This window comes from Falco peregrinus, chromosome 3, assembly GCF_023634155.1.
Source record: "Falco peregrinus isolate bFalPer1 chromosome 3, bFalPer1.pri, whole genome shotgun sequence".
Classification (NCBI taxonomy): domain Eukaryota; kingdom Metazoa; phylum Chordata; class Aves; order Falconiformes; family Falconidae; genus Falco; species Falco peregrinus.
In genome coordinates this window covers 83,978,779-84,115,596 of record NC_073723.1, presented here as the reverse complement: position 1 = coordinate 84,115,596, position 136,818 = coordinate 83,978,779, and the positions used below count along the sequence as shown (strand labels likewise).

General features: G+C 41.3%; 3 protein-coding genes across 10 annotated transcripts; 1 reads left to right on the top strand and 2 right to left on the bottom strand.

Moving 5' to 3' along the window:
* Positions 1 to 47,145: 47,145 nt before the first annotated feature.
* On the top strand, positions 47,146 to 55,283 carry SNRNP48 (small nuclear ribonucleoprotein U11/U12 subunit 48). The gene is made up of 9 exons (XM_055798239.1): positions 47,146 to 47,302; positions 47,401 to 47,514; positions 47,682 to 47,742; positions 48,495 to 48,569; positions 51,251 to 51,439; positions 52,287 to 52,408; positions 52,856 to 52,971; positions 53,980 to 54,144; positions 54,991 to 55,283. The coding sequence occupies exons 1-9, from the start codon at positions 47,267 to 47,269 to the stop codon at positions 55,028 to 55,030; spliced, it is 918 nt and encodes a 305-aa protein (XP_055654214.1). The 5' UTR covers positions 47,146 to 47,266; the 3' UTR covers positions 55,031 to 55,283.
* Positions 55,284 to 56,801: 1,518 nt separating this feature from the next.
* Positions 56,802 to 67,759, bottom strand: ROPN1L (rhophilin associated tail protein 1 like). 5 transcript variants are annotated; one of them, XM_055798238.1, is made up of 6 exons: positions 67,423 to 67,759; positions 64,849 to 65,006; positions 62,798 to 62,921; positions 62,465 to 62,626; positions 59,946 to 60,121; positions 56,802 to 56,990 (listed from the first exon to the last, which is right to left on the bottom strand). In XM_055798238.1, the coding sequence occupies exons 2-6, from the start codon at positions 64,977 to 64,979 to the stop codon at positions 56,927 to 56,929; spliced, it is 657 nt and encodes a 218-aa protein (XP_055654213.1). In that variant the 5' UTR covers positions 64,980 to 65,006; positions 67,423 to 67,759; the 3' UTR covers positions 56,802 to 56,926. The 5 variants fall into 5 exon arrangements, with proteins under 5 accessions (XP_055654213.1, XP_055654211.1, XP_055654212.1 ...); XM_055798236.1 differs by lacking the exon at positions 67,423 to 67,759 and adding an exon at positions 67,070 to 67,320; XM_055798237.1 differs by lacking the exon at positions 67,423 to 67,759 and adding an exon at positions 67,004 to 67,104.
* Positions 67,760 to 71,810: 4,051 nt separating this feature from the next.
* Positions 71,811 to 122,566, bottom strand: MARCHF6 (membrane associated ring-CH-type finger 6). Of its 4 annotated transcripts, none has more exons than XM_055798233.1 (26): positions 122,445 to 122,566; positions 117,399 to 117,495; positions 116,464 to 116,537; positions 107,464 to 107,607; positions 103,797 to 103,869; positions 101,647 to 101,815; positions 98,888 to 99,080; positions 98,529 to 98,590; positions 96,484 to 96,516; positions 94,778 to 94,829; positions 92,813 to 92,871; positions 92,139 to 92,219; positions 90,847 to 90,915; positions 90,660 to 90,734; positions 89,747 to 89,881; positions 89,148 to 89,267; positions 86,843 to 86,943; positions 85,967 to 86,104; positions 85,368 to 85,569; positions 83,889 to 83,958; positions 82,570 to 82,766; positions 81,052 to 81,186; positions 78,923 to 79,012; positions 77,355 to 77,487; positions 76,424 to 76,559; positions 71,811 to 74,114 (listed from the first exon to the last, which is right to left on the bottom strand). In XM_055798233.1, exons 1-26 carry the CDS (start codon positions 122,461 to 122,463, stop codon positions 74,024 to 74,026), a joined length of 2,748 nt encoding a protein of 915 aa, XP_055654208.1. In that variant the 5' UTR covers positions 122,464 to 122,566; the 3' UTR covers positions 71,811 to 74,023. The 4 variants fall into 4 exon arrangements, with proteins under 4 accessions (XP_055654208.1, XP_055654207.1, XP_055654209.1 ...); XM_055798232.1 differs by having other exon boundaries at positions 117,399 to 117,498; positions 122,445 to 122,553; XM_055798234.1 differs by having other exon boundaries at positions 82,570 to 82,751; positions 117,399 to 117,498; positions 122,445 to 122,553.
* Positions 122,567 to 136,818: the final 14,252 nt, after the last annotated feature.

Genomic DNA, 136,818 nt, shown 5'->3' with positions numbered 1-136,818 from the left:
CAACAGCACTTTGAAGCAAACCCTGTACATATGACATGCTCCAGCAGATGAACGTCCTGGGGCCGAGTCCCCGTCTGTCTGATGGGACAGAAACGATCTGGTATTTCTGCATGTGAGGCAGAGCATGGTACATGCTTCTCCCATCAAAAGAAGGTATGAATAAAAAGTAAAACGTGACTGTGAGTAAAGGGGCCCAAGTAGTAGGCATTTGCAGTCCTTGAAGAAACAACCTGTGGACCACATGTCACAGGTGACACAAAGCCCAGTGGCCCCTTGCTGATCCTTAACCACTGGCGTTAGCCCAGTGCCTACCCGGAGGATATCTGCAATCAGAATTAGCAATAAATAGCTCCCTGATTGATTGCCAAGAAGCTAAACTGGGAAGAAAGGAGATTAAACTATTCTCTCGCCTCCAGATACCTCTGAGATCATAGCTAATGTATATTACCAGCCATGATCATGCTGCCTGTCTCCTGTAATTTCTTTGTATAAAGAAAGGCCCTTACTCTTATTCCAGTGCTGCTGTATGTGTCTGTTCCCAAATCAAATCCTTCCAAGCTGGCTTTACCTGCAGCATTACAGCTCTGTAGGATTAACTTTTTGCTCTTACTGCCTATCCATTTCTTAAGTATTTGCATTCACAGAGTTTAAGGGCTACATTCAGTTAACTTTTTGTTTTCTGCTCTGTTAGCATGGCCAACGATCTGCTCCACAGAATGTTATTTCTTAGAGCAGCACTTGTATTTTGGAAGAATTTAATTTTTGTTTGAGACCCTGCAGCTGGCAGGGAGAATTTGCATTGTTCTCAGCCAGAACTCATCGTGAAAGCTCAGAAAGACTTTTGGCTTTAGCAACTTTAAATAGCAGAAAAATAAAAAACCTAATTCTAACTACAGGGGAACAAAATTTTTTTGGGGTGAAGATTTAGCTCATCTGTAAGAACTGGTTAATCAAATATGCTTGCTTTGTTCCTGTCTTATAAAATAATTTCACAAGAATAAATATTTACTTTACTTACCACATTGGTTTAAAAAAAATAATGAAATATGTTAGCAAAGATGCAGGCACCAGAAAATTTGAATAGAAAAAAAACCCAACTACCAAAAACCCAAAACCCCAACCCTGAAAAACCCCAGGTCTAACTAGAGGGAAAGAACAGTTATTTCAATACAGGAAAAGAAGTTTGATTCAAAGAATTCATTCTTGCTCCCCTTATGTTCAGAGTTTACCTTATCAGCTTATTAATGGAGGAGAAATGAATCTATTCAGTCCTGCTGTAGTGGTTCTGTGTTGACCTCAGAGATGAAAATTTTTTTCTCTTGCTTGAGCCTGATGCTTTCATCCTTTCTCTCAAAGGATAGTGCTGTATTGCTTGAGCTTTCAAAGCAAGGTGTCAGGCTAATACAGACCAGACACTGTGTTTCCCATTGAATATTTCACTTCTACAGCTGCTGTTGAGACCTAGTTCAAACCATTTAATCTCCGGGCAGATTGACAATAAGCTACCACAGAAAGGTACAGCTAATTGGACATAAACCGTTACATGGTTCCTTAAGATGCTGCTGCAGCCATTTACCTTGTCAGCATAGCAGCTCCCGCCAAGGCTGGTCTGCTTGGGCACGGTTATAGATTTGAAACAGATCATGCCTGGTTTCTCAGTTCTTTCAGTGTTCCAGCTTGTATGTGACAAACAGGGTTTCTTATCACTTGTGCTTCAGTGTGTAAATCAAAATAAAATAATGTGAAGAAAGGCCATAGATGAAGTCTGCAAATGCTTTCAAGTTATCAAAAAGAGTCATTTTCATGGTATTTTTAAGAGGACAGCCTCAAGCCTTTCACATAGAAGAGATACCTGTTAGCATCATTGAAGTTAAATACTGGTATTTATAAACTTTGTAATAAAAGCAAAGAAATAAACATTATCACCTTAAAGCAAATAGCCCAGAATTATTATCATCATCAGTATCTCATCAAAATTTATTGCTGGGAATTAACAAGGCAGCAAATTAAAATATCCAGAGCAGACCCTACTGTCTCCCTGTGTAGACAAAGCTTCCCTTGAAGGAATAGATTTTTGGAATGACTATAGCATCAGGTGACCCCAGTTCACCTCATTAAGGTTTGTAAACCATTCAATTTATAAACAATTCTGAGATTAGATTTAATGAGATTCATGTGCAATAGTAAAATTAGCATGAAGATTCAGTTGTGTGTTTGTTTTGTGTCTTTCTCACATTCAGTAATTTAACCTTAGGAAAAAAATCACAAGACACTGAAAGTTATTGCCGGTATTCTTAAAAATTAAATCTAGCCAGAACAAAAGCATTGGTTTCCCTAATTACAAAAAAAAAAAAAATCATTTTGGTTGCTTACACTGTTTAGATTAACAAGAAGCCTGTTTAAGTTTTATTTTTACCCATCTGATACCTATGCACTCACTTTTGAAATTCTAAGGGTATTCCTCTCTTCCTTAGTTTATCTGCCTGTAAAAATCCACCAGACAAGAATCTGAGACTTAACTAAGGCATTTACATTGGTAGGGCATTTATGCTGCTTATGCACCTTCCTGGTGCGTTCACAGAAACTGGCAACTTAAGTGGCTTCAGTGATTCAAGGGTTTTGTAAATTCTCGGTTACACATCAGATAGGTTTTTCTGCAGCCATTTGGCTCCTTGCCCATAGGTTTGTGCTGGGAGCACGTGAAAGGATGGAGCAGCGTGCCATTACCTGGCAGCGCCAGCAGTCGTAGCTGTTAAACATAAGAGCAGTCTCGCTTATTTTCTTTCTCTGTTGAATGGCTTGCAAAAGCTCATTTTATGAGATGCATAGATGTTTCAGTGGATGCTGGATCTCTCTTTCACAGAACTTCCATCAGAGCCATCAAAGGAAGTATTCAGAGCACAAGGAAACCTCCCTCAAGCAATCTGCCCTTCTTCACAGGTGGGAGAGGAGCGGAAACCTCCAAAAAGCCCATAGGGGAACGAGTTTGGTGGTGTGACCTAAGCCAGACCCACTCCAACACTAACCTGGTCCATGCCCAGGGTCACAACAGGTGGTCTGTGGAGGAAATGTGGGCACTGAGGGAAACAAGGTGCTAAAAGGGATTGGGTATTGCTTTTTACTGACAGCATCTTTTGAATTTTTGGAAACAGACTGATAGCAATTTGCACTTTCAGCATTACTGCCCCCAAGCCTTGCATTGGTCCCCAAAACAGAGTGGTTGCAGCTTCAAAAACTGGCTGCTTTACATCAGTCTTAATACAGTATTTAGGTAATAATGTAAGCAAACTCGTTTCTGGAATTGCTGAGTTCTTGGCAGGGCTGGCAGACTAATAAATCCAACCCCATATTTATTATGCCAAATAATGTACTTTTGATTTGGATGCTTTACTGGAGCGTGGCAGGACTGTGAACAGGCTAGCTCTTGTGAGGTGTAGAAGTGCAATTAACCTAGTCAAAAGACATCAGGTGATGTACTGTATTTATGCTTTACTGTTGACAAGGTACGTGAGAAGAAGACATTCAAGGTAAAGATTAAGTTGAAGAGATCACTGAGGAAACATTTCCTGTCAATTAGAAAGAGCTAAAGAGACCCAGCATGTGTTTTCATATTTACCCAACGAGGGGGTGGGGGTGGCATTTACAAATGAACAAAACGAATAGATTCAGCAGAACTTGCTAAGACCACCCCAATTTTAATTCCCTTTGGAAGGAGCAGGGTTGGATCCTCAGTTTTCCTAAGCTTTAGCCAAGATTTGCTGTGAAATCCTGGTTGATCTAAGAAGTAACATCTGTTAAGGAGCTATGGGTGGGAGTTGCAATATGTTTCCTAGAAACCAAAGGCTTAAGCTGAATGATGACTGGAGCTAGAGAATAAGAAATATTAGCAATCATCTTGCTAAATGTTAGTGTTTTCTCAGTTGCTGGTAGTTTCCAGCTGGAGCTCAGTCGAATTAATCATTGTTTAAAGGATCTGTAATACCAGCCCATTGGTGTCTCTATGCAGTTAATACAGCAAAGTTACATAAGCATAAAAATTTGATACTAGTTCATTTAATTTCATTTACTAGCTATGACTGAAAATAATTGGTGTTCTGCTTTTAATATGAACCTGTATTTTGTTTCTACTGAATATCTAAAGCACAGCCTATTCAGGAAGCAGGTTATTTCCTCAAGGCACAGTGTCGGATCTAGCTAATCTTGGCTCAGCTTGTAGTCAAACCTTGCAAGCCCTGCCAATGCTGAGCTCCCTGAGGATAGCAGTGATTAGTAGCAGGTAGGTTTCTCAGGGTAAATTTGCTAGTTCTGAGTAGGTAGGGCAGTTCCCTGACAGCGAGGAGCACCTGGAAGGTGTCCACCTCTGTGCTGGTTGGTGGGGCCCAGCTCCACTGGGGGAAGTTTGGAAGCCATTTAATTAACTCTTTTTGGATAATTTCCTCAGGACTGTAAAGAACAACCATTGTAGCATTGGTAAGGTACATCAGGTATGCTAATGTTCTGCTTTTATGTGTTGTTTTGGTATTTTTGAAGGTGGTGCGTAGAAGGCTGACAGCGAAGAAGCAAATGCAAGTGAAGGGGGGAGAGAGGAAAGAGTCTGAGTCCCCGCAGAGCTGCTCTTTTCAAATATATGCTACTGTAGACTATGTTGATGGTGCAGATCCTTGAGGCTTCTCAATAATTCTCCAGCGTGGAACTTCTGTTTTCATATTTCTCTTTGTCTCTGTCTTAGGGAATCTCTTGGGAGAAAACTGATGACAATTTATTGTTCAGATGTTGCTTTATTAAAATACTGATGGAAAACAGAAGTTTGCAAAAAGTCTTTGTCTGGGGCTCTGCCATCTCTGAAGAATGGATTACAAAAATCTCTACCTCAAAATGCTTCTTTTTTCTTTTTACGTTCCATACTATTTCTTAAAATGCTACACATGCACATAATAATGTGCAAACATTTGTTATTTGAAATGTCAATGTTTGTCTTTGTCATTGGACGAAGGCTAACAAAGATTGAGAGTAGGAGAGCAAAATCATTTCTTAAATGAGAAGTTTAATTTTGTTTTCCTGTATCTTGATACCTTTTACCAAAAGAACACAATACTAGAAATTAACACGTATAAAAACGATCAGGGAAAAATCCCATATACATTCCATACTATGTATGGATATTACATAATACACATACATTACAATTGTAATTATTGGATCATGAGGGGGTTTTTACTGGATTAGCACACATGGGAATTTATTTGTGAACTGTTATTTTAATTTTGAACTCTACTGTAGCAGAGGACTCCCCACATACATGTGCAAAAATATGTCACTTGGTCATCCAAGATAAATAAGTAACGTTATCTTTATACCAAAATCTTTTGTTCTTCCCTGAAGGGATATCTTTCCACAGACAGGCAATAAATCATGCATTTGCTTCACATTTTCCTAAAATTTTTCCTCTTCCTTTATTGTCAAATTATGCAACCAAAAAAAGGTTGGTTTGATACTGATATGAACAAGCTTGCTGATGCTATTCCATATGGAGAAAGCGTGTAGCACGTCTACTCTTGCACTTCTGAAGCTTTAGATCGGTTGACTTCTACGGATCTCCTGCACCACTGTGGGAACTTCAAGCCTTTCCATCCCTGAGGTTTTGCTCTTGAATGGCAATAATAGTACATCTCTCTACTACTGGCATGTTTGGGACCTAAGGGCATTACAGTTTTATGGTGGTTCAGACAGAGTTTCACTTCAAGACATGGAAGCAGTGCAGATACATGTCCAGCTGTCCTTTCTGTTGCCCTGCATCAGTAAACTGTAAAGAAGTCAGTGCTGAATCCATCCTAATTCTAATTTTTCTGGCAAACCCCAGAGAAAGCCTCAATATGTGACCCAGTTCCTATTTCTGAAATACTACATTTTTAATCCTCTTTCTGTTTCAGTTTTGTCTGGTTCAAACTGGGGGTTGGACACTGCTATCTAATGCAATCCCATACTAGAGGAACATTAATACAAAAGCAGAAACCGAAATGATTTTACAAAGTAAAAGAAATTAAAGAGAATATATATAAAAGTTTTGCTGCCATAATTTATTTGGATATAGCACCTCATTTTATTAACTGCCCTTCTGGGAGAATTTGGAGTGCTTTAGAATTTAACTTGCATCAAGTGACGTGGTTCAGCAAAGTCTTTCAGTTTATGTTGTAAAGGTGGATATCGTGCTCATTTTATAGGTGCTAAAATTGAATTAGAGACTATTCAAATGCAGCAGAGCATTGTGTAATATAACATCAAACATACAGATGCCTTATTCTGGCGCTACTGAAATGCTTTAAATGACTTATGGTTTAAATGGCTTCTCCAAATCTGTATAGCCAGGCAGATGCAGAATGGAGTATAGCTCCTTACTGAGGCTGTTAGAGAAATCCATCTGAACATACATGGTGTATCTGAAGGGCTAAAAGTGGTCATCTTGGAACTACTTCTTTTTTCAGAACATAACAAATGCTGGCATGCAAATATTATAAATGCCACTTGATGACAAACACAGTTACTATATTCAGTATATTGGATTTTTCTCTGACTGTTTCTTCTACATTCTTAAATATAAACCAGGACGCTGAGAAACAACGTGGTCTCTGGCAAGGTCACATGTATACAAGACCGCTTCGGTGCTTCAGTACAGGTTTTTGGAGTCTGCATTTGTTTCCTCATACAGCATCAAAATAGTAACACCCTGTATTTGGAAATACGATTCTTTGTATGTGCAATGAATCATGCTCAGAGGATTTCTCCTTTTTCCTCTCCCACCTCTTCCTCAGATAATTGGTCTTTCTAGTGTTAACTCGTGTTTCACCACAATATGCAATCATGCAATTAACTAGAGGCTTGTATTGGAAGACAAATATGCTTAACTATGCTGGAAAGGCTTTGTGTAGGTATTTAAGTGATTTAGAGAATTAGTGCCCTGGTAATGATGTGTGTCATTTGCAAACATTTTAGAAACTCATAGAATAACTGTGTGGCTATTATTATTTTCATATTGTGCACATTATCTATTAGGTTTCCTTGTCTCTAATAGGATCATACTCATTTTCATCTTTGCAGAAATGCAATGCTGTTCAAGGAGATTATTTATTTAATGTTTTCCTGAAGTAATTTAAATTGCCATACTGCCAGAATAAATAGATGCTCATCTCACCCAATGGTTCCCTTGTTTCTTGGAGTTTGCACAACACAGTTTTCACAAATCACAAACAACATGGGACTTATCCCAAGAGATTCTCAAGGCAAAGCAAATTATCTGTAAAACACACCTCTTCAGAAATCATACCTCCCATGTGATCACTATTTAAGCAGCTTTAAATATCTTACTCACTCTTTTTATCAGAATTCTTCCACTTAAGAATATATTTCCATTAATTTGCTACAGAAGAAGTTAGAGGGGTAAGTCAGTAGATAACACTGATTATACTTTTGTGGTAAATTATATGCAGTTCCATTGGTTTCAGTTCTGTTACTATGCATACTCCTCTGTATGAATATGTGTATTAGAATGAAGAGCTGCTGCTATTCAAAGCATATTATGCCATAAAGGGCGTGTACGGAGGGTCTTTCTGACCCCCTTTACAGAGCTAGTTAATAAGTAATACCAAATGCAGAATGCAGTATCTCCTTGCTGCACTGTTCTCATTGCCTGTATTTTCTTTGCAACTCCAAATAAAGTCTGTTACTGACTCAGTAAAGGAGACAGATGCTTCCATGTGGTTGTATTTTCTTTGGAAATATCCTATGAGCCTCGTGTGTTTTCCTTTTGATTGCTTCTGTTGTATCCAGCAACAAGAAAATCCTTAACTTCCTCTGTAAGGCAGCAGCATCAAGGGATGACATTGCCATAGTCAAACTGCTTCAGAAGCAGCAATTAATAATCTGAAGACACTGAGGTAGGTAAATATTGTTATCTCTGCTTTTCAGTCGGTGAAACTGAAATAAAGAGGTCAAGGTCAACGTCTTCCAATTTAAAATCTATGATTGGACTTCAACAGCTTAATTAGCGACATGAATTGCAAACTTCTGAAACCTACAAAATCAAAAGAACTGCCCATTCTTGGGAATCCTGGCAATCTGAACACTTATTTATACACCAGGAGTGTTGTAACCAATGTTAGACATTCTTGCTTTAATGATTTAGGGCAATGTTAGGTCACGGTCAAAGATATCCTGAATGTCTTTAGGTTTTGGAATTTTGTCTTATGTTCAGCAGTAGATATATGCATTTACATTACCCTCCTCTATTTATTTGCACTTCTGTAGTACCAAGATCTTAGGAGGAAATTTTCCTTAAACATCTCGCTTGCTCTTAAAGTTAAATTCCATTTAGATTTCTTTGGTTTCCTTCACTATGGTCTGTCTCGCGCTGATGAAGGACTTTGCATGCTACGCGAAGGAACATGTATCATCTACTCTGTGGGTGGTTGTTGAAAAGATGAAAACATGTACTGTCCTGATGAAGCGAGAAGAGGGAAGAAAGAGCATCTTGGTTTCCCAGAGTAGGGAAGGGCCAGGGCCAGACAGCGCAGCTCTCCAGAAGAGAGTTTGTGCTCTGTTCTTCTCTGCATCCACACAGTCCTGTTTGAAAAGGAATCCAGAGTATGGTGATGGCAAGCAGTGATGCAGATGAGGAGCCGTATGAGTGGTGTCTGCTCTTCACTTATGGGTAATTTGTTAACGAAGTGCTGAGGAGGTGACACCCCAAATGTATTGCATGAATGCATGGATTTTGTAGAACTCTTAAAAGCTGGGGGGGGTTAACTTAAAAACATGAATGTTTTGGATGGATCGGTCCTTTCAGTCCTCTCCTCACATTGCAGCGTGTACCCAAAGCAGAGGTTTTCCCATTTTCATCAGACATGACACAGAAAACATAGTTATCCCGCCTAACTTAGTAATCAGCAGTGGAAGAAGACAGGTGCTTCCTTTACCTTAGCTCTGCATTGGCATGACCTGGCTCCTCCTCGTGCTGTATATTTTTTTTTAATTTATATATATATATAAAGATATAATATATAATATATAAAATATAATGCTGTATATTTATCTTTTCCCCTGGCAGAGGAGTGAGAGTCAATTCGGGTATCACCTTGCTGTTGCCTGGAGGTGGCATGTCCTGCCTGGAGGCACTGAGCATCCTGGCTGTGTTCTGCCCCACACTGGCCAGTCAATAAGGGGGAACACAAGGTGGGGGCTGCTGCTGAGACAGATGTTAAGATGTTAACTCTCCCACTGGAAGCCTGGAGACAGTCTGGGAGAGGTACATGCTTTGCCTTAATTGCGAACAGTTTGTTGTATTACTCGTAAAAGTTTCATTACACCAGTTAGCATATTAGCGTTACAAGCAACATCATGAAGCATAATAGGTACAAGGGCTTGGTGTGAATTAATTGATCTGGAAAAAATGCTATTTCAGAATGCAAACAGCAAAAAATAAACCTTGACGTTTCCTAGAAATTTCCAGAAGGGATTTTATTTACAAAATAGTAAGAGAGAATCGAGAACTTGCTAGCAAGCCGATCTAATGTTTTTGTTGATTGGTTTATAAAAATGGCATCTTGCTTATCACCTAGTAATGAGATTTACCAGCAGGGACTTTTATATTGAGCTGTGTTTGATTGCAAACTCTGCTGAAAGTCTTGTTTTGGGAATAATAGGATACAACATATTTAAAGAAGACAGACTGTTGCTAATTTTAGTTGTAAAGGTAAGTATTTTCAAATAAGGTTTCTGAGAGAGGGAAAACCATTGTAGGTATAACAGAACTGCTCAGCACTACTGTAAGGTTTTGCATTATGCTGTGCTGTATGGTGTGCTCTAAAGTTAAACCACAAAAGAGAAGGTTTTGCCATTCAAAAATAATGACATGGCCTTAAACTTAAAAACACTTTTCCTGCACCTCTCTTTCATTCTCAGCTAAATATCTTTTCCAAAGCTGAAAAAAAAAAAAATAGAGATCTAACATCTACTTTTACAAATTTGCCTTTTGCTTACCCATATTAAACCTAACTCTGGAACTGTGCTGCCTGTGTTAGAAACAAAAGCATCCCGTGTTTCTGTAAAAAAAAAAAAAGGGGGGGGCGTTAGAATCATGGCTGTGAAAGATAACAAAATGCACTTTAAATAGCAAAGATATAATTGTCATTTAAATGAGGACTTGCTACAGCAATCTTGGTGAGATTCAATTGTTTTTATGTCTGCGAGGCATTGCTTTCTGTGGAGACAATCCTTTGCTGGTGCCATCAGGACAACTTCTGTAGCAAGATGCAACGGTGTAAAACGGGTAGTCTTGGATTAGGGGTACATCTTGGAGCATATCACGTTTTTAGCATCACTGGTGTTATACCACACGAGGCATTCCTAAATATTTGACTAGCGCAATCAGAAGGCTCCTGACATTCACAAAGTGAGCAGACTGAGCGAGCTTTCCAGGTGATTTCACAGCCAGGAGAGTGTGGAGCATGGCCAGCATAGTCCCTCTGGGTATGGGGAAGAAGGCTGGAGGGTTGGCCTGGATGAGGGGGACTGAGAGGAGACAAACATGCTGTGCACCAGAGGGGACAGCCATGTCACCTGGCTGGCCTATGAGCAGGTTACATCCTCCTCTCCTGAAGTGACAGCAGTAGCTCTTTACTGGAATTCAGGGTTCCTTCTAGTGTTCTTCACCCCAGGTGGGTTTTCCTCTGCCTAGTAAACACCATAGCAGGTAAGACAAATGCATTAATAATACTTTAAAACACTTTAAAATCACGAGAGACACAAAGCTGAGGGCTGGGAGAGCCAAGTTCAATTCACGCCTAATTTCCCATTTAGATGTTTTGGAACGAGTCATTTTGGGCTGTGTGTGCCTAGTGTGCCCGCGCCACTGCTGTAATAGTGCTGTCTCTGTGTGGTGGTGTGTCAGCTCAGCACAGATGCTGCGAACCCCTGCTAGTGAAACTCCCGGCTTCGTGCAACGGGTGGATTCGCTTCCTCCAGGGGTGGAGGAAGACTGGGTGGGATGGGGCTGAGTAAGAAGACCTCAACAGCCCAGCTCAAAACCACACCAGGCAGGGGCTACTTGGCAAGGTACACCTGCCCTGTCAGCAGGGATCTGAGAGAAAATGAATTTTAACCATTCATTAAGTCAATAGTTATATGCTTTTTAAATTACAGTATTTGAGCTAATTAGAAATATGGAGCAGGGGCACATTCCTTTTGTGGTGTTCCTCTGGTCTCGTTGGGAAGTAAGGCATGGTGCCAGCAAAGGTTCCTCATTCCTCTGGAGAGCATGAGGAGAACTGCCTTCTGCATGTCAATGCTAATACTGTGCCCAGGCAGGAGACACTGAAATAGGGATTACTTCCCAGGTCCATGTGGCCAGGGGGGCTGCTGACACAGCTGGAGGGCTACAGTGGAGGTTTTAGCAAAGGCTGGTACTGAAAGACACATTAATGGCCTTTGTAAAGCTTTGAGATCTACTGGGAGTAACGTTTGAGAACAAGATAATCACTGGTGGGAAAACTCTCTGTGAATAATAGGAATAGTCCATGGTCCTGTGTAACAAACTGCCTCGATTTCCAGCAGTCTCATGACGTCCCAGTTTTTGCTGGAAGTCAAAGCTCCTGAAATCACCTGCTTATCTGGAAATTACATTTCTAAACTAGAAAGGGGAGTAAAAGGAATAATAAGTCTGCTATTTTAAATACCTGATGATTTTGAAGATAATCTGGTGATTTATGTTGCTAAGTATGGGATCTTTGAAAGCTTGAGCATGTCAGTCCTTGAAATCTGTGAATCCACTGTGTACGTTTCCCACAAAACAATGCACAGGTTGGGAGTAGCCCCCAAATACATGGCCTGTCCGGCTAATTCTCCTGCAACCTGGGATACAGAACCTGCTTTCCCAATGCTTGCTGATGGCTACAGTGCAATAGCATCTCAATGATTTTGCAAGTTAGTTATTAATTATTAAAAACTCTGCATCACTTGAAATTTAGCAGTTAGGAATTAGTGATTTGGAAGTACACCCCTCTGACAGTTCTGGTGAAGAACATATATTTATGGTAAGTAGTACTGTCATCTCAAAAGTGAGTTCGTTATGCAGTGTGCAGAATGAAAGAAAAAGTCTAAGAATACAAGATATTGCTTTTAATACGAAGTTGAGCAAATTTGGGTGCTAGGTGAACTAGCACACCTTGGTAGTTTCCACAGTCAGGTTTACACACCATTACACAAACAGTAATTTGTTAACTTCCAACCCTCTAACACTGATGGGATGGTAAGCTACATAATGGTTACGCAATCTTATTGCTTGTTGAGGAAGGGTCTCTTTCTGGGCTGGGATATCTGGTGTAAAGGGGTCTGATTTTTAGTATTATAATGCAGGCAGTTTGCTTAAGGACACACCTTTGGCTCTCTGTCCAACAAGTATCAGATATATCTTGATTGCAAGAGTCTTGTGTTGCCACCTTTCCAGGATGTAACGTTCTTCAGAGCCACCTTCTCCTAAGCAGCAATTACTTCAGTTAATCATCATTGATAGTTCTTTGTGTGGGACATTCTGAGTCAAAATAACGTGTCCATTGTTTCTTCAAGAATATGTTAAACAAAACCATATATCCATATAGTATTTGTTAGTTAGCTTATACATTCTGGTTACAAGAGTACAACAGGCACTCCCACACTGTATATTCTGCTATAGAGGCAGAATAACCTTTCAGAATTAATAGGCAATCCAGCATCAATAACCCAACAAGCTCTTGGCTGCAACTGCATCTACCCTTAATTTCAGTTCCTGTATTGCAAACTGTTCCTGTGTGGCTCAGGGTCATAATACAGTGATTTCATACGACCAGCCTGTCGTTAGTGGGGAACAAGTTTCATTAGCTATAGATTTGTGGTGGACTTTAAGAGAGAAGTTTCTGCAGTTCATGATCAGTATAAAGCATTCCACAACAGAGATTCGGCCTCTTGGGTCCTTACGCAATTATGGCAGCTTAACACTTTCCCATTGTAAGGAACCCTGTTCTGTTACTTAGAAATTCATCGAGTTTTAAATGCTTAGGCAAAATTCCTTAGGTTTTAGGAAGGTTGCTTTTATGTCTTTGGGGCTTTTTTACCCTAATTTGGTTTGCTACTTTCAAGAAGGGAAAAAAAGAAAGGACAAATGTGCTGTTCTGGCATGTCAGAAAAACTCCGGTGTCCTCTTTGAAAGTTGACTTTCTGTAAATATTATGATGAATTCTTTTTCCCAGAAGTGTCATCTTTCAGCCCTTTGGCGCAAGATGACTGGTGGTCACTAGCTGTGTGTTCCAGGTTTTCAGAGGGTCTCAATTCCTTCTTTTCAAAGTCCTTGGTCTGTTTTTTCAAAAATACTGTTCATTCACTACTGCAACAGAAACATACCTATGCTGGAGAGAATATCCTGTGAAATTCTTAAGAGAAAGATGAAGGTAATTAGGCACGTGTGTTAGGTATCTAAATACATTTGTTTGCCCTGTATGTACTGACAAAATCCAGGTCCTAAGCATCTCCAGCAGTGTGCTCTAAATTAGTGGACATTCATGAACCCTGTCTTTTTGTGCTTTATCCTCTTTGAAAAAAGCTTTTTTAGTGTGTGACAAAATTTGTTTCACAGTGATCCATTGTCTCTAAAATGTCTGACTTCTCTTCACTTCTCCTGTTATTCCTTTCTTCTCCTTTTTTACCAGGAAATATGAAAATGAAGGAGAGATGGGAACTAAAATACTTTCTGAACTAGCTTAAAAAAAATCCGAATTTCTGCCAGACTGTCTTCACTTTCAGCGAACTCCTGTTTTTCCCAGCCTCCCCTTTCAAAAGAGTAGCTTAAAACATTTTTCATCATGATCCCTCATGTGCTTGGCATTGGGCTGCGGTCCCTAACTAGGCAGCGACACGCTATCGTTTCTCCTACCTGTGCAGTGTGTGGTACAGATGGGGCACCCTTGGAGCTAAGCTACTGTGGGACAAGCTAAGTAGGCTCTTATCCTCCACGCAAAGCAAATTCTTTGAGAGGAGGCAACATAAGCACCACGCCTGCCAGTCCCTTGCACAAGAATTTGTGAGACATCTGTGGATTACTGGCGTGAAAACGTTCAGTTTACGTAACAGTACCCAGCTTCCAAGCAGCACTTCTCATCAGTAGGTATTAAAGTGCTCTGCACAAAAAAAAAAAGAGGTCAGTGTTATCAACCTCAATTTACATATTCTGTGTCTGGCTTTGAGGAAAGAGCATCTTCCCATGGTCAGAGCAGTGGTAAAATACAAGACAGCTTGTGCGAAGGTGTAAAACTCTTCAGCAACGTGCCTGAGTGAATGAGGCTTACCTATTTAGTACTTAAGACCTATGCCTGAATCTGAAACATGCCTGAATTACCTTTGTGTAAACTTCCAGTCACAAAATTAAATACTACTAATTACCAGTCTGTCTCTGATGTCTTATGTTTCAGGCTGTGGAAGTAGCAGTCCTTACAACTCGGTTTGCTTAACACTTTTTATACTAAGACCTTGTCTTTAGTTGTATGTAGTTTGTATCTGTGTGCACAACTGCGCAGGCTGGGATTTTCAAAGCTGTCTCAAGCTGATCTTTAAAGACCTTTTAGAAAAAAAGTGCTTCTGCAAAAACAAGTCAGCACAAATTCAAGTTCGGGGAAAATATTCTTAGGCATGTCATGGGGGAGGTTTCAGCCTTACCCTGTGACTGGATGCAGGCTTTAAAGTTGCCACTGTTATTTCAGTGTCTGGAAACCTCATATGCCCCATTCCCACAAGCCCTCTGCTTTAGTTCTGCCCCTGTAAAATGAAATAACAGCACTTTCTTCCTGCAGTTTTTCCTGTGTTTTGCCTTTTTGGCCCCGAAGCTCTTGAGACCCGAGTCTCTGTCTTAAACGCAGTCTGGCTTGTCAGGACCCCAGTTTTATTCCAGAAACATGTTGTAGCCTCACTACAAGAAATTTATATTAATATAATATTATTATAGGCTCTCTGATCAGCATTTCACAACATAATGAAAGAAAAATACGTTTAGGAAGAGGAGTGCATCTCGTAGGAATGATCATTTGTTTGACCTTAATCTGTCATTGGCAAAGCTTTCAGGCTGCACTGTATTAGCAGATGGATAATTGGCTCCAGCTGAAATTACTTGCACAGTTAAGTAGTTTATTTTCTCATTTTCCTACAGTGAGAGTCTCTAAGAACAGGGCTGGCATATAACGCTTATATACATTCCTGTATAAACACATAGGGCTCATCATTTGGACTGTCGAGTGAGAAGCAGAAGTGCTACCACCCCTCTTCCAGTCCCTTGTGGAAGAAATAAAAGCAGGAATCAGGTCACTATTGTTTTCCTTTGGGGGAGAAGTCCAGCACAAAAGTGCAGCACCTTGTTTGGGACCCATTCCAAAGGACAGGGGGAGGGAGGATTTTCAGACTTCACTGGATTTTGGATCATGTTCATGTTTTTTTTCTTAGAATACCTTGCAGAGCTTCTCTGTATTGAGCTTTCCAGTGATGCCTTTGGGCTGCACAGGGAGAGAAAGTAATTAAAAGAGAAAATTTACTATAGTGGTAAACAAAATTAGAAAATTACAAGATCCAGAGGAAAGAGGATTCAGGTGGCAAAACCAGAGAAAACAATAGAAAGAACACTCATTTTGCATGCATACAATCTTATTGCCTGTAACTTTTGTTAACAGGTTAAGGAGAGCTCTCATGAAGCTTTTTATAAAAGTGTAAGCAAAATGAAAACCAAAAATTATCAATGACAATAATTACACAGCTTTTGACATCTCTGGAAAAGAATTCCTTGCACCACACCACGACTGGATCAGATTTGCATAGTTTTTGTCAAGATGACTACTCCCCTAAATAATTCAAATATGATTAAAGCAGAATTAAGTGATGTGCAATTCCTGTCTGTATCGCAAAAATAGTCTCTCATTTGAATACAAGATGTAGAGGACTACTGATTATAAGTTAAAACAATGTAAGCAAATTGTGCACAAACTAAGAGGCACATCCAAGAGTTTTGTTAGGAAAATGCGTTTATTTACTCAGGAATTACATAAAGAAATTTGCATCTGATGAATAATAATGTGGATGCCTAGTAATGTAGCCACATAAATGTTATGGGTTTGGTACAGTAGAAAATTGTCATTTGAAGCTGGCTTCTCTCCTTGGCATATAAACCTGACATAACTGTTACCAATGACATAGGGTAATTTTGATGAAACATAATTGAAAGAAATTGAAAGGCAGGTTGGCTTTGGAACTCCCATCTCAATTATATTAATGCTGCTTATATTAACCGCACACAAAAGAAATTCATTTAACTGCTTTATTCCTAACAGAATCATAGGTAAATGACATTCAAAGAAAATTGAAAAAGAAAAGCAGTTCCTCTGCTTAAAGTTGTAGAAGCTAAATAGAAAAGGAATCTTTTTGAAAATAAGGAAAAGCTGTAGCAACTAGTGAAATAGTCACAGATTTTGCAAGAATGTTCAGTCATTCCAGGTTTTGTGATGTAAAGAAAAATGACTCAGGAACAGGCAAGATGAAGCCAACACTGTTGAAACAAAGACGGGCTGGTGGTGCTTGTCTTCCAGATTATTTTGTGTATGAGTTGCTATGTTGTGTGCTTTGTTAATATTTAGATGCTATAAAATTGTTTGGAGAAACATGCTCCTTGGAAAGGCTGCTGTAAATGGAATTTACTTACTCTGTTGCTACTCCATTGTACCCAGTTCTTGATGGACCGGATCTTAGTGTTGGTCTGAGATTCCTAGAAGAAGTGATTGCCCTTAAAGCTGTTTGACCATCTCCATTTCAGGTCCAGTTTATAGGTGAGAATAAAGGTGTTTACTTTTGGAGTGTGTCCAAACAGGGAACCGGTTCTCTCTTCTCCACTTAAAAGATGATCTTCCAGTATCCGTTATTATTGTAAGTAGATGCCTGTGTCAGAAGAGGAGGCAACTCTAGTGCCTGATGGGGGAAAACCTTCCGAGAACTGGAGCAGTGAGTTTCAGCTCGGTGAAGAGTTTTGAACATTTGTGTACATGATCCGGCTGTTCCAGTATGGGGCTAAGCCATGCACCAGTTTATACACCCACTCTATTTCTAGAAAGCAAGCAGGTGCAAAGGCCAGATGGGGGTTTAGAGATGTTCCAGCAAGTCCCTGGTGTGGTTAACTGTTGGAGCCGTATGGTCAGACAGCCAGGGTCAATTTAAAGGCAAGTAAAGAAATCTGGGAAGAACTGAATCATATGGGTGTAGAGCAGAAAGGAGTAAGCCATGACATGAAGCCACGAAGAAATATAATGAATCTTGAGTTAAAAAAGTATTGGATCAGGAGCCACAGGTATTTAAAAAAGAGACAGAAAGCTTTGACCAGTTTAGCACCCCTAAAAAAGTTGCTACTTGTCTCACTTGTCCTGCAGGTTGCCCACCCCTTTGCCACACAGAACCAGGAGGTGCAGAGCTGAATGGCTCCAGCACTGAAGCAGCGTGGAGCCGTGCATGGGCTAGTTAAACCTGCTGCACTGGGACTGGGAGTCAGGGCTATAGCAGGAATTTAAAGACTTGGGAATTCACTTTAAGGTTCAATTTGCTCTGATTGCAAATATGCATGTTTCAGCGAGGGCAGGGCATCTGCAGCATTTCTGCTACTGCAATCCAGCACAGACAAACCAGCTCCAACAAGAGGTGTGAAAAATATTTCTAGATTGCTTTGTGGCTGTGTATGATCGATAAGATTAACAGAGCAGAAGCAGATGGAATACTTTTTATTTAACTTCAGGGAACCAAACGGCATAGGCTGTGTCAGCATTAAAAGATTTTACACTGTGAAGAGGAGCAGGTCAGTGATCTAAACGGCGGTGACGTCCCTACACCCATGTTGTGTGAAGCCTGGGACTTTTACATGAGATGGCACGGTGTCAGATGCAGCATAGGGCCCACAGCGTACTTGTACCCTTCTGACACAGCACGTGGGATGGAGGTGGGGTGCTCTGCTGTGTTTGAAAAGGTATGAGGTACCTGTATCTACATCTGAGACAGTGAGGTGGGCTCCAGCTACAATCAGTGGAGTCCTGAAGGACAGTCAGTGGAGACTAGATGTGACCCTGCTCTCCACTGACAGCACTAGGTGGATCCTACACCTGGCCCAGATATAGATACTGCACTCTGGCCACCCAAAATTCCTACCTGGCTTTTTAGCAGTTACCCCGAGTACTGCAGCTCTGGTGCTGCAGACCTCAAGGGCACAAAAGAGGGATAATTACATATCTCTTGTACAAATTATTTGAAGACTGCTGTTGGTCTGAACTATTCAGGATTCATCTAAGGGCAGGGAGAAAAGGTGTTAAAGAGTGTGCATGCAAACCATGAATGAATGAGAAAGTTCAGTGTAACTAGATATTTCATGCAGAGACACATGGAATTTAAATTAAAAGGTCTTTTTTTTTTAATCTTGCAACTTTATCTTTTAATCTAGCAACGTTGCAGTCTTTTAAACTAGCAACTTTGTAGTGTAAAGTCTGTTGTTCCAGTGTAAATAATTGTATTCTTAATTCAGTGGCTGAATCAAGTAAGAAATCATGAATTTTTTTTTGCTTTATTTTAGACTAAAGTGTGGGAGTGACAAAAATATTTGCAAAACCTCTATGAAACTGCTTTTTTTGACTTAAATTTTACAGGCACACTGTCTCTAGTTCTGATGAGTCCCTGGACTTTGCATAAATCAGCAAGCACTGGCATTTTCTTAATGTCGCTAATGACATTTTGGCCAAGAGGGTCTCAGCTGACTTTGTTCACTACAGAATTGCACATGGCATGTCCTGAGGGGAATTACTGCATCACTGTGTTTGTTTACATTACTCTTTAAGCTGCCATCCCCAGCAAGTGTAATTAGCTGTCCAGTGAAACAAGATCTTTCATCACCATCTTCCCTAGTGCTTAATCTAGGAATAATTCTCTGGCATGTGTGTTATATATGGAGTAAACAAAGTGTTTCCTTCAGTGTGGTGAATAAAGTTACCATTGTCAAGTGCTGCATGATGAAAGACACAGTTCACCCAAAGGTTCTGGGGAGGTAAATGAAGGAAACTAGATGTTTATCTGACCCAATGTTGTTGAGATTAATATACAGCAGATTTAGTGAAGAACATATTCCAGGCTCTTACAGAATTACAACAGCCAAGGGGCCAGTTAAGAAACTAAGAACTCTTTCCAGGAGAAAGAAGACCACACGAAGTATTTGTTAAGAGCTGTTACTCCAGTGATGGTGATGGATTTAGCCAGGGTTAATATAACCTAGTTGAAACCACAGCTACTGATGTATACAGGAGGGAGGTCTGGTAATGCTGCTGACCCCCATGCAGCACTGGAGAACAAGAGGAGTGTGTTTACTGCAACAACTGCATGTCTCTATCGCAGCATCCAGGCAGGCGGAGTGCTTTTGGTGTCAGTGTTCAGTGCTTTGGGGCTGGGAAGAGAGTAAAAAGTGCTCCCACAGAGTGAGTGAGGGTCTACAAAACATCTAAATCGCTTATGAATCAGACTTGCCTTAGGACTTGTGGCCATAGACCGCTTCAAGAGTGTTGCGAGCCTGCATGCAGGGTATCTGGCCTCGTACCAGTAGGGCAGCTCAGCCATGACTCTGAATGTGAGCAGCATCTTAGGCCAGTGCTGTGCTTCTAAAGAACCCACCTTAATAATTTTTTTTCCAATGAATGTGTATTGCCCTCTTTCTTCTGTAAAGGTCAGTCTTTGCCTAATGGGAGGTGTATGCTGTTACACAATGCGTGGTGTCTTTTTGCACATTGTACTTTTAAGGTCTTGCCATTTTGCTTCTACGATGTACAGGCTGTGTTAGGGCAAGGCTGTGTTAGTACTGATATCCCACTGGTCTTAGAATAGCATCATTAGAGTGCTCAACATAATAAAATACACCAAGGGTCAAGGGATGTAAAAAACTAAGGATCTGACATCTGAGAAAGGCTTCAGTGCATAGGAACTGTGCTTTCTGTGTTCCATAGAGGTTAATTATTTCACAGGCAAAAATACTGTCTCTGAATGGCTTGTTCTCCAGGTTAAAATGCTCCTCTGTTTAATTGGGTTACTGATTCCCTTTACCACTAAGAAAAATTGCATCGATTTTAGTTGGAGAATAAGGCAGTAAAAGACATGGCAGAACAGCTCATTAGTCTGGGGACCGTGACCTGTGGCTCAGCTTCTATAGGGCAGAGAAGGTGGAAGACATGGTAAAAACTACATAGGTGGGTCAGGGGAAATGGGATGGCAATCCTGACATTTCTTTCAAAATCAAGGCAGTGAGCCAAGTCTTCATGTAGGAGTTGTTTGATTTGTAAGAGATATAGCCTTGCTAATATTTCCAGGCAAATGAGTAATAGGGGTGGGTTTGTTGTATTTGATCAAAAAGAAAGTTATCGAAGAACAAGTAAGCAAAATGTGACTTTTATCAGGCTGACACCAATGCAAAGAAAGGGAGCATGTCTGCGTTTAGATTCTGATGCAGACAGGTCAGGCCAGTGGAAAGGCAAGTACAGCACTCATTGCTCCTCCTTTAAAATGCTCTTCCCTTCTTGCCTAAACCTAGTTGCCTGATTTTCTTTTTAACCACAGTGTCGAACAACTCTATGGCAGTTGGAGTAGTTTGGAGAAAAGGCAATTCATCCTCACACTTGAACTGCTCATCTGTCATGGCAGAACCTATGGAGTGTGGAGGTGAAGCCTGGCATACAGCACTTGGCACCGTCTCTGGAATGCTGGTGTAATGTGGTCCTTCCCCCTAATTAGGTGATTACATAAAAAAACCTAATCAGTTCTAGAGCACGCACAGTTCAAACATGCTTCAGGAGTATTAACTACCCATAGTCCAAGTACGTACAGATGGAGAGAAATTGTTCCAGCCAAAAAAGAGATGAAGTGACTCATGGCCCCACTCACCCCATCTTTCCCTGAACCCTCCGCCATTTGTGCTTCTTTGCTACAAGATCAGTGTCTCACCTCGAGCAGTGGAGGAGGACCTCAGCCTCAGCATACTCCTGTCCTTTGTGCCCTCTCAGGACCTCCTCTGTCTCAGCTGGAGAGCCTCTTCTGAGGAAAGGCTAGGGCTGGTGCTAGTCTGACACCAGGGAATTTGCAGAAGACCTCAGATGAGCAGTAATCCATCACCCTTCCAAATTACCCATGTCTCCTCAAGCAACCAGATTGGAACCTACAGGTGAAAGGAAAAAAAGGTGCCCCAACAGCAGCTGAGTCTCTACCACCACTGAATGGCAGGTAAGCAAAGGTCTTCCACCATGAGGAGGTTCATACAGTCTGCTCAAGAGGCTTGACAACTTCTACCAGTGCCCAAAATTTCTGAATTCCAACCAGAAGCGATGTAGATCTCAGTGCCCATAGGCACCAAGTAGCACATCTTCTGGAAGCAGCCTCAGGCAGAAGAGCCTTCCAGATAGATACCAAATTGCCGCAATGTGCTGTTGGCGGTGAGGGGAGTCTATTCCCATGTTGCGGCTGGTGGCAGCTCAAATTCATCAAGTGGATGTCACTGTTCCTGAGATTTGTTGGTGCAGTAAAGTTAGGCTTGCAATAAACCTATCTTAAGTGGAAGGAGACTTGCTACCATTAGACTATATGTAAGGACACAGGCAGAAACACTACCTGAACTGTGTTGCAAACTGATTGGCCTGAGAATGTGATTTTCCCAGTTGCAATTTGCCGTCTATCCTACACATTACTTCTAGGAAAGGTATCCGCTCCGTCTTTATGGGTGGTCCTCAAGGTTTGGTTTATTTCCTGGTTGTCCTGCTACACACCAGCGATGACACGAGTAACCAACTGCAGGCAAGTCTTTAAATCACAGTGGGGAAAATGCTGCTCCCTCCCAAACGGGTCAGTGCCCCACTGCCAGTGCACAACAAAATACCAACATCGCACAAGCAGAGAAACAGAGATAACACCAATGCTCTGCTAATTGCTTCTCCTTGTGATGAGACAGCATCAGGGCTGAACAGCTTTGGGGAACAGCAGGTTTCCAGTAAGTCTCCCAAGACCCCGTTTCTTGAGGATTAGTGTAACAGTAATTTTTAACTGTGCCTGTTGCTCTCTGTCCATTCATGAGCTGTGTTTGATAAAGATTATGCTGCAAATACACCATCACAAACTATGAGATGGGATGGGACAAGTACAACTGAAAGCCTTTGGCTTACAAGACCTTATTTTTTTATTTGCACTGGAGGAATTTTTTTGAAAGAGCTGTTTCCCACAAAAAAATACAGATTATTTAGATACTTTGTGGTAGTGAACCATGTTTAACAACATGTTAGATGGGAGCAAATATATACAACAGCTTTCACTACCTCATCAAGATATTTCAATAATGTCCAAAAACCATTAGAAGCAAAATGACTTTTCTCTGACTTTACCACTGTAATTTATTCCATTTTGACTTGTACGTGGTATTAAAATATCAGAATATATTTGTTTAAATTAATTTATTATGTCTTAAATTGTAATATCAGAAGTCAAAGCTGAAACTGCCAGAATTTCATGGCGGAACCGAAATTGCATTTGTCAAACAGCTTGGTAACCAGGCACTGCAGCCTGTGAAGGCAGTAGCTCGGGCTTTCAATTGGAACAACATGTTTTCAGGGCTGGTGGGTGGTGAGTCGGGATGTCCCGGTGGTTAGTTAACACATTAGCTTGAGATGACAATTGCGGTTTGTGCTGTGCAGGCTTTCTGTGTGGCTGTAGATGGATCATCTGCTCTTTCTGGGCCTCATTTCTATAGCTACGATCATGTGAATAATAGCAATTAACATGTGTTAAAGGAGAAATTAATACGACATGCTGAAGTTCATGGACAAAGGACTGAATTGCCAGACATCTGGAACACCTTTAATGCTGTTTCTTAACAACACAACTTTTTTGAGTTGGATCCTAACGACCATGAGACTTCTCTGTGGTGTTCCTTACATGTTTAAGTTAAGTAAGCATAATAAGAATCAAACAAACTCTGACATGTATAAGCAATTTGAATCATATTTTTTACTCTGTTTTCAAGAAAGTGACTGACAATTCGGTATTAACCTGGCCATAACAGCCTTCCATGAGAGACAAGAGTTTAATTTCTGCTTTAATGAAGAAGCAAAAACATGTTTTCTGTCAAATCATCTTAAAACACTATATAGAGGACAAAAGCCATATATACAGGTCCTTTGTTTCTTGGCAGAATACCTAGAATGTGAAGGGAAATGGCTTTAATAATAGAATAACATGTTATGGGATAAGTCTTTCCCAAGCAATTACATCCTTTCACAGTAAAGCTTTCATGAAAGATAAGCTGATGAAATTATTTTGGTCAGGAGCCTATTTTTAATTAAATACCCTAAGGATAGCTCTAAAAGAGAAAACATTTAGCTGACTTGGTTTTAATGGCTGTCAGTAAACCCTGAACGGTTCACGTGGTCAATGAAGCTGAATTTGTGAAAAAATCCTAACTCACCCCAGCCTGAATCTATGGTTGGGCAGAAGAGTTATAAAGCAACTTAAGGGGACTCTGCTGCACAGACCTCTGGAGGCTGAGGAAGTGCCTATACCTGCTTGCCCTGCCCCTATGCTCCCCTATAGGTATCTGATATAGGACATTTTCAGATGGACCATCGGTCTGATGCAAAGCTATTCTTATGCTGCTATGTTTAAATTAACTAAAGTTTCATCTTTTGCATACTCAGCAGTCTTTCGGGGTCCCAAACATGGGAGTTCAAGTACACTCTCTGGAAATGTTTATGCATAGCTGACGATGGGCAGCTGAACATACTGGGGAGACGAATCAGTGATTTTGGCTGCCTACATTTCAAATACAAAGGGGGCCTTAAATTTATATATATATGTATTATTAAACTTACACACACATACATATATATAAAATACATTTTTATATACACACATAATACTTTTGAAGGTTATTCACACACATTAAATGCATGCTTCAGCTAAGGCACACAGAGCACACAAAAGTCTCTAGGAACAAGTGTCTGGAGATTTCAGTAAGATATTATTGGGTGCAGCCAACAAAGGCAGCTGTTTGGGCAGCAGTCTCTGCATTCTGCTTTGGGAGCCACCAGAGTGTGGGCCTGAGGAAGCTCTAGCAGCTTCTGATGAGCATGATCAGCCGCCCTTGACCCAGAGTGCCTGGAGCCTTTGCTGCAGCTGCCCCCAGTTAGAGAGGGTGAAGCGTCCTTCAGCTGGTGCCTGGGAGAGGACTATATAAGAGCCGTGGCCCAGAGCAGAGCCCTTAGAGGCAGCAGTTTGTGCAGCAGAGCATTAGGATGGGGGCCTTAGCAGAATTTGTGTTGCTGTGACAGTCTCGGTCATGGTAGTGATGCACCGCTGGGCAGGCTGCCCAGCAGGTGTCAGAGCAGCTGCCCCTGCTAGAGCAGAGGCTCTGATGCAGACTGAGTTCTGGAGAGCAGATACAGCCCTTGGAGTCCTGGGCTACAGGGAGGACCTGGGGCTTCTCTCCACCACCGCAGGAGGTGGCCTGCTGTCCTGCAGAATGTGTGCCATCTGTGCTGCCAACTGGAGGAGTTACAGGAAGCAGTGAGCAGGTTGTGCAGCATCAGAGAGGATGAAAAGGGAGCTATATGGAGGCCTCTCTTAGATACAGCAGCTTGAAGAACCCCAGACCCCAACTGTAGTAGAGAAACAGGCAGTGTCCACACCTAATGTTAAGGTAAGTGCAACTGCTGGAGAATGGAGCTGGTGACTCTGGCACCAAAAGAAAGGCCTATGCCCCACCTAAGGGCTTACAACAGCAAAATACATTTATCACCCTCAGAGTTGAAGAGGAGCCAAATATGCCCTCAGGCAAAGGATATGGCTGACCTGACCCTAAACCATGTAAAACCACCTGGAAGAAATGGGGAGTCTGTGTAAACAGGTGGCTCCTGGCTGCAGTGGACAGAGGCACCTATCTCTTGGCCTGACCTGTCTATCATCTAGAAAGTTTGGTCTGCTGGGGGCCAGGGCTGGGGATGCTGTGGAGGGATGGCTGAAGCTCCTCCAACTCTCTGACTACCATCCCCTGCCGTTGTTTTGTATGGACCCAAATGATCCTGCCAGGGAAACCTGGACAGTATCAGAAGTGACTACAGCGCTCCCTTCGCGCTTAAACCCTTCTATGATCCTTCCTGTTACTGCTACAGGGCCTTCTGATGGCAAGACTAGACGTGTAGTAAACGTTACTGTGGTATTTCACGTTTTGATTTCGCTTCAAATTTTTGACTGCATCAGAAAAGCAAATTTGTAGAGTGCTACCTTGAGACAATACTCAAATGAGAATATGCACGTTACAGATGGAGCTGTCTGAGCCCATTAGTTGTACAGAGAAAAGTGTGTCTGAAAAATGGTCCTTGGAGCATTAAAAAAAGCTTTGCCTGATTATGGCAGAAGCTGAGAGACTAACGCAGAGGTGTAGTGTCACATGTGATGTACTATAGATGGCCACACTGCATCAAATGGGCAGCCACTCAGCAGCCCTGGTGATCTGGCCTTTGTTAAGAGTGAGGGACTCCATCTCATGGTGTTACACGTGTAACTAATTCAGCAGCTGGAAAGTGGGTTTACCTTATGTGTGGCTAACTTAGCGTGCTGGCTGTGCACACACTCGCCCTGAAAACAGAAGTGGCCATATTGTCAATGGTGCAGTGAGTTTATTTTAATTTGGGGCTGACACATGGGCTCACCATCAGCAAACAGAACCAAGTCAGGAAAATGTACTTTGCCTGCAAGCAGAATTATAAAACTTTATCTGTCTTATATTTAACTTCATATCATTATGCTCCAAAAGTTTTCTGAAGAGGAAATAAATAGTACTTTGGTCTTTTCTTCTACTGAAGATTCTTTTGTTTACAAGTATTGATGAAATAATCCCCACAGTAAATAAAAGATGTATTCAGTTTCTCTGAGTAATCAACAGCATAATGAGTTCCCCTAGGTCACACAATGTATTTACGCTTTGTTTAGAAATACAGATAAGACCTTTCCACCAGCTACAAGCTCTGCCTTCCTGAAAGCTCCTTGAGGAAAATAACATCTAGATTAGGAGCCAAGAAATTCTTTAATTTAGCAAAGTTTGTAGCAGAGAAGCAGACAAGGTTTGAATGCTGATAATAAGCTAATTGGTGAACCTCCATTTCTCCTGATCTTTGTTGTGTTAAAACAATTGATGCGAAGTTTCTGATTAAAGTATTTCAGCAGGTACTTAGTAAAAAAACCAAATGGGCTTGATCAATAAGCTTGAACAAATGTTCTGATCAGATGCAGTTAACATGCTTTTAGTTAAAAACAGCATATAACTCAATTCAGGATATTATTGAAAATGTAACTAAATAATGTATCTTAAACATTGAGTATTTTAATTTTATTTTTTTTTTACTATTCAGGCATGGTATTTCTTTACTGGTAACAGGTATTGAGAGTGATCAGGATTTAACCTACAGCATTAAGAAAAAACCTGTAAGTTATTACATCCTGCAAAAGGCCACAACCAGCAGGCCGACAGTCAAATTGGGCTGTTTGGCTGAACTGCTGCAGTACTGCCATATTGCTAATGACCAATTTCCACAGCAGTGTGTTTTCTTTCTGGTGCTGTTAATTTTTCCCTAGATTCTTTCATAGGACTCTGGTTGTCTTTTAGACATAATACTGTCTTGCTGAAGTACGCTTAACAGTCTATAATGGCTGTTTAAAGCATTTTTTCTTTTCCATAATTTTTTACCAATATGTTTAGGAGTAGAGTACGGTGCATTGGATTAGAAAATGAATTCATGTTCAGCTTGGGTATTAGTTGCTCCTGGGGGTCTCAAAACTTATCTGTTTCAAAGCACAGGTGTCCCTTTGAAAAAGGCAGTCCTTTGCCTAATCCATCCTTTTACTCTGTGTTGGACTTGAACGCTAATGCTCCCAGAGCCAACAGTGTGCTTCAACAATAAGACAATTGCTCTAAATTTTGTAAGAGTGGTCTTTTTCCAGCAAAGTCACAAGACAGAGATCTTCTCAGACTGATCAAGGAAGACTTATGAAAAGGTCTGAGAAGGTAAAAAAAAAGGCTGATTATAACTGTTTTAAAATCAGAGCAGGTGCTGGAAGGATTAGATAGGAGAGAGGTCAGCAGGTGGGATCACAGAATGGTGAGGACTGGAAAGGACCTCTGGAGATGACCTCCTAGTCCAACACACCTGCTAAAGCAGGCTCACCTAGAGCAGGTTGCACAGGATCCAGACAGGGTTTGAATGTCTCCAGAGAAGCAGACTCCACAGCCTCTGGGCAGCCTGTTCCAGTGCTCTGCCACCCTCAAGGTAAAGAAGTTTTTCCTCGCATTCAGATGGAACCGCCTGTGTTGTAGTTTGTGCCCATTGCCCCTTGTCCTATTGATGCAGAGTTACAATTCCATGAAGGCAGTTCATGCCCCAGAAACATGCTTAGGGCTATTGCAGCCCTCTTTATCTGTCCCTTTTGTTGACTGCCATCTGTATGATGTGGTGTCCCTGCATTGCTCCAAGGAAAGCCCAGGCTCAGACCCCTGCTGAAAGTAGGTTCCTTCTATGTGCAAATATATTTTCTTAAGTTTTTTTAAAATGAGGACAGAGCCAATCCCAAACTGTCTGTATGAGGGTCCCTTCTCTTTCAATACTGCAAGACTGCATCAGCCAGTGCTAAAAGGGGAAGCTTTCATCCTCTTAATAAATCCATTCCTGTTAAGGACTCTAGAGCCATTTTATGTGACTTTACACATTACCGGACATTACAGCAAGGGCTGCTGATGGTAGATTCAGGTGACACAGATGCAGCCATACCTTTTGCCATTCCCCCAGTTTTGTAGAGAGGAGCTTGCTTGAATGGTTTCTCAAGGGGATGTAGTGCAGGTGCAAGCTTTTCCCCCGCTGTGCTTGGGGGTGGCGGGAGGAAGCCAGAATGCATGCTTAAATGAAGGCTTGTTTCCCAGGTCTGGACATCTGGGGGGAGGGCTCTGGTCAGGGTTGTAGGATGCTCAGAATGGAAGAGGTGAAAGGAGAGGGTACTGCAGTGCCCTGAAGGCCAGAAGCAACATCTATGGCAGTCACTAAAATGGGTCAAGTCTTCTTTTCTGAGTCTAAATGACATGGCACAGTGGGCACACATACAGTTCTTCCCTCCCGCCTCCCAAAACCACATGTCTGCATCCAAGGCTGTTGGTGGGAGCAGTCCCCTACTCACACCTGTCTGGTGCCTGGCAGCTCTTTGGCTAGGTGCTGGCTGGTGCAGGCGAGTTATGTGCTGGGGACCATGCAGCAGCTCCACCAGACAGTGGCAGGGCTGGTGCCTGGGGCTGAGTGGGTGACAGCCACGGCTCTAGCAGCTGGGGACACTGAGACTGCATGGAGCTGGCATAGCAGCCTGCAGCAGCCAGCTGCAGAAGACAAAGTGAAGTGGGTTGATGAGGTGAATTAAATTGCTTGTTAAATAATTAACCTCCCCCTAAGAAAGTGCCTTTTAACAAGAAGATGAAGAATGCTTGTCTTTTCCTTTTTTTTTTTTTTTTACAGGGTTTTAGCGTTTTATATTCATGTCACAGGTTAGGATAGCAAAGGAAAACTTTTTAGTGCCTTCAACCACCCAGATGCTTTCTGGGGAAATGTTAGCATAAAGCAAACTGTTAATAATACTGTAATATGATCATCAATAACAATGAGTAGACATAGTAGGCCATTATTTTGCTATGCATAGGGCTTTTATTATGCATTATATATAATGTTTGCTAAAAGGGGCCTCCTGTCCTGAGGGATTTAAAAGTCTGAAGCTCTAGTCCTGTAATTCACAGTATACAAGTGCATTTCCTAATCTGTATGCAATGCCAATGCAGTCAGTTGCGTGGGAGCAGTCAGTCACCTGACTATGGCCTTCCTAGAGAAGAACTGAAAATTGCCTGGAAGGACCCAGTGCTCATTCTTTAAATGTAGTCAATGTGCTTTATTTCCTTGTAAAGTCAAGGCAGCTTTCACTTTAGGAAGAGTAGTGCAGGGCAGCTCCAATAACCCACTGTGATTGCGACTGCTAAGGGAATACTGTTGTGGTGAGTCTCTGTAAATCCCAGAAGGTCTCCAGGATATCCTGTGCCTTTCCCTCAATATGACAATGGTTATTTACAGCTGGCCACTGTACTAAGAATACAGAGAAATTAACAACTCTCCTAAAGTGCCTGTCGTTTCTGCCCTTGAACTGGACAGACAGACCCTAAGCACCAATCTTATTAGTAGCCTCAGAATTGTCACTAGTAAATAATTACTATAATTTAGTAGTCCCAACTTTACTGCAGGATAACTGTCTGAGAAGTCATTAATTTTCTTTGTTCGTAGTGGCTAATCTTGGTGAAGGCACAGCACTCCGCAATCTTTTATGCAAACCAGTGGTAGTGGGAGGGGAATTTTGCCGTATGTGATCTGATGTTTTATTTGTCTATATCTAGATTTGCGATTGCCATTCTCTGGACTATCACCACAGTTTGACACCAGATGAATGAGGGCTCACTCGGAGGGGGCAAGGGGAATTCACTTGTGACTCAGGTGTCAGGATAGTATACCCTCCAGGGCTCCCAAGAGCAGCTGAAACCAAAGCGCTTGTTCAGCAGCAGTGTTTATGGACCAGCCTTGGGGTCCTCCAGTCTGCTCCCTTGTTTTGCTGCCTGTATGAAAACTGCACAGTCGAGTCCCACATGCACTGTGAGCACTTTCTTGTGTATTTTGGAATATAGAGCAGATATGCATATGCACAAGAAACTCACTTTCCCAGCTGCACGGTCAAACAGTTTCTGAAATGGAAGATCAGAATAAGCCAGATCTGTTGCTGCTGGTGTAGATAGCACCAATTAAAATAGCCCTTGGGGACTCCCATGTTTCATCACTCAAAAGTCCACTCTCACTGCTGCTTTTCTTAGACTTCTAAAAGGGCATGCCTGGACTTCCTTCTTCCTCCCCTCAAAAAGCTTGACTCGAGTACCTGGTATTTCTACTGTATCAAGCGTTTGAGGCAACTATTATGCCCAAATGAATAAATTAGCTGTGTGGGTTTTTCCATTAGTTCTGAATGTGCATAGCTTAAAACATAAGAGAATGAAGTGAGAAGAGGGAAAATAGTGTCTTCATTTGTAATAGATTTTTGTTGTTTAATCTACCATGTACTGTAGGGTTGTTTGCTGCTCTAAAGGTGGGTGAGATGTAGCAATACATCTTAGAGCTCTTGACTCTGTTTCTTTTAATACTGGATATCATAAGACTTCTTCAAAACTGAGTTGCTGCCAGCTGACCTAAATCGGGGCTGTGCTTTGAGGAAACCAATTCCCCAGCAAGTGTGGGTGTAGCCTGTTGAGGGATGGCAGTTCTTCCTCTCTGTCCATCTGCCAGCTGCCTCAGCACACAGTCTGCGCTATTTCCAGCTGGGAAATAACGAGCTTCAAAACAAGATAGCAAAATAGTTGAACATATTTTGAAATAGCTAAGCCATAAAAGCAGTGACTTAGAAAAAGCCATCACAGGGATTTAGAAAAGGCTATCACAGCTTAAAAAGAGCAAACATCTTTGTATTAGCCTTTGTGCTACTTACAGGGGCGATAATTAGCTATTCTAGGGCATGTTTAACTTCCAACAAGACCAGTGAAAAGTAAACAAAGCAATACATATAGCAGCTTACAACTGTGTGCATTTAAAATAAAAGGAATAAAGATTTAAGGTGAGCATGATGAACAGTTGAATAGTCTGTCCCTCCACGGTCTTTTCAATAGAAGTGCAGATATAAAACCTATCCCTCTTTCCTCTGAAAAATCTACGTCGACTACAATTTACTGAATTTAATTTCTACTACATGATGAGATGTTTCTTGTTTTTTCTGTACATGTATATATTTTTTCTCTCATAGCAGTACTTAAAGTTATTTGTACTGCTACATATCTAGAAGCTGAGATCGCAGAGTACTAATACTGTCCAATATCACACTTTCCTCTGACTGCTTTTCTCCTTATCCTCAGTCCAGCCTGATGTGTGCAACAGTAGTGCTGCTCAGCAAGTCTCATTTTTCCTACCAAACTATCTCCTTTTCAGTGTGAGCTAGCCAGAGTGCCGCTCTGCATGCGGCAGCATGGGAGGAGTAGATGTTAACTGCGCTGGAACACAGTACGTAATGCAGAATCGGATTCATCTGCAAAAATAATAATATTTATTGACTCTGGTAGTTACGGAGTTGAGCAAGAACTGAGAAAGTGTGCTTTCTTTATGGACACTTTTGGTGGTTTTACTCACAGCTGCAAGGGGAGGTGTAACCCCCTCCAGGGGAGTCCCAGTCCGGCCAGACTGAATTCTTATCCTGGCCCTGGTACCCAGCTGCATCACTGCCTTCAGCATGCCCTGCTGTTTCTCTGGCTCCACCCTCCATTTGTCAAGTAAGATTGATTACAATCAGATTTTCCTTCCTGCTACCAAGATTAGAACCATAAAGCCAAGCATGTCTGTGAGGGACTTGGGTGACATGTTAAGAAACAGTTTTGTTGGTTTTGTGGAAGTCTCCCTAGAGCAACATGTGGTCAGGCAGGAACACCCCTGATCTCCCGATGACCCTTCTCCATTAGGGAAACCAAGAGCATAATCTCATTAGCTAATCTGCTTTGCTGCACCTTTGCAAAACACCATGGAAGTAAAATGCAGAGAAGCAATGAAACCCATCACAGGAACATGGGGACGACCCCTGCCATCAGTGCCTGTGCAGAGAAGCAGCACAACTATCTTCCTTACTGCTGACAAATCACAGTGTGAAACGAAGAAAGGAGAACTGATAGGGGCCTGCCATAGCATATTTTTACTATCTAAAAGTTTTCCATGTAAAAACAAATCATGCCCAGGTGATATGAAGCATTGCTTTCTTTTTCCATGAGATTCTTCCCTGATGCTGCTCCCAGGTTTCTAGATTTTGGGTGACTATGCTTTTTCTCTTGCACTCGAGGGATTCTCTAACCCCCTTAACACAAGCATGATGATGCTAGTTGCCCAAATAATACTTTCGTCTGAAGAACGAAAGAAGAACACATAGCTGCAAAGATACTGTGCTCTGACCACCAGCTAAAAGCAAAAGACTTTCATGCATTGCCTGAGTGTGTGAAGCCCTGTTGTCCCATTAACAGGTGCTTTATGGTTGGCCACCACAGAGGTGACACGAACCCAGGATGCCACCTGTCTGAGCACAGCAGTAAACCTTACTGAACAGTTTCTAGCATTGGGGTCTCCACAGCCTCTCTGACATCAGTTTATTCCAGATGCCCTTCATTTTTGAAGGAGAGTGTTCAACTAGGTGTGTACCTCCAGAAAGAGCCTTACAAGCCCTCAAGAGAACATAAGAAGTACTTGTAGGATTACTTGTAGGTCTCGTTCACTAGCCTGCTGTTCTTACAGTCCTGTGTAGTGCTCACCTATTGCACGGCAGGCTGCCACAGGCCTGTATCCAGTTTAAGGTCACTGTAATTGTCAGAACCTTTTCTCCAACAATTCCTAGCTCTTTGGTCCCTATTTGTACTCATGAAATTGCTTATTCCTGACCAAGGGTAGTGCTTTGCACTTGCCTTGACAAACTGGAGAAAGACTGCAAAAAAAATGAGGATGAAATTTTGTCAATTTTAAATTCAAATTCTGCATCTGGTTTATTTGGGGGAAGGAGGTAGAACAGTGATGTACTGAAAATGGTCACAGTAACCTCACATCCTTAGGAAAAAGGTAAAAAATGCAACAAAAAGAGAATGCAAGACTTGGAATGTTGCACTGACTGTCCTACAGTTGCAGTAGGAGGGAAAAGTAGTGACTACAAACTTCATTCAAAATCCAAAAGATTGTCCTTCGGCACAGTCAGTCACAGCAGAGTCCTGCTCCTGCCCCTGGCTGCCCACACAGCCTGAGGCTGTCCCAGGGATGTCAGAACATGCAGGGTTTGGTGGGCTGTGCCCAGGTGTGCTCCAGCACATGCTGTCAGCATGTGTCTTTTCCCATCAATTTAAAGTCACTGAAACTACAAAGCAAGGCCAGTCTGAAGCTAAGCATGCATTTGTTGCTTTTGCTGGACCAGAGCCTCAGTCTTTAGATGAGGTGTGAACACAGGAATACAAATAAGATTAACTGCAACTAGATTTTTCTACCTTCTAGTAAGAAGGGTAAACCAAGAATTTCTTGGTTTCACACCCGAATTGGGCTGACAGGACAAAGAAGTATGTTACAGAAGTTCACTACGGGTGCTTAAGCCAATAGCAATGCATACTTTTCATAAAGGCACTCATGGTAAATATGCATAATAAGGAGGTTGTACATTTTAGTCTTGCTTTCAGTAGAAACATTGTCTCCTTTACAGGCAGATTTGTATATTTGATGATTCCAGTATTTAGCAGCAGCTATTTTGGCCTGTTTGGAAGCCTCTAATAGCTTAGTCCGAGCTCACTTCGGAGCTTCCCCTAATGGTGGACCCCTCTGTTACCCACCTCACTTTTTTCCTTTCCTTGATTAGTTAGTTCATTTTAAATTAGGGCTGTTTGGTGAAAATCATACTGTAATCCACAATTTGGGATTTTTTTCCCCACCCCCAGTAATTAGATGGAAAACAACCCATGATGAAGAATGGTGTTGAATTTACCAGGCTTAGCGAGGAAAAAGGAGTGAGGGGGGATTTTCTCCAAAGCTGGAAGGTTTCTGCAGGTAAGCCTATAAAACCTGAAGAAGAGCATAATGATTACAAGCCTTTACTTTTATCCTAGGTGACCTCCAGTATGTTTTCAATTAGGACAACTGAAAATACCAAGACTCTTTGCTCATACTGTTGACCTTTTATGCATATATGCACATGCACTCATATATATACACACACTGACCTTTTAAATATATACATAAATAATATATCATTTATAAGTATACATTACCTAAATATGTAATATGTTTTAAAAGTCACTTCCTTGGGGATTTTCTCTTTAATTTAAAAACCTCTGGCTTCCATCTCACACAGGTTGTGAGTGAGGCTGGAGAAGCAGAAGGGAAACTAAGATATTAGAAAATTCCTAGGAGCCTCTCGAAAAATATTTCCAGACAGATGAAACGGCAGGCCTGTTTTATTTCTGGAAATTGTTGCAGAGGTTTTTTGTTGGTCGGGTGGGGGGGGGGAGGGGGTTGTGTTTCATAATTTCAGACTCTGAGCAAGAGCTAGAGAATATTGGACTGGGGAATTGCTACTGTGGAGAAGATTTTTTAGAAGCAAATGCTCAGAAACTGAAGAGCAATGCCAAGCTGAAGGAACCTTGACTCATTTCCGTTGTCATTTTGTCATAAGAGTCCTGCGAAATCCTCTGGGCTTTTCGCAATTCCCATCTCAAACTGAGGAGGAAAAAGAAAAGATCAAGGAATAGCTGACAAGTTCTAATATCCTCTGCATTGTCTGAAATAGTGTTGCAACAGGCCAAACCATTGACAAGCACAGGAGTGATCTTAATTTGAGATGTTAATTTTCAAAGCACAAAAAGTCCACTCGTTGGTTGTAGGAAATGGAGTTTTTGCAGAATTGCTCATGGCATGTTACTGCTGTGGGATTTGTTCTAGCACAGCCATTCTGCCTGTCCCGTGGAGCCTTCAGGCTGAGTTTGGCACAATCTCCTCCAGTTGAAGTAATCTTGTATCTCCATTTCATAGCCTCAGAGAGGAAAAATGCAAATGTCACCCTGGAAACATTTCTATTTTGGCTGGGAAGGGCACTGCATGGCTAAGGCTGGCTGGGGAGCCCCTCAACAGGGGGCTCAGGAGAGCTGCCATGGTGTCTCCTGCCCACCCTCTTACTGCCAGAGCGTCGGTACCTGCCTACAGCCCTGGCCTCTGGTCCTTGTCAGCTCCTGGAGCTGTGCAGGGCCAGCGGGAGAGTGAGGGGAGAGCACTGGGCTTCTGGTGGGACAGGGTCCCTTGTAGCATTGGGGAAGAAAAGACCCGAATAAACTGGGGAAAGGCAGGGTGAAGGATCTGTTCCAGGTTTATACCGAGAGGAATTTGAGGGCTACCCCTGGTGATGTAAAGACATCAGACCCCTCCAGAAGCTAAGGAAAGGGCTCATACAGCTGTTTCATTACTCAAATATCACTGCCTCCACATTGCTATGCCCTTCCCAGGCAGCGAGGTGCATGATGCCCTACCGCTATCGGCAGCCAGCAGGGGTGTGACAAAGAGCCAGGGTCACAAGCCAAAGCCATGGGCACTTTGTTTGAAGGGAGGCACGGCCGGGGTGCTGCCTGCAGCTGGGGTGCCGTGGCTTTCCCAGCCCCACCTGGGTGTTGGGCTGTGGCAAGGGAAGAGCTTCCAGAGCCTCTCCCATCCCAAAAGCTTCCTCTGCTCTCCTCTCCCTGCTTAGCGCAAAGTGCTTCTCCATGAAAGCCTCCCGAGGTGCCTGGCGAGTGCCACCACCCCAGCCCAGGGCAGCTCTGCCCCTTTCCAGGAGCAGTGTTAGTACCAGACACTTTTGAGCTTTGCAGCTGCCATGGGCAGCTGGAATTTCTAAGAAAGGATTGATTGGCATTTGAGTCTTACGCCAAGTACCACTTACTGGGTAAAACCGGTGGTGGCCTTTCTTGTTTATCAGTGTGACAGGGCCGTAAGCAGTGACAAGCCCTGGGTGCAACTTGAAGCGTGCTTCTGCACCGCAGGGTCATGCAGCAAAAAGCACACCAACCCAGTTAATCAGGCTTGCTTTCTATAAGTAAGAGGAGCCACAGCTAAGGCTTTTTTTTCGTAACTGTGTGTTTACAACTCACTGCACTGCTGGCCCTACAGACGCCAGGGTGAGGAGACAGGAGATAGCCAAGGAGCACTTTGCCTCCCACCCTGCAGCTACTGCCTGGGTGATCGCACCTGAGCAATCCCGTGGGGAACAAGGGGGAAGCCCAGGTGTCAGGGAACAGGATCCCGAATCTTCAGCTCTGGGGTTTGTCTGCAACCAAAACATAAAGCCTGGTTTGCAGGATCTTGCATTTTTCAGTGGTACACAGTAGCAGTTACTTTTTTCCAATACTGAGTGAGGAACTTTAAGAGCAGAGATGATACTATATTTTGCACAAGTATCTGGATTAAATCAGTGTTTCTACCTGACTCCTCTTCTGGTTTCTTATGTAGCCACCTACAGACTATGAAAGCGAAGACTGAGTTAAGGTATCCTGACTTCCCTGGTTGCATGTCCATTCCTGTAAGACATGTAAATTTTCCGCTTACTTTAGCAAGAAGGGAATCCCTGCCAGGTTTCGGGTGGGAGGTATGACTTGCAGAACAGCTCCAAATCCCCCCGAGACAGCCACAGAGACTTTCAGAGGGAGCCCTTCCAGCTGTGGGCTCTTGCTTATCCTGCTCATAATCACAGCCGTATCCATTAAGACTCTGCTGGCAGAGCCAGGAATAGACCAGAGTAATCCTGGTGCCCAGCAGCCTTACAGATAGTTTTGTAATTCACAGCCGCGTGCGTGACACCTTAATTCAGCTCGTTCTGCTGGGGCATTGCCGCTTACAATACGCATGGGTAGGATCTGCCACCCACCCACCAAGGCACTGCTGTTCATGCGTGCCGCGGATGCGAGAGGCTGCAGCACTGCACGCGGACCCTCAGCTCAAATCTGGCTTTTCCTGCATTTGAGTTTGCAGCTTAAATGATGCAGTTTCAAAGCAGATTTTTTAACACAGTATGTTAAACTGTGTCTGTATTAGGTGGACCCTGGATCTATTATTGACATGGGTTTACTTTGCTAACAGATTTTGCTGATGTGAATGGAGCTGTTGCCTTAAGATCTGTCCTATTAGTGTTTATATATTGCTTCTGCTGTGGTGGGCAAGAGACATCTGAGGTGTGACACCGCTGCAGTGCGTTTGACAGGCATGAAGAACAGCACTTGTGAAGCTCTGCCTGAGTGTCTGGAAAGTGGGATAAAGAGAGAAAATAACCTGATTCTTCACGTACGCTTGCAGGGAAGCATGTGCTAGGATGCTGTGTGTACGGGGATGGACAATGCGCCTGGTGAAGTGGGTGAGGGTAGATGCTTCTCCTTTTCACTACCATCAGGACACTGCTTGCTTTGCAAGGCCGTGCCTTGTTGTGAGAGACAAAGCGTGTGCTAGGGGACAAGCAGAAGGATGGTTCAGAACTGCAAAAACAGTTATGGCCTGAGCAAAGCAAGGTATTTTACTTGGCTGGGGAACATTTCTTGTTTGGTGGTAGTATTGCAACAACACAGTGGAGCAGTTCCTGCTTTTCTGTGAATGTTTGGAGTATCAGTGACCACAATCAGAAAGACCTGGGACCATGCAGCTTCTGATGTGAGGGGTGGGGATACTGAAGAGGTGAGAATGACTGCAAAACCTTGGGTCTAACTAGGAGGGAAATGGGGGAAAGTCTGCAAAGAAGTAACAGAGGATGCGGAGGAGGCTGCACTGGGGAACAGAGGGATGTGGAGACCACAGTGTGTGTGTGTGTGGGGAATGCAGTACTTTTACTGCAAACTCATAATGACTTATGTGTGTGCAGAGCCAAGAGAAACTGGCCAGGATGTCAAGTTTGACGCTGTAATTCAGGCACCATGAGAGCCTGAGGACTGCTTCTGACCACAAGCAAGCAGCACTTCTGTTTTGTGTCTCAGCCAAGAGGTCGAGCTTCTAAGGGTGATGCTGCTAAGATGCAGTTTTCATGCTGAACCTGGTGAAATCCCATCACTGATGAGCTCAGCAAATACAGTGATCTTGAATTATGAGTTCCTTGTGAAACCTAAAGCCACACTGTGTTTTTCCCTTTGGCCATTTTGGAGCAAGTTCTCCATTTCACTCTTGTGCTCGCTTTCTCTTTCTCTCTGCGCCCACACACTTGGGAAACCTGAGATGGTGTGACCATCTAAGCACACACCAATCTCTTCAAAGAGCTTCTATAATCCCCTGCGCTAATCCTCCTGCAAGAAGAAGGATGCCTGTAGGCAGCACTTGCAAATCCACACCCAGAATACTAAGCTTGTTATAAAACCTGGCCTGTCATTGTGTCTGCTGACTCTTCTTTCCAAAAAAAATGTTGCGGGTGAGTAAATTTCCCCTTCCTGTGGACTTCCTTTGAAATTACTTCAAGTTAAAGTAATATCGCTTGTTTCACACACCCTTATGAGAAGAAATGGCAACACCTAGGGACAGCTGTCATTATTCGCTGCACTAATAGTGCTGAACATGATAGGCCACATTTTCAAAGCGACCTCTAAAGCTGTACAATTCTGCAGATGCAGCAAAAGCAGGCGGCTTGATCCATATGTCCAGATATTGACCACTGGCCCCATGCAGGCAAGGATCCCCCATGTACTGGGGCATACACAGCGTCCCCAAGGGAGGAGCTGAGGTCCCCTGTACCAGTACAGAGTGGGGCACACTTAGGACATGCCCACATGGCAAATGCAAGGGGGACTTCAGCACCAGCTGAAACATGCAGTTGTTGCATGACTTCTGTGTTGCTCTGAAGCTTTTGAAGTGGTGTAAGGGTTGAAAGCGCTGTAAGGTCTGTGCTGTTTTAGCTCCCTGTTGCCTTGCCCTGTGTGGCACTTGATCTGCTGCACTGCGGAAGGGCTCCAGCTGGCTGTGGTGCAGTGGTGTAGGGCTGGGACTCAGCTGGCTCGTCTGGCCGCGTGAGGTACTTCAGAGGTTGCAGGTGGTACAACGGGAGGGATGATGTTCCACCCTGGAAGGCACTTCCATGTGTTCTGTTGACAAAGGGTTGGGTGAGCAGCAAGGGGACAGCCTGCTCCAGCTCATCTTTGGCAGGCGATCAGCTGGGCAGGTTCCCGATGCTCAGGAAACAGAATCCTATCAATGCACACCAGGCAGGGGCAACAGCGACCCAAAGACAAAGGCCTGGCAGAAGGCTGGGACAGCAACACATGGAGCAGCATTCATCTGCTGCTGTGGCCTTAGATGCATTCACACAGGGAGGGAAATGTAATCTGGGTCACACCTTTCAGCCACATGACAAATTAACAAATACTTAATTCATTAGCTCTTGCTCTGGGGTGGGGACCTGTTGCTGTGGGAAATGAAGCAGAGGCAGTAAAGCACGTATTTTTTGAGACAGCCACGCGTTATTGGCACCTCTGCTGTCTTCTGCCCACAGGACACTCAGACCCTGCTCTCAGACCTTCCCAGAGAAGCAGCACTGGTACGTAACCGCTTCTGATGGACACATCCAGCACCCCCATCTGAAATCCTGGTTTATGGTACCAACACAGGAGGTGCCACTCCAGCCTCCCTCACACCTCTCCCAAACCCGCTACACCTGCCCTCCTGCCGATGCCATGGGGGCTGCAGCCTGAGGCTATGGGCAATCCGGAGTACCCGTGGGTATTGCCAGAAGGCGTGCGTGTTTGTACTGGATTACACCTGATGTCAGGCTGCCTCTTTGCCAGCCGGTTGACCTTGGAAGCCTGGTCAGCAGAACGCAGCAGCTTGCAGCGTGATGCGGGGCTCCGTGCAGCGTGGGCTCTCTTGCTCAGCCCGTACCCTTTAGCAGGGAGCTACCTCAAGGCAAGACAATACCACTTAGCAGTTAAGGCAACACATAAGCTCCTGGCTGGGACACGTTACACAGCCTCATGTCAAGCACAGAGTGGTAAAAACTTCCCAGGAAGACTAACTGTCGTGGTACAACACAGAAACAGCAAGCAGATGAGTAAAATCTCGTAACTGCAAGCAGCCATCAACTGGACGTCGATAGCATGCTTTTAAAAGAAAAGCGCAGGCTGCTCTGTGCTTCCTGGCAAAGAGCACAAGCAGCCTCGTGTGTGTGGGAAGGGTCTCCACGCTGCAGCGCACAGGGCACTGGCACCGCCAAGCACGAGCAGGGGCTGCGTCACCAACCAGAAGTTGCCACTTCCCACGGTTATGGAGTCTTGGCCGCAATTTGGTTTAATTGGTTTCCATCTCAATAGCATTTGTGACCAAAAAAGTGTGGAAGAGGCTCTTGTTCTTCATAAACGTTAAATAAATGAATGGGCTGAAAGCAGATGCCAGACTGCCTGCCGAGCCATTAACAGCCCGGGAGGAAAAGGCAGGTGAGGGACCTCGGCTGCAGGCTCAGAAAAGCTCAGAGCAAAGGGCGGGCAGAGGGAGCAGGCAAAGGATCAAGGACTGCAATGCAGCACCTGCACTGTGATATTCTACAACTTGAAGGTGCTAGGGCTTAAACAGAAAAATCCATGCAAGCTCAAAGACACACATAATATAACTTCAGTGTGCAAGTGGACATTGGATTTACTTCTGGCTGTTTAATGGTGAATTCCCAGCTTTGTCAAGTGAGAATCCTTTCCATCAATATTCTTACAGAGGTAAGTATTGTCACTATGTTTAAGCACAGATGGTTATGTAGCTTCCATGCGAATCTGGCACTGGGGGCAACACAAAGCTTTAAATTGCTTTATCTTTAATGATAAGGATGATAATGACCTGATAAACTGATCTAAATCTGATGAATCCATGAGATATCACGTGGAGATACAGAAAGAGGAATCGATAAAGCACTAACAGATGCTAGAGTTGCCATCTGTAAATCAATTTAGAATTGTGCAGTTTACTGCAGTTTGTAAAATACACCTTAGGCTGTAATTGTGAACTGGACTAAGCCACAAAAGAAGCAGCATCAAGATCCAGGAGCCAAGGACTTGCAGCAGACTCTGGGCATGAAGGACCAGATCAGCTACACTTCCCCAGCAGAGGAACCAGTGAGGTCTGAGCCTTCTCTGACTTCTCTGCTTGCCATCAGCACCTGTACTGCTCCACACCGGCGCTTTGGGATGAGCTGAAAGGGCAACAAATCCAGAACTCAGAGAGCAAATGATAAAACTAAACTCTGCTCAGGGGTCTGGTGAAGGGAATTTTGAAAAATCTGCCTGTGCCAAGAAGAATTGATTCATGTGCGCTAGAGAAATTCACCTCACGTCCCTGTAGATAACGAAGCTGATTCAGCTGAATCCGTGATAAGATTTTGAGTCTGGTGTCTTAGCTGACGTCTAAGAGAGCAGGGAGTAATAGCAGAAATGACAAAAAATTGAAATTCAAGTGTCTGTGTGCTTCATCGTTACAAAATTTCTCTTCAGTTCAGTAGCTTTTGCTGAGTGACACCCATGCTATCAGCCTGGATACCACATCTCCTTCCCTGGAGGAAACGGGTTTGACACGTGGCGTTTAGGGCCAAGGGAGAAGAGGCAGCACTGCTGCAAAGGCAAACTAGCAAAGCTGCTCTGAGTACCATCGATCTTACCGGCGGGGTGCTGGGACCCCCTGCCTCCCTGCTCAACGTCCCCTGTTCCTGCAGTCCTACGGGTGAACGCTAACGAAGCAGCTGCTGTTTAAGCTCCCCTAGGGACGAGGCAGTCTCTGCACCACATATGCCCCAGAGGAGTATTCCCCTGCTGCAGGGCAGATTGTGGTCGGCCAGGTGCTGGCTGCTTACTCCATACCCTTTGCTAGGCTAGATGCAGAGAACTTGATCATAGCTTTGCCAGATATGTTGGGGTGGAGCCCAGCAAAAATCTATCATCACAGTTGCAGGTTGACAGCTGTCTTTTCTGCCTTCCAGGTCTGCATGGGATGTCTGGGGCCATAAGCCGGGCTGCTTCCATTTCAGCTTTTGAGTAGTCCCAAGAAGTTTCTTTTCATCCTTCAGTTTTCTTGCTCCTGCTCTCTGGCCCCTTCCCCATCCAATAATGTGCATGCCAGATGTGGAACGGCCTGAGAAAGCTGTTATAAAGCTTATTTTATTTATCTTTACCAGAAGCATGTTTTAAAAAATTTAGTAATTTGAGCTTTCACTTTTTTTTTCATCATTCCCAGGAGGAACTGTGAACACAATACAACTCTAAGTAATGCTTTGTATCTAAGGAATAGAAGAAACGTTAAATATGAAAACTCTTCCATGTTACAGAAAAAATCATCTTATTCAAACAGTCAATATACTTTTAAATAAGTGGCTGCAGAAAGCCTGCAAGGTTTTGTTATCAGTGAAGGAAAAAACAAATACAAGCTGTGGGTGAGGGATGCTCTTCCCTGTGTGGGGAAGGGCTTTGTTGCTCAGGATGAGCCTCCCACTGCTGGTGGATACCTTTCAGAAAGGTTCGGACTGTAAGAGCAGTGTGATTTCAGCACAGTTTCAGCCTGGCACTCTATGGAGGTACCAAGGGGCTTTGTTGGGCTGGCATCACTGAACCTGTGTTAAGATTCCTGCCTTAGGGTATGGTCCCAAGCTACATGGTCCCCCGTGTGCCAACAGCTGGATTATCTAGCAGTATAAATTCCATCTGGAGGAGGATACAGGGTGGTATGTTTAAGTTCTCCAGGAGTGCTGTACGGTCTTTATGTTGGCGTAATATATATGCTATTTCCCTGTCGTACCTTCTGCTCATCCCGCAGTTTAGGACTGTTCTGCTGCACTGTGAGGATGTTTGGGGCTGGCTCCAACAGAGACTCTCTGGAGATCAATATTGCACAGAAAAAGCCTCTAGAAAAATGCTGCGCTACTGGCATGCTCAGCATTGCAGCTCCGCAAAGGGTCCGGGCCATACTCCTGTACCCCCATTCTGGGAAGCTACAACCAGGTGGCAGTCCTGCCTGGGGAGGTGCAGCTGTGGAGTTCCTTCTCCTTCTTGGAAGGGACCACAGAGACTGAGAAGTGTTAAACTTTGAGGTATGTTATTAACTGCATTGTTTGATGACAAAGTCACAACGCTGTTAGGCTGCAGCCAGCACGGTGCCAGGGTGCAGAAGAGGGTATGCCACAGACTGGAGACAACCAGCTGGGAAAAATGATGTAGCTGAACGTCAGTGGCAATCCCACTCCTTATTTGATGGGAAATCAAGTAAGTGGGCTATTGCCTGGAAGGAAAAGCAGTGCTGTGAACTTTTGTAAGCTGGCAGTCTTTGTCTCCCATCAGTCAGCTTGCTCCTGGAAAGTTTGCAGCCAGAATATGTAGCAGGAAAGTGGCTCATGGAAGGATCTTACCCCTGTTTCACAGTATCTTAGAAACAGTAAGAGGATCAAGAATAGTTCATCCTTTATTGGATGCAGCGGGGAACACTGCCACAAAGGATGAGGAAAAGGCTGAGGTACTCAATGTTTTCTTTGCTTCAGTCTTTAATAGCAAGACCAGCTTCCTCCTGGGTACTCAGCCCCCTGAGCTGGAAGACAGGGATGAGGAGGAGCAGAATGAAGTCCCCACAGTCCAGGAGGAAATCAGGTCAGTGACCTGCTGTTCCACTTAGACATGAACAAATCCACAGGGCCGGATGGGATCCACCCAAGGGTACTGAGGGAGCTGGCCAAAGAGCTTGCCAAGCCACTCTCCATCATTTATCAGCAGTCCTGGCAAACTGCAGAGGTCCCAGAAGACTGGAGGTTAGCCACTGTGACGCCCATCTACAAGAAGGGCTGCAAGGAGGATCCAGGGTACTACAAGCCTGCCAGCACCATGGTACTGGGGAAGGTTATGGAGCAGATCAACCTGAGCACCATCATGCAGCACATGCAGGACAGCTGGGGGATCAAGCCCAGCCAGCATGGGTTTATGAAAGGCAGGTCCTGCTTGACAAACCTGACCTCCTTCTGTGACAAGATGACCCACCTAGTGGATGAGGGAAAGGCTGTGGATGTTGTCTACCTGGACCTTAGTAAAGCCTTTGACACCATCTCCCACAGCATTCTTCTGGAGAAACTGGTTGCTCATGGCTTGGACAGGTGTATTCATCACTGGGTAAGAAGCTGGTTGGACAGCCAAGCCCAAGGAGTGGTGGTGAATGGAGATACATGCAGCTGGTCACAAGTGGTGTTCCCCAGGGCTCAGAACTGGGGCTCACTGTGTTTAATACCTTTATCAATGATCTGGATGAGGGGATGGAGTGCACCCTCAGTAAGTCTCCAGGTGACACCGAGTTGGTGGGGAGCGTTGATCTGCTTGAGGGCAGGAGGCTCTGCAGAGGGATCTGGACAGGCTGGACCGATGTGCCGAGGCCAGTTGTATGAGGTTCAACAAGGAGAAGTGCCGGGTCCTGCCCTTGGGTCACAACGACCCCAGGCAATGCTACAGGCCTGGGGAAGAGCAGCTGGAAAGCTGCCTGGAGGCAAAGGCCCTGGGGGTGCTGGCTGACAGCTGGCTGAACGTGAGCCAGCAGTGTGCCCAGGTGGCCAAGAAGGCCAACAGCACCCTGGCTGGTATCAGCAACAGTGTGGCCAGCAGGACAAGGGAAGTGACTGTCCCCCTGTACTGGGCACTGGTGAGGCGGCACCTCGAATACTGGCTTCAGTTTTGGGCCCCTCCCTTCAAAAGGGATGTAGAGGTGCTGGAGCGTGTCCAGGGAAGGGCTGGTGAAGGGTCTGGAGAAGAAGTCTTAGTAAGGGCGGCTGAGGGAACTGGGGCTGTTTAGTCTGGAGGAGGCTCAGGGGGGACCTTACTGCTCTCTACAGCTCCATGACAGGAGGCTGTGGGCAGGTGGGGGTCAGTCTCTTCTCCCAGATAATAAGTAACAGGACAAGAGTAAACAGCCTCAAGTTTCACCAGGGGAGGTTTGGATTGGGTATTAGGAAAAATTTCTTCACCAAAAGGGTGGTCAAGCGTTGGAGCAGGCTGCCCAGGGAGGTGGTTGAGTGACCATCCCTGGAGGTATTTAAAATTTAAACACATAGGTGTGGCATTTAGGGACGTGGTTTAGTGATGGACTTGGCAGTCCTGGGTTAACAGTTGGACCTGATGATGTCAAAGGTCTTTTGTAACCTGAGTGATTCTACGATTCTGTGATCTTCCTGTACTGTCCTTGATTTTCTTGTGAACCTATTTCAGAAGCTTAATCTTTGCTGCTGTTTCAGGCCTTGCTGTGGTCTCTGCTAATGCATCTGTGAGACTGTTTTCAAGACCCTGAAGAGGGTTTCTGCTCCTCCCTGCAGCCCAAGTACTGTAGGTATCTCTCTGGTTCAGAGAGTCACCTAGACACTATCTGCTGAGCACTCGGTCTCCACGTGGCAGCCTTATTTTGATTAGTCGAGGCACATCTCTGCTGCCTGTTGTGGGTGAGCTGTAGCGTTACCCGGATGATGGGAGGACAGACTTCCTAGCATGAGCTGCCTCCTAACTGATGTGCTGTAAAACAGGATGGAGGCTTCTCCCAGAGCTCTAGAAAGAAAAACATTCATCCCGGTGGTGTTTTTTTTCTCAGACATTTCCCCAAATCCATCAAGGGGGGGGGGGGGGAGGGGAAGGGAAGAAACAGTATTTTTTTATTGTTTCATGATCCTGGGAATTGTTTCTTAGACGGAAAAGAAAACCCTAGGATAATTTTGATTACTTCAAAATGTTTAGTAAAGCAAAACATCTGTTCTGATCATGATTCTTAACTAACAATTTAATTTATAAATAAACAAAATCAAATTTGTTGTTTAATCTTAAAAAAAACCAAACCTGCTCAGACACTTTGTCAAATGACTTTTATAACATTGATAAAATGGTATTTTCCAGTGGAGATGGTTGGAACAATTTTGCTTAGTTCTTATTACTCTTTCAATAAAACATGCCAACGTTAGCAAGCATACTCTAGTACAGCATAGATGAAATTGCAAAGGGAGCTGGGAAGTCTTCACTGTAAGTATTCTGTGCCGTGTGAAGTCAAAGATCCTCAGGCAAACATAGCTAGAGACAGCAAATCTCTCAAAGGGCTAAAATCCCAGCTGAGTCTCAAATTCACTGTGCAGGAGAAAGAGCTGTAATCTGCTAACGAAAGCAGATGTACAGGAGTCATTCAGGCACCTACATCTGTCATGCTGCCTCCCCCTACCATCCTGCCTTGTTAAACCCACTCTTCCTTCTAGTCATATGTGCTTTTCTCATAGATGGCAAAAATAGGCAAGCGTGAATGTCAGTCATGTGAAAATTATTCCTTAGGACAGTTGTTCTTTCCTCATCCTATGTTACAGCCTTATTGAGTCCTTACGCTGCCACAGCCTCTAGGGCTCCCTGGGGCGTGCCACAGCCACGCAGCTCCCCCCGACACCCACCCCTGTGCTGCGCGTACATGGCAGCGGTGCTGGGGGACCCTGGCCCTGCATGGCATGGTGTGCTCCGTGCCGATCCCCTCATGCAGCACGAGGCAGGAGGGGCTGCCACCTTGCACCATGCCTCGTGTGGCAAGCGGGAAGTGGGCATCGAGGGCTCGAGGCTGATGTTCCCCCTGCCTGTCGCTCACAGGCATGTGCCGTCGGGGGCTGGCTCCCGCTGCTGCGCTCGGGGAAGGGTCCAGCCCTTGCTGAAGCTGCCAAGGAGCTCAGGCCTGGGCCTGGCGAAGGGAAGCAGGCTGCACTCAGCCTCTGCTTTGCTCCTTCATGGCAAAAAGACCAAAATGGGGCAGGGGGGTCACGGTGCCCTCCCGGGAACCCCGCTGCTGCCGGAGCCCTCATCCCCAGAGAGCGGGCAGGGCCCGGGGCCTGGCCCCACCGGCCGCCGCACAGGCTCCCGCCCAGGCCCGGCAGCGGCACGTCCCTCAGGCCGCCGGCCCCGGCCCCGGCCCCCGCGCTGCGAGCGCCTCCGCCCGCTCCCGGCCACCCGCGCGGCTGGTGCCCGCCGGGCCTTGGGCCCAGGTGCGGCCGCCCCGCAGAGACAGGGCACCTCTCCGCAACACGGCTCCGGGCACCCGGGCGTGGTGCTCCCCCCCTGGCCCTGCGGGATCCCCCGCCGCTGCGGCCGCCTCCCGGCACCCGGAGAGTGCGGCGGGACACGCGGCCTCCCCGCGCCACCGTTGGCCGCTCCCGCCGGTAGGCGGCGCTCTCCCCGCCTCGCCGCACCGCGGGCCCCGGCGGCAGAGGCGGAGGCAGGGGCAGGAGCGGGCGGGCAGCGCGCCCAGTGCCTACTGCGCCCCGGGTCTCCCGCCGGGGCTGCTGCCGCCCACTCCCCGCGCTAGGACGGAGGGGGGCTGCTGCCGCAGCGCCTCCTCCCCCCGCCCCGAACCGGCCGCCGAGCCCGGTGGCGCCGCGGGCCCGCCATGCTCTGCAGCAGCAGCGCCCTCGGTCAACATGGCGCCGGCTCCGCCCCCCGCCCCGGTCACGGGGCTGCGGCGCCCGCGCCTGCCGCGCTGCCATGGCGGCTCCCTGCGCGGTGTGGCTCGGGGACGCGGTAAAGTGGCGGCGGGGGCTGCGCCGGGGGAGCGGGGCGGCGGCTGGGCCCGGGGGTGAGGGGCTGGCGGGGCGCGCTGACCCGTGTCCCGCCGGCAGGTGGAGCGGGTGCTGTGCCCCTACGACAGCCATCACCGCGTCCCCCGGGCGTCGCTGGAGAGGCACGCCGCGTCCTGCCGGCTGCGCAAGATGGGCTACTCCGCCGAGGAGGAGGTGGGCGGCCGGGCCGGTTACCGGGGCGGGGGCACGGGGCTGGCGTTGCTGCCCGGGGGGTGTCGCCAGCCCGGCGGAGGGGGGGGGTCTCGCTGGCCGGGCCGAGCGCGGAGCCGGTGTCGCTGGGGGCGGCCCCGGGGCCCTGGCTGAGCCGCTTGGTCCCGCAGGCGGAGATGTACGACTCCAGCTTCTTCTACGAAAACCTGAAGGTTCCCACCGTCGCCATGGGTGAGTGGAGGGTTTGCCTGACGGGGCCGTTCCGCCCCCGGGGGGCGGCTGGGGCTGAGGGGGCACCCGGGGGGTGGGGAACAGAGGAGGGGACTGAGGGGACACCCCAGGGGCTACAGAGGATGAGGGGCTGAGGGGAGACCTGGTGGGGCAAGGCCCGGGTCCTGGCGGTAGCACACCCCACTGCCTTGTCAGTGCAAATTCTCCAAGCCCTCCCAAAAAACCGTGAGTGCTACCACCTGTGGGTTTATTTTTTCACCATTGTACTTTACCTTAATTTACCCTTGTTACATTTCCGTGGCTGTGTAATTCTGCTCTGTAGGGCACTTCACTGTTTTCATCTTCAAATTCAAGGAGGATTCCACTCCCCGCCCCCCACCCCTCCTTATATTCTTTTCCATGTTATTCCTATGTTTTCCTTACATGAAGTGCAGAAAGTGTATTGACATGCATGCTTAGAAGGTGGAAGAACTGAGCCTGGAATTTGGGAATATAACAATGGTACAGAAGAGAGTTGCATTATTTCTTTTTCCATATCCCTGTAACCCAGAAATCCTTTTTTTTTTCTTCTCCCTTCTGTTCAAATATGGAATAGATTAAAATTATATTTTTAGTTCAGACTTTACGTTATGCATGAATAGAACTATAGTGTTCTGTAACATACTGTGTCTCAGAGGTGGGGCAATAAAGACTAGGCCTAGCAACTACTTGATGTAAAATTTGTATGATATTTATGTCTTCTGTGTCTGCAGATAAAGATTTACAGTTTCACATTGTTAAGCAGGCTAGAGCTCAAAGTGCAAAAGACGGTACAGGCTACAGTGAAGGTAAGTAGCAAGCAGGTACTGAGATGACTTCATCAGCTCTCATGCGGTGAGCTGCTCTTGTCTCCCACCTTGCAGCTTCCTTCATTCCACTTGTGAACTGCTGTGAGGATTTTTATTTCTTTATTTTTAATATTCCTTCCCTTGTATGTTTTGGAGCATAACGACTTTCTCTGCTTGGGGTGACTAGATAAGAGAATTTGAGTCTGTTGTGCTCACACCTGTGGTTCTCTTCAGACTGGAAAATCAACACTGCAAAATTCAGGAGTTTCTTAAAGCGCTAATCCTTCACGTCCCATCCCACCACAGCACTAGTCCTTCACATCCCATCCCACCACCTACACTTCACTTTCTGCCTGCATTTTCTGCTATTACCCTTCTCTTTGTGGCCCAAACTCTTCTAATGCTGCCTCCAGCCTTGCTCTTCATTTAATGGTTCCTTATGTAATATTTTGTTTAAGGATTAATTGCTAGGCGGGAGCTGTATGTGCTTGTCCACCACTCCTCAGATCTAAAACCAAACAACACACTTGTTACTATGTTGTATTGTTTCAAGACTATCCTAAGGAGTTGTATAAGAAATATGCTGACAGATCTGAAAATATGACATTGCCCTCTGCCACTGCTCTCAGCTCATTAGTTCCATTGTTTCAGTGGGTTTTGTGACAAGTGCGAGGACCACGACTGAGCTGTTACTCTTTGAGAGTTCATACCAAGACAAAGTAGAAAAGTAGGGCTACCTATAGAAACCACTGTAGAGCTGCAGTGTATGGTTTGGAAATTATTTCAGCACCTGAAAGATACAGCATTTACTGTCTGTCATCCTTTAGTTTGGTAAACAGAATGATTCAGAAGGAAAAGTAAATTTGTTCTACTTTCCTGACAGTCCAATATAGCAGTGCGTGCTCAGGCATAGTTTTTTGTGTTGTCTTTGTTTCTCTGGCACACCAAGAAGAGCCTTAACAGACAGCTGCTTGGGAAGGAGCTTTCATGTGGTGGGCACTGTCTTTGGAGCGCGTCGGATGCGTTTCCTCTGGAGGGAAGTGGTAACTCATTCATTTGACGTCCAAGTAGGGAAGAAACAGATAAACCCTTTATCAAGTGGTGCATCGCAGAGATCGGTCAGTGAGCCACTAGGTGCCGGCGTTCACCTCTTCGGTTTTGACTGCAAGCTTGCATTTCTCTGAAGTTAAACTAAAACTGCATAGGGGTGGTTTTCATTGTGGCATCTTGGCCTGTTGTAAGATTTACTGACTTGGAATTCTTTAATTTAAAGTCTTTGGCAATAGAAACAAATGGAAAGCATTTCTCATGGTAAATTTTCTTTTGACTAACTGTATCAAAGGAAGTAATTTTCCTTCTTTGGTTTTTGTAAAAATTCTAACCATATTTAGAATATTAGAATAGCTATATGTTAGGACAGGAAAGCTGGTTTTAATTGCAAATTGTGAAATTTATGTAAAATCACAAACATATAACTATTAGGGCACTTTTATGGGCTTCTGTGACCATGTAAGAACAGTGCGTTTTCAAAATAAAATTCTACTATTCATGTGCTAGTTCAGATTAGAAAAGTTCTGGTTTAGGCTCCAAGTACAGTAATGAGGAAACTGTATTTTAGATTTGTTGTTGTAGAGTCATTGTGGCTCCTCTTCCTCTTTGGTGTCTTTAGTGAAAGATTGCCCAGCTTCCATTAAGTGCTGAATAATGTAGAGAAGCAGTAGCTTTGCTGTTGTGAAGGGTCCTGCACACACCCTGTCTTATGTGTTGGCTCTTCTGGAGATGTATGTCCGTGTGGGATTGTGCCATGCAGGGAAGGGTTGCGTTGAGGGGAGCAGGATTATGGAGGTCAGGTCAATGGTTGCTGGGAATTTGAATGTTATTGAGTAAAATACTTTTTGCAGGCAAGATCCTAGAATCCTGTGTGCTGTATCTTTAGGGAAGTCACTTGGCTGCTGTTGCAATGCATTGAGAATAGATTGTCTGGAGGATATGTCTTTTAACTGGGGAATGGGAAGAGTGAGTATTGGGCTGATCATTCAGGGAAAGAAGAGTGTGCAGTCAGTGTGTTTGTCTTTATAACTTCAGTCACCTGAACTAATCTGGACCATTTTCAAAGTGCCTTTGTAGCCCTTCTAGCTATAAATGCCTGCAGCAGTCTATAATAAAAGCTCTGTAGAGAAAGTGACTGTGAGTGAGACTGATTTGCACAGCACCCATTACTTAGTCTCCGGGAAGCTTTCATTCTTGTTATCTGCAAAATACCTGTTGTTCTGCCAGTACTTTACGGAAAAATTTAGGAGTGAGACAAATCTGCAAGTCAGAACTGCAGCCTCCTCTCTCTTGCTTTAGCATGTTAGCCAAGAGCTGAAACTGATGGGACAACACAGAGTGTCCTTGTGATCTAACGTGGTACAGTCCATTCAAAGCATACAAAACCCCGTAACCAGCAGTGTAAGCAGTCAAGAGAGGTTAAACAGCCTGCATGGGGCTAGGGAGGGTTTCTTTTTCTTGGAGCAGTTTTTATCCTTTCAAATTAAGATGGATGAAACTTCTTACATATATGTAGGGGAAGAATGAAAACAGCATGGGTGGCTACTGCATTGTTTGTTTGCTGAGCTTCATGGGGTTTTCCTGTGTAATTATGCTGTTTTACTAATAGCAGCTGTCTGTTCAACCTCCAGGATCTTACTCATCACTGCCTGTAGAAGTTCCTCAAAATCACAAACGTTTCACCTGTGACCTGACCCAAGCTGATCGCCTTGCTCTTTATGATTATGTTGTTGAGGAAACAAAGAAACAGAGATCTAGATCCCAAATAATGGAAAATGACAGTGATCTCTTTGTGGATTTAGCAGCAAAAATCACCCAAGGTTTGAAGAATGATCTATTGTTGAATTTATGGCTTCGAACTTCATGTAGTTTGATGAGTCTTGTTGAAAGCCAAACTGAATTGCTTGTGCTATTTCTGTTGTGAAAAGCATACTGTTCTTAAAAGCCACAATGAAGACGTGGCATCAGAAAACACTAGTTCGGTATCCTTTATGTTGTTTTCCTTCCGAGAAAGCCTTGGTGCTCTGCTCTTGGCTCATGTATTGTGTGTATCTTAGCGGAAGGATTTTTTGTCTTTGCTGCAAGAGACGATGAGATTAAAGATCTCTAAAAAGTAAAAACTGAACAGGAAAGGTTGGCAGGTGTCTGATGGAGCTCTTGAGCAATATACCAATGGGTGGATTGGACTGAGGTCTCTTAACCCTGTTGAGTCATGCCCGTTTGTAACTATACTAAGTGCAACATAACCATCTGTGTTACCCTCTGAGCCCTGCTGTGCCTAGGAGGTAGGGCAGTGTTTGTCATCTACACAGGTAAATGTTTTACGGAACCTGGCTTTCTCAGTCCTTGTGTCTTACTGTAATACTTGGTTTGAAAACATGGCCCATATTTTGTAGGTGTTTGACCAAATTGCAAGCCTGTATATTGATTTGGATCGCTGTCAGGAGACTGAGATTACATTACACAAGACTAAAAAGCCACCAAACAAGTGTTGTTAACAGCTAGCAAGAAGGTTGGAGAGGAAGCTTGCACCAGTTAACTAAAAACTGGAGAAACTTCAGAAAGAACACAATATATCCTATGTTTCGGACTTTTATTACTAAGGCACCAGATGTGCATAGCTGCGGGTGCTAATGTCCATTTGTTTTACTTCCAATTTTTTGCTAGATGATAGTCAGAAAGGTCCAAAGTCCCATCTTGAAATTCTGGCTGAAATGCGAGACTACAAGAGGCGGCGTCAGTCATATAGAGCCAAGAATGTTCACATAACAAAGAAGTCTTACACTGAGGTGAGATCTGAAGAGAGATTTTTGCACAAAAGTGCTTATTGTATATCAGCATAAACAGTGATAAACCCTTTCAAAAATGATGTCTCTCTTTTTCCACTTTCTGCACCCTGCCTTTATTAGAGTTGCAAACTGTGGAAGAACCTGATTTTGGTTTTTGGTTTATTGCGGCAAGTTACAAACAACAGGAGCATTTCTGACTTAAATTTTGAAGCTGAAAATGCCAGAAAGTTATAGTTGGCTGTCTGATGTGAAATGGTTCTATTTAAATTTATGCTGAAATACCTGTTTCTGCAAATAAGACTTTCCATTCAAACATCCTGGTGTATAGGGTTTGGGGGCATCTTTATTTTTTGGAGATGTTTACCTTCTGCTGCCTAGTTGCTAGTTTAGGCGACTACCACGACATGCTGCTTTTCTTGTTCTTTTTTAATATATCTTAATCTCCAGGTGATTCGGGATGTGATTGGTGTGCATATGGAAGAACTCAGCAATCACTGGCAGGAGGAGAACAGGTTGGATAACGCAGAGATATGTGAAGGAGGGAAGTCAAAATCTTCAGGAAGGTATGCCACAGTTGACGTGCCAACCTTGGCTGAGACATATGCACAATTTATTTCATAGTAATTCTATTAAGCTCTTGCTTGAGAAGCTCTGCCTGCATGAAGGATGGGGGAAATTGAGTTTTTAGCTTTCTTTCAGGGGTAAGGAGGTAGGTCGCAAGGGATCCAGTTGAACAGGTGGTTTCTGGTGGAGCTGGGGAATGAATAGTGCTTCCTCTGTGTCTAAATACATATGTATGTGATAGCTGGGAAACAAAAGGACACTGGAAGATACAAGTATGCAGCTTCTTCCCCTTCCCTACCACATGACAGGAAATGCTATGGTAGATATAATATAAAAATACCTCAGATAAAAGGTTTTTGTAACTTACTAAATACGGGGACCCTTTACGGTTCATATCACTGATTGCTGCTGTGCTAACCAGCAGTGTGTTTTATGTATACTTATTTCTTCCCATGTCAAGCAACACTGCACACTCTTCCAGCCATTAGCTGCTGAAATAAAAATGGTCATGAACTAGTGATAGGGTATTTGCGCTTCTTCAGGAGAGCTTTGAGGTGAAAATGTTGAAACAAATTAAAAGGTGACACTTCGGGTGTTTTGTTTTCAGCATTAAAATGAAGGTGAATGAAAACGCTGTACAGGAGATCAGGCTGGCTGGGTTTTCCAGCTGTAAGTAGCAGCTGAAGGCAGGTGGTTGAAGAGTTAGGGATTTAAAGCAAAACAGTGAACCCCTTCTGCTGCTCCCTGTTTCATGAGCAGAGGTGGTAAAACAGAGGGGCAGTGTTTGTAAGAAATAACTACTAAATAGTGTGCTGAGATGTGCAGACATGTAAGAGCATGGTCTTTGGGCCTCTTTTGGCAGGTATTGTATTTCTTGGGGAGATAGAAACAATAAAAGTTACGTCCTCTTGTCTGACACCGTTAGTAGGTCATTATATTACAAAACTGGTACGAGAACAATAGTGACTGAAGCTATTTTTATTGAATAAAATAATTATTTTTTTCAGAAAGGAAGACAGGCGATCAGCCTCAGTGGACTCACGGCAGTCTGGAGGAAGCTCTAAGGATATGGAATGCACCAGGCATAGGAGAGAGAGCAGCAGGAGTCCAAATAAACGGAAAAGGAGTCGTGAAAGAGGCAAAGACAGAGATACTCGGAGAAAAAGAGAGAGGTGAGCATAAATAGTGACAGCTGACTCCTGCCTCTGAATCAGGCAGCTGTAGCCATCGTCCATGAGAATTTAGTGCAGAGTATTAGAATATCTAGTCCACTTAAAAAGCTAGGCTAATCTCATATATAGTACATATAGGTGTAAACCTACTAATACTACAGAGAACATGCTGAGAATCACAAACTGTGATCCAGACTTCACTCGCATCTGAAAGGTGAGACTTTCAGCCGCAGGCTACAGGATTAGCTTGTACTTCTTCATCAGCATGTGCATAGGGGAACCTATTTCCCATTTAACTGAGTGTGCTTGTCATGTCTAATGCTGATTTCTGCTCTAGAAAACAGGATCGTTTGTTTCACTAAAATGTATATACATACAATCACTTGACTAGCTTTTCTATGGTAGATGCTTCAAAGCAATGCTGTTGCTCTTCACAAGTTCTGGACATATTTCTAGGCAAAAGAAGACAAATCTAGGCCATCAAACAAAGGCACATTTGCATCTGCAGCACCATAGGTGAAACCTGTGTTTGAGCAAAGGTTTAGGCTGCTGTGCAGCAGAAATGCTGTAGGTAACTCATGGATGGGAATGATCACTAGTCTCAAATCTGGCTTCATTACACAGTGATGCTGTTCATCCTAAACTGATTGCTGCTATGGTGCTGCGTGGGAAGGCCTCAATTAAAACAGCATAGGAAGCAAACTGTCTTAAAGTAGTTTACTTTCTTTCCTTAGAAGAGGACATGATTACAAGAGCTTTCTCTGCCCCCCCCCCCCCCCCCCATCCCCTTCAGATTTTGTCAGTCTGAACCTAACAGCCCACACAATGTTTGTGATTTTGTTTCAGGGATGAAGACAAATATCACAACTATAAAAGAAGAAAGTAGAAACAAGAACCTAATTATTTTGTTTGTCAGCCATTCAAAAAACGGCTTGTACAGGAGCTATCGTTACTGCCATTGTGCCAGGGACAGTAATGCTGTGTACGTTAATACTGGTGTTGCATCACAGCTGTGCTTGGAGACAAAAACAGAAGAAGTGTGAAGGTTGTCAAGATGGAAGCAGCATGTATATCAGAAAATGTGTAAATCTGTAACACTACTGCTTCTGTTAATAAATCATATTCTCTCAGCTATTGGAGTTTAGTGTGAGAAGGCTGTACTAACTTGCCTTCCTGGCCCATAGCAGATACAGAACAGAGCTAATCCCTGGAGTCTAGGATCAGTTACAAATGGAAAAGGCACGAAGAGAGCTCCCCTCCTACCTCTGACACTGTCACCTCTAGGAACAGTGTTCCAGAAAGACGGCAGTTACTGCCTAGTTACAGCATGTACCAGAAGGAAGAGGGAAGATCGCAGAGTTCTCTAACAGGCTAAAATGTCCTCAGCTGCAGCTAGTGGTAAAAGGACAGTAACGGGAAAGCTACTGTTCCTAAGCTCATGCTCAAAGAAATTTATGATCAGTGTCATCTGGCAAATATGATGAGAATACAGCTCTCCATAGAAACTAATGGGGAGACACCAAAGAAACTTGTAATATTGCTGATTGCCGAACACTGGGTGCGTACCCCTTTTCTTCCAGAAATAACTACAAGGAGTTCCCATCCTGTAGATTAATATACAAGTCACAGAGGCTGGTAAGACATGCCAGTACATACTAAGGGTGTGCAGGAGGGTTCCACTTAAGCTCAGTGAGATTTTTACTATATCAATTTCTGTTCCTGTTAATTTCTCACACAATCTACTATAGCAAGGTCAGCCATCATCAGCCAAGCTTGTTACCTCAACAAAATAAGCAACTATAAAAGTACAAGCTTGCAGATCCAACTTTCCTCCCTGCAATACTTAATGTTTGATCGAGTTGCCAGGAGAGGGCACTCCATATGTTCCTGATTTTGGCCGCCGCTGTCAATGGAATCTCCAGTTTTATTGTAGCCACTAGTATCCTGTCTTACTCAAATTTTTCTGCAATTAAGCATGATTATCTGTTACTAAATACTTGGTCTAATTCTGACTGATTCAGACTTCTGTACCTACTACAGCTGTCCAACTCAAACCCAAACTGAACTCTGTCAGGCATTTCTCACCTACATGACAAATGCAGTAGCTTTTTGAAAAACAGGATGTATTTTAAAACAGATCTTTAATTAGAATTAAGTCCATCTAAAAATGGAGAAAGCATTTGAGTTCTGAAAGGGTCCTAATTAGAGGGAAAACAATGTAAAACCATTGTCCTTTCTTGATTTGATGTTTCTTTTTCCAGCTCAGGCACAGGGTTCTCATGAAGTTCTCTTGAGTAAGGCTTGGTAAAACGATTAATAGAGTGTGTTCATGCAGACAAGGTCATCAAAAGACAAGCTGTATTTGTGTAAGAGTCCAAAAACCCAGTCAGTGCTACTAGAAGCATAATGAGAAATGCACTAGTTACAGCTGTCCAATCTTCTCTAGATTTAATTCTGTGGTTTACTACTTTTCTCACAATCACTTACAAAGTATAGGTAGGAAGATCCGTAACAAAATACCTTTTAAGTGAACATAAACAGATGACAGGGTATCCCTCCATAGGTGCGAGCATCAGTGTTTGAGGCAGGAGAACAGTGTAACCATGTATTCAATTAACATCCACTGAAGGGCAATTTCGGGAGTGGAATAAAGAAAGGAAGTGCCAGAGAAGAGCTCACCGTGTATTGCAGTGTGCAAATAACGGTCCTTTGAACACGAATTATTGTCATGTGCGTATTTATTCCTCTTTTCCTCTAACCTAGTGCTGAAGAGTAGGCTTGGTCAAAACGGCGTTGAAGGCTGGGGCAGAAAGTTTCTGAGCAGCACCATGCCAGTTTGTTGGTCACTGGAGAGGAAAAAAATAAAATGTTTTAGAACAACACTTTAGCATGGTAAATCCTAGTGTGCTGGGCAAGATACAATGGAGGGTTATATTAATTGCAAGAGTAGTGGGATCAAAAAGTGGTTCTTACTGAAAATTGTCAGTCTGGTAACTAATGCCAAAATAAATCAGTTCATTTGCGTGCTTGTGCATTTTTGAGCTCCCATGTACACAGAGCTGGTAGCAATCTAAGTGTATTGGGTTTGCACTGCAAGCTTTTGGTAGTGGGGGGGCTACAGGGGTGGCTTCTGTGAGAAGCTGCTAGAAGCTTCCCCTATGTCTGATGGAGCCAATGCCAGCCAGCTCCAAGGTGGACCCACCTCTGGCTAAGGCTGAGCCCATCAGCGATGGTGGTAGCACCTCTGGGATGACATTTAAGAAGGGGGAAAAGTTACTGCATAATGGCAATTGCAGTTGGAGAAAAGAGCAAGGCTATGTGAGAGCACAACCCTGCAGACACCCAGGTCAGAGCAGAAGGAGGGCAGGAGGGGCTCCAGGCACCGGAGCTGAGATCCCCCTGCAGCCCGTGGTGAAGCCCACGGTGAGGTAGGTTGTGCCCCTGCAGCCCATGGAGGTCCATGGTGGAGCAGATATCCACCTGCAGCCCATGGAGGTCCATGGTGGAGCAGATATCCACCTGCAGCCCATGGGGGGCCCCACGCCAGAGCAGGTGGGTGTGCCTGAAGGAGGCTGTGACCCCATGGGAAGCCCACGCTGGAGCAGGCTCGTGGCAGGACCTATGGAGAGAGGAGCCCACACTGGAGCAGGTTTGCTGGCCGGGCTTGTGACCCCATGGGGGACCCATGCTGGAGGCGGCTGTTCCCGAAGGACTGTGCCCCATGGGAGGGACCCACACTTCACAGTTTGTGAAGAACTGCAGCCTGTGGGAAGAACTCACATCGGAGAAGTTCATGAAGGACTGTCTCCCATGGGAGGGACCACATGCTGGAGCAGGGGAAGAGTGTGAGGAGGAAGGAGAAGCAAAGACAACATGCAATGAACTGCCCATAACCCTGATTCCCTGCCCCACTGCACTGCTTGGGGAGAGGAGGTAGAGAAATTGGGAGTGAAGTTGAGCCCACGACAAAGGGAGGGGAGAAGAAAGAGATTTTTAAGGTTCCATTTTATTTCTCATTACCTTACTCTGATTTGATTGGTAATAAATTAAACTAATTTCCCCAGGTTGAGTGTTTTGCCTATGATAGTAATTGGTGAGTGATCTCTCCCTGTTCTTAATTTGATCCACAAGCGTTTTGTCACATTTTCTCTCCCCTGTCCAGCTGAGGAGGGGAGTGACAGAGCGGCTGTGGTGGGCACCTGGTGTCCAGCCAGGGTCAACCCACCCCAGACAGAGACCAATTCCAGATAGATGGTGGTAAGAGTAAGTATCTATGCAAACATGCCATGTAGGCAGCACTCGAGGGACAAGCCTGTTAACAGATCTTTTAAAGCTGATCAAAAATGAAGTGCAATTTGTGCGACCTATTTATGACTACAGATAAAATGAGTGGGAGTTATCACTGAGAGCTAGATTGAAGACACTGTCATTTTCATATATTCCTGATGCTAATTCCATGATAATTCTAGCAGGAATATATGTGGTATCTTGATCGATTCTTTCCTCCATCTGCTGCAAAGTTAAGAGATTTTGACGCTTAAATTTTGTGGGCACGAGACTTCACATAACCAGTCTATTTGAGATTTTTACCTGTAGCAGTTAGCGTGAGTTAGGCCTAGTTAGCAGAGCTGTTAGTACAAGTCTATGAATTTTAAGCTTTTTGCTGTTGTAAATGTTGACAAAAATGTGATCAGCCATCAGTCTAAAGCAACAGAATAGCGTTGGTGTGCTCAAGAAAAAAGGTAGCCAAACTATGCAAATATCCTATTGATTGTCATGAAGTGCAAGTGTCCAGAAGTATTCAGAACAAAGAAGCTGTGAGCACCAACGACAGTGACAATATATCAGAAAATGGCATTTGAAGGGACCAACCACCATCAGGGTATGCTCTACCCAGTCCTGTGAAGGACACCTAATGATACCGGAGAAAACCTTGCCTCTTCATTATGTAGCGAGTCAAAGATTACACAACAGCACAAGAGACCTGTCAGTGATAGCCAAGCAGACAGCCAGGCAGGGAGTTTTGCTTAACCTTCAGCCTACAGACCTCCTGCTGTGAAGAGCCACATCAGTTCATGGCTCACCGACAAGACTGACACTGAACTATAAACTGATCTAACTCACAGCGAGCAGAAAGGGGAACACAACAGACTAGAAATGTACCCAACCACCCCGACTTGGTGCAAACATCAAAACAGGATGAAGATTTCAGGTGGGACTATGTGTCTTTTGTCCTTTATACCCACTGGAGGCAACCAACACCAAGACCATTCCAAGAATCACAATTTACCATAGCTAACATTAAAAAAATTAAAGACCCAAACCATTTAAGACTAAGTGCATACTAGATGTTTTCTCAAGAAAATTTCTAGGGAGAAGTAATCCAGGAGAAACACAATAGAAACTTCTGAATTCAAGTGGGAATTCCCAATTTTCTCTCTGGTTCATGATCTATTTAAATTAAAAGAGCAGCGCATAAGATGCTGCTGGTTCCAGTACCAGTAATATGCAGATGATACAAACCTGTATATAACTGCTTCCTACGGGGAAAATTATACCACCAGACAGTGACTTCAATATTTCAAAGAAAGAGGGATAAGTAACAATTTATCATTTAACAGATCAAACCCCAGTGATGACAACAAGATATAACTCTGTACACTTGATATAACCTTGGTCAACCTTTACTCCTGCCATCACGGGTATGCCCAAAGTAAGGATAGACTGTTTACCTGAAATTAAAGGTTTACAGAGAACCCAGAGGTAATAAACTAAAATGCCATGCATGGATTTTTACTTACGCTTGTTCTTTAATTCTGTGGAGGAATGCCTCAGTTTTCTCCTCTGGTATCTCTCCATCAATACTGGCCAAATATGAGTAAAGGAATGAAAAGGTTTCAAAGGGAATGCGAGCTGCTCCGCCTTCTGGGTCCGTTGTTAAGATTTCGCAGGCGTGTTTCATTGAACTTAGTAAGGACTGCAGGGGATTCAGTCAAGAAACAAGAGGAACACTATGAGGGCCATGAACATCCTTTGCATACCATGACAAAATCCGCACTGTAAGCCACTAAAAGTAAGTGTAAATGAGATGAAGGCTTTATCATTGTCGCCTAGCTTTCAACCCCACATTTACCCTCCAGTGCAGGTCCAGGGGTGGAAACAATAGTGAAGCCCTAGTAGAGACAGGAGTAAAAAAGACCAGAATCCCATGATGTTTAAAGATTGCATAGGGTTGTCTGAGCCCTATCTCTGGTATGGCTGAATTGCTCTGCTGCTGTAAAAGCTCCAACATCCCTGTATCTGGTGGTATGTCTGTGTATTTATTACCTTAATGGATCTAAATGAATTCTCAGCAGCAGTTAAGACAAACAAATCTACAAATGCCAGAAAATTCATATGGGTTTGATGATTTTTATTATGAAACATGATATTAATCATGTCTCATGATATTTTATTATGACACATGACATACAATGTGAATTTTTCGGAGTGCTGATATTTACTGTTTTTCTTATCTGTATGCAAGTTCCATTTTAGTAGTTAGTAGAAAACAGACTAAGGCAAAAAGTATTTCAGTTTAGTAAAAGCCCAATAAAATCCAAGTTCCCTTAAAAACAAACATGCCTCAAAGTATTAGCTCGAAATACACTTTGAAAGAAATCCTTTATTCCATACAGTGCCCTATGCATTGTAAGTTATACAGGAAATGTGTGGAAAAATTCAGCATTGAGCTTCACTGAGTCAAAGACTGGTTGGATGCCATTAAAACAAAGAAACAAACAAAACAAAACAAAAAAGCCACAGACCTTTTTAACCCAAGTAGTAATATTTTTACTGTAACGTTTTCAAACTTTATCCTTACCTCTTCATTAACAAGGAAGCAACGACTTTGTAAAAATAGAAGTATTTCCAAACAGTAGAACAGCAATATTCAAAATAAATGCAGCATCTTTTCAAGACCCAGAACACAGGCCAAAGAAGTGTCATTTTATAATCCTTTAACAGTTTTACGTAATGCGGTTCCTCCTCTGGGAAGCCAGGGAAGGAGAGGCAGTTGCCTATATGATGGCAGACTCCACCCTCTGCAGTTTGCTACCTTTCTACTGTCATTCCTGCTCCTACCACTCCAAGCTGCCGCTGTCTCTCTCACAATATGGCAAAGTTATTCACTTCAATTTTGCCACCTTTGAAAGACAATTTAACAGGCTACCTGTGTGGTGATTTCTCCAAGGCTGTAAAAAACACATCAGTGCTTTACAGAAAGATACTTCAGATGACTGATGTTCTTAAGAGGTTCATACTTGTCTACTTTTCTATCTTAACTGTGACCCCACTGAACTACGAACACATTTTACAGCTGCGGGAAATGAATGTAAATTTCTTGTGCATGTCTGTCTTTCTGGTTTAGGAAAACGAAGTTTAGGTTTCATTATACAGAGCTGAAATCAAATCATTCAGTTAATATCTGAAAGGATGAAAGGATAGACGGAGGTAAATTTAGTCTGTCTAGCTCCATTAGAATGATGTTCCTGTGACCCTGTTTTTGGTTTGATTTTTTTTTTAAGTAAGTAACGTTGCTGTCACTTTTTTTTTAAAATGAAGAAAGGAGCTCAAACTACAAAATCATGTCAGGAGGAGGATTGGAATCAAGAAATACAGTTAGAAATGACTAAATATATATGCACACACAATTGCATCACCAGGCCAACATTCAGAGCTTCCAGATATTGCAAGATTCTCAAAATGTTATTTAATATGTATTTTCTTTTTAGTACCCCCCTCTTCCTTACTGTAGAAATCATTAAAAGTATTATACCTCATGAGAACATCAGCTTAGTGCCTTTTATAATCTCTCATTCTGTTGAAATGCTCTGCTGAGATTTTATTACTGACATTAAAAGAATTACATGGTGATTTAATAACATTAACTGCTTCTGTGAAAATTTAATTGACTACACAATCAATCTAAAATTGATGTTTTAATTTCTCCCTCTGGTTCTCCTCCACGGACATTTACACTGATGCCATAAGCATCATTCCTCTGTCACCCTCTCTCTCATGGCCCAAGCTTCCTGCAGGCATGCTTGCTCTTCTACTGTCATCCCAGTAAACGGAGGACTTAGACATCTTTCTAATTAAACTCCCCTGAACAAAAGCTGGTGGAGAACAAAAGTAAACATGCAAGCCACTTTGCCAGTTGCTGCAAAAGTAATCACCATTCTTCAAAGTCCATATGCATTAATTGTTTTATGGTCTGCCTCATATATGATCATATATAACCGTTTCCATTTGGGTATGAGGGCTCCTGCTTTGAACGTACCTCGCCAAGCGCACTGCACGCAAGTGCCAGAACCTTCATCCATTCCACCTCCTTCCCAAAATTGTCCAATTGCAGGATAGCGTTCAGCTGCTCCTCTGGCAAGCACAGGTGCTTCCATTTTTCCTTCAGTTCTGCAACATTCACCATGCCTTTGGGAGAAAGCTTTAAACAAAACCATGGTATCACAATAAGAACTCCGAAAACCAGAATGAAACAACGAACGCAGTCCCTTCCCAAAATACATCAAATACATAACAGTCAATCTCCCCAGCCACCTCCAACACATCAGCGTTCCTTGACAGCACTGGCATTTGATAAAAGGCCAGTTTGTACCTGTTTGTGCAAGATTTTAAGGAGTCCCGGTGTTAACACAGCATCTGTTTTCTCTGTTGCTAAAGGCATTTCAATCCTTTCCTTCACAGGAAGAGGCTCGCCTTTTGATAATGCTGAAAAATACCTAAGTGAACAGGAAGAGCAACACACTTCAATGCCTATGGCTATTACAAGCTGCACAAAAGTAAGTGCTCTTACAGTTCAGTGAATGAATCCACACTCTCCCATGCCGGAGCGGCAGCTCTCAGCAAGCTGCCCACACACACAACTCCCATCTCCCTGTGCCCAGATGCCACCTTTCTTTTTAGTGGCAAAAGCAGCAAGTGATTTATTAACATCGGAGTGTGCTTGCAAACCAAAATGCAGGCTCTTCCCATATGATTGATGGTCACCTGAGCACACATTCCCCTCACACACTACCCAAAAAGCACAACTGGCTATGTGCGCTGCAACTCTCTCATCAGCATTTCTATTTCCATCCACTCCAAAATAAAATTTAAGACTAGAGCATAAAGGGAATTAGATGAATGTCCTTTTAATTATAAGGCTACCACAGCCTTAAGAGCAATCACCTCTGCCATAACTTGCCAGCAAACTGAACTGTGCAAGGAAAACTTTGTTTTCTGTCAGTCAGTGGTAGGTCTAATTTAAGGGTTTCTCCACTCATCCTCCCTTACCTGCCCTGGTCACCCATGTCCATGCCCAGCCTATCCCATGCTGTGCAAATACTTGCCAAAATGCACAGCAAGCAGCACTGCAGAACTGAATTACTGTGTATCTATTTCTGTACAGTCACCCTATGTACACACATATAACTCCTGGGCTATTTTTCAGCCAGATATTTCCCCACCTGATTATTCACAGGGACAAGCACTACAACGCTGGCAGCGCAGGTGATCACAGCCTTGCTCTGCTTCGCGTCACTCCCTGGGGCAGAGCAAGGTCTGGACCTGGTGCTCTCACACCAGAGCATACTCCAGAAAGAGGGGTGAGCGATCAGCAACAGCCACCCACCCCTCTGCGGAGGCTCCTCTGACCGAGCTGGTGCAATCCTTCAGCAGAGGTCAGGGTCTGGCCACCGAGGTGGCCATGGCGTTGCTGCACTACGCCGTGCTCTCACCAGCACCGTCCCAGCAGGCTCAAGCTACCTGGTGACTGCTGCTTCTGGCTGCTGGGCTGGGGCAAGCTCACTGCACATCCACCCACCAGAGGTGTGCTGCACCGCACACCCATCACGTTCCTAAGAAACACCACATCACTTTAAGATGGTCCCGCTGCCTTTCTCCAACACCACAGCTGTAGCAATTCAGCTTCAGGTTCTTCTCTTTTTAACAGGCAAGTCAGACTCCAGCCTTGGCTTTGTTAACATCCTCCCCTCCCTCATGTACAGAATACAGATATTTTTCAGTCTTCTCAACTGAGAACATCTCAGATGCCTTTCAAGAGCTTGTCCACACAAACCATAGAACAGGAAAATGATAGTGAGCTTCTGAGGTAAAATTAAAAAAGAAGTTGAAGAAAAAACATTCAAACAAATCAACTTTACAGTAAGAGATTTATTACATGGACCATCACCTGAAAGTTACAACTTTTCAGGCTCTTCTTCCTATTCCCATAACATTTAAGGAGACTCCTTAAATTTGTTCCTGGAAAGAAAAAACCAAAACCCAAAACCTAAGCAAGCTTAAGAATTAGAAAACTATTTTTTAGGTTTCCTTTGAACTCCAGGAATTAAAGTCTCATGAGAGGAAGTTGAAAAAAAAAAAAAAGTTGTTTTCAGGACAGAGAAAGTAGTAACAAAAAAAATTAGGATGCATTTTCTGTATGGAAAACAAACTATTCCAGAACTATGCCAGTTCTAAACTTCAATGAAACAGAAAATAAATCAAGTATTACATTGTTTTTAAAAGGCTCACATGCAGCTTTAATGCATGCAATATACACGTTGGCTTAATAATCAAATACAGCTCCACTGTACAATAAGCAGGAGCAGTGAGATTTTGTGGATCCATACACATAGCACTACACCGTTATGTGAGCATCATACTTACGCAGCTGCCCACTGCAAAACATCATGAGGCTGAGTCCTAATAGCAGCTTTAGTAAATTGCTTCAGAATGTCAGGTAGCTCAGGGGGGATTTTGATCTGCTGAGCACAAAACATCGTTTCTGGAAGAGGCATGGTCTGTTCCTGTTCAGTTACAAGGACCTGAAACAAATAACAGAACAGCAGTTCACAGGTGCAGAACGGGAATGAAAAACGGTGCGTGCAGATGGGGGCCAACAGTGCTTATATCCAAACTCACGCCTGTCCTACTCGACAGCTGGGGCTACTGGAGAACTGACAGACTCAGAAGGATGAACAGACAAGCGCTGCACATCTCTAAAAAACTTAAACTTGATGGCAACACCAAGCAAAAGACTGGCACTTGGACACCAACCACAATTCCAGGTAAGAAGAACTACTACTTTAACAGATATCTTTAGATACTTTTAAACCAGTTTTTCTCCTCAAACCTATCACGATATGAATTTGCAAAATGGGCAGTCCAGACAAGTCACACCGCACATGCCAATGTGAAAGCTATGTTGAAACTCACTACTGCACGCCAAGGAGAGCCCTGTCATTTTTGTACAGAAACTAGAGTAAGCAGATTACCAAGTTTCTACTGCGTTTACGTATTAAAAAAAATAGGCTGTAGCAGAAAGTTACTAATTTGTGCTCCTAGCAGACTTGCATAAAAAATATCAGTGATGAACAAAACATTCACGTGTGCCACAATTATGTATTGCACTTTGCTCACATAGCTCTACAGGCAGGCTTGTCTCACTCAGGATGTAACTTGTTGCAGGAATCCTGTTGCCCAAGACCCAAAAGAAGGGACAGACAGGTTATCATATGTTCCTTCTCCCACTGTAGCAATGGAGCACATTTGGTGGGAAATCTGAGCACTCTCCTCATCATTTCAAGGACAAACTACAGTCTATTTAAACCGATTTAGCAAGAAGAGCTGAAAACACGTCAGTTATTTGCAGAAGGGAAGAGCAGTGAAAGCAATGGCATCAGAAAAGGAATCAATGTAACAGCATCCTTTATACCTTCAGATTTCTTTATTTTGAATTTTTAACATGAAAATAAGAGTATCTGGCAGGTGGCTTTCTCCCCTATCATGTGATATTTTCTGTATTGAAAAAAACCCACAACAACCCACCACAAAACTCAAAAGTCAGTGATGGAGGAGTGGGACTGCTGTGATTCAAGGCTCCTTTAACGATCAAACCATACTTAGAACTTCATTTCTGAAGAAATACAGACAGGGTACAGCATCTTCATACTCCAACGCAGCAAATGTGCATCAGGGACAGACTTCAGAGTGTGCATTTAATTGCTACATTGGTCACGTGCTTTCAGAAATGATTCAAAAACACAGCTCTAGCCAAGAGACTGAAGCTGAAGGCAAAAAGGGGATTTCAGGAGAAGCTAGAGAACAGAAAAACCTCGAGGAAGGAATACATGTGTGTGCAGGTGCTCTTGGGAAGCGGTCAAAGAAAAAAAAAACTAATCTGAAAAGAAAAAGTAGAGAAGCAAAAAAAAGCATTACAACTGCTTTTCTGTAGTAAGCCATTAATCGCAGAGTCTCATGGAAGGGCTGAGGGTGGCAGGGTCCTCTGGAGATGATCCAGTCCAGGCCTGGCTCGAGTGGGGTCCCCAGAGCGGGGTGCCGGGAGCCGTGTCCAGGCGGGCTGAGTATCTCCGAGGATGGAGACTCCCCACTCCCCCAGGACAGCCTATGCCCGCGGTCGGTCATCCTCACAGCGAGACAGGGCACCCTGACGTTGAGAGGGAACCTCCTGTACATACACCCCCCTAAGGAGCAAGGCAACCCGCGGCCACCTCAGCCAGGCCTGGCCGCCCCTCGCCGCCACCCCACGGCAACACCGTGCACAGAGGCCGCCTCACCGCTCCCACCTCGCGCTCGCCCTCATTCCACGCACCCAGAGCCAGCCCCAGCCGTGTCGGGTATGGAGTTCAACCCAACAGCCCGCCCCAAACACGGCCGGGACGCGAAGGCCCCGGGCACCGCCCGGCCGCGCCGGCCCGCTGCCCGCGCTGAGGGCCGCCCCCCGCCCGGGCCACCGTTACGATCTCTCGGAGGCCGCCGCCAGGCCCCGGCGTCGGGAGAGCTGCGGCCGGCAGAGCCTCACCGCCGTCCCACGGCGCCCCCCGGCCGTGCTGCCCCGGGGCTGGGGAGGCCGGGCAGGGCGCCTCACCTGCCCCGCTCCGCGGCCCCGCTGCCCGGGCAACGCGGGCGGGGCGGGGGGAGGCCGGCGCGGTGCTTAACGGGGGAAGGCGGGGGTGGTCGCCGACCTTGCTTAAAATGCAAGAGCAACGCCCGATTTACGCTAACTCCTGAACGGACATGAAGCGCCTCGGCTCGGAACCCGTGGCGGGGGGAGCTTGTTCCGAGGTGCCCCCGGCGCCCCGCAGCCGCCCCCGCCGCCAGGGCGCCCCGCAGCCGGGCCTCCGGCCTGCTCCTGGCTTCTGCCCGGAGGAGCCTACAGCCCCTCTGGGAGCTGCACTACAGACACAGGGCAACGTGCTCCCGAAAGTTCCCGTTACTGGCCGTGGCTGCTGGTTCCAAGGGCTGGCTAGCCCCAGCACCCTCCCCGCCGGTCAGCCTCCACGGTCCTGGGAAGGGGAGCTGGAGCACCGGCCGCTCCCAGCTCCGGGCCTGGCAGCGCCCGGCCGGGCGGGCAGGGCCAGCTCCAGCTGTCCCACCGCGCCAGAAGGTCAAGGAGCCAAAGTGGCCCTCGGCCTCAGAGCCTTGGCGGAGCACAAGATGGCTGCGCCTTGCCCTGTGGATAAACACAGCAGCGCAGGCAACGCGAGTGGCGCCCTCGGTGAAGACACGGGTGCAGCTCCTGGCTCCAAAGCAATGCTGCCCCTGTCCCTGTAACAGCCAGCACGGGGCCAGAGCACTCAAGTGAACGTGGTAGCAGGATTATTCGCTTCGAAAAGCCTTCACAAGCCCTTCCTCCAAAGAAACACAGCTGCTGACCATTTGAAACGGGCCAAACAGTTCCTGAAAAAGAAGCAGCTCATGTGAAGCCAGCCCTCCTTAATCCACATTGTGTCCTCACTGATGAACACAGGGCTGTACAGGACAGATGAAACTGTGGTCTCTGGAAAGCAAAAATGCACACATTTTAACAACTGTTTAATCTTTCAGAAAACATGAACACTCCACAGAGGCTACAGGCCAAGTGTTGGACCTGAAAATACTTTGCAGATTCCTGCAGCTACATGAGAATTGCAAACTTCTGCCACACCATCACATCCCTGTTCTTTACATGGGTAGTGCTTTAAAACAAGAACACTACAGCAAAAAACCCCCAAACCTGTCGCAAACATTATCCTGCAGGGGTTTACAGAATGTAATTTCATTAATTTCACAATATATTTTTTCCAAAGGTATCTAGGGGTAACATAAACAGCAGAAGTCTCATATTCTCTGTCATCTGCAGTCCTCGGACACACTTGGAACTATGCTAAAAATGCTCAAGTAGTAAATGTCTTACCCTCAATTCTTCCAGCTATTTGGTCCTGTGCCGTGAAATCATGCATAAAGCTGCCAGAGCATATTATAAGAAACAACAGCAGGCAGGTGGAAAGTTTTGCTATTTATTTCACGGAAAACTGTGTATTCTCAAAACATTTTATATGAATTGTAAACTGGTAGAAGAAGACAAAGGCTAAAACTTTCATGTATGAATGAAAGTAACTGGAAAATAGGAGACCAATTAATCACATGCTGCTCCAGAACATGCTTAATCTACACAGGCATGACTAAATTAATCTTATATCAAAGTTTACATGTAACAATAATTAAACAAGACACCCTGCATCAAATAATAAAAAACACACCTCTGGGGAATACGCTACTTGCTCTTTGCAGAAGGAGTGTGGGCACTGCTCTCCTCTCTCTATTGACCCAACTGGCCTGCAGTTATGACATGAGTTATGACCTTCCTTACTGCACAATTTTTGTGCACTTTTTACTACACTCCCGCTTTGTAAGCAAAATCAGATGTGCTGCACATTTTCTGCTCCTTACTTCCATGTTAACACAGTGCACAAAGTGTGTATGTGATTACTCATGTTGTTTTAAGCCTGGCATATTGGGATATCATTGAGTCCATGCATTGAATGCATTTATACTTCGGGGAACTACTACTAGCGAAAAAGGAGCATGCTTTTCACATGTAATTACACTAAAATATCTGCTTAAAGATTACTGCAATTCATGGATATAAAAGGAAGATTACTAAAACAGCATAAGAAATAATAAAGAATGGAATAACCTCTGAGATTATCTTAATTTTATTCACTAATTAAGAGGTAGGTGAGGGAGGGAGGCTTCAGTTTCGAGGGCTGGTGGTGTGACAACAGTTGAGAATTATATGCAGATTAATACAAGGTTGTTTAAGGACATTTGGGATTACACAGGTAAGTAATGTGGCTGTTAGGCCAACAAACCCCTTTCAATGAGGAAAAAAAAAAGAGATCAGAGAAAGGCACTGTGACAGGAACACTGATGGGTCAGTGTTGAGAGTCTTGGCCCAAAGTTATAAAGGTAGTAAGGCTTAAACAATTCATGTCAAGAAAAAACTAATCAAACTCTATGAAAACACAGGTAGTAAATAGACAAGTGTAGCTTCAGGGAAAGAAGTAACTTAGATTCTTCCTTGACACTACTTCTCCCCATGCATGCTACCCATTACTCTATATAAAGAGCATTCGGAAGTGTATCATGGACATAATTGTTGCTTTAAAGCAGCATTGGCTGATTTCAGCTTAGAAATTCTGCTGCTTCCTACTTCCATGACTCCTGGTCACAGCTAGCCAAAGCATCCATGTATACTCCATTCTAATGCAGCAGTATCTTTACAGCACATTCCTTGCCAAACTTCACCAGCCCATTTATGCAATTTGCACCTGCTGAACATGGCACACCAATGCAGATCTCCGCTATTTAGGTTCTAATACATACATTTTATTCAGTATAGTGAGCTTTGCACTGTTCTCTATTTTTGTAAGCAACAAGGAAGACTGTTCTTTAGGTAAAACTAGTGTCATTTTCCAGGAACAGAAACACTCCTTGAAAGCCAAGTGATTTAACATAAATCAGACAAATCAGGTTAAGTGCCCCCTCCCCTGCCCCTGGTGTCAGACAGCACCAGGTATGTTTGATTTCCCCTTATACAGGAAAAAAAAAAGCACCCATACAGCTTTGGCATTGACTACTACTCAACAAATACAAGACAACAGCAAGTAAGTAGCAAAACTGGTGCAGAGTTGTGAAATAATCTTGCCATTGCTCCATCCCTCAGTATGATATTGAATTCAAAACATTCCGTTTCTTTTGGAACAGTATTCAACCTTTGGAAATACCATCTTCTAAAAATTTCTATTAAGTAACTTTGATTTCAGCATATTGTTTCACAACTTATGGTGACTTCAAAACAAAGAACTTAAAACCAGAAACATCACTTGTCTGGAATAATCATTGATTTAATAAAATCGCTTTTAACTATGCAATCTTTAGTTCCAGTTAATCTAAATGGAAATAACAGAGCGCTCTAACTTGGCATCCTGCTGTGTAAAAGTTGTTTCCTTATCTGTTTCAGAAGATGGCTTCCTTTTTTACCATCCTGAACTTCATTATACTACCAAGATTCAGTTCCCTGTTTACTGTTTTTATCATTGTATCATCATTTCTGCTAGGAACCCCACTCATTGCTCAGGCTGCACAGTGCCCACAAGGCAAGCAGAACAAGAACACTGACCCTGCTACAAAGACTTTCCAATCTAGATACAAACAAACAGACAGACAGTGGAGTAGGAGGAAACAAAACGACACTGATCAGAATGGCAGGCAGTGGGATCAACCAGTCATTCGTGCTTTGTAAGGTAAAGGGCTTTTTACAGAGTTCTCTGAGGGACAGCTGGGCTGCTGTGCAGATTTTTTATGAAGATCTTTGTCCAAGCTTAGCAGAAAGCAAGGAAAGAATCAATGTACTCAGCTGAAAAGCAATGTGAATACTGTAATTGCTGTTGGTGCTGGCATCTTACTGAGGAAGTTACTGACAGAAAATAGTTACAAGTTCCAGAGGGCCCTCATAAACTAAGACAAGTATTTTAAGCTTTACCCAGTGGACAAGGGGGAGTCAGAGAGAGGATGCAGAGTTTAATTATTTTTAATCAATATAAAATGATTGTGTAAAAACAGTTGAAGCCATGCTGCAATTAACATCTTTCAGTATGCAAAAAATAGCTACAGAGCCATCTGACATGCCTTAGATGAAGGCCTGCAGAACTATAAATAGCGTTAGATTCTCAACAACACAAAGGGGATACAATTAAGCCAGTATGCAGCTCCAACTCCTCCATTCAAGGTCCAAGGTCAACACAAATTGTGGTGAAAGCACACACACAAAGACAGAATTTTTCCCACTCGAGTAATAAGACCACTGCATGCTGTATTACTCTAGCACAGATGGAAGCCACTAGTACAGAGCTCATCAGCTGTCTTAGTAACAGCCAGTTAACTTACATACTTACTATCAAGTTTCTATGTCAGAGGAGTACACACGGCACAAGGCAAACTATTAAAACAATAAGAAAAGCAGTGTTACTTAATTCTTGTTCTGTAACAACCTCTATCTTCTTTCCCAAAACACATGTGAAAATAAGAACATAAGGAGCTGAGATTTTTTGGAAGTTCACAACGGACAGTTTCAGAAACAAACTTCACCTCACCAGGGATCTGTAAAGCTGTGCAAAAAGCAAGCACGACAGTTTCATTTGAACCAGTTCTCTGTAACAAAGAGCAAATACAGATAATGAAAGCTACATGAAAACAGCTACAGGTCACATTACATGACTGGCCCAATTCAGGGTTTTTTTTGTCATGACTTGTAAAATAACAGCAATAAGAAACAGCACAAAGGCTTTTTCTTAATAAATTTTAATGTTAAGATGAGTTTTTCTGGATAAAAACACAAAGTTACAAGAACCACACTACTGCAAATTCTGCACGGTGCACAGTAGTGCTTGCAACATTTGAGTAGCAAGACCATTTTGGAACTGTTTACGAAATGTGTGTCAAAGACAGAATCTTGGCATAAGAATGCATGTTACCAGTAAATTTAATATTGTGAAAATATACCTGTCCCACAATGTACACCACTGTAAATAGTCAAACGCAGTATTTATGCACATCAAAAGTATATGGGGTAAATACTCAATTTAGCACTTAGTAACAGTGAACGAGAGAAATATTTTGGTTATTTTTCTATGATTTCTTGTCACTGGAAATTTCCTAATAAATCACTCCAAAGGGTAATATATGTGGTTCAAAACCATCAGGACACAACAGCAATTCTGTAAAATAGTAGCTTCTGACTTTCTGATAGTAACAGCCCAGTCCTCCTGCCACTAGATTCAGATGCATTTGGCTTGTGCTCACTGCCTTGAAACACTAGTCCAGACACCAGAAAAATCAATTACCACCATCACAGCCTGGACCACATCAGTTCAAAACATGTGAGGTCAGAGATGCAACATCAATAAAAGGAGATGACACTCTCAAAGCACCTGCCAGATTCTCAAGTATTAATTACCTACACATATGGTTAAGTACAGAATACTGAAGGACAGTGTACCGAGTAGCAAGTTACACGTTCCATCAATTTTCTTATTACTGCAATGGATATTCACATTTCCCTCATTTAATCTAGGAAAGATACTGCAATCTAAGCATGATTTGATGCTACTTAAAGCTTTGCGATACTGTTATGCATTTTCTTTAAAATATCTACATAACCCCCCCACCCCAAACATTACTGCAAAAGAACTCTATCTACATATAGAAATAACACAGACTGAATTTGGTGGCTTTTGTTTGACTGTGTCCTTGCAAAGAAATCTGCTAAGTTTTCCTTGCCTGTTTAATAGCATATGTATTTCCCTGCCCCACAGGCAATAAACGGTATATGGTTAATCACTTCCTCAATATTATTCCCATAAAAATTCACAGTGACCAATTCTGAAAGTTTGTGTTGTTGTTGTGGTTGGTTTGTTGTTGTGTGGTTTTTTTAAAGTAATTGTGCAATATAAAATTCATACTACAATTTGCAGCTTTGGTAACTTACAGAAAAAAGGTTTGAAGCTCTTTAATGACCAGGTCAGAATGTTGCTTACACTATGCTCTTCTTTTCTGTGCAAACACTTCAGACAAGGTTAATCCCTCCTCTTGAGGTCCTGAAAAATTCTATTATTGACAAGAAATTGGCTACAATTTAAGTTGTGAATCTATCCAATTTTCCTTGGTACCTTTAAATGCTTCCATCGCCTAGCCTTAGTAAATTTTTTACTTATTGTTTCAATTCAGGAACTCCTGATTCCCAAAACCACCCTCCCTCCCCCCCACCCCCAAACCAAACCAAACAGAAAAACCCAGCTGAGCCTCAACAAGTACATCTGAATTCTCAGAAGAGGAAATATTTTCTTGATTTAACAGCAACTGTACAATATTACAAACTCAGACACATGAAAAACAATCAGGCAATAGAAAAATGTACAACAGCTTTGGTGTTATACAAAATAATAAAAAAGACTTGAGAGCAAGATACATAGTTCATCATGTTCTCATCACAGCCACTTAACTGCTGACAGTAAGACAGCTATTTACTTTTGATATTCTCTGTGTGGCCTTTCCACTCATGAAGAATCATACTATAATACTATAATAAGAACTGTTATGAACACCATAAAGTAAGCTCCAAATTTTATAAAAACATCTTGCCTCTTTGCACTATTGCTTTGTGGCACATTGTCAACAGAACAGCAGTCCAAAATAAAGTGACAACTAGATTTAATAAATTAATATACTTTTTAAAAGATGTACAATGCACATTCTTTTTAATCCAAGGTTTTAGGGTGTCAGGATACTTCTATTTACACATATACAGACCTCAGACAGCATTGATAACATCAGACATGCAGATAAGGAACAGAGCCTTAACTGCTCTCTGGATGCTACTAACCGAAGCCAAGATACTGCTGAGAGTATTATTGGGAGAGATATCCAAAGACTGAAGAAGAGTCTATGAAAAAAGGACACGTAAAGGCAAAGGGAAGGCCAAGTTGTTTCATATGACCATTTATTCTTGTGAAGACTGAGGTGGAGTTGTCGATGTGCCTTGTTTACCAGACTTCCGTTCGTAATTCACAAGTCGTTGCCCAACAAGGTACCTGACAGGATAGTAAAAACAGTGAAAAATTAACAAAAATTAATACAATTGTTACACAAATCCACTCTACCTCCTTTGCTACAGAGGTAGCTTTCTCATTTCAATAAAAATTATTCTACAAGTGATCCCTCCTCACTTAATGGTCTTCAACCATCCCCATTTTTTTTTTCCAATATTCAGGCACTCCGTAACGGAATAGAGGCATTACAGCTTTGTGTTTACAGCCTTAACTTTGGCAGGCACACAAATCAGACATGTATAAGCTGAACGAAGATAGTAAATATAAAGAATGTGTTTGCACTATTTATATACCCAACCCCTTTGTTGGATGATACTTTTAAAGAGCATCTTCACAGTGTCTGTTTGAGCCACTGCCACCTGAACATCTGGAACAACTCAGATATAAACCCAAATGACGTTAATTTGGTTCTAAGTTCAAAAAAGAATCTGTCACAATGCAGAACATGCATTGGGGTAAGACTAAGGAGCTAAGCCTTTCTACATCCAATGTAAAACACCCTAGTTGGAAAAAGTAAATATTGTAAAGGAAGAACTTTTACTGCAGCTCAATCTTTCTTAAAGGGAAAGAAAATACCCTAATGCTACTCCATGTCAGGTGTAAGGGCTGCAGGATTCCTTTATTTAAATTGTTTCAGCATCTCACTGTCTCATCAGCTTAGCAGTTTTCCTACCTTTTACATTATTCCTTACTTCTTCCATATCATTATTTCACACTTCTACTTTTTGCCATCTAAATTTCTTTCCATGATTCCTATTTGTATGCTGGTGCCATGTACACCTATGAATTCTTCCCCAGAAATCTGCCATTTCCTTTAGAAACTTTTAAACCATCATTCCTTTTCTCAAAGAACCATAACAAAACAACCATACAACCATCACATGATTTTTATATATTTCAGAACGTCACAAAAACTTGTATATGCTTTTGAAATTTTTCCCATGAAAGAATTAAGCGTATTTCTAAACCCATCAATTTCTAATGACTAGCTTGACTATTTTTGCTTACTTCCTGAAATGAGATCATTAACTTAAGTTGTACAAACTTGTCTACAAGGATAGTTATAACATTTAATATGTTCATTTAATATCAAAGTAATTTTTCACCCAGATATATTTTCACAGCTTTGCATACTGTTTACATGCCTTATTTACACGAGAAAGCAACATTAATGCAAGTTGCAATCCAATACGTATTCTGCCTGAGAGATACTAACATTAAGCTCAAAACCCATTTGTAAATATAAATACCAGCTATACATACTACAGTAGGCCAGATACTATAGAACATGTTATGAAGGCAGGTTGGTGAACAGTATTTAAAAACAACTGATCAAATGAAAGGTGCTAAAGTATAAATCGATCTGCAAAGAATTTAATTTCAGTTACAACTCTCTTGATGTTTCTAAATACTATTAATTTCACATTTACACCAAACACTTAATGCATCAGTCACTTCCTAACATTTAAGATTCAAAGAAGTTTATGTTACATTTGACTCCTTTTGTAGTCAGTAGAAAGCAAAACTGGACTAGGTAGCTCAGGACATGAACAGAACAAACTCGGCTATTCCTGTATACAAAACATGTATTCATGTACACAAAAGAAGCCTAGGAAGACTAGTTGCTGGAGTCCAAAACTTGTTTTTCTAAATAAGCAACACATAAGGTAATTATAAGGGTAACAAAAAAATAAGGTAATAAAGGTAACAAAAAAAGTTTAGAAATTAAGCAGGATAACCTGAAAAAACACTGGGAAATTTAATGTTTTATAAGGATCTGAGTAATAAAGAGTAATAATTACTGAAAATATCACAAACCAGTCAAAATTTGGTAAGAACAAACTTTCAAATTAACTGAATGTTCTTTAACAAGTTAATTGGACTAATGAAGTAGAAAGAGTAAGAAAAACAGTTATGCAGAAATGCTTGGAGAAATGGCAGCCAATTATTATAAGGAGCAGACTGAGACATGGTTTTACTGCCAGATATAATTATTACATTCACCTGTCCTTTAAGACTACAGATGGAGAGACAAACAAGCAATCAGCTTTTTTTATCATAAAACACATTCAACTTGGACATAGGGAAGTGTCTTCCATTTATAGATACTCTATTCCTATGTTTATCTACCTGAACCACAGATAAAACGTTTGCCCAGAACAGTTTAGGTCTGCCTCAGCATCATTTGTATAGAAAACTTCTAAATTCCCTTTTAGCTCTAAGTATCTAAAACATCTGAAGTTATCACAATTTAAATTGGAAAAATTTAAACCTCCACACTATATACTCACTTGTCATTTTTAATATGTTCATAAAGGCGCTTGAACTGGCGGACTTGGAAGGAGAGAATTCCCATCAAAACCACCACCATAAGCAGAAAAGGATAAATCCGTCGCTGAACTAGGTTCTGCATTTCGGCGGTAACTCCTAAAAAACCAAGACACAACCCTCACATCATCTAACAGTGCTAAAGTAATTCCTGCATTTCTGCTTCTGTACCTGCTATCAGCTCTTCTTGCTTACTGACTCCTGTATACCTTGTATCAGGAAAAAGTTGACGCTACAGAAGTATGCATTCAAGTGAGAGGTTGAAGAATAAAATGGGACTTCTTTTACCATTTTAACATCAAAACTAACCAGCAAAATACAACTGTTGTTGAAAAAGCACATCTACCATGCTTCTGATAGAATTATTTCCCTCAGTTATGAGGAGAAAGTCTGAAAAAAACCCTATATTTACAATTTACATTTAATACTGAATTAAAACCTCAAACCAAAACCAGTATTTTCACCTGTTCTATGCTTCCTTTAGAATCTGGCAAGTTACAAAAGATGTACTCAGTTCAGCATAGCTGTTAAAGACAGACTAAAATGAAAGGTTGATTATCCAAAGAAGAAATGAATTAATCATCCCTTTCCCAACCTATCTAGATACCTACATTTCTGCTGTTAGCTGTTATGTAGTCCCATACTCTCGATGCATCCTACACTTAGTTTATTAAAAAGTGAGTCAGACTAATGTATTGCATTTTTCAAAAAATCCTAAACTTCTAAGATGACACAGCAATCCTTAATTTACATTTGCTGGCAGAATAATAGGTTTTTGTTGGTGATTTTTTTTTTTTTTTAAATAACCTAGACCTTGAAGTTTTATTTCCACAGATACATTTACATTACTCTAAACAATCAAATCAGAAACAGGTATTCTGAATATATACATACCTAACAGAGGTACAACACCAGAAGCTATGATGTATGGTACACACAGGGAAAGTAACAGAACAGAGATTACAGGTGCTGCCAGTTTACGGATTATGAAGTGTAAATCAATGTTACGAATCCCATTTGCATATACCTAAGAACAAGTCAGAAGTAGAGTGGATCAATCAAGAAAGCCATGCTTTGTGCTTACAGTAATAGTTACAACATTTTACACAATTCTCCTTTATGAGACAGAACAAGTGTTCTCAACTTGTAGAAAACTATGATGGCCACAGTTAAAAGGAAAAACTCTACACCAATGTATGTCCTAAGGGCTCCAGGATATCATTAAAATAGTGCCCAGGAAAGCAACTTAATCTGGAATAGTGTCATGATTTGGTTGCAGGAGTGCAAGAGACCAACTGAAAGATCATTAGATACAGCTGTGGATGGTGGTTTTGTGAGTGACCTGAGACCGCTTTATGCTGTTAACTTGCTGAGAGAGGATCCTGTGTGTGCTAATAGAGCAAATCTTTAAATTTGGTAACAGAGAATAGGATCTTATTTTGTACTTGGTTGGGCAGAGCACAGCCTCTGCATGTAGGGCCTGTGCCTGAAGAAAGGGCCTCCACAGTTCTTCAAGTTTCTGCAGCTACTACCAGAAGCTAAGATCTCAATGTGACTAGATTAATCATGGGAAAAGAACAGTTTCAAATGGCTATCACATACAGCTAGATGATGGACTCAGTTACACACGTACTCTCCTGAGCTATCCTCAGAAATGGTTACACCTAGGCTGTGGGACAAACAGGCCCAGGGAGAGCACTCAAAACCAAAGAGCCATGGTATGCATCAACTAAGATGCATAACTATGTAGAACTAAGATTGTATTTTTAGAGTGTGACACCTAAAGTGATGAGTAAATGGTTTACTAACTGTGACTAAGTGCTAGACTTAAGAAAGGCACCTTTTGTACAGAGGACAACAGGACACACATCATAGCTGTTACATACAGTGTGGGGCTGAAGGGTTGCCTTCTGACAAACAATTAAGATACTGCATTGAGACAAGCAGAACTTAAAGAGTTTATAATCAAGAAAAAGATACTTCTTCCAAAGCAAGCAACAGATCCATGTAACTCAGAACTGCTCACAGAAACTGTTTGGTCTCGCTTAATGAATAATCAAAGGGGAACAAAAGACACCATTTCCATATGCACTCATCTACAGCTCTGGAGAAGGCAGAAATTCTCTGTTGAGTGGTAGACATAAATAATGTCCAGTATTTGGACACATGTGACTTAATCTGAAGAAATAATGATTTTTTTACTATAATACATATATGCAATTTTATCAGGTTTGTATACACAGCATTTTCTTGATTCCTGAGGGTTTTTTTTGTTTTATTGTTAAGCGTACCTTAATGCATTAGGCTATACAATTTAAAAGGATTCTACAAGAACAGTTGGGTTTTACTTAATTACTCAAATTACTCCATTTTACAACAGTAACTCTGTTTTCTGACTCACATATTCAAAAAACATTCAAAATTTATTATACAGATAATTCACATGGATAATTTTTTCCTACCTGTTCAATAACAGTTTTCAGCCACCACTGGGGACCCATCAGTGTTATGGCAGCAATTATTTTGGCATGCAGAACTCCGAGAGCCCAGTCCTGATTTTGTAAAAACTGACTGTTAGTATTAATATATTTTCGAGTAGTTTGACTACCAAAAGCTTTTAGAGCAACTTGTTAATACTAGTTACTAGTTAAAAGATAACAACTTTCTATTTACATGGGATATTGTTTACAAGAGGTGACATCTGTAAACTTGGAAAAAGATGCTCTCAGGCTTAACTGAGATCTGTAGAATACTCAGCTATATGTAACCAGGAAGATCAGGTACTACTATTAAACCAAAAGCAAATACAAAATAAAGGCATTACACTTAAAGCAACAGACTAACATTCTGGTGCAGACTAATTAAGACTGGTAATTTTTACCTAGAAATAAGTTATTTTGATTCCTTTTGAAAAGAGAAACAAGATACAAAGGTGCTCACACAGGTCAGGAACCAAGGGGTTTTTTTCTTCTTTTAGGATTTACTTGTTCTGAAACCCTACCTGAGGTGAGGAAAACTAAACAAAGCAAGGCAATGCTCTTCATGAAAGAGTGTCATACTATGCAGAGGAAAATATATGCCTTAACATATACCACAATTAGTATGCCACGGAATTAAAAGAATGCAATAACTACAGGCTTCTAGTAAACACTGCACATCACGAGCCAATCCTTTCTGGATTACAGGAATTTGTAAGAGATTCTTCAATAAAAACCACCAGAAGTTGCATGCAAAGCATAGGCTAAAAAGGCGGAATAAACAGCTACAGAACTGGTAAAACTTAAGACATCATAGGTTAATTAACTTCCTTAAACTGCTGGGGAAATATATTTTCTTTAACCAACTATTTTAAAAGACAGCTTTTATTAACCTCTATTACCCCAAACATGTTAAAAAATTAAAAAACTTTTTACAAGAAAGTCAGTGTTAAAGTTGTTTCACATTTGCTCAAGCATGTGATCTTTGTATAACTATTCTCTTTTGTTAAAAATGGAAGTTATTCTCAATTTCAATAGCTCCTTGTTAATTTAGAACAAGTCTGAAATCCCTCTAATCCAGTATTTTGAGGAAGCTCTGCCACATGAAAATAAAATCTTTCAGCATATTTAATTCCAAGATTTTAAAGAACTAACATGCAAAACCTAAGAATTTTAGGAATCTTTAGCATTATAAATTCTTTCCAAACAAATTTTGTTTGGAAACTAGGATCATCTACCACTGCAATCATATGATGTCCTGACTTATTAGTCATTTACTGAAACAGATACCTCCAAAATATACTTGTATCATACAATAATGAAATATTTAAATTAGCATGCAAATTCTTTGTATTATGGCTTTCAGACTTCTGGATACTGAAAGTAACTGAAAGCTTGCTTGCAGGCAGCTTCGAAAATCACTATCCCTGAACACTTTCTTGTTATTCTGTAATATGCATTCTAGATCTTTCGGGAATTATGGCTCCCTCAGGGTTTCTCTGAGTTACAAGTTATTTCATAATTCAGCCTAGGTGATCCAAGTATTTGTCACTCAACCCACTGTACCTTCATTTCTTCCACCATCTTGCAAGAAAAAAACTTTATACCACCTTAGCCTGTGAGACCTGACTGAAGAAAAACAGAACACTACTACTTCAAAATCTTGTATTAATGATTTGACATCTCAACCTAAAACTAGGATGATCCTAAAAGGATATCAAAATTCCATTCATAGTGTGCATCATCAACCTTGTATGCAAAAAAGATCAGCTGAACCTCTTGCTGCATAACTGTAGGCAGAAAGCTTTGCAGATAGGTCAGACAGAATATATACATCTGTGCATATATACAGCTATATTAACTTCTGTATGTTACAATTATGCTACTGAAAAAAAAAGTGGCTATCACTGAAATGCAAAGATCCTCTGCTGTCATCCCATGAAGTTCAGCTTTTCATACTTAGAATTCCTAAATGTATCTTTTTGGTTTAAATAATCTTCATATCTCGACTGGCTGCCTTTTGTGTGCCACTTAAAAACATACTTCTGGAAAATGCTCTGAAACACGAAATCAACATGAAGTGTATCAACAGCAGAAGAACGTGAGCAACTGACCTGCCAAGGATAGAAGAGAGGTGTTTGATCCAAAGGAACTCTCAAAGGTGCAACAATGACCAGTTCAAACAGAAGACCAAGCAAAAGTGGAACCACACCAGCTAGCAGTATAGCCACTATTAATGTCTTCATTATCTACAAAACCCAAGACATCCAATCAATACATTTATCAGAGGATTCTTTCTGTTTAAATTTCAAAATTTAACTTAAACTACACAAACAGATAAAGGTGGAGAACCCCCCCATGCAGAACTTTATTCATACATATACAGCCCTAGAACAATTTTTATTACATACATAGTTTTACAGTGCAAGTTTTCAAGACTCTGTCCTATTCCATGCCCCCCTCCAGAAAAATCTGTGACTGTGCCTATGGTGTCCATATAGTTTTAAATCATAAAATCACCTTTGACTGTTTTCAATAGGGAATGCTATCCAATGGCATTTCATTATATTGCTATCCTTGTATGTGGGAGAATTAGAGAAGACTCTTTCCTAAACAGCCCATTTTTCTCCAGTGAAAACCAAACCTTAAAAATTCACTCATTATGGAATATTCCTGACTTAAAAATGAAAGACGCAGAATACCATGCTTGATAGTCTTTGTTCTAAAATTCTCTTAATTTACATACATCATCCAAAAATCAGACACAAAACTAGTCTAACTTAGTTAACGTGATCAGAAGGGACAAGGGACAAGTAGAGCATTACATATTAGCTCTGAATTTTCTCAAACAAGCTTAAGATTTCCTAAATGAAAACGATGGACGAGGCATTTCGGAAAAGTGGTAATACATGAAACACACACTTACACTGCTCTTTTGCTTGTAATAGTCCCATAAGCACCAAGTATGTCCCCCAAAAGGTACCACTTATGCTATGAATGTTTAGAATGACTACACTTAAAAGAAATCTACTATAGAAATCCTCAAAACTAAAACAAAGGTAAAGGTGGGATATTTGTTGCCATGGTGAGAATCTGAACTCCTGGTAACAAAAAAAAAAAAAGGGCATTTTCTTTAAAAATATTAATTTGAACACAACCGGGATCTGAGAAATCATAAAAAACTTTCTGGAAACATGCATCAAACTACTTTATAGAGACATGTTCATCATCATTATCAGCTTTTCTAGGTTTTTTATTTGATAATGTGAAGTTACTAAATAGGTAATAGCTAAGCTTCCAGGTGTATGTGAAAACGTAAATGTATTTGAGGGCACAGCACATATGGGAAAATAGAATGCATACTCACTTTCGAAGAAAACCAGAAACATACACATATATATAAACATATACATATATGCAAACTTATTTAGACTGATTCCTTAACATGGTGCTAAATAGCTTCCAAAAATACAGTTAGCTTAGGCAATGGTAAAGTAAGCTGTGAAAGCTTAAAAATGGTCTGAAAAAAATGATGTAGTATATATTACAGAGTAAAACCTGCAAGCAAAAGTTAAACAAGTTTTGCTAGCTACTCTTTTGATAACGCAGTACATTTTTTTCTCAAGACTCACCATGAGAGACCACTCTTTGACCTTCTGAAAAATCACTCTACGACCCTGTGGCATCCAGGCGACCAGCACTGTCACTGCTCGGATCGTTAGCCAACAGACATAAAGACCACAAGCAGCTGTATACAGTTCATGGATTTTAGCAGTCCCCGTCCAAAATGACATTAGCCATCGGCCAGCAAATACTGAAAACACAAAGACTGTTAAATAAGAGTAATGCTTTTTGATGTATTAAGGGAGGATGCCTATTAAAAAATACAAATCAAATTTATTGTTAAATATCAATGCACAAATATTATTCAACATAAACCAGTACTTTAGTACTATACCCATGAAGTATGAATATGTGAAACACTAGGTAAATAGTTACATAGATGATGCCAAATTCATATGTAGATCTTTTTTCCCCCCTAAAATTTCATTATACCTGCTATGTGATCCAAACTACAGCAAAACAAATCACTGCATACTGCACTATTCACAACCTAAACACTAATCTTCAGAACTGCAAGGGCAATAGTGGATTAGTGCATAAGCTTGAACTTAAATCTTACAAGCTACATTTGGGTTATTTCACTGGATCATATATGTTTTCAAGACTTACTGATAGGGCTTCTGAAGCTCTCCTACAAAAACAGGACTCGCTACATTTTTCAATAGTGTTTCTATTCACTAGTATTCTAATGGAATTATTTTATTGTAAAACCATCACAAAATTCTTAACCCAGATCTTAACACATTATTGACTTCAGGATCATTAATACAAGGAGGTAGAAATGACATGGTACTACAGTTGCCAGGTTATAAAATTCAAATGAGTTTACATGTCTTAATTTATTCCAAATTATTTAAAAAAAACCTACAAAGCGCTTTTGCTTTGCACTTATTCATAGATATTTGGAAAGTGGCATGTATATCACTTCAAAGTCTCCTAGTGACCTATCATGATGACACTTTCAGAATATTTAAAGAAGATACTGTAGAAGGCCTGATAACAACCTATATATTTCTTTTTTAAACTGTAAAGCAGGTACAATAGTTGTGATTCTCTTTTCCTCTCAATACTACCACAGATTGCCTCAGCAACTGGAGTTCTGCCCTTAGAAGAAAATTATTCTACAACAAAAAAAGAAAAATGGCAAGCTGTCATTTAAATACAAGTGTTACCTCTATCATTTAGATTATTACAATTTAATGATGTACCATTAGAAATGAGACAATTTTCCAAGTTTTCTCTTTTTAACTGTTGTTTTGAAACATCCACCATTGTTGACCATGGCAACATGCTGAGCTGTTTTTAATCAGTTTTACAATAGACTTACCTGGTAAGGTAAGGCAGATAAGACTAGCAATCAGTAATGTTATGCACATGAAAACAATCAAAAGAAATATCTGAAAGATGAAAAAAAGACAGTTTATAAGAAAGTTACTTAACTAAAGCAAAAAAAAAAATCATATAAAAAGATGTATCAACCTAGAAAGGCAGCTAAACTACAATGTTCAAATACCAGCTGATGTTTCTCTGTAACAGTGAATCAGTGATAAGAAACCTATCCACAGTCTACACAGCACACCTAGTGTTGTGTATTTCTTTTGCAAGAGTTTGCATTAGTTGTTAGGACAGTAGAATTTAACATTTGAATCCAGAATGACTGAGGTTCTTTGCTACATTACATTATCTCTTTATTTCTGCACTGACTAGCATAAGCCTCAATTAACCCTGAAAGGTTTCTAGCTCTGTATGCCAGATAAGCAAGACAGTGAGTTCTATAGTTAAGGAAAACCTTGCTGAGAAAGTTCTTCCAGATGCCCTCAGGTTTATGTGACCAGCAGCTGAGCAAAGCTGGTGGCTCCTTAGTTTACATCTTATTACAGAATTCTCATGTACTTTAGTTCTTTAAATATTTGAATGTGTCAAGTACCATATGCTATGAAGTTCTGCTTCATTAATCAAAGCCACACAAGAAGCAAGCTTACCAGGGGAAAACTAACAGCTTACCATAACAGACTACTGAGAGAAAATTAAATCTGTAACACAGTTTCCTTGATGAGACTTTTGGGGACAATGTAGATCAGTCTCATCTCTAGGTTAGGATCTTCAGCATTGCTTAAATGAAAGAAAATCTTTTGATTTTGCAGACATAAGCCTGCATGAAGATGGATGGGTAACTGAGCTGTCTTTAAATTTATATTTGATTAAATTGGCATATTGGTAGTAACAAGACAATTTATCTAGTTTGACCTATTATTGTATATTATATTATTGTAGAAATTTAAGTATCTGCCAACAACATTTCCTTTCTAATTGTAGGGATTTAGAACTTCTAAGTATTATAACACCTTCCTACGTTTAACATAGATGCAACAGAAGTTGTCCATTTAATTCATTAATAAAGGAAAATAGTTTAAAATGTACTTCAGCTACAACACTGAAGTATGCACTCTTGAAAGCCATGCTTTGTTAAGAGACATTCCTGAACTACCTGCTTGCTGGGGGTTATGATGTTTCTTTCCATTACTAACAGTTAAGAAAATAAGATGTTAACTAATAAATAATACACAACATGTATAGAATCTATAGATAAAATGGTAATTGAAGGTCTTAATTTATAGGCTCAAAAATGCTGTATGTGAGAATAACTGAGTCTACTTTTTAGAAACATACGAACTGTATAAACGCAAAACATGACCCACCACTTGACTTCTCATACCCTGTGGGCTAAATCTTTCTTATAAAAACAATTTTATAACCATTTTTCAAATGCCTTTCCCTTTTCTCCTAATGTGTTAGGTATACCTACCCTGAGTGGGAATTTTAAAGGCCTACGATAAGGCTGGAAACCCACAGGTCCTCCTTGTTGAAGTATGGCTTGATGGGCTGCATGAAGACCTTCTCCCACAACTGGAATGGCATTATTATTGCGAGCATGCTGGTTGTTAGGCTGCTGGTTTGCATTGTTTTCATTCTCTTCCTGGTCACCAAGTAAGTAAGAATGAAGATCCCTGTAAGAATCAAAATTTCAGTTTTGTTCTCTTTGATAGGAAAGAGAATCTTACAGAAAGATAGGCCTACTCAGAATGTGTGCAAGTTGTACAAAAATCTTACACAGGAGTACTGGCAGAATCTTGATAAAGTTAATGAGCTGTTAGTCATACTTGTTACTAAGCAAATGCTGTAATAATGTGCCAAAAGAATCACTTGTCAAAGACTAGTCCAGAAGTAGGTACAACTACTGCTTAGAAGAAGAAAATTGCTGCAGAAGTTTTTCATCATGTATTTATCTGTAAAATAGCCATTGAAGCTACTTGTTGGCCTAACTCTCTTGAAAGCATGCTGTTTTGTGTTAAAAGGTTAAATTGCACACAATACTTGTAGCTGATTTTGGCTTTCTGTACTTACAGCAAATATCCAGCAGTAACAGTCCATGCTCGTACAAGACCTTTCAACCACTGTCTTGTATGTCCTTGTTCTAGCAGAGCTGGAAGCACCACCTGAAGCAGAAGGAGCTCTAGGGAAAGTTCACTTACTGGAGCATCACTACAAACAATGGGAGAGCACAGCAAGTCAAACATAAGGAACATTCTGATAGTAATCTTTTATATGAATCATATTAACACCACCCCAGTAAAAAAAAATAAAATATATATATATATATTGATGCCAACAGGAATAATTCTTAGGTTTCTGCAGACATTTTTCCTTATACACTACTCTGAGTACAGGTTAAATGCTCATGAGTGTTTAGACACGTAGGCACACCAGAAATTTAAGAAAAATTATTGAGAAAGATCATATCGGAGAATATGATTTGCTCTTCTATTTGCTTCTATCATTGCCGGTTCAATTATTCTTTAGAAACAGAAAGATACTGCTATCATTAAAAAGAAATGCAGTTAGAGGTGGTTTTTTTTTTTTTATTCTTGAAGCAACACTAATCAGGAATGAAGTGTGGAAAACAAACATAGCAGTAACCTCACTATCAAAAAGTTGACAGGGTAAGTGTTTTGAGGGCATATAAAAACCAAACACTTATCGTTACAGAAGTAGTACAAAATGCCTTTTATTTTTCTTAGTAGCTTTTTATTTGACAAACTGTAGGATGTATCCACATCCTTTATCTTTATACTTTTCTAGAACAATGAAGTTTAGATTAACTGAGAACAAACAAAGTAACATACCAAACAATGTCACATTAATGCTTAAAGAGTGCAAATACACTTTTTTCTAGTTATAGGGAGACTGAAAAGACATCTTTTTTAAAAAATAAATGCTTACCTGTAGAGCATGACATTATATGGAAGAAAGTGAGGCAGTAAATATTTAATAATGCGTATGGGAAGCCAGAGCATGAGCAGTACAATTGATCCAAAGACAATCTGCAACAAGGAAGTTAAACAAGTTAGTCTGAATAGCAGAAACAACCAAACCTTGTTTCCCACCCATCTCTCCATCATGCTTCCTGTGTGTGGTGGGTTAGCCCTAGCTAACAGCCAAAAAATCTACCCAGCTGCTCACTCATTCCCCTCTTCATCTTAATGAGGAGAAAATGCAAGGCAAGAACACTCGTGGACTGAGATAACAAAAAAGGGAATTTGGTCACTATTTCCCATCAGCAGACAGATTATCAGCAACTTCCTGGAATGCAGGGCCTCAGCAAGTTAATAGTTGCTCAGGAAGGCAAATGCCATAACGTAACCATGAATGTCACCCCCTTCCTCCTCCTTTCCCACAGCTTTTACTGCTGAGCATGATGTCACATGGTATGAACACCCCTTTGGCCAGCTTGGGTCAGCTGTGTCAGGTATACACTCTCCCCAACCCCGAGGTCACTCACTGGAGGGGTGAGGGCACAGGACAGAGCAAGAAAGAGGAAAAGCCTTGATGCTGTGCAAGCACAGTTCAGCCATAGCCAAAACACCTGTGTGTTAGCAACACTGTTTCAGCAACACTAATCTAAAGCACCCAAGGAATGGGGCACTATGAGGAGAATCAACTCTGTCCCAGGCAAAGCAGTATGCTATGATGACCTTGACAAAGAGGACTGCGGCTGAATAAGCACTGACTGGCCAGCTGACAGTTAGAATAATGTCAAGACAGTTCTTTCTTGCTCTTCCCCCAACACCAGGATTACAAATCTTGGATTCCTCCCTTCTTAGTGGCTGAGTTTTCAAGCAACTTCTAGAAGCCTCAGAAATTTGTCTCCTCCCATTTTAAACTGGCTGACAGATCAACATTTAGTAGGGGAGATCAGGTGTATGAAGACCATACAACTTTTATAAATCCTGTTTCTTTAAAAGAACCAGATTAAAAACCAAGTACCTTTTAAACCTACTTACACTTCAGACAAATGCACCACTAGAGACTAAATATGCAAAAAAATTCTGTGTTTAGCTATGTAAAAAAGAAAAATCAAATCCCATGCTTCTTGAAACATTCATAGTTTATGTTCTACACAATAAGTTTCTTAAAAATACTGAGGAACACACACAATTTGAAAGGTGTGACTTGTTTTTTGAAACAGTAAGCTGTAAATGTTGTCCGTTCAGGTCTCGTATTCTAGCATGAGGCTGGTAAAATTCTGAATTAATTAGCCAAGCAAATTAAAAGGTGAAGTTCAAGTAACCACCAGTTCCAACAGTCTGAGAAACATACCTCTAAGACCCTTAGTAACAAGCATGCCTTTGCTTATATTTGGGCCATCTGCTGTGACAGTTTCAGGCAGCTAAAGCACTTTATTACTGTTTAAACATATACTTGTACGCTGTTTAAATAAAACCAGTTTAAAGCACTGATTACCTAAGGAAAAAATACTCCCAAAGGCGGACAGGTCAGCTCTTCTCATATACTGAAGGGCTTTCCAATAGAATTAAGATCTCTCTATAAGCTTTCACTTCTCAAAGCACTTTAGATATATTCAGACACTACATCAAATAATAAATGTTTCTGGTACATCAACTTTCACAGTTCACATGACATTTATGTCAAAGATCGTTGGAGACCCTTCCCTTACTCCATGCTAGGCAGACAAACAAGCAAAAGGAAAAAACTTTCAGCATTTTCAGTATCTTACAATGATAATCTATCTGGAAACAGACACCACTGGCTACATCGGCCTAATCCAATCCAAAACTTAACTAGAAAGTTGTTACTCTACCCCTGCTGCACTACTTTAGATGAATTGCATGCACAATATTTACTGCAATAACTAAGAGCCTCATGAAGGAGTTATGTGATTTACAACATCTATAATAATAAACACTTGTTTTCTGAATACACAAACATTTCCTGCGATTTTGCGTAAGGAGAAAATATCACAGAAAAATTTGTTTTGGAAGGTATCTCCAGAGGTCAACTACCCCAACCCCCTGCTCTGAGAAGAACCAGTTACATCAGGTTGTTCAGAACTTTATCCAGTTGAGTTCTGAGTGTCTCAAAAGACCTAGAACCTATTGGCAACCCGTTCCAGTGTCTAGTCACCTTCATTGTGAAGATGTTTTCCCTAAATACACAGTAGCAACAGTAGGAGGTAACATAGGAAATTTTCTTTCCAAATGAAGAAATTTTGGAGAAAAGTCCTTACCACTGATAAGATAAACCTCCTAAGATGTCTATAAATGGGCAAGTGAATCATTTCCTGCACAGGATTAAAGTCTGGATCATTCAAATTCCTGAGAAACCATAAGACGCCAGGTCTCAATACCTGAAGTAGAAAATTGAAAACAACACCTGAAGAGAAAATTATCTTTGTATTCTTTGTTTCTCATTTCAGATAACACTGCTAGCAGCATCTAAGTTTTAAACATAATAGGGGTATTTGTTGAACAAGGTTCAATAAAATGGTACAGAAAGAGAACCAAGGAAGCATTATCATAGAGAAGTAGTGAAACAATAACCAATTACAAGCTTAATTTTCAAGTATTAATCTTTAACAACTGAAATTTAGATTAATTTGAAGGCAACATTAATGTTCAAGGACTCTCTGTAAACTTAACACCTCTAAGTAAACTATAATCTAAATAATAATTTTCCACTGCAGTGGAAACCTTTTTATAAGGTTGAAAACCAAACACATACAAAACACAGTAGCAACAATACCTACATGTGAAAGATTTAACTACCAGTTCAACATGCAAGCTTCTCTAACTGTGTTACTTACCAGTCTTGTTCTTACAGACTTACCTCTCTCAGTAAAAGAATGAAGGATGCAAAATAAAAGACGTAAACCATTCCAACTAACCAGTGCAGAAACATTGTGGTACCTGGGGCAGATTGAAAGCTCAATTCTCTGTCTTTTAAAGTGGCATCAAACATCTCCTAGAAGTAAGCAGCAAACAAATCTGAGTAAAGTTACTCACTTTGTTTACCCTAGTTCATACATACTACTAGCCATTTAATTTAAATGTCTGACTCCTGCTAAACACAAATAGTCATAATATTTAATTAGAAAAAAAGGGAAGAGTTTACAGTAAGAACAAATAAAGATCAGTTTCTGATCAGTTTTTTTCTTCTGACAGGAAGAAGTGAAACACTAGCATATACTACATCAGTTATAAATGTGTTCAGATGAAGTGGCACTGTGATGGAAGCAAATACTTATTCCCTTAAGCAAAATTCTTTTTCTACTAAGAAGAAATTAGTTTTCTCCATTTGAAATTAATCACTTAGACAGTTTTTCTGACCTGAAGAAAAATAATTTTCTCAACCCCTAGTAAACAGAGCATGTACCTTGTTCAAAACAGAGACAGGACAACTGTTAAAATATGAAGTCATTCCCATTTCACATAAGATAGCAACATACAAAAAGTTTATTCAGCACACAGGTCTGCCTGTAATTTCATTATAACAGTGGCCTGCTAAATGCAGTAAAAAAGATTAGGATCTTATTATTTGAATAGCATGTTCATTTGTATTTAATAAAATAAAGGAAAACAAAGTTAGCATTAAGCAGTACCTAAAAAAACATTTCCCTCCAGAAACACTGTTTATAATAACAGAAGAGTGCTGTCACAACAACTCTTCTTGTAAGAACTTTTTTCCTTTGAATATAAACACCATTAAAAAAAAAATTTATCGCATTCATTTCCATTCTTACCAAAGAGCATATATCCAGCCACCAGCCACAGATGAGAGGAAACACACCAATTTCAACCACCACTAACAAGGAAACCTTTAGGAAAAAACGGAAAAGAATATCTGACTAGTTTAACAAAAGTGTTATGAAATTATGATGCAAGCTTAGATTGAGAGGGCTTTTTGCCACACACAAAAAATAGAATTACCTTGACAACAATATAGCAAACTCCTAATAATCGACGTGATCGTTGGAACTTAACAAGTGCTGCCAAACCCTGAACAGTTTTGTCAAGAAAATGATACTGGATTATACTTTATAACATAGTTTGATTAATATGAAACACTATCTTATGTAGCTTTTAGCAACAGGAAATTGTATAAAAGACAAAAGTGAAATAGAAAGCATGCATTTTAATCAGGGTTCTATTTTCAAAATTGGCTGTGTCTCCAGAATTGTCAGTCTGACATGCTAGATAACCCCCAAAACATGCATCTAAGTAAATACATAAATAATACTACAACCACCCTTCTTAAACCAAGCATCCAGAAGTTTTCTCAGGAAATAAACAGTTGCTTTTGAAAATGTCTGCCATGAGTAAGTAAGTTTCAAAACTGAAGGCCTACCTTTAGTGGTAGCTTTTATTTTGTGCAGTCTGAAAGAAATTCTCACCTTTTTTTGGAAAAGCTGCATGCACTGGGGGTTTGTTTTGGTTTCTTTTAGGAGGCAAGAGAGACATACCCATCAACTGTTTTACCATATTTGCACTGAACATTGGTATAGTGCAGTCTAAAGCTGAGGTGAGCTTTGCATACTCTTGAAACAGAAAACTGCTAGCAAACGTTTATTCTTTCAAGCTGAAGTTTGCGTAGCCCCTTTAAAAACATGCAGCTAGAATGTAGACTTTTCACTTGTGACCAGATCCTTCTAGCTTTCAGAACTCTGCCATTTTTTTTCTGTAATAATGAGGGTTATCACCTGAGAGTTTGTAGCAAGGATTTCTTTCAATGACTAAGACATAAAAGAAAAACTAACACAATTTTAACTAACAATTTTAACTAAAAGACTAACACACTGAAGATCTGGCAGGATCAAAGAGATGTGAGTAAGTTTCCCATCTTACCTATATATTTTCATAATCCCGCTTCTCTTTCTGCTACAACTACGTAGTCCACAGCAACAGCGTAAGGACAGTGAGGAAAAAACTAATGGTTCTACACTCAGACCTTCAAAATTTAGTTTAAGGCCTTTCAAGGAAGCATAAAAGCTTATGATTTTGTGTTGTTAAACATGTGCAAGTGTTCCGAAGAATGCAGTCGCACTGACAACTTGAATGTTCAAGAGAACAGAAAAAACCCCTTTTCTTCTAATTTCACCAAAAAAGCAGAGCAAAACAGTAGATTGATTTCACCTACATCATGTCTATGCCTCCTCAGAATATAGCCAAAAGAATAATTTACATGTAAAATATGAACCCAGTAACTACTGACAAAAGGATACATGACAAACAATCAGAGTCACTGCTAGCAGAACATATCCAACTATAGTTGTAATCAGGCCTTCAAAGTGAGATGCTTGAACCTGGAGGGGAGGGGAAAAAAGGGAAATTTTATCAGACTCCTAAAATATTACATCTCCTTTTTATGCAATCAAGATAAATTCCAAATCTTAACTTTTCAAGAAGAATAATTACTTTATTTTTACATATTTTAATAGTCTACTACTAATTTTTCTATCTCCACCAAGAGCAGAAAACATTTAGATTTACTGAAAAAAATGTAACTGCTACTTTCTTCAAACATAAAACAACCTCTATATAAGAAACAAAAAGCGTCCCCTTACAGTACCTCACTACCTCATAGCTTTCACCACCTATTATAATCAACTATGAAACTACTCAGTAGACAAATTAAAAATGTACATGGGGAACAAGAGGCTGTTAAAAAAACAAAACCATGTATTTTTTTGTAAAAGGAGGAACCATCACTTGAAAGATAAATAGTGAAGGAAGTGGGAGTGAGAGAACATCTTTAATTTATTAAAAGGTCTGAGGAGAAAGAAAATTAGACACTCCAGATTAGTTTTGCAGTCACAAAAAAAGTGGAAAGATGATACAACAATAATGTGATTAAATAGCAGCAGTTTTTTCATTTTGAAATTACAAAACTACTTACATACTCCTCAAAGCCCAGGCCAACAATGGAGAAGTGACCGATGTGGTACGGACAAAATGCTGCATAACACAAGCAGAAAGAAGGCGGGGAAATGGCCATGAAAAATGCTAAATGGAGCTTATTTACAGGATGTGTATTGTAACATGGTAATTATTCTACTCAATTTTATGAAAACAACTAGAAAGAATTACTTTATGTGCAAATATTTGTAAAATTATAGGAATAGAACACTTGCTAACACTGAAAATCAGATCAGAATTCACACTGAAAGACTACAAACAATATAGAACTACACAGAATGAGTGAGAACAGTCTTTTCCTTAGTACATCTTGCTATGTGTAAATTAATTCAGTTTCTCAGTCATATTCTCAGTCATAGTTCTCTCTCAGTACTAGAGTAGTATTGGTCTCAGACTGCTCTATGAACCTGTTCTGTATATTCACCCTTTCTCATGCACTAAAAGACTTAAGTAGCCATTTTACATCTTGGTCAGATGGGACTTACTTTAGAAAGGTTTCAGTTTTAGTGCTTTAATTCTTAAGAATACCATGAAAAATGAAAGCCCTGCAGAAAACTTGCAAAGGGAAGACTGAGGAGAAAGATGATGTTGCAGTGAAGGGATGAGGAGGAACTGAGAAGTCTTTTTCTTTGAATTAATGTACTAAGAACTGCCATCATTCCTGAGATGAACCCTTGCCAATTCTGAGGTCTCAGGAGGAATGAATTAAAACACATAGCACTTTCCCCATTTTCAGGATCAAATAGTTGTTTTAGCTTGCTCTGTGGTTTTCTAACCAAGCTATGAAGGACTATAGAATTCAGCAACTCTTTTCTACAAGAGTAGAGGAAGTCAATAGGAAGTAAAGGGGCTGCAGGAACTGCAAGCTTTTATTTTCATCTATATTGCCTTTACTATATCAATGATTCACTCTGGAGAGTCCTGTAGCCTGAACATACTCTCAAACGAAAAGCTTGAAGATTTTCTCTCTCCTGTAAAAAAAGCACCTTAAATATGTCAAAAAAAAAAAAAAAAAGACTTAGCAGGACTTGTATTACCCTAATCAATGATCAGAAAGTTTAAATTTATGCCACTTTCAGAGAAATCAGCAGTTACTGGGAATAGAAAAAATGTAAAAGACAAAGGGAGGACTTGAGCTCCTCCTGCCCAGTAAGAGCCATGAGACTGGGGGGCGGAGTAATGGGAAAAATCACACTCAACTCCTATAGAAACCAGACTCATGAATTAAAAACTGTATCTTTTTGAGTGTTTTATGAGATTATAGTGCAATTTTTCATGCTTTTTTAAATAACTTGCTTTACAAGAGAATTTCCAATAGTTCCCTTTTAATAAAAAGCATAAAGGAGTACAAACTCCTCCATGAGTACTAAAATGAGGTGTAGAATATATAGTGAGTTGAACTGAACTAACTCGTCCAAGGAACATCATAGGAGAAATTCTGGACCAGTAATTAAGGTTCCAAATGTTTTCCTTCTGTTTTATCTTCTAGAAAGTACCCCCTGTGACATTTGAACTCACCAGGACAGTAATCAGGAATAACTAGAGACCTGGCAGCTGTAAATTAGGTAGTATTACTTAGTAGGAAACATACTAAAAATAGGCTTGAGAGGCACAAATTAAATTCCCAGATCTCCTGCTTACTTGCTTTGAAAAGTTACTACCCTTCTGTTCTCTACTTGTTAAGTTTCCCACTTGTTAAAGCACACTTGGAGCTACTGAAAACACATCTACATGACAACCTATTTTAAACCTATTCACTTAAAGGAATTAAAGTGACAAAGCTAGAAGCAATAAAGATTTATTATTCATATCCCCAGTTCATTTGTCGTTCCACTTTTAGATGTCACAACTTCATTTATTCTGGAAGAACAAGCTTAAAATTAACCTGCATTACCACTTCACAAAAGGAGGATCTTTTTAAAACCCAAGAGCAAATGATACTTACCAAACACAAGTATGAACAATGTATTTAAAGATACCACCCAAAAGACATGTTCCTGCGAGGAGTAAGGGGGGAAGGAGGAAGGAAGACAAGGAAACAGTACATAGTATCAGTCATTTAAAAAGTAACTTTACTTTTGTGTCTAAACTTCTTATTTCAACAGCCTACCACTACCAGAACTTCCACATCTCATGTTAGAGCCAAGAAGTTTGCTCTAACACAAAAATCAAAACACACAGGACAGATTAGGAAAGCATTACATGTATGGACATTTACCTAGATAAAATCTTATTTTTACAAAATAAGAGTGTTACAGCACATACAAGAGCTCTTAAAACTAATATAAATAGTTACAACCTTAAAAACAATTACATGAAATGTATGCAGATATTTGTTTTCTAAACTAGAAAATGTTCACCTGAACTTTAACAATTAGACTGTCACAAGAAACCCATTAACAAAACTGACAGCTCTCACTCTAGAAATGATATCATGTCTTTTTTTAGTGTTGCTTTTAGCTAAGATGTGAACTCAGCCATAAGTACACTGGAATTTCAATCCTTTTGATATTAATATGTAAGGTCCATCACTAATGACATAAGCTACATTATTTTAAACATGAGACATTAAAATCCAAGACATTTCATTTCAGACATGAGATATTTATCCACTACAGTACCTAACACACACAATCATATTTAAGAATTACATCTTTCACACAAAGTAAAATTTGTACTGCTAGAAGAGAGCACAGATCTTCTTTCCCTTTAAAATATTAATTACTTCTCATTTCGAAATGAGTCATCTGGTAGATGATACCCAATGAATGTAGCTGTGATGGATTAAGGTTTTCCTGCCATTGACTCTGTGCTCTTTGTTGCCTGACCCTGAAGTCAGAGCTAGACATCTCCATCAGTCAGATAGGAAGGGCAGCAGACAAAGCCCTTCAAAATAATCTGTAACAAAGCCCGCTAGAAGATACCCATTATGTATGGAAGAGTCTCTCAGGGACACAATCAGCACAATTCACCCACAGGCAAGTGTTAAAAAGCCAAAAGCCTTTCAAAAGTGCTTTGATAAATTATTGTATCAAAGATTTTTTGCAACCAATTTAATTAATACATGCTCCACAAGACAGATTATTGTGAAGATTTTAAAATAAAGATTTGCTACTGATAAAGTAATATTCAAGAGGAGAAAAATTCTATGGAACCACAAATATGAAAACAAGAAAAAACCCCATGAACACACACAAAAATCAAGAAACAAATGAAGATCTTAAATTCTAAAATCTAGCCTACACTAAAAATTCTCTAGTAGTGTTCTGGTGGTATTAGGGCAAATCAGAGAAGTCTGAATGAGGACACTATTGTAATCATAACAAAGAGCAAAACTTAAGACTAGAACAGTAAGTATTTTCAGTGTATGCTTTTTTAAAGGATCCAATTTTTATTTACAGTAGAGTACATGACCCAAAGTTGCCTATGCTTTAAGAAATTCCACTTTTATGCCACATAGACAAAACTCCATTTTGTCAAACTCCTAAAACAGACAGTTTGCTTGAACATGACATCATATGAAAGTCTCTTTAAAAATATACACCATACGAAAACAGGGACTCCAAATAGAATTATGCAGTTTTAAAAAATACAGTTTACTTTAAAAAAGCGCCCTCTACAGAAATTCTCGAAATGCAGGATTTCACTTACTAAAAAAACCAGAGATCCGTCAAGTCCAAGCATCTGTGAAGACAAGTTCATTTTATTTACTTATCAGAAAAAATAAGCAACACACATAAAATAAGATGCCTCATAGAAGCCTCTTTCACACCAACTTTTAATATCTGATGTGGTCAAAAGCTTTTTTATTGCTTAACCAAGTGCACCCAGACATAAATTCTTAAAGATAAAGATTGAAACAAAGTTCTCGCTCAACACAGCAAACTCAGTTGATCAAATACAGTGATATACATGTGGAATATCCTAAAATGCATATATTTATATATGGCAAAGCAAACATATAATGAACTAACTTATAGATAATTTCTTTCCAACACTTTTATAAATACAAAATCTTTGTCAGGGTCTTCAAAGATTTCTGTGATTGAACTGTTATTTAAAAACATGTTTAAGCAGCTCAATATGAAAATACAAGTTTGGGGTTTTTTTTTGCTTCCTAATTGTAAAGTATCAGTTTATGTTGCACTGAGAAAAGTCAAAGGTTAATATTTTACCTTCAATGTATACAAGCAACTAGTAACAGGATAATGTTGCTACACTGTATGTTATTAAATTTAGATCAGAACTGGTTTACAGCTAGGGAAGACAGGAAACAAATCCTCCACCACTCTGGCACAGCTGTTACGGGAAGTGTCCACAGAACAGCCAAAAATAGAGTATCTATTAAAACAAAATAAATATGCTGCATCTGCTCCAAGGATGTCTTACTATTTCAATCCAGACACTCCTACTCCACGATTAGTACTACGAAGTACCAGGTTCAAGGCTATTCTGTACCAGAATTTTGTGCCAAGTTCCAAGATATTAAAATTGCACATACTTTACAAAGTAAACCAAGATGTAAATATTTTTTGAAAATTCAGAAAGTTTGCATGCTATTTTCACAAGATGAAACACCAAAAAAGCCTACCCCACTTTTGATACTACATGTCAACTCAATGTCTATTGCCTATGCCAGCAAATAGGATTGGAAATGGTTATGAGTTTGCTGAAACTGATTTCCAGATTCATGGAGAGGCAACAAAATATTTTCAATTAGAAGTACATCAACATTTCCCAGCACATAAATTTGGTTCAAAAATATAACACTTTCATCTTGAGATACACAGCAGAATGGTACAGAAACCTGAATTTATGTATGCCCCTTCCCATGAAATATCTTTCAAAACCAACTAAAGCTTTCACTAGATACAAAGATCAAGACCTGTTCCTCATGATGAAAACTGTATTTCCACTACACCGCAGTCAAGGCAACAACAATATCACACCCTAGGAATACAGTGATTAGCTCTACAGCCATCTGCCATAGGCCCTAGTGACGCTGATAAATCACATGAAGCTGCTGGTATCTACCTTCAGGTAGAATTTGCTGCACGTGGCGAGCTTTGAACTCAGATCTTGGCTACTTCTAAACCAGCAAGAAAAAATGAATTCTCAAGTCTCTACACTATGATTACAGTATACACGCATCTCATGCTCTAATTATGGAATTTGTGATCCATAAACAAAACAGAAGCAATGTTACATTGAAGTGCTCCAATTTTTTAAGAAATAAGTTTGTCTTTTGCAAATATGTAAATGAAGTAAATTAACCAAAATTTCCAGTTCTCTCTTTTCTTTAGTTTAACACTTTCATGAATACAAAAAAATAAGTATTATGCTAACATAACCCGATACCTCTGTGCTCCTAATCCGGCCTAGGATCCCCAGTGCAAGCTGCAATCAATTTCTAAACCTGACCAAGTTGAACACTTCAGGAAAGGCCATGCTAAAGCACATTTTAAGTTGCTACTGTATTTCAAATCAAAGAAATGCCTTTTCAATAGTTACAATAGTAGCATAACAGTATTTTAATATAATGACTGTTTTTAGGTCACTAAAGGCTCTTACTGACAGATTTGGATACCTCTGTCTACTGTAAAAATGATCTCAAATGGATTTTAACACAATACTACTACAAATCATTTCAAGTATCTGTCTGAATTTTTCAATTCAAGAAAATGATTCTTACTCACTCGCTCCCAAGTAAGCTCTTCTGCTGCTCGATCCCACTCCAAAGCATTCCAGTTCATGTCATCTGAGGAGACAATGGCCATTTTTACAGCTGTTACTCACCCAAAACAAGATTTAACCACTCCCATGCTATGTTTTAAATGAACAAAAAGACTTCAGTACCTAACATTCAACTCATAACTGCTGATAGCTTTTCAGCAAGCAAATGCTTCTGTACTCAAAAAAAAAAATTGCAAAACCAGGATAAATAAGCAGAAGTGGGCATTTACACAACTGCTTTGAATTATGACAGTTCTATTTTCAATGGTTTAATTTATATTTAAAAAGAACTAGAACATTACTGTTTTGAGTCACCTGTTACCTTGTGCTCCATTGTTTGCATCTGCTGCATCTTCTACTACAGCATCTTCTTCATCTTCATTATCCTCCTCCTCTTCATCTACTTGTTCTTCTTGAATTTCAGGGTTCTCACCTACAACCACATTCTCAGCAGCCACATTAGCAGGTTGATCAAGCACAGCATTTTCAACACCTCCATTTACAACAGCCTGAGCCTGCAGAAACAGAATTAGTATTCAGTTAAATTGATTAACATCTCTCCATACTTTTATCCTGTATATAGAAAAAAAGAATAGCATTAAAAAAGTTAATGTATTTTTTTAAAATAAGCATTCAGTTTGGGACCACTAAACGTTTTCAAACTGAAAGAAGCAGACTTCTTCACAGAGTGTCTGAGGTTGGAAGGGGCCTCTAAAGATTGTCTAGGCAACCCACCTACTCAAAGCAGGCTGCTCGCTGCTGTTTCCAGTTGGCTTTTGAGTAACTCCAGAGATGGAGACTTCACAAACCTCTCCTACCAACCTGTTCCAGTAGTTGATCACTCCTACAGTAAAAAACCACCAAACCCGCATTTGGGTTTTTTTGTCTTTTTTTTTTTTGTCTGAATGGTATTTCCTATATTTTAATATCAACCTACTGCCCACTGTCCTGTCACTCAACACTACCGAGATAACTCTGGCTCCATCTTCTTTACATCCTCTCATCAGGCATATATGCATGATGACAAGGTCCACCCTAAGCCTTCTCATCTCCAGGCTGAACAGTTCCAGCTTGCTCAGCTTCTCATCACATATCAGATGCTCCAGTCCTTCAATCATTTTTGTTGGCTCTTCACTGCACTCGCTCCGGTATGTCCATGACTCTTTTGTACTAAGGGAGCCTAGAACTGGATACAGCACTCCACATGTGGTCTCACCAGTGCTCAGTAGAGAAAGCCTAGGTGGAGGCCTGTAGCTACTGGTGTTCATAGGTCAGTACTGGGTCCAGTCTTGTTCAACTTATCCGTCAATCACCTGGGTGAAGGGACAGGGTGTGCCTTCAGCAAGCCTGCTGATGATACAAAACTGGGAGGAGAGGCTGATATACCAGCAGGCTGCACTGCCATTCAGCCAGACCTGGGCAGGCTGGAGAGTTGGGCAGAGAGGGAACTAATAAAGTTCCACAAAGACAAGTGTTTAAGGTCCTGCACCCAGGGAGGAACAACCCCACGCACTTAGGGGTTGACCTGCTGGAAGGCAGCTCTGCAGAGAAGGGCCTGGGAGTTCTGGTGGAGAGCAAGATGGCCATGAGCCAGCACGTGCCCTTGGGGCCAGGAAGCCCAATGGGATTCTGGGGTGCATTAGGAGGAACATGGTCAGCAGGTCAAGGGAGGTGATCCTTCCCCTCTGCTCTGCCCTGGTGAGGCTGCCTGGGGAGTGCTGTGTCCAGTTCTGGGCTCCCCAGTTCAAAAGAGACAGGGAACTGCTGGAGAGGGTCCAGCCAAGGGCTACAGAGATGGTTAGGGGACTGGAGCATCACCCTTATGAGGAAAGGCTGAGAGAGCTGGGCCTGTTTAGCCTGGAAAAGAGAAGACTGAGAGGGGATCTTACCAATGTATAGAAATATCTGAAGGGCGAGTGTCAAGAGCAGGGGTCCTCAAACTACAGCCCCTCAAGGTCCTCAATCCGGCCCCTGGTATTTACAGAACCCACCCGCACACACACCCCCACCTCACCCCCTGCCACGGGTTGAGGGGGGAAACCAAGCAGCTGCAGATGGCTGCCTGCCACTTCATCTGCGCGCTGGCCCCCTGGTTAAACAGTTTGAGGACCCCTGGTCAAGAGAATGGGGCCAGGGTCTTTTCAGCAGTGCCTGGCAACAGGACAAGGGGCAACGGGCACAACCTGAACCACAAGAAGTTCCTTCTGAATATGAGGCAGAATTTCTTTACCTTGAGGGTGACAGAGCACTGGAACAGGCTACCCAGAGAGGTTGTGGAGTCTCCTTTTCTAGAGACATTCAAAACCTACCTGGATGTTGATCCTATGCAACCTGCTCTAGGTGAACAGCTTCATCGGGGGAGGGGTGGTGGTGGCAGGTGTTAGACTAGATTTCTCCAGAGATCCCTTCCAACCCTGACCATTCTGTGACTCTGTGGAACTCTCCTGATCTTATGGAAACTATCATTATATTAGAAAGATGGTAATTCAAGGACAACCCAAGTCAGTCCATCAAGCTGAAGTTCTCTATCTCTGCCTTTAAAAAATTGATATTTATTACAAAAGGAAACAAAACTTTAATTACTTCCCTCCTATGCACATATTGCTTATATCATCTCTTCTCCTGACCAAGAGGTTCCTGTAAGCACTAAAGGGGTGAATGTGTGTTGGGGGTGAGGGGGAAGGCAGAGAAGGTCCAGCTTCAGAGGTTTCAACTAAACCTCCAACTGCTTTGAGAACAGTGAACCGTTATGTGATGAACTACTGAAACACTTTTATAAAAGAGACAAAAATAAAAGCAAGCTGCATCTTCATTGACTATGGCTGACAATTCAGCTTTATATGCACAAAATTATTTTAAGGAAAATGTAAAGATACACACATAAGAATCTAAACAATGTTAAAGTCACTTTTCAAAAACATAACAGTGGTGTTCATACAGAAATACATGTTCAACTTCCGCTAATGCACAAATAAAGATACCCTGCAGTAAAATAGTAGTACTGATGGGTTCTGATAAAATATTGATTCAAAAACCACGTTTTCTAAATTTGTCATGAACTACTGAGCAGCTAAGCTTTACCTCATTTTGTTGACCAACACCATTGAGTGGCTGTTGCTGATTTTGTTCCAGCCACTGTGGTGCTCCTCCATGGACAATCTGTTCACGTAACCAAACAAGGCTGATAAATGCACACAGAGTGCATGTTACCACAAAACAGCCCTGCAAACAGTCAGCCAGCAAGTTCTCCCTGTTAAAGAAAAAAAAAAACACAAAAGAGAAATATATTTTGCTAACTACCAAACGGATCCTCCCAGTCCAAATCAACATATACACTGGTATTTGTGCAAAAAGCTGAATTTATTTGTGTCTAGGTGAAAAAAGTATCTAGACATAAATTTTTTAGTAATTTATAATAATTATAATATAGAGTCATAACTATTAATGTATAATATAAATAGTACCAGAAAACATTAATTAATATACATTAAAATACCATAACCATTTACTAATTTAATATTTATTTTAGGAAGGCTGTATATACCTGTGTACAAATGGTTTTAAGTGACAAGATAAACACTGATTTGGAATAGGTTTTACTTCTGTCTGCTTTGTTTGTGAAATTACTGCTGTTTAAACATAAATATTCCTGCAAAACACTATCTGACTCAATATGAAGAAAAGCTTCAAGAGTCACTAGGGAAAAACAATCCTCAAGAACAGCAAAAGCAACACAATATTCACTAAGTAAATTATTCGCTACAGTAAAATTTCTGTTTAAATGGCTAGATGCATAATATCCAGTCCACTGAAACATTTTATCTGCTGAGCTACCCCAACCAGAAGAATGGAACTGCAGGGTTTGCCTTCAACTGCACTCACTGTATTTCAGTTCATCTTTTACTCCACTTATTATTTCTATACTTGAACAGTCCTAATCTATCTGAAGTCATACATAACTGTAAAGCAGTAGCAAAACAAAGTTCAGTTAATCAACTGAAACTAGGGTTTCATGCAATGCAAGAGGTACTTGAATTGGCTTAAGCAACCTTCATCCCTAACTCCAGGTACTCCCTCCACTTATTTCCACCCTTGCACTACTCCTTCACCACAGTGAATTTGCTCAGGAAACTAGCCAACTAGAATATGTTTTTTTTAAAGAGAAAGAAATATGTCACTGTAGTACTCTGCCACCCCCAAAGTATTGTCACACACACACTTTTGTCTGCACAGCACAGTGAATACCATGGGGACAGGAAGTCCAACATGAAAAAATGCTATTTTAATGGACTATGACAAAGAAATACACGTCAAACACAGCTTCACATTACATTAAAATCTGACACATATTTGAGCCTTATTTTCTCTCTAGACTGTAAAAGACAGGAAGAGGTGCTCTAGGTCCAGTTGTTTCAGTTTCTTCTCAGAAAAATAAAAATAAAATCTACACTTACGGGGAGATAACAGGAAGAATACTGGTTTAATCTCAAGCAAGCATCTCTCTCCATTATTAAAAATTAAACTTAACATGACCTGATGATTCAAATCAAATAGCTCAAATGAGATGACTTAGCTGAACCACACAGGATATTAATTCAAAATCTGCTTGATGTGCAACTGATTCTATTCAAACTAAGGTTCAGTTCCTCAGGTTCAAGGTAATGAAAAAAGTAAGAACTAGCCTGACACAATTATGTTGCTATTTCCCAATTCTGTAACTAACACTGATTTAGAAAACCCCAAAGACAGACAATACTCAATAGCATATGCTGACTGAAGCATTAAAATCTAAGTATCAGCTAGAAGGAATTCCGATAAAAAAACCCCATTCCTACCACACAGGAGAATCAAGATAGATAAAATTAAATTCAAAAGCAAACAGAATGTGACATTAGTATTATTAGTATTATATATATTAATATCCTACTATGTGGCATCCGATTTGAATTGTAGAAAATTAACTTTTTTAGTTAAGTGTAATTTGGCAGTTTAAGTTTTCTTGATGTCAAATACAAATCTTTATTAGTCAGGGCCCATTTCATTAAGTCAGTTTTCCACCTCCAAAGATCCTGAATAACAGAACTTCAAAGTGAAATGATTTCTACTGTCTTGCAAGACGATGAAAGATAGCAAGCATAACTGGAAGAAAGGGACACTTAAGTTCCAAAGCAGCCATTTTCATGGTAATCTGACTAGAGAAGTTATTTGTATCAAACTGTTCAAGTACTTACGTTGACAGAATATCTAGTGGCAGTGTCAGTAGTGAGCTCACAGAGCCAGTAAACAAGCACTTGTAGATACGACCTGCATGAAGAAACAGAAGCATAATATAAATCCAATTTTGGTTATAGCCTCACTTGGAAGGGACCATAGGTACCCCGCTTTTCTCCTGGAGTCCTAACTAAATTCATGACAAGGGAAAAAACATCAACTTTCAGTGAACTAACAGAAGTCAAGACCATATACAACCATATGGAACAAAGCCGTATATTTATTTTAGCTGAACATTTTTGATAGAGTATACTTTCAAAGCCTAAGAACTGCCATACTAGGTTAGACCAAGATTCATCTAGACCCATCTCCAACACTGGTCACACCAATGGATGACTAAGGAAAAATATGGACACAGGTTAAAGACACCTGGAGCAATACTTCCTCAGTACGTTCTTATATGCTTCACACAGAACAGCTCAGTTCCTGTGCCACAGTTTCTCAGTGCTAACTAATCCCCGATGGATTTTTTTTTTCCCTCATCACATTTTTCACTCACGTTTTGAGCCTGTATAAACTTTTGGTATTGTGGTATCTTGTATCAAGGAATCCCACCATTTCGTTATCTGTTTTAAATAATTGTTTTATGGATTAATAGTTGATGCTAGTTAATGTTACCTTTTTACCATGATTCTTCAGTCACATAAAAGCAGGTTAACAGTGTATATAGTCTACTTCAGAAAGTTAGGTTGGTATTCATAGGAGGATGACACAGATGCTCAGAACAGGATGAGGGAAGAATTAAGGCACCCATGCTCAGAAATGCAGTTCTTAAAATTCTTATTCTACCCTTTAGGCAGGCATAGGTACCCAAGTATATACTGGCACACTAGGGTTTCTGCAACCTAGAATAAATAGTTCTGTTGTTATCCCTTGGTTAAACCTGTTTGGAACTTATAGGAAGTTTATGTTTCTCTATCTCTCATGAATCAATCCATCAGAAATGCCCAAAAGGTCTGCTGTTCATGCTCACCTTTTACATATAACACAGCACTTCGAGGAAGTTAACACTTACATCCCCAGTGCAATGCACCACTCCTCCTGAAGTTTTGACATTGGGCAGAAAATAATACTACAAAATTCAAATGTCTAGAGTAAGTTAGAACACAAAAGAGACAATGGCTGTAGCTGATCTAATGAAAACGTTCAGTCTCATTGTAGTCAGTACTATTTACACATTTTATATTGAACAGTCACTGAATCAAATTTAGCATGACACTGATCCTCTGCTGCCAGTGAGTTTCAAGTTTGCTTCTGCCTCCCATCTAGCTACATGGTGGGGGAACTTCAAATGGGCAAGATACTGCTGTGAACTCTGCCAGGCTGAAAAGGTCAAAGAACACAAGCCTTATAAATTTTGATTACACAACACTGGTAGGAAAACAGTGTAACAAAACTCCTTGTGAGATTTCATGGAATGTGAAGGAGATTATTACACAAAAACCTCTAAGGAAACTTCTCTAAGCAAGCTGTTTTCCCTCGCAGATTTCACTTGCTTACTCTCATACAAGCAATAAGAGATGTACACCCAAAGGCTCTGGACTGGACCACTTGTGGACAACACTCAAGGTTAAAGACACCAGCTACTACATCCTCCTCATCTCTCTTGGATTCTTCTTGACTGGCATTTATTAACTGATTTTAGCCTTGCCTTTCTTACTCTTCATGAGTGTGTGCCGTTAGAGATCTTTGCCTCGTTGTTTTGTTTCATCCCTCTTGAGTCTGAGGCAAAATTCAGTTGTTCTGCTCTTATCTATGTAACTCCAGCCTTGTTCTTGACACCTTATCTTTATTCTGTTTATCTTTCCTCTTGATTTGAATGAAATCACATATATAGTGCTCTCTGGCAAACAGCAAATACTCCTTTTAGCCCTTCTGCTCATTCTTCTGGTGCTCACATAATGCAGTTCCATTCATACTTTGAATGGCATGTAGAACTTATCCCACAATGGGATAAGTGCATTACCAGCATGTTAACCTGGAAGACAGATTTATTCAATCATACATTTCCTTTGGTATGTTTGACTTTTTTTTTTATGCTGCATCTTCCTCTTCCAGATATAAAATATTAAGAAGAATACTTCCTTTGAAGCCAGCCACACACAATTATGTGAGCCATATGACACAAATGGGGAAGGCAGAAGATGACATTAAGTAGTATTTAAATATTGTAGAAAATTAAAGAGTACATTAAAGGCATTTAATGTAAGAAAATACCTATACAAAATCATACACACAAGACAGAACCTGACAAATTTCAAAAGCAAATGGATTTTTCAAGGTTTGTTAAGACTGAATGGATCTATCATGTTGGATATCTTCCTGTGCAAATGTTACCCTTTACAATACATTAACTTGTAAAGGAATCCATAAAGAGATACACGCGCAATGTTGGAGACAAATTAAGACAAAATTTTTAAAAAGTAACTTGTAAATAAAATTCATAAGTCAGTTATATTGGCTTAGTAAATGAGTATTAAAAAACAAAAATGACATTTGTAAAAAAATTTTTAAAAGTCTTACATATCTAAGTTGTAAGTGGTGACCTCTGTTAACATTTCAGTATTACTGAAGAGCCAGCATCAGATTTTAAGCAACAAAACATAACTACGTTAATTAATCCACTGAATACGATTTTGCTGTCCTTCAAAAGTTTTAGTAAGAAAAATACACAACAGTTGCATTTTGACAGACAACAGTAAAAACCCAAAATTTGTCTAAAACCCCAAGGAATAAATTTGATGTATTTTTTAGTTTTAATGCAGAGCACTTTAAGTCTTTGTTTACTCCACGCCCAGAAAACCTCTTTTTCTTGCACAGGAAGGACAGGCTGCAGGAACAGAATAATTCTTCTATAGCTGATGCCAGTATTGTACTATTCTCAAACTAAGTCAGTGTCAGCTACAAATAAAAGCACAGAACATATTGAGAAATTGTCTAGGGAGATGCAGTTACTGGCTCCCTGCTCTTTTGTTCAAGGGGTATATTACTTGTAAAGATGCACTTCCAATCATTTCCTTGACTGCACACCACATTGCTTTTGCTTTTTTCCATCTTCTCTACATTTTTCACTTGTTGAAACATCAATAGCTCTTTCCATTTGTATTTGAAAAGTGAATTTCAAACTGGATGCTACAGTAATTTAAATGTGGTTTTTTTTCTGTTAAATTCCTTTACTACTAAAAGGACTTTCAGATTTTGTAAGAGGAGTTTTACTACTAAATTTATGCATGACTAAAAGAATTTCACTTTTCATACAGAAAAAAATATTGCACTTTCATTTATAAATTACAGATCAGAACAATTCCTCTATCCTAATATTGATAAACAATATCAAATAAAATCTGCAATGTAGATTTTGAAGATTATACTTTAAAAAGAGGCGTTTTATTGGAATAAGCAGTATAAAAGCCCTTTTATGCGTTTTGTCATCTCTTAACAGCTTCCTGCATTGCACTACTGGCTTAAGAGTCGAATAGCTAAAACTTTTAAGTGACAATAAGTGAAATAATGTCTTTGAATTTCTGATATTTTTTTCTAAATAAACAATAGTCTTACAAAACTTTGTTGCAGGAATTGACATATTTTTCTGCCTACAAGAGTACAATACAAAAAAGTAATACTTACATGCTGTAAGAGGTACAACTCCCAACCATGCAAAGGCCACAAGTGTATAATGAAACCAGTATCGTATTGCTGTGCCAATACTTGTAACCAGTCCAGCAAAGATGTCTTGGATTGGAAGCCGTGAAGGCATATCTGGGGAATAAACTGTGTAGAAAAGGTACTTATGAAACAGCTCTTCCTTTATATAAATGCTTCTTTAAAAGTCCTGCCAACTACAAAATGTTTGTATTTGGCAGAAGTTTACTAGACAAATAAGCATATTTTATAGATTCCCAAAATATGAACTCAAACAACAAAAAAACTTCACATGATACATTTGTTACATTGTGTACTGAGTGCAACAGGAAAATTAATAAACTCCATGCTAGTTTTTGACTTAAAGAAGTTTTCTTAATAGCTTTGTCAACTATAAAAATCTGATTATCTCAAAATAAGCTCAAGCCTACAAGAAAAAGCACATTCTAAATTCAGTAGCCCTTCCACTCTGCACTACCTTGAAGATACCCCTGTGTTATTTATAAACCTAGTTCAAGGAAAGAGCACAAGGAACAAGAACAATTAGCAATTTTGCAGATTGTCAATTTGTTTGTGCTAGGTAATTTAGATTCCACTTGCTATCCAACAGCACCAAAACAACAACAAAAATCAGCACAATGAAAGCACCACACAGACAGGAAAACTGAAGGGAACAGATTTAACTATCTAGACACATTGAAGTTTACACAGAATGACTTACTTCCAACAGATATCTATTTCATATAATGCAAGATTTCTTCTAAGGTCACTCATATTACAGAATATAATGCAGATCTCTCAGCCTGTATAGACGTTTTCATAATAGTAAATAGTAAATTTTCTTGACTTTCTGAATTCAACACCTATGTATTACACAAATGCACCCCTGCTCAAAAGCAGCAAAAAGCATTGACAGAGCTTCTTTAGAAAATATCCATCTCTGTTGGATGGTAACACACAGTGTCAATAACAGATTTAAATAACGAAGATAAACTACGGTTAGGAGTCGAAAAAGACATTGCTGCCTGGATGTTTAACAGTTACGTTGAAAACAGCAAAGCTTGAAGACTTTAACAGATTTAATTAAGAGACTACTTTTTAAAGACATCACATACTTTTAATTACATAGGGAAACTAAATATTTACAAGAACTACTAGAGAAAAGTTCTCCTTCCCTCTAACAGGCAATCCTTTGACTTCAGTCTGAGAAATACTACTTCATGCAATCATCTGCATCCCCTCTTTACTCTAATGAACACCCCTACTACCTCTACCTTAGCTCCTAATCATCCTTTTACCAATCTCAGAAAAGAAGCCTCTACAGGAGAAAAAAAAACAACTTATTTTCTCTCCAAGGACATTTCCTTAAGTTTCTGTATTGTAAAAAGAAGGGAAGAACACAGAAAGCCAGTATCAACATGCAGAAGTAGTCAAAGAATACAGACAGTCTGGTGCATTTCAACAACATGCAGATTATCTTTGACACAAAGTAACAACAGAACAGTTACAGTAAGACAAATAGTAACTGGTTTTAAATTTCAAAGGTTCTCACTTGTCAGGTATTTGGCAAGGAACTGGAATTCGTAAAAAAAAGGACTCAAAATAAAATACTAGCTGCCAATAAAACACTAGTTGTGAGAACACTGAGCCCTAAACTGAAAGCAGGACACAAACATATTTTGACACTGCCTACCAATTTACAATTTTCTTATTACAGAAAGAGATCTAGTATATAATTTGGTAGTGACATAGAAAATGCCAACTAAATATTTACTAACCATCTCTCATCTGACACTGAAAAAACATTCCAGAAAATTACCAGAGGAAGCAAGCAGACCTTTGTTAAGGGTACTAAAAGAATACCTAACTAGATTATATTTGTTACACATTTGTGGTATCACTCAGGCAAAAGCAAACTCAACAGGTACTTCGAGGCTTATGTTTTTCATTTTCAAAAAATATATCATGATCAACACTTTGGAACTGCAACAGAGGCTACAAGGAAAACATTAACTTTGCATTAATGATTTATCTTTGTTAGGGGAATGTTGCGAGAGTTTAGCTTTTAAAAAATGAATCTTTCAGGAGTTACTGAACACTCACACAGGGAATTGTAAAAAAGAATGCCCATACTAACTCAGTAAAGCTGAAGTGGTTATAAATATTAGCACCATTACATACTTTTCTAAAGGCTTTAGGATGACAACTGAGCATTCAAATAAATGCACAATGTGGCTACTACTCAGAGACAACAAGCTACATCCCCCAAATTTTAACAATTTGGTGATTTTTGGATCATTTCAGGAGCTGGGGGGGAAGCAGGTCTAGGAGGGAAGATTGGTGTTTTTCTCCTGCTTTACCACACCTCAAAAAATATACAGCTTCTACTACTAGAAGCTTTATACCATGATGATATGATAAAGTCTATGTCTTACAACATTTGGGTGGGTGAAATGCAAAAATTCCTAGCACAACAGGAACCCCTGGTGTGGAAGCACACTGCAGCACTGAAGCTTGCTGCCAGTGATTTTCATGGCTAATCGCCCCCACTTGTGTCTGTCATCTACTGCCATTTTCTCTCCACATTCCACCCCCTTTTATCCACCCACCACCACCACCACTGTGAGGCCTGAGACTTTGACCCCTGCCACCGTACACATCCTCTTCATTCCCTTTTCCAGTTGGCCTTCTTCATTCTTCCTCCACCCGTTAATTCCCATCCCAGTAATCTTTCCTAACTCAGTTTGAGAAACTGATTTCCTGCATTATTTACCACAGTTGCTCCAAATAAACATCTCCACTAGAGGCCAGTTAAAGCAACACTTTTTTCCTATTACAGCACAAAATTCATACAGACCTTGACTGAGCTTAACTAGGTTTTCACAGCTTGAAGTTCAACTTCTTTGAGCTGTCCAGGCATGGGAAAACTACTAGAAAGCTTTTTGGATACTCAGGTCACACCTGTGCAGCGTAACTGCTGTTTTACTTGTGGATACTGGATTTGCAGGGGGGTGGTGGGGGGTGGGGTTTTGTAAGCCTAACATTTTCAGGAACAAAAATATTAATTTTATTTCTCCAAAGCAGACAACTCAGAGCAAAAATCTATTATACTGACACAAAAATAAGGTAGGAAAAACACAAGGCTGTCTTTTGACATTTTCCTTCTCCCAGAAAAAATAAGGAAGAAAGCAGACAATAATGATCAGTAGTTTTTAGGGAAACATTTTGTTAATAGATTTCAGCTGCCAAAAAAATCTAGAACAGGAAAGTGGGAAAAAAGTTCCCAATGCTCTAGCTTACCAAAGTGATACCTTTAAATTTATTACAGGAAGCTTTCTCATCATTCCCATTTCTTCAGAGGCTATTTAGTACAAACATCACACAACTGTACTTTGACAAACACAATGGGACAATCTGCTGAACCTGAATGCTGTTATTCCCACCAAACTCACAAAGAAATAAAACAAACTAACACCTTCAATTTAACCTCTCTTTCCCAAACTTTTCAAAGTACCAAAATTTAATCCAAATGAAAACTATATTGCCAACACAATTTCTCTTGCAAGGAGACAAGATATTAGTCATGACATGAGCTGTACAGAAAGGGGCTGTTATCAGAGCAGTATCTAAGCAGTAACAGGGCCTTTTTGAATACCTGTATGTTCCATTATGATAAAGTAAGATGTAATGATAATTATAAATATTAGCAAAACTAGATAGTTTCAGACTTCACTTTTGTTGCTGGTATTAAAAAAAGAAAAAAGAAGCAACATCATCAGAAGTACTGGCACTCTCTGTAGTTCTAAATGCCAGCTGCACAACAGAAAAAATGACCAAGACAGAGAGAAGACCAGGCTCTTCCTAATCTTGAAATTCTTTTCCTCCTTTCCAGTCCCACACTGGCAGGAGAATCCCATCACAAACCCACATCCACAATGAATCATCAGCATGTACAACTGGTCCCAAAGCAACAGTCCAAGACTTTCCCTGCCTCCTAAGGGCTTACTCCCAATGAATGGGAACAGGTTGTGCAGGTTTAAATATGTTTATCTCCCCCATTTATGACTATTTCCACCACAAGGTAAAGAGTGGATACTTTCTGAAGCATGCACAAACATCTGCAGAAAAGTCAGATATATGTGATCATTATGAACTAGTATAAAATACAACAGAAAGCAATCCATAGGTTTCATGTTACTGTAGTAGTATTCAGTAGTATTTTGAAAACGCAAATCTTCCCCCTGGAAGAGAATAAAAATTCTAAGTGCATTTTCCCAGTGTATGTTACACCTACAGATTTCATGACTCTCACGGGTCCCTTCCTATAATGCATCACCTTTCTTTTCACTTAGGGAAGCAGAGCTGCAGAAAGACGTTAAAAAAAGCAACAGCGTTCTGACATATGCTGTATCAAACAAACCCTACCACTATTTATTATGAAGGCTCAAATTTTTCTACTAGTCTTCCCCCTCAGCTGTCACAATGCAACCATATCCTATTTCATTTCTCACTCTTTCCCCATCCAAGTCAGCCTCTTTATTTGCCCATAACCTAAATCTGTGTATGTCTAGTATGGAAGCAAGCAAAATGTCTTTCTTTCATCAGGTAAAACTGTCATTTAGCTTCCTTCACAGAATCTCCGCACTTACAGTCCTCTTACCCATAGATTTTCTATTTACTATTACATTTGCAAGCCATTTATAAGTACGTCAATCATCCTTGTGCACTTATGAAATAAGACTATAACACTCATAAGTAAAAACCATGTGGTTTATAGCTAATGGGTCAAAGCACTGGTTTGGTAACACAGGAGTTGTGAGTTATTTAGGTTGGACTATATGATCTTCAAAAGATCCTTCCAACCCAAACCATTCTGTGTTTATGTTTCATACTCTCGAGACACACACAGACTTTGCTCCATACTGCTAAGGTAAAAGGAGAAAAATGCCATCCCTTCTCATGCAAACCAAGGGTCTAATAAAACATACGAAATGACACTCATATGTCTCTCAGTTGTGTGTTTACTCTGCAACCTGGAGCTGGCAGCAGACATGTTGAATTCTGTGCCTGCATGCAGTATTTTACTTCAGAAGTTTATGTTTTTCCAAACCTGACTTTTTCAAAATGCCTGAACTATGAACTACTGTTAAAATCTGTCAAAATGAACAAGTAAAAAAAAATAGCTCATTATATCCTTCAACAAAAATCTTAATTACTTTGAATGATGAGCCCAATAAAACAGGTCACTCATTTTAGTATAATTACACAGCTTCTTATAATTTTGTACAAAATTAAAGATCCAAAAGTTTGGAACTTAAATGTTACTACAAGCAAACTATAATTACTAAGCAATGGTTCTTGCACAAGTTACTTAAATATGAATATATAGTTTAGTATTTTAAAATTATGCGATACTCATTTTCCTTTGCCTTAAAAAAAATAATCTATGAACCATGAACTCTTTCACATTAAGATAGATATGCTAGTCACATTGAGAAGTTTTTAGGCCAATGAAAAAAATACCAAGGCTTGTGCATTAATTTAAACAAAAATAAGTATTTAATATGAAGAATCTTAGTGTGCTATAGGATAGCTTAGGAGCTCAATCAATGCAAATTCAAGGGAACAAATAGTTCCTGTTCCAACAAACTTTCCTATCAACAGTTACACATGAACAAAGGTGGCAAACACCAAGAAACAGGAAGAACAGTAACAAACCACGATTGTAACAAGACAAACAGTGAGGTCCAAATGCATGCAAGCCTTGAATTAGTATCTTTGCATGCATAAATCAAAAGCTTATTTCAGACTATAATAATTTATAAAACAAGGAACAGCCTACCGAAATGGCTTCCTTCCATTTCACAATCTTTGTGTTAACTAATCTTGTGACATTGTATCAAACACCAGCAATGCGGCTGCTTAGGAAGCAGAAGAATGAACCCATCCCAATCTCCAGCCAAAGACCATGCTAGTCTACTTCCATATTTGTATTTTTGAAAATATTTGTTATTGTTACCTTCTACGGAAAAGAAAAATTTTGAAAACTATCTTCTCTCGGGAAATACAGCCTCACTTTCTTTCATGATTCAGTGCTTATAGATGTTTAGTGTAACATCAAGAAAAGTGCATGCCAGCACATGACAAAGAAAAGCAGACGTGGGGGGACAAAAAGAACACAGAGTAGTTGCTCTTTAAAAACTTGAAAAGAAAACAAGTAAAAAATGAACAAGCACCACGACAGAAAAGTCCAAAGCTACTTTTAATAGCTGTATTAATTCATAACTTGAAGAACTGCAGAAAAGCAATGATCTTTACAACATAAAATTTAGCTTCAAAGCATGCGTTTGAAAAACATTTGCCTACACGACTAAACACTTCTAGAGAACGATGCTGTTACTCAATAGAAAAATTACTTCCTTTGTACTCCTGCCAAGATGCAAGCTGAACCTTCTACTTTCTTCCTTCCAAACCATGAGTAACTTAGTGGGTCAGGTGCTAAAGAAGTCACAAGATGTTACAGAACTTAAAGAATACATGCACTAGGAATATTTTATGAATACTCCATATGCAAAAAATTATACTAGTAAAGAAGCATTTTTGACAGAATGACAGCAACAGCTTTAATAAGCAAGCCAAGCTAAAAGAGGAGTTGCTGGTATTACTGAACTATTATTCTCAACTTAGTGACTGTCCACTGAAGCCCCGATACTAATTATGTACATGCGTTTATTCCACCACATCCCATAGTGAATTAACTTATCTGAGAGTGCTTGTAACTTGGCATGGTTATAGGACAGATCCAACTTTGTTTTGGATGACTGTTATATACATCAATCCCATCTCTGCCTTAGAATTCTATCTCCAGCACTTGTGACTCTTTCCCAGCTCCCACAAGCAGATCCATCTTTCAGACTGGACAGCCACATTATCTTCCAAATAAAGAGGGCTAAGAGCAACTGAAGAAACTGTAACTGAGTGAGTGTTGGGTGTGAAGGAAACAATGAAAGAAGACACGCTGGGGGGAGAGGGCTGGAGGAATCTGTGCTAGGTACCTGACATATGCTATCACTGTGTGCAGCCTGGTAGAATAGAAAGCACACTATAGCGTGGAAAGCAAAGAAGCAAACGTTATCAGCTGAGGGTGCTCAGTCTGGGGAGTGGCCAGTGTGCGACAGGATGATAAACAGATCTTTGCTAGAGGCTGAACGTGGAAGGAGCACTTACTACACAGAGAAGAAAGAGGTTCCTTATTACCAGTTTCAAGGCTCCTATGACAAACAGTAACTTGTTAAACCCCAATAATTCCATTTTGTTTTCTATGTGTCCATAATCTGCAACTACATTACCAGCTGTGCTGGTAACAGCTATGGCAGTCAAGGATTAAACTTCTGCAGTGTAACATATATACAGTGTACTTCATTTAGAACTTTTTATCCTCCTTTTCTATATCCTAAGGAGAACACTACACTTTTGTCTTTCTTTTCTTCTCATACAAAACTAAAAAGTCCTCTTTCTTCCTAACAACTAGTAAATCACTGAAATACAGTCTTCTGGTCTTGCATACTAGATTCTGTAGAGGACCTCACAGCAGAAAACCATTTTGAAAAAAGCTAATTAGCTTGTAGGAAGCTCCAGAAATGGGGATCACTCTCAATTTTCAAAGCTTCCAAACAGAAGCAATGTAACAACTTTATAAAAATGTTTATAAATAAAACCTGCAAGCAGATAAGATCCCTCTTACATGTCTTATACAGGTCTCTGTACTATTTAAAAAGAATAACCTGAAAGTGTTTCTGTGACCAAAATAAAATATATTGTTCTCCTCACAGTGGTAAGACAGAGTTAGTATTCTACATTTCACTACTGATCATTTAAAGTCTAATGTGTTTAATTAGTCATTGGCAGAAATGGAAAATTCTGATTCAATATATAGAAGAAATGTATTTTGTGTTCCAAAAATCCTGTAATACTCCTTAACTAAGCGATCTGGGTCCTTACCCTCAGTTTTCTCTACCAATGTACAAAACTAGTAGAAAAAACCAAAGGCGGCAAGGGGAGCAGGAGATGAGATGAGCAGTCTATACTTCTAACTGGGACCAGCTACTCTGAAAAGGAGCTTTAATTTTTATTGTACCACACACCTAAAATACTCAAACCTCATCATCTTTCCCAACTACAGTGCAGATAATTATTTTTTTCTAAACTGAGAAGTTACGTATTTGCACCATGAAGAACTGAGCTCAGCAGCTGTAAAGAAAAATAGATAGCACAAGAACCACTTTACCTGTTGAACAGGCAGTAAGTTGGCAATGCTAAATAATGAGCCTAGCCTGCCACCAAGCCAAAGGACCTCACTTATTTCTACTACTATCAGTTAAAATGTAATTAAGAATCCTCTTGGAACTATATAAAGATACAGTCATTCTTCATCATAAGTTGCCTAATTTAGTTGAATCTAACATAAAAGGCAATGTAATACCAGGTAGTTACTGTATCTTGACTGAAATGCTAGTGGAATAATTATCATTTGCATTATCTGTCAATATAATTTGAATTGAAATGACAAGTCATATGGTAGTGTTACAGGTGAATATTTGAAATACAACTGAAAACCAGTTTTCCAATTCGAATTTTGCTATGGTTTCACCTTAACATTCAGACTTTCAAACACTCATTTATCACTGAAGCTGGAAACAAGCCATACACTAATGCTGGCAACAAAAGAATGGGACTGAGGCAGTGAGAAAAGGTACAGAATACTATTTCTTCTATGGCTCATGCAAGATTATGGAACAACCAGATTATCCATTATGTAAACAATTCACAAGTCTGCAATAATATGCATAAGAAGTGCAATTCAAACAAGAATATATAAGTTAAAACACAAGTTTGGATCTATCATGCTGAATGAAGAAGTAATCACTTCATATATACCAAGAGAAAAAAAAATTTGAAAAGATAGGAACAGTAGAACATACTTACTTGGTGTGAAAGCAAATCTGTGCTTACATAATTCACAGTATTCTTTTCTGCTGTGTTTAAGCCACTGAACTAAGCTGCAATAAGAAGTGATCACATTAAAACACACTATTACATCTCTCCACATTATACCTTCATCATGAAAAACACACCAATTCTGTTCTCAAACATAAATCAGGGTATTGGTACTATCAAGGATGACTTAAATTAGCACATTTATTAAATGTTTTTAGGCCATCAAGTAAGTTCCAAAAAGTAAAAAAAGGTAAGCTATGACTAACAGCAACTCTTCAAATATATCACATTATTGACAAAGTATGTTCTTTGAGTACGTTATTGAGAAGGCTAATAAAGCATATATCCTGACAGAGACACCCACTAGTGACACCATTCCTTCTAAATCTTAGCTGAATGCATATGTGTCATATCTTGAAAGATTTATAACTGTTGTATTTGTGAAAATTTTAAAATTAATTATTAAAATACCATCAAAAGGAATGTATTCTAGACCAGAATTATAGTTTTCACTTTAGCTTTTCCCTGAACAAACATACACCTCAAGATGACCAAAAAGTACTATGGTATTTTTATTTCTTGCTATGAGGTTAGATGTTCTTTTTATTCACAACTACAAGTGGGCACAAAAAGCCCCAGTGTACTCATTTTTCTGCTTAGTTTTCATAAAGCTGACATATCAGCAGAACCATAGTCCTAAACACGATTATCAGTACTTTCTTTTCATATCTAATGATAAATTAATTCTTTGTGAACTGTAATGAACCATCATGTAAAAAACTTCAAAATCCCTAACACATTTCCACTGAAAATTGGGTTTTCTTAGTAGTCAACCTGAAGACTTAGGAAGTATTGTTTTTAGAAGAATGCTGATGTTTTTGTTGAAAAAAAATTTTAAAAAACCCCATAAATACAGAACTTACCATTCCTGATGAATAAATTTAATACTGCCAGTACACACACATGGATGATAGAGGGGTTTCTCAGGAGTTCCTTCAGACCGACAGACTCTGCATATATCTGCTGACAAGGACATAAAGCTTATTACACTACTGCTCAAAAGAACTGAAATTTACAAGACAAATTATACAATTAAATTCTAGAAACTTTGCCATGTAGCAAAATGAAGCCAAAATAAATTGAAAGAGGATTAAAGACAGATTTTATCTGGTGCAAGACAGGAAGACTGAGAGATCACCAGAAAACCAACAAGAATGTTATCTGCCTGATCATGTTATAAAAAAACCCAAACATGCTGTCTTATATTTTTAAGATGTCTAGGAAACAGACATAGTAGAACTACACGCAGAGGTGCTCTTTGCCTAAAAAAGTTTTCACTAAAACATAGTCTGTTAATAATAATCTTCTTGAAAGCAGTGACTTTGAAACAGAAAAATTTCATCTGAGTTTTGAACAAGTTGAAGACTGAGCAGAAGAGATTCGCTGGTGCCTGACAATGACTTAAATTTGTCACCATTTGCTACTCTTGAACCTAACATGGGTGTCCCTTGGTGCTCTTATGAAAGGGGAAAAAAACCCTGTCACAATAAACAGAAATAGGTGTTTTGTGAGTCTGCTACCAGAGTCGAAAAAAGCCATCCATTTAGCAGTCTACAGTCTAGTCACAGGAGGGAAGACATCTTCTATTTCTTATTTCATAGTTTCAATGGGTCCCGCACCTCCTTTATGTTTATTTTTGACATTTTCTTACAATTAAAGATTGCAAGATGTTTTGTGGACAAAGAAGCAAGTGTAGACCTCTCCCTCTGAAGAACAAATGTCTATTTTAATATCATCTGGTTATACAGACCATTTAAACAGAAAACTAAATATAAATAAAAATGAAGTATTTTACTCGCTTATTGAGATGAATGGTATAGTCCTATTACTCCTCCTTTTACTTACATTAAGGAAATGAACATAAAATGTTCATTTTTACAGAAGATTTAAGTTTTGGATTTTCTCTTTAGTTAATTATTTCTCTATCAAACACCATTCAGCAAACCTGCAAGACTAACACATCTACATCAGAAATCTTTGTTATAAAAAACAAACTTGAAGTACTGACCTAAGAACACTGAAAATATGCAGTTTCAAGCCTGAATCACCTATCTTTGTTCTTAGTTAATTTTTGGAGATTTCCACATTTTTTAACAAAAAGTTCCAAAATGTTTTTCTATTAAAAAGTCACAACATGACCATATCCGTGGTTCACACAACATTAGAACAGTTTCTACACATAAAGCACAAGAATTCAAGTGATTCCAAAGAAAATAATTTTTCTATCCATAAAAAGAGGTTTCAATTCATTCATGCAGGCCTAAAAGCTAGAATTAACAGAAACATGTATTCAGTATCATGCCAATGATGCTACAAAGAGACATAAAGAGCACTTCCATCACAGCCATACTGAGCAATGACATATTGCTGCAAACATCAATAATCCCTGGTTTCTCTGCCGTCAAGAACAACTAGAACCACTACTTCACCTAACAAATCAGTCTTTTACTATAGAGAGCATTTAAGATGGCTGCACAAGACAGGCCTCTTCAACTGTCAGGCATGCCCACCTTCCTCCAGCACTCCTTCAAAGAGAGCTATTTCACTACAGTAAGTTGACAACTTCGTATGCTGGATCAGTTGCATAAAGGGTCAGGCAAGCTCTACAGCCAGCACACAAGGCAGAATGTAAAACCGCTACTATAAGAACACTCTGGCACCAGCAAGTTAAATGCACACTGTTCTCTGAGAGGCCCCCACAGCTCTCTGAACCTGCTCATTAATGGTCCGTTGGCTCTCACAGCAGACTGTTCACTTATTCTCAAGTCTGTCAGGAAAACCATAATTTGCTTTACCAAAAGCAAATTAATTCTTTATTTGGAAGAGGATTTCCTCTGTTAGCTTACTAAAATAAGTTAAAACTAAATATTTTTTTCAAAGGCTAAGACAATTTCTAGATATTCCCATTAGTTTTATAAATCCAAATAAACATGAGTGTAACAATCTGGAGCGTTAAGCAGCCAACAGCTTCAAATCAATAAACCCCGCTGAGGGTCAACATTTACCTTATGACCTACTGTAATGTTCAGAGGGAATTCCACTGTGTAATAAACACTGATTTTCTACTTGCACACACACTTTGTATCCCGTTCTTCATGCATGCATTTTGGAAAGAATGGCCTTGGGTAATACAGCATTTTTTTGTTCCACTAGAAAATGATTCTCTGCCTATCACCTCTCTAACAGAATGTTCGTCACTAACATCCAAAAGTGAAGATTGTTATTTAGCAACTGTCACAGTTTAATCCCAGCTGGCAGCTAAGTACCACATAGCTGCTCACTATGTCCCCCCTCCCCCCCAAGATAGGGAGGAGGAAAGGAAAAACCTGTGGGTTGAGATAAGAGCAGTTTAATAACTGAAATAAAATATACTACTATTACTAACAGTAATAATAACTGGAATGAAAAGGGAGATAACAAAAAGAGAGAACAATAAAACCCAAGAGAAACAAGTGATGCACAAAACAATTGCTCACCACCCGCTGACTGATGCCCAGCCAGTCCCAGAGCAACCATCAGCAGGCTGATCAGCAGGCCCCAGCCAACTCCCCCCATATATATATAACCGAGCATGACATTCTATGGTATGGAATATCCCTTTGGCTAGCTAGGGTCAGCTGCTGTGGTTCTGCTCCCTCCCAGCTTCTTGTGCCCCTCCTCACCGGCAGAGCATGGGAAACTTGAAAAGCCCTTGACTCAAAGTAAGTACTACTTAGCAACAACTAAAGCATCAGTGTGTTACCAACATTACTCTCTTACTAAATCCAAACCACAGCACTGTACCAGCTCCTAGGAAGAAAACTAACTCTGTCCCAGCCAAAACCAAGACAGCAACAAACTGATTTAACCGGAGAGAAAGAGGAGCACCTCTTACCAGGAAAACCTGGTATCTGGAGCCTTCAGGTGCTACAGAGAAGCAACTCTCACATCCATTCAGAGGCAAAGCAGCTGCAGCTACCCAAAATGCCTCTCTCATCAGAGCTCCCACCATCCAGTTAAGTTTTCTGCAATGCAAGTCAGTCAAGCATGAAACCCATGAGAAACACAACGGCCATAACATCGTTAATAGGCTATCAGTAGTTACAAAAGTCCATCTGACACTTTGCAGCAGCAGTACAGGCTGCTTTTTTTTAATTATTATTAGAGCATATATATAGAATATATAGAGCAACATTATTAGAGCATGGATTTCCTCTTCCTTAAGGCACTAACACAATGTTTTCTGCTACCAGTGTTTGAAGCGTTCTAACCTTGGTAAGTCTCCTCAGCGTTCTGGCAAGTGTCATGAAACTCTTAATAGTAGGAATTGAAGTTTGAAACTGTAGCAGTTGTGACTTTCTAGTGGCACTCACGGAAAGTGAGTATATAGACTAGTTACTTTCATTCTACTACTCAGAGATTTTGAGGGTAACGTCGATAAGATTACAACATAATATCTAAGGCTACATATATATGTTAAAAGACCACATACAAACACTTAGATGTATAAAATCAGAAAAGTCCAAATTCCAAGCAGAGACTGCTGGTCTACAGAGGCATGACAGAGTGCAGCAAGCAGTTCTAAAAGCTGTTAGATTTTAATAACACAAAATATTTTGATAAGCCATCTGTTTTCACAGATACTAAAGATGTCAACAGCACAACTCAAGGGTGTTGTTTCTACAACGGTGCCATCTTATTTCATCCAGTTTCACATTTTTCCAGTTTTTTTCTTTTGAATCCTCTCAAGCTGGAAAATCAAGTGCCACTAGATAAAAAGCTACATTCAAAATGATGCTAAAGTAACGAAAGCCAAGACACAAAACACTTTCCTTGGAACTGTCCTGCTACTGCAATATCTATTTGTAGTTATAGCTTAAGATGATAAACAAAGCTCAAATACTGCAAGAAACAAAGCACGGCATACATCCTTTATTTATTTTTGTTTACGCGAGGATACCAAGTCCTGGTTTATGAAAGTCCTGCATCATCAGCTTGAACTGCATATCTCCTCAACATCAATCCAGCACCGCAGAAGTGCTGACAAAACATACCCACATTTGATCTCAAATAAAGCAACGCCCATAAAAATGGAAACTACTAGACACTGCAAAAACATGACTATAATCTCTTTGGCAACTTCTTTTTTAAAATGAGGTAAGTTACTACGTATCAGTCTCGTGTAGAAGAGACAGAGAAACCTAACAGCTCCTGCATGTTTTTACAATTTCAATTTTCTAGCGTACATGACAAAGTTAACGTTGCGAAAGCAGCAGCAGCTGCTGAAGCTGCTATTACTGCTCAGCTTAAAGTGGAAATTTAAAACTCGCCAAGTTACAGGACCGGGTATGCCGGTGTCTGCCGGCCAAAACAAAACTGGCCCCTTTTGCACGCCTGGGGGCAACCCCCTCCTCACGGCCCCTGCCCCAGCCCGCGCCCCCCGCCTCCTGCTTCCCGCGCCGGGCTGCCCCTTCCCCGAGCCCCGGCAGGGCCCCGCGCCCCCGCCGAAGGCCGCAGCGGGGGCAGCCGCAGCGGGGGCAGCCCCAGGCGGCCCGGCCCGGCCCGGCCCGCAGCAGCCCGGCGCGCGGGCGGCCCCCAGCCGGGTGTTACCACAGCACCGCCCCCCCTCCCCCGCAGCGCCCGGCCCCCAACGGCCGCGGTTATGTAAGGGGCACCCGCGTGCGCGCCAGCCCGCGCGCGCCGCCCCCCGCGGGCCCGGCAGTGGCGGAGAGCGGGGGGGAGGGGGCCGGGGTCGGCGCGGGCACCTGCAGCCCCGGCACGCGGAGCCCCCTCCCGACGTCAACAGACCCCGGCCCGCCCGGCGGCTGGCGGGCCCGGCGGCGCTTCCCCCACCCCTCCGCCCTCCGGGGCGGCCCGCGCAGGGCCCCGCGCGGCCGGGGCTAGCGGCGGGCGCGGAAGGAGCGCGGTACCTTCCTCGGCCGTCTCCATCTTGCCTGGCTGACGCAGCGCTGGCCCGGCGAGTGGTGTGACCGCGGGGGGCGGGGCCGCGCGGGCAAGCGGTGCGGGCGCCGTAGAGACCGCACCACCGAGCCGGCGGGGCCAGAGCGCCGCTCTCGCCGCGGGCGCCTCCTGGCGGGGCGGGAGGCCCGGGAGGCCCGGGAGGCCCGGGGGCGGGGGCCCGGGCGGGGCGGGCGGCCCGACGGTCGCTGCGGCGTGACCGCCCCCCTCCGGCAGCGCGTGGCCCTGCCGCCGCTCCGAGGAGCGAGCCGGCGGGGGGCGAGCGGGGACAGGGCGGTTGGCGGCCGTGGAGGCGGAGGGACCGGCAGCGTGTAGGAAGGGCAGGGAAGCCGGGCAGTGCACGGCTAAAGCCGATGCTGAATTCTCCCCCAGACCGAAGGGAAAGGCCGCGTTCTCCCTGGGTGTCGGCCAGGCTTTGTGGGGCCGGTGTGGCAGTCGGGGGTGCCGAGGCCGCGGCCTTCTCCTGGCCCTGGGAACAGTCCCCTCCGTGCAGGAGGCAGCGGTTACCGGTGTGCTTCTTCACATCGCAGCTCTCCTTCTGGAGCCTGGAACGTCCAATAGAACTAATAAATTCTTCAGTAAACACAAAAGTATCTTTCCGCTTAATCACTTCATGTTTTCAGTTCCTGCTGGCCTAAGTAGCGGAGATGAGGCAGCGACAGTGAACGTTAAAACTTTGTACTCTGCTGGGTGTGCAGAAAGTTATTGGGTGGTCTCTGGGGAGCTGGCAAGGATCTTACTAAGGGAGAACGCAGAAGTTCATTTCATTAAGGGTAAAGAGAAAGTCTAAACTGATGAAATGCATGCGCATGTGATTTTGGTTTTCCATTGCGGCAACTATTTTAACCCCTTTAGTTGACCGATGAGTCACAGCAACTTTCAGCTCTTTCTGCTGTATGACCCTTCGTGCCCAACCAGTCATTAAATCCTTTGCATTAAGGCTCTGACCGTCACATCAGCAGCAGAGCGGATGGTAGTTAAAGCGCAGAGGTGGCACATGCCCAAGTTACAATTTTAGACCTCTTCCCCCACCCCCCTCCCCACCTTAACCACGTTAGTACCCTTCAAGATTACCTTCTTCAAGCTGGTGGTATATACAACACTGGCTGGTGTAAGCAAAGGTACTCAGGAAATGTCTCCAGCAGCTGTACAATTAAAGTGCTGCAATAAAACACGTGTGGGCTACGCTATTATATTCAGCTCTTCTGTGTCCTCCCTCTCAGAAAGGCAAGGTGAAAAACTCCCGCTTATAACTTAAAGAAAAAAATCAGTTTATTTTAAAAGTAAGCTCATTTTCATCTTGACAAATTATCTGGGCTTATTAAAAAAGTGCCAGCATAGTACTGAGGATGAGAAATGCCAGTATATTCAATTTGTCTGAATGAGGGAAAATCCACGAGAACAATGAGACATGGGTCACTTCAATTTCCAAGTACATTTTTAATTTCCCCTCTTTATTTCCCAAACATGTAACCATTGTTGTTATTCTGCTGTGATAAATACAAATTGAATGTCGTAGAAAAGTCTCTGAATTATCATTCATATTCAAAAGACCCTGGCAGGATTAATGTACATAATTCTCCAATTTTGGTCTTTCATGGTAGACTTTTTAAAATTAGATGAAAGCTTTTGCTCATTAGATGAAATGAGTTGTTATATGTTGCTAGTAAATAATTTCTTTCCTCTCTGTAACTATCTATTCAGTCATTTAAGTTACCTAACAAACATTACATGTATGCTGTCTTCTCAGCATTTAGAGAAAATTAATCCCAAAATTGCATTCTTACTCAGTGTTTCCATATGGGCTACACAACAGGTTATCAGTAGAAGTGAGCTGAAGGCAGGCCATTACGATTTAAACAGAAAAGAAAAATATTGAATATTTTATTGTCAGTTAACTTAAAACTCTCTCTGCCTTCTTGGTGTTTTTGGTGAACATACTATTGATCTTCATCTGTCTGGTAATAGGTGTTCTTCACCTGAGAAATACCCACAGCTTAAGGAGTCTTTAAGTTTCATTAGAGGAGGATGTTAGGAGATTGTTATTAGCTTCTGACTGTCATCAAGGCAAAGAATTAGTGCCAACAGGCATTGAACAAACATACTGAAAACCAATCTCTGCTCCAAATTAGTTATTATCTGGATAAAAGTGGAAATATGGAAATTTTACAAGTGGAAACCTAGGACAGTTATAGATGTAACCCCAAATCACAGAAGGTTATGGGAAAAGGAAGGGTGTATTTAGAGTGGGTGGGAGGAGTGGAAAAAAGGCAAGATTCTTTTGAACATAGCATGGTTTTATTTTGGTAAAATATTTTGGCTTTGTAACATTTAAATGCTTAGAAAATATATTGTCTTTTTTCCAAAAGTTCTCTTAAGAGAATGCAAAATAAACATTGCAAAATTGAAACTATCCAGCATTTTTACTATGACATTTCCATCTTTTCTCCCATTTTAAAATGACTTCATGAAAATTATTCCCATATGTTTTTGGAGTTATTTTAAAAGTTTGAAGCACTGAAAAAGCCAAAACAGAAAATGTTAATGCGTTTCAGTTTTTCTTTAGCTGAACATTCCAAAACACATTTATTTTCTTAACCAGTCGTTTAGGTTTTTTCAATGCTGTCTTAGTTCTTTTCCTCAGCTGTCCACCTGACTCTCACCACAAAAATGGTTCAGCTGGTTATGAACAGCAGGTTACGGGAATGTGGAAAACATAGTGGATTATTTTAAGGAAAACCAAATGGATGTCAGTTTATCCTAAAAAATCGGGCAATATTTGGGGTGAACACGTATCTGGTTCCTAAATGAATGAGGCATCATGGCTAGCAAAGTCTAGAGCTTCTATGGCAGGAGAAAAACTGTTAGAGTAGGCACTCTGGTATATAGCACTAAGTATGGCTTACAGAAAATTAGTCTGGCACAACTGGAAAGCACAAAGCTCTATGGACTACAGAAACACTGTGGTGAAAGCCGCTGCCACCCTGGATCTTCCCGGTGCACTGCAGGGCCTGTAAAGGACGCGCTTCCTGGTGACAGGTCATTTTGCCCCACCACCTCATAAAGCTGCCCCTGCCCAGCAGTGGATTCCTGGCACGACAGAGAAGTGGTCTCAGACGTACTGCATATACAATAACGTGCACTGCTGCACCAGGAGGATAGCCCAGGCTCTTGCACTGATATTAAATACTGACTCTGAAGCCTCATTATTGACCGATGTGTCTCCTTTCAGCTGGCATTTGCTTCTTGCTGAACCTAGGCTATGATTAGTAGCTACCTGAGGAGTCAAGCTTTCTGAATGAAAACGTGACTTGTGATTCATGTTTTGCATACGCACTGTATGCTATAAAATGCATAGCAGTACTGCATCGAACATGAATTTAGGGATGGCCATCATGGCTGAGCACCGTCAAGCATAGTCATAGTATAGGCTCCAGAACTGCTTATTTTAGAAATTATTTCTGAGGAGATGCTTGGCTATGCACTGGGGTTTGTTCTATGGAGTATTAACATTTCAACCAAGAAAGTAACTAAGCCCGTTGGAATTTTCAGTGAGAGGTGAGGTGTTGCTTGAATGTAAAAAAACTAGTCTAAAGTAATATTCCAAGAGAAATCAGTTTAATAGGTTTGACTGAGAAGACAATCAAGGCTGTTTATATATGTCCAGATTTCATGAAGTTAAGTAATGCTTGTATGATTGACACATATACATTTCCACGCAGTAAAGTAGTATTTCCAGAACTTCATGACTCAAAATCTGCAGAATGCGCGTTACCAAATTACTGTGCTTAAATGCATCAGGATCTTTTCTCATGTACTATTTATAGTGGCTTTTCTGTTCAAAACATAGGCTCTGTCAATTCAGTTTGGATCCCGCTGTCATGATTTGAGTGGAGCCGATGGCTGTTACTAATCTACTTAGGATTCAGAGCTCTGTGGCTGCTGTTGCTTGGTGAAGGACCCCTGTGTCCAAAACCAAAAAAAAAAGGGCTATATTTGTCTTCTGGAATATCCCATTCCTAAAAACTGTAGTATCATTTGAAAGATATGGTTCTTTAAGTAAAACACTTCCATCAACTTCAAGTGAACCTTTTAGATAGATAGATATCTGTGTCTTTAGATTAGAATTATCCCCCCCCCCCCCCTTTTTTTTTTCATACTTCTTGTTCTCCTTGGTAATAGAAGGCATCATGTCAAACATGTTACCATTGTCAGGTGAATGCTTATAAGTCCTTCTGAGGACATGTTAGTTCTCACGTCTTTAAAAATCTGTGAAAATAGCCTTACAGATGACAGCAGATAGGATTTATCCTCAGTATTTAGCAGGAACAATCTTATTTTGCTAGAAACCTTTTTTCTTGACCTTCCAGATGTTATTGGAGGTTAGGACTGCAAACCAAATTAAATTGAACTCCTCACGGCAGGGTTCAGTTCTGCTTTGTTTAAAACTGTGAGTGTTGCCAAAAAGAGAATGTGTCTGTTGTGGAGAATGATCCCCATAGCCACTAGATACTTTCTGTAACGACACCTATGTTACTGCCTCTGCTTCTGCTGCACGTGACTATGAAAGAAATATAGAAGGACTTCGACTTCTAATGACTTGTCATTACTTTATCTCAAGCGTTTTGCAGCAACAGGAAAAAGGTTGGCCAGGGGAAAGTGAGCTGTGGTCTAAAGGTCAGAGTTATTACAGGTTGATCAGAGTCAATGACCTCTCTTTTAGGAGGTGGATTTCTGTAGTAACTTTTGCTTCACTGCAGCTTTTGCACTGTGAATTTGGGCATAAACCCCAGCTTTTTCTTGTTTCCCTATAGCAATAATGTATTTGCTGTGTGTACTGCCTTCAGTGTAAGGTCAGTGAATACAGTGAAGGAACCACTTAATGCTTTTGATGTCTGAAGAGGAGAGCAAAATGCTTGGCTCAGTGAAGTAGATTTTCAGTTGAATGACTGACATGGAAAATCAAACACATTTACTATTCAAAATCTACATTTTCTTTGCTCTGTGGATCAATTAAACATTTTGTTACGCTCATTTTCTAATGGAGTCATGATGTCAGATGGGCCTCTGCTAGGGCCTCTGCCTTGTTAAAAGTGCTAAAGTGTCGTCTCACAAAGATGATGAAACACACAGAAATAGCAGTGTATGGTATTTCTTTCTCACAGCCTTGTCCTCAGGGGGTCTGAAGAGTATCTGAGCAGCTCAGCTCACTCAGCATCCTCATTTAGCTCCTGAGAACAAACCTGTTTGGAATCTGTCCTTTTCAAAGAGGAGTGTCTGGGAAGGTCCCTGCTTTAGGAAGGAGTGTCTGGTTTATCTCTGCTTTAGAAGGAAGAGTCTTCTGAGACCCTGTATTTTCTGAGTCCTTATCAGCTGAGCACTGAAAACACAAATTGCTGTCATAAACCCGTACCAAATTTTCACTGTGGCAAAGGGGGTTCTGCTCTTTAGTTTTTCCCTGAACCCTCAAGTTTAGTTCCCTTCTTCCTTTCTCCTATTTTCTTACTAATCTTCTGTAGAAGAATGGTTGCAGAAGCGTGGCCTTAGAATCTCTGAAGATCTGCACAATCCAGGCCTGGTATTAGAATAGGCGTGTAATCAGAATTGTGCTGAAGTTAACAAAAAAGGTAGCCTTGAGCTATTCTTGAATCCTGAGACCAAGTAATTATGTTGTGCCAACAGGCCGTGGCTGTAACAAGCTACAGCTGCTGGGAAAGCAGGTGCAGGGCCAAGTAAGATAGGGACTGGTATGGGAAAATGGGGAGTAACAAACTACAAGGCTGAAGCACAGCAACACAATTAGCTACATGGATAGAATTCTTATTTTAGTCATGATAATTAGGGGTGTGAGAACCACGCACGTTTAGAGACTACTAACCAATTATATTTCTGCTTTACGAATATGCATGTGTATCGGTTCTATATAAGTAGTGTTAGAAACTAATAAAGTTGAGCAAGATGCGTAACTCATATTGAGCGTCTTCTTGACTCCGGCGAACCCTTCTTCCAACAGTCTTTTATCAGGAAGAAAGAGGGGTCTTCAAATTATAGCCTTATGAGGGCATGCCCTCTGTCTGCTGTCCTTACATACTCCTGGTCCCCCTGAGCCAGTTCCTGATCCTGCTTCTATGGAAGGGACAGGGGAGAATTTTGTACAGTAAAGGACAGGGAGCTCTCTGGGAGGCCCGAACCTCACAGTAGCTTCAAGGAAAGCAAATGGACAACTCTGTTGTCCTCCCTCAATCTTAGACCTGATAGGCATAATCTGAAGCTGGGCAAGCAGAGTTTCTCCTCTGCAGCGGGGTCCTGCCTTGCAGAAGTGTGGGAAGGGCAGCCAGGAGCTACACAGATGCCAACCATGGTGGAAAGGATTATGGTGAATAGCATGGCCAAGGTGAGTGTGATAAGTTGGGAGGAGAGGGGTGTGCAGGTGACTGAGAGGACGCAGAGCTAGGAGGGAGGCTAGAAGAAGTCAAGAGCTGGTAACAGGGGGAGATCCTTGAAAATGGGAAAAAGCCAAGTGTCACAGCCATCTTCAAGGTGGAGAAGGACAATCGAGAGAACTACAGGCCAGTCAGCCTAAGCTCAGTCCACAGGAAGGTTATGGAACGTGCAATGAAACAGCCTCATGGTAACAGAGACCTGGAGAGCAGGAGCATGGGCAGATCCAGAGAGGTGACGGAGCTCCAGGGGTGCCACAGAGGGCACCTCTGCTCGGCCCCGGCAGGGGCTTCCGTGGCTTGGAGAAGAGGGTGCCAGAGATGGAGCATCTCTGGGCTCTGCAGCGGGCCAGCCAGGCAGGGACCAGGGTGGTAGGCACCCGGCTGAGGGCATCTGGCAATGTGATGGGTCATGAAACAAACAGCTGTCGATATTGGGAAACCTGTTGCCTCGAATGCTGCCACCTGATTAAGCCTATTACCTGAGCAGCCCCAGGGCATTTCCAAATGTCTGAAGCCTTCAACATCGGAAGCAGCATCCTGCACAGCTGCCCTGCACCTTGCCAGCGCTGGTGGCAGCTGAACGAGTGAGTCACCAGGGGCTGCTGCTGTCCTGCCTCAGGCTGCCGTATTTTGCTGTATCGTCTGTCACTAGAATTAACCCCAGATCATGTCCTACGACTTCCAGAACCCCTTGAGCTGAGTCACCCATTGCCTGTGCTCAGCTGGGGCTGGAGGTGGTTGGGGAGAAAGCTCTGGGGACCGAGTGCTTCCCCCAGGAGCACCTGGGCGATGTGCCAGCAGCTGACGGCCTCTGCCTCCACTCAGCTGCAGAAAGTGCCGTGGTCCTTCAGCCCCAGCAGGGAGCAGTCCCTCCTCCTGCCCCAGGGACTGGCTTTTGTCCCTCTCTCCAGGGTGATGTGGGAAGAATGTGCCGGGACTTTCTAACCTTGCCTTATTGCTGAGGGCCCAGGTAGGGGTCACCATCATCCTAATGACATTCAGTGAATTTTTGGTTCAAATCTAGGAAATTCTGTGCAAAATGCTACCTGCTAAAATGTCCTGTTGGCAGTATCAAGCAGTCCAAAGTCAAGAGGAAAGAGAGAGGCTTTAGCTTCCCACCAGGGAGGAGGCAGGGGACAGGGATGGGGTGTGAGACTGCTCCAGCACTGACACACCAAATGGCCTCATGTGAGGAGCCTGTTGGGTGAGCCTGACTGTAAAGGACTGGATCTAGTCTGGCAGCATGTCAGCACAGCCTGACTGAGCAGTGTGCGTGTGTGAATTGATGTGTCCTCACCAGCGGCCTTTATCTTGCAACGGCAGGAGGAAGCCCAAGTAGGTTGGAGAAAGATGACCTGGAGCTGTCTAGTTTCTCTGAGCAATGGGGATCTGTGAATGTAGGTGAATTGGAAATCTGTGCAGCAAAGACAGCTTGCGCTTGGTTTTCTGCTTTAGATTTTCTCACTGCAGTCCAAAATTGGGTTTTGAATATGTATGCTTATGTACATATGTTGATGTACTTAGGTTAATATATCTTTCATGTTTATATCTGAAATGTTCTTGGATCGTGTATGATCATGCAGTACACTTTGGATCGGCTTCTAGATTTTAGATGTAGGTTCAATCCCAGATCAGCCATCCTTACCAAAAAAGGGTTGAATTTAGAAAGACATGTCATTAGAAAGATATCAAAGACCTCTTTCTGGTTTTGAAAACCCATCTTTATAATATGCAGAGCAACAAGCCATTTACTAAAATGTAACGATAGTTCAATGACTTTTCCATCACGCTTTGCCTGCTTGCTGTATTCCAGTTGCTATATTGATCTCTGTCAGTTTCTTAAAGGTAGTTACTAATGTCCTGCACTTTAGTATCACATATCACAGATACTCAATAAGATGCTTTGCCTACTCATTTTCAGGTATTTAATATGACAATATTTTATTGAGGGTTGGAAGCTGAAAGATACAAATTTTTACTCACTTGAGTATCCATCCTAAATCCATTGTACTTAGAAAATTGCCATATGTGTTAAGTGTTGTGCTCCATGGACAAATCAAAGTCCCTGCTGGAGCCCAGGGAATAAAGTGAATGGGGCCTTGGGAAAGTGGTATGCGTTGCAGGACCGGGACCTGTAGGGGCTTGGCTCTTCTGAGCTTCACTTGAGCTTGGCTTCTTCTTCAGCATCTCAGCCTTGCTTGGGTGTTTTTTAAGTCTGAAGCCATCAAGACCCGTATTTTTCTTGTTTTCAGAAAAAAAAAATCTTCTTTTTAAAATATGCATTTAATATAAAGGGAGAGCCATTTAGTACAAAGGAAAAGAAAGTTAAAAGTGTGACAAGGTGGTTATAATTGTTGACTTTCAGCTGCTGTTGGGACATCACAGAAAGATGAATTCCTCAAAAAAGATACCATATTTAAAGAATATGGAGAGTTCCTAATAGCCTTTGAAGTCTGCAGGTTCTCTGGGAGGTTTTCAGAAGTAAACAAGACAACTGCCAGTAGTTCAGCTGCCTGAAAGATGAACAGAAACACATCAAAAATTACTCTGAACTGCACCCAGGTGAAATGTGCAAAATCAAGTTTGCATTTAGGGAAACTGGTTGTTTCCCAAACTTCACAAAACCTTTTAATCCCATCAAAGCAGAAAACATAAAACAGGCCTTTTAACAAACCTATATTATAAAATCATCTTGCGTGGTAATGAAGAGCTCTAATTACAAATGCCAAGGCAGGAGTCTGTTGTTTAATTTCTGAATCTATTTGCATAATCCACAAGTTCACCGAGAAATGTGCAGTTTCATCGCTGTTCTTCTGAGTCATGCCATGCTCACTGTTTGCTCTCAACTCACGTAATATGTAGTAGTTGTTCCTGGGAATTCATTTTACTCTCAGAGCTTTATATTTGAAAACATTGGCATTTACATCTTTTCTCACAGGGAAGAACTTATGATTATTGCATAATATACAGAAATGGTTGTGTTCAGCTAAACCATGGGTTTTAACTCTGAGGAACTGAAATGAACTGGCTGATTTATTTTTTTTAAGGATAAATACATATCATCAGCAAAATCCATGTGATCAAAATTCAGTTTTGGTGCCACTTTTGAAGAAATTTCAGGGAAAAAGATCAGCAGCAGGCACTGATTTTTGCTGAAAACCAGAGAGGGAATGCTGGAATAGCTAGTAGTATACTGGTGTCTGGAACAAGTGGAATCAGGCTTCTGATTCCTGCTCACACAAAAATATAAGTAGCTGTACAAAGGCAGGATCTCCCAGAGAAGGCAGTGGGTAAGAAGTAGCCATGTGGGTATGGCAGTCTCCACACGGATGAGCATTGTGGAGCAGTAGCTTGAACATGGATCTCTGACACAGCCTATTTATGTTAAATCTTCAAGGCCGCACTGAGGGCATATGTCTTGGATAGAAAGTCCTGGGTCCTTCCTTCAGGACCAGCCTATCCAAGACTTCCTCCCACAGTGTTATTCCTATCACCTTTATATCAAAGTTTTATTTTTTGTGTGGATATTCAGACAAATGCTATCCCATTAATGTCAATCTATCACTTTCCCATGAGAAAGAGTATGTTACGGTAGAGGCTCCATGAATTCCTTCTGTGGAGAAGATGGCCAATTTCCCTTTTTTCTCTCCCCCTCTTTATCCAGATTAAAAGCTGGAAGATCACCCATACCCTGGAGAACTTGTTTGTTGTTAGTATCTGGGCTTACAAGAAGGTTTGCACAAGGAGGAAAGGAAACCCACTGGGGTCTGGCTTGGTAGAGGCAAGTGGTGATTTCTCTCAAAAAAATTATTTGAGCTCCCCAAGCAAACCTACAAGCAAGCTGTGAGATTTGGGGAAGCTAATAAGTTGTGGTGCAGACTGCTGGTCTCTTTGAAGACAGGCAGGTGACTGGGGATTTGATTTCAGCTTGCTGGGGAAGGGTTTCAGGTTTGGGTTGTTTTTTTCCTTCTGAACCAGGAGAACAGGCTGTAGTGAACAGACAAACCTGGCCTGAGGTCTGAGCTGCAGCTCAAGACAGGGCTCTGGAAGGGGCCTGCCTGCTGGTAGCTGCTGTATCAGGTACAGGACAGGCCATCATCTCTATAGCTTCCTGGGGAAAAAAGGGGAAAATCAAGGCGCCTTAGTGAGGAACCTTGCGATGGATTCAGTAAGGTGCCCCTAACCTTTTTCCCTCATGGCCCATCACTTATCAGCTTTCTGAGATCTTGTCAAACAATGGAGATCCATTTGTTTCAGACCAGAAGGAAGCAGTGTGCTAGCAGTTGTTAGGGCTGGAGGTGCTAATATCAGCCCTTAGGGGAATCTGGTAAAGCCTTGAAGTTTCCTGCTTAAGCTCATGCTTTCTCCTTGCTGAAACCTCCAGTCTGAAACTCACTAGTTCACAAATGAGCTGTGGTAGAGCGAGCTTGGGAGTTCACTCCTTGTGGGCACAGCTGCTTTGGCACAAACAGCCCTTGCAAAAGTTTTAACTCTCCAGGTGGGCAGGGGCAGCTGTCTGGGTGGGCAGGGGGAGACAACTGCTTCCACACCGCTGCATTTGATGCCACACGCAGCAGACATCCTCTCTGAACCAGGCAGGGTGGGCAGTGCCTGCAGTTGGGTTTGTCTCCCTGGCCCAAGCCTTGCCTCCCACATGTAATGCACATTGCCCGCGTGCCTGCCTGTGCCCACCTGGGCAGCACTGGGCAGGAGACACATGGTGGGCTGGCCCCTTCCCTGCCCAGACCCTTTCTGTCTTCTGAGATCCTCCATGATGTGTTTATTTCACTGTATGCTCAGGGGCCCTTAGAGACTGATTTTGCTAAACTGGGAGAGACTGTAGAGTAGGTACACTCACTCTCAGCACAGACTCAAGCATTTGCAGGATTACACTGAAACGTAATTTCTTTCTGCTAGGTCAAAGTTCATTATTTTGCTTTAAGAAAAAAAGTAAGAACAGGTGCTCTCTGGAAATTTATTTAATAAAGTACCTTAATTGCTCTGAATTTATTTATGTATGGTAATTACCTTGTAACATAATTAGAAGCTCTTTTATTTACTTTCCTTCAACTTGCTGCTTTGATGTTGCATTTGGGCGTCTGTATTGCTTTGTGGGATACAGTCCAAAGCTGCCTGGATCCAGACCAAGATTACTAAGTGTAGACATGTTTGCAGAAGTCAAGCAAACATGGGGAAAAGTTTTGGTTTTTTTTCCCTGGAGCTCTGGAGCTTTAAAATTTTGTAGTTTAAAACACTGATTCAGTATAGTAATTTTTTGCCAGAATTCAATAATTGGTGACAGTACCAAACATTTTCCCTGTTTCCAGTTAGGAAAAAAGACCATAGTGGTCATCTAGAAGTTGTACAACCTGTGGGGGATCATATGTCAGTGGAGATTTTTGGGTGCTCTTGGCTTTAAAAAGGATCTTTTTTAAAATCTCGGCCAGATTAAACTGTTCAAGTGCACACTAAGAGTTTACAGAGGAGAAGCCAGACTTCTGCTCATGAAAATTGCCTCTTCTGAAAAGTGGGGTAAATTCTACTGGCACAAAGAGCAGCTTTTTATCCAAGGCAACTTATCTGTACTGAAGACCAAAATTGTGTTTATATTTTAGCACAATCACAGCTCCAATTACAAGCAAACAAAATTACCCCCTTCTAGCTGATTAATCCCAGAAAATTCCTGAAATATAAAATGAACATTGGATGAGTTTTGTATGAGATAACTCATACCAAATAAAGAAAAGGAAAAGAAAAAAAAGTACTTGTGCCCTGGAGCAAGACAGACCAAATAAATCTATTTTAAAATCAACATTTTATGGGGAAAATTCTGCATACAAAATTCAAATTTCAATGACTAAATACATGGAATTACTTCGTCCTTGAAGGTGATTGTCTGAATGGTGGATAACTGAAAGGAAAAGTACTTTTTAGTAATTTCTTGATTCAAAATTTTTGTAGTTTTACAGAGGAAAACAAAATATTTAGTAAGAAAAAATAATAGACATCTTCTTAAATCATGCATAAAATAGATGTTCAGGGTTTTAGATAAGGAAATCAGACCATAATCCATGCAATTATCCATGTAATCTTAACTCTATTGTCTTGCTTATGTCTCTATTGATATTGTTCATTGCAATAGTAATGCAGCATCTGATCTGGGGTACCTATTTTGGAGCCATTGCTCCAAAATATACTGTTTTCCTTATATATTGTTATTAATATTCATTATTATTCGGAGTCATGTGCCTTATACCAAAATTCCGTTTGAAGTGTTTCTTAATAAAGTGATGAGCTACTGAATAACCTAGAAACACCTGAACAGTGTTAGGTAATATTCATACGCCTCTTTGCATGTCACCTGCAATATTAAAATACTTTTCCTGTTATTGTTTTGGCATCATTACAGTTTTACTCCACCCTTTTTCTATAAAGTTCACAAAACACACCCTCTGAAATCCCACAGGCTCTTTCAGCAAAAATAGGAAATTTGAGACTAACCAGTCACAATTTATTTTAGGTAAATATTTATCCAAACCAGGCATGAGAAACCCAGAAGCTGTTATGTCAACCAGTTCTACATGCCAACAAGCAAATTAGCAACATACTTATTTGAAAACATTTTTTTGCTGATCATCCTTCTGTCCCTGTGGTCAGAGCCATACTTTTGATTTTAGGGAGGAAAGGAGTTGTGTACTATGAGAGCTGACCCTAGCCAGCCCAGAAGAAAAATGGGACACTCAGATGGACATTAAAAGGGAGAACCAGGAACCACTTGACACCAGTGGCTTGAAATAACTTACAGAAATGAAGCAGAGTGGAAAGCCAGGGAAGGGGACAGATGCAAGGGGGAGATAGCAAAAGGGGAGAGATGACGACAGATCGAGTTCACTATTTTTTAGCAGCAAGTGGAAATGCAGGGGAGTGGGAGCATGGCAAAAGATACGAAGATTAATAACAAAGAAGGAGCAGTTGCCCTGGCCTGGGTCCTGGTGCCCTGTGAGGAATGGTGGGTGCTCTGCTTAGTGCAAGGAACGCGGCGGTGCCTGCCAGCACCAGATGAAGCAGATAAGGTCACTCCCACAGAGGAGACTTAGGAGTCTTTCTTCTTAGACACATGGGAAAGCATGGGAAAGAGCAGGCATATGCCTCACTTCAAACTGAATCAGAGAATTCCTGGAGATTTTTTTAATGCTCCAGGCAAAGGCAGACATAAACTCCAGAGTACCACGCTAGGTAAATAAATGGTAAAGAACAAAATTGTTTCAAGTGTGAGACTAGTTTTCACCAATGACAGTGAAAGTATCTGTACATGTAAACCTTCTGCCAAGCCTTGATTTGCCATAACAAGAGCTGGCCCAGTTTCCAAGGGTCTTTACTCAAGCACTAACTAGAGGCTGAAGCCAAAACCTGGAAAATGAAATCAGATTTGTTAAGCTGTTTCTCTTCCCTCCAAAGTGATGACTCAGTAGATAAGTTTAGATACGCAGCCTTTTACTAGATGGAGGAAAAGGAATCAACATACAGAGCAACATACAGAAGCAAAACCCCCAAACCCAACTCCATCTTATAAGCCCACTTATTAAGCTCTCTTTTCAGTGATGATGTGTGAGATGGACTAGCTATGCTCCCCTGCTGTAGCCACCCCACTCCCAAAGGATGCCTCTTGCTCTCAGGGCAGGTGTTGGATATGGAGCCCTCACTGTTGTTACAGCTGGCCTCGCTGAGCTGTGCTGTTCAGACCCCATCCCACCATGCCTCTTTGCTAACCCTTCCTGAGAGCCTCTCTGCCAGTTCCTCACAAAGTACCCTCAGTGGTGGTAACTCCTTAGCAGGGCTGCTGTTGCCAGCAGGACCCATGCAAGAGGAGAGGGGTCCTCAC

Excerpts from the sequence above, each read along its gene's own strand:
- SNRNP48 (XM_055798239.1), top strand. The coding sequence starts at position 47,267 with ATGGCGGCTCCCTGCGCGGTGTGGCTCGGGGACGCG. Across the intron at positions 47,515-47,681 it reads GCTACTCCGCCGAGGAGGAG|GCGGAGATGTACGACTCCAG; the intron begins GTGGGCGGCCGG and ends TTGGTCCCGCAG. Across the intron at positions 52,409-52,855 it reads CAAAGAAGTCTTACACTGAG|GTGATTCGGGATGTGATTGG; the intron begins GTGAGATCTGAA and ends CTTAATCTCCAG.
- ROPN1L (XM_027789953.2), bottom strand. The coding sequence starts at position 66,657 with ATGTACAGGAGGTTCCCTCTCAACGTCAGGGTGCCCTGTCTCGCTGTG. Across the intron at positions 65,007-66,399 it reads CTTACTACAGAAAAGCAGTT|GTCCTTGTAACTGAACAGGA; the intron begins GTAATGCTTTTT and ends TATTTGTTTCAG. Across the intron at positions 56,991-59,945 it reads CACAGAATTAAAGAACAAGC|TGACCAACAAACTGGCATGG; the intron begins GTAAGTAAAAAT and ends TTTCCTCTCCAG.
- MARCHF6 (XM_055798232.1), bottom strand. Across the intron at positions 89,268-89,746 it reads TCATTCTTTTACTGAGAGAG|GTATTGAGACCTGGCGTCTT; the intron begins GTAAGTCTGTAA and ends TTTCTACTTCAG. Across the intron at positions 86,944-89,147 it reads GGAGGTTTATCTTATCAGTG|ATTGTCTTTGGATCAATTGT; the intron begins GTAAGGACTTTT and ends TCCTTGTTGCAG.